The 135,368-nt window shown below is 31.6% G+C and overlaps 3 protein-coding genes across 3 annotated transcripts; 2 read left to right on the plus strand and 1 right to left on the minus strand.

Annotated features, from left to right (window-relative positions):
- Positions 1–2,146: 2,146 nt before the first annotated feature.
- On the minus strand, positions 2,147–56,314 carry LOC139481950 (multiple epidermal growth factor-like domains protein 6). The gene is made up of 14 exons (XM_071265558.1): positions 56,260–56,314; positions 54,317–54,550; positions 35,583–35,807; positions 34,849–35,049; positions 33,634–33,807; positions 25,321–25,518; positions 20,723–20,857; positions 15,531–15,668; positions 13,929–14,072; positions 9,230–9,322; positions 8,317–8,428; positions 6,169–6,230; positions 3,738–3,768; positions 2,147–2,343 (listed from the first exon to the last, which is right to left on the minus strand). Exons 1-14 carry the CDS (start codon positions 56,312–56,314, stop codon positions 2,211–2,213), a joined length of 1,935 nt encoding a protein of 644 aa, XP_071121659.1. The 3' UTR covers positions 2,147–2,210.
- On the plus strand, positions 43,439–48,496 carry LOC139488371 (uncharacterized). Its single transcript, XM_071273918.1, has 3 exons — positions 43,439–43,571; positions 44,897–45,010; positions 46,278–48,496. Exon 3 carries the CDS (start codon positions 46,285–46,287, stop codon positions 48,376–48,378), a length of 2,094 nt encoding a protein of 697 aa, XP_071130019.1. The 5' UTR covers positions 43,439–43,571; positions 44,897–45,010; positions 46,278–46,284; the 3' UTR covers positions 48,379–48,496.
- A 30,883-nt stretch (positions 56,315–87,197) lies between the features above and the next one.
- LOC139482015 (uncharacterized) lies at positions 87,198–120,691 on the plus strand. The gene is made up of 27 exons (XM_071265688.1): positions 87,198–87,219; positions 87,521–87,619; positions 88,242–88,349; positions 89,326–89,577; positions 90,425–90,591; positions 91,421–91,573; positions 93,308–93,452; positions 93,780–94,076; positions 96,927–97,126; positions 99,458–99,671; positions 100,614–101,033; positions 101,489–101,695; positions 102,262–102,340; positions 103,664–103,836; positions 104,574–104,717; positions 105,069–105,182; positions 105,742–105,858; positions 106,585–106,791; positions 107,254–107,566; positions 108,393–108,571; positions 109,502–109,636; positions 110,297–110,413; positions 111,051–112,604; positions 117,746–117,870; positions 118,593–118,653; positions 119,257–119,447; positions 119,911–120,691. The coding sequence occupies exons 1-27, from the start codon at positions 87,198–87,200 to the stop codon at positions 119,986–119,988; spliced, it is 5,871 nt and encodes a 1,956-aa protein (XP_071121789.1). The 3' UTR covers positions 119,989–120,691.
- Positions 120,692–135,368: the final 14,677 nt, after the last annotated feature.

Genomic DNA, 135,368 nt, shown 5'->3' on the forward strand with positions numbered 1-135,368 from the left:
TCAGACACTGATGACGTTTTACAAAGTCTGAGTAGGAGCTGCAAGCTCTTGAATATCGAATAAGTTGGGAAATATATATCCTATATGCAGGTAAAGTTGGCACATGTCCTTACTTCCTCAAATATTGCACAGCCACCACAGCAGTCTCTTTTAGAATTCGGCTGGGAAGACACATATTGATTACCCCAACCTTTAAAGGGACAAATGTCATCTGAATACCTACAATATTTACTTGTGTGCTCAAAAAGCTGTGTTTACTTTGACAAATTTGTCATGCGCCGATCTTTGTCCGTGTCAAGAAGTGTAACGTGCTGTAATGCAAATATTGTACCTAACCTGCAAACAATGACAAAGTGGTACTTATAATCCCTTTCCCACTGTAACGTTCTGATTCTTTTACATGCAGTTAATTGAAAAAGTGGATTATTTTTTAATATATCTTTGCTTTTTTGGTTTTTCAAAGAGACGAAACGTTCACCAGTAGTGGTATCGACCCAGTGGTGTAAATAGTAAACAAAAGTACCAGGATTTTAATTTAGTACGTAAGACTCATCAGTGACGCTCATATCAAAATAGTTATAAAGCCAAACAAGTACAAAATTGAAGAGCATTGAGGATCCAAAATTCCAAAACATTTTGAAGACAGACACATGTGAATAACGGAACATGTTGATAAGCACATTTAGTTTCCATGGGTACTTTGATTTTATGTTTAAAAAAATGTCCTTCATACGTAAGAAATATGTTGTCAATAACAAAATCAGGCATCTGAAAATGCAGTTTTAGAGGATATTTTGTTTGAATTAGAGTGAGTTTTTACATAGTATGATTTATCCCTCCCTTTGACAAGATCTCAATAGACCTTAATTTTTTATGGCCATAGATTATTACAAAAATAGTAAAACATGTAAATTTTCATAGAGCCGTACATGTATGATGTCTTCGTTTTTTTCATAATGTCAAATGAAACTTTTAAATACAATGTATTTTATTACGGTTAAAATGGTATGTCTTGTATGGATATTGTGGTGTCGCAGTATCATTTGAATAACTATAACATATTTGTCCTAGCTATTAATAAAAAGATAACGACAACCATTCTAATTTGTTCCCATTTAATACTGGCCGGCCATACATGATACATCAACATTTATAAAAGACATACCTATTGTACGATGTGGTTTAAAAAATCTTACAAATATTCGGATATTATCTATATTCATTGAATTATGAAATACAAATACTTTCATGTTTAGCTTATTAAACAAGTTAATAAATCAGTACAAAGTTTAATCATCACACTGGCCTTAACACATTATGATGGAAAGTTATGATATTCTGAGTGTTGGATGCCTGATCTGCTCTTTATCATCTTACATCTCTATTTAAATAATCAACGAGGTCATTAAGGTTTTGAATACTAAACACATTATACATTATTTTCAATTTGACTAACATAAAACAACTATTAAATAACGTGGTACACAACAACAGCACTAGTCAATCGTGACCAGAAAGCATGGTGTTAAATATATAGCAATAACATCTGAATGAAGTGTTCTATAGGTTGCAAATACTACTGTTTCGTAATTCACGCGTCATTTAGGGAGATATTTTCATTTCTTAACCTATTGGTACCCAGATTTTATCTCGTAGATTTAGATGTAAAAAGAATTCCAATGTGATATTGCTTTGTTGATATCTGTAGCAGTGCAAGCTATTTTCATCTTTTTGCAATTTCATATCTATATAAGATTATTAAAAGTTCATAAAATACAAATATAAATGTAAGCGAAGTTGATGTAGTAATGATAATGCAAGATGTTATTCTTTATTTGTTATCCATTTTAACTTCATTCTGTTTTGTCTAAAGAAACCATAAAACACTGCCTGAGTAACCGAAGACTCTTCTTTGCTTTTAAAATATCAAAACATTGTTTCTTTCGACAGGAAAGAGGTGAAGGTGTTAAATGTTTATTAGTTATGAGCCGTGAAACCTTCAGCAATATCACTTATAAGTGTCAGAACATGTTTTTTTTCTTGCATTGTCCTCCATTTTGATTTTTGTTCAAATGGTAATCATCATTATTCGTTTGATTATGTTCCTTACTGTCTTTATTTATCATTTGTAAAGGCAAGAAGCATATAAGTCTTATCTTTTATTGGGTATAAACAATATTTACATTAATCTCCAGTTGTTTACTCAATCGCTAAATTTGTAAGCTAAGATTTACATATGCGTTATCAATTTGTTCATATTCGTTTGATACTGAAGGAGACGTCAGATCCTGGTATGGTGATGAAAGGTCCATTCTTATAAGGTCTTCGTATTGCTGCTCTTTTCTATAAAATCAAGAACAAAAAAGGGATTGTAAAATGTAGTGACAGCTACATTTAAAAAAACTTTTACATATATGAAAGACGGTACACTGTATTAACAAAATACAATTACTCCAATTGTTTTGGGTAAATCATTGTAAAATTTCAGTTACTATATGATGGAAATAAATTGATGAAAAGAGAATACCTTATAAACAAAAACAATAGCAATTTTACTACACCAGATGCACATTTCGAGCATTAATGTCTCGTTATTGGTCCAAGATGTAAACACTCAGGAGTCTAAAACTCATTATACGTTAACGAGCTGATTGAACCAAAAAGGACCACAAGTAATATTCATTGCAGTTTAAATATAACTGGCTACCGAGTTAGTGATACTCCTAGAAACTACCAGCTCATTAGCAGATGTTTTTACCCATTGGTATTAATAATATTAACGGTAAACCATACAATCTCTTAAATTTAGAACAAATTCGTCCGTTTTTGACGAATAAGAGGAAAATTCAAAATGTCGTATAGTATTAAGTATAATGTGATAAACCATATTCCATAAACTGTTCACAATAACGAAACGGTTCTGAACTTAATTGATATTTCCCTAAACAAACATGCATATGCTGAAAAAACATTTTAGCAGTTGATCAACATAATTGACTGGATCTTTGAGCGAGGAGAAATTGCCGTTGTCCTAAGGAACTAGTTAAAATGTAGAAAGTTCCAACGTTAGTATGAAAAATATGTGAAATTACAACACAGTATGGTATTGAGAAAACAAAAGTCAAAACTTGATACTTGTTTCCAAGAAATACATGTTAGTTTTATTTAGAATTGATCCTATGGACTTTCACGATTTAAAATGTTTATTCTCACTCTGGGTCAAAAACTGGATTAAAAGTAAATCAAATTTTGCATCTAGGGATATGAAAGATAAGACTATGTTTCCATTTCAAGTTGCGGGAAATAAAGTTTTTGTTCTTTATTGAAATTTAAATTCAAAAATAATTTGAAACAGTGGTAAAATCAAATCTTCAAAATTTACGATCGACTATTAATTATAATGGTTATTTATTATTTTATATCTATATATGTGTGTTACATTTTAGTGTTGCGTTTCTGTTGTGTCATTTTTCTCCTCTTATATTTGATGTGTTTCCCTCAGTTTTAGTTTGTAACCCGGATTTTTTTTATTATCTCAATCGATTTATGAATATCGAATAGCGGTAAACTACATTGTACTGTTGCCTTTTTATATTGTAGTTTATAAAAAGACAATCTTTATATAAGTTACGGTATAGAAAGAAAAAAACTAACCGGGAACTGTTATATTATTGACTCCTATGAAAGAATGCAGAAATGAAGGGCGAAAAATAATTTCGAAAATTATATATACTTACTGTTGTGAGTTGTTAGTATTATTCCTAGTTTCTGTAATAAATGTATAATACAAAATTGTTTTCATGAAAAATGTAAATATGAAAATACGATCGTAAAACTTAAAATTAAAATCTTTTAACACGTTTCTACGTTAAGGTAGTTTGGGTGTCTTTCGAGATCTCAGATTTTAAATATCAGAGAACCTAAGGTCCAATTTTCAATTTTCAATTCAGTCAGAACATTTTTATGAGGAACGCAGATTACTAATTTGAATATTCATTTAAAAGAACACATTTGTAAGATTTTAAATGATAAATAATAATATGTTTACAAGCTTATGTTAGTTTTTGTTTGATTTTTAATGTTTTTTAATTGTCAAAATTAGGGGAGGAACATCTGAAAAAGTGCATTTTCTGAATGAATCTTCATGATTTTTTTCAATTTTTACTCTAACCTGAAAAAACGTACGATGACCCTAGTTTTCCTTTCGATATTCCCAAAGCATTTATATTACTAAAAGCTATCTTCTCGTATTTTATTTAAAGATTCTATCATGTTTTGCTTCTTATCAAATAATGATGTTTTTTCTATACACAATTTTTCATTTTGACACAACATGTAGCCTCCGAAAATAACCTTTGACTTATAATTTTCATTTTATCTTTGAACATATCCTAAACTGTACTACGTTTTGGCAAACTATATATGAACAAATTCTATCATGTTTAATAATACTCCCGTAACACCTCAAATACATATATTAACAAACTCCTACATGTCCAATTAGATGCATATGGTATGCATATGTCTATTCAAACAACATGCAAATTGTAAACCAGATAATGTTGGTTAAATCTTGAACTTTTTTATTTGTATGACATCACATTTACCCTCACGTTTATGCCACAAAAATAATGTCTGAAGTATCCCGGAATTATTTCATTTTGTAATGTATTTGAACCAGAATAACAGTTCATTGTTTGAAGTGTTGCTTTGCCTTCCATTTGGATTTAATGATCACAAATATTCCTTTTACTGTTAAACAGACAGCTTGTTCTTATCCTAATTCATTTTTTATATAATATCAAATACATACTATTTATATAGTCTTCCAAATAAGTTGTTTTGCCACTTTGAATTGTGATGAAAGTTAGAATGCGTGGATGTTAGGTATTTGCAAGGTAACTAATTGAATTAAAAGATCTACTTTCGTCCTATTTGATGCATTTTAAAGTCCTAACTTTATCTCGTAACGATATGTATAATCAATCATGTTTCCAATAAGGTTAACGGTTTATTCACAAGTTGTGATGTTAAACCACTGTCCCAGATTAGGGAGAGCTTTGAAGAGTCACATTTGCTATAGTTGCTGTCTTTCCTACTTGTATGTCATTCATTGTTTTCGCATAAATCAAACAATTTGGTCCAACGTATTAGTTGTATTATATAAGGTTTAAAAGTGCCTGTAAATGCTTGCTATATTGCATGATATTTGCTTGTGTTGAAGGCCGAATGGTAAAGCTGACATTTATGCCCCTTATTTTCTTGTGGAGATTTTTTCGTTTGCAATCTTATCATATCTTTTAATATATTACACAGTAATCTCATGTAAAGAGTCAATAATATGAAAGACGATCCTAAAAGGTCAAGGTCAATAGGATAACAAGACATTATCAACTACAATCAACAAACATTGCAAAATAAATCAAGATACGACTCTCGGACAAAAATGGGAGTAATCATATAGGAATTTATGCTGGTATAATGCTCATCAAATATATTTTTAATACGCAATATGCTCAGTACAAATATATAGGGCTTCTAAATTGATAGGCAATACTCGCAGTTCCTCTAAAAAAGACTCATCAGTGATACTCGAATTAAACAAAAAAGACAAAATGAGTCATCACATCAGTTGACTTAATCAATTCTAGCCGTAGAACTGACTAAGCAGTTCTAATTGTAGAACTGTTCTAGCCATAAAACTGAATTAGCCGTACAACTGTTTTAAATTGTGCAAGGTTAGAACTGTTAGGATCATTTCTAGGTAGAACTGTCTAAAATGACCAAATCAATTTTAGTTTAGAACTATTATAGCTAGAACTGTCTAAAAGGTGTCAGGATGAGAGTTCTGTCACTGTCCCAGAACAGTTCTCCTGACAGATTCTGAGAGATTTGATTAGAGGTTAGAAGTGATCTCTACTGTTATTGTGACTACATAAAACAACATCAACCAAACAAAGACATTACTTGTACATTTCGTTGCTGATTTAAACCTGGTGATGGTTTGCAAACAAACAGATGATATTACTTCTAAATAACAAACTCGTGATATTAATGTATGCAGCATGTAATGCACGCCTCGGTTAAAGTTCGGTATAAGTATAACTAGGGTAAAAATAACGTTATTTTGTCTTTTAAAATAAAACCAAACGAGAACATTTTCCTTACCGTACGTAGTCGTATCGCTTGTCGTTGTGTGAACCCCGTCTTGTGATGATATTAATCTGCGCCTGCAAAGTAAAAGACAGAACGGTGAAATATAAGACGTTTAAAATAATATAAATAATACGTTGACCCATAATTGATTTAACCGTTACATATGAATTGTGCTAGATAAATGTTTCATTGGTAATTCCACTTCATCTCATTTCCTTTATAAAGTTTAAAAAAAAAACAATGTTCATAATATAGTACGTCTGGTATATTCTCCATCTATACACGAGCCCTCATAAAATAATTAGAGGTCAATATCAATTATTGGTTTGAAGAGTAAGCCAATATAGATAATAATTTTAAGGTTACACTAGTCATGTTAGTATACTGTAGTATATTTTCATAGCGGACATCGTAATAAATCATTTATTGACGCAGGCAGACGTCAAAGCAAAGATTACAGTTGCAGTTTTATCATGACGTTATAAAGCTTTTATATGCAACTGACCCAAAATATTTGGTTGGCCTAAAAATAAATCAAGAAAGTTTTTTTCAGCATTTTCATGAAATAGTTGACAGTTCCAGGTTCTATTTCTATTTATGAGAATAATACAAATGCTGATAATTGATTGTAATTGGATAGGTTTAATTAATGTCTTACACGTAAGCCGACACTTCTGAACAGTAGCAGATGTTTGTACAATTATTATTTAAAAGAAATTAGAATAATAATTCAGGAAAGGGAAAGACATTCTTAATTAAAACAAAGAGAAATCTATTATCATAGAAACGTTTACCTTCTTGTATCAGGCATGTACGAATTTCGAATACGAAAGCGAGTCGAGTCTTGTGAGATAATGAAATAACATTTGATTTTATAACTCGACCAGTTCAATGATATGTGGCAATTTCAGCTTATCAAAAGAAAAGTTTCCAATCAATATCCGCTGAATTCATGATAATGAATTCTCTTTATAGTGGTTACTTTATTAAATTTAAGCTTGTACACATAAACTGTGCAACTTCAGAAAACAATATTTAGAAGTTACACAGTTTATTAATAAAGTATCGCAGAAATCAATTTACATTATAATGCACCTAATAAGGTAATAATATAAAAAAAAAAGATTGCAAATGCAGATTTTTCACGTTACCATAAACTACATTGTAGTAGTATAAAATATGGAAAATTGTAAATAAATGAACGAGTTTCGACTATATCAAAAGATGGACCGAAAGATACCAGAGGTTACATTCATGAAAAGGGAAGGGGATTGTCGTTACGTGGTAAGGAACATATCTGATATCATCTGTGAAACGGTTATTCCATAACCATGATAACGGTCAACCAACTCGTGAAGGCGTTCGTAAAATTAACGAAAGGATGAATTTAAATTATCCTACCATTTCTGCACTACACTGATACACATAACATAAGTGACTGATATAAAACTAAGGCGATACAACGGATTGTTTTCATTAAATAGGTGTTACTTCAATCTTCTTGCTCACTTCTTGCAAAGATATATTATGTAGCATTATTTCGACGTGTTTGTCATATAATGGTGTTTTTTTTTAATGTTTATTACATTAATTTAATGCGTGGTACCTCATTTAGATGCTTTGTTATCATAATTTGATGATACATTATCTCGTTTTCTTTATCAAATGAGTTTCAACAAGTTGGCTAATAACAGTAGACCATATTATACACAATAAGTGAACTGTCATTCATGCAAATTATTGTAATTGGATACGTATGTGCCTATGGCCCTTGTGTCAATATTGTGGCGATACAGTTGTTGGGTGATTTATAGTAACGATCATTATAAAATGAACGATATTTCTGCATTTTGAGGCAATATAACTTACTGTTTATTTGATTATTTTATTCACCCATTGTTGACAGTATAATCTATGTTTTGTGACTGAGGTACAAGTGAGAGGTTTAGCTACATGTAGCTATACAATCAGAGGTTTTATCCACCTATTTTTACATACGGAGATGCCTGTATCAGGTCAGGAAAATAAATTACAATTATTTTCCATTCTTTTGATTTGATTGAGCTTTTGATTTTGTCATTTGATAAGTGACTTTACGTTGTTTTTTTTTTTGCTTGGAGTTCAGATTTTTTCTAATACTTAATAACGATTAATACTTACTTGTAAACGATAAAAGCCGCCACTATTATAAGCACAGCAATTATGAAAGCAGCAGCACCTCCGCCTATAGCAGCCGCGTTAGACGTTTCTTCATGACGTGATTTAGTTACATCTTTAACAAAATCATATACAGTGTATGTTCAATAAGATCAAGTTATCCCCACAAAATAATTAAGAAAACTCTCTCTCTCTATCCCTTTAAGAGCTAAGAAATTCATAAATTGAAAATGCCACTTTAGTTTGATTTGCAACTTTGTTTCAAATATCTTTTTCTTGAATATACAAATTATCTTTTTCGCTCTGTATTAAACAGCCCCATTCCAATCAATGTTACTGCTTATTGGGAAACGAACTTAAATGAGGGAATAACGAATAATAAATTTCACAGCAACCAGGTATTCAACAAGGTATATGCACTTCGAGAAAGTCTTTAAGATAACAAATTGAAATTAACACTATTGTGCATATCGTATTGTTTTTGTTAATAGATATAGGAAGATATGGTAATGCAAAATCTATTTTGATTATCAATTTGAAAAAATAAATCGAAAAGAGGACTTTTTGGTACTTTGTGAACAAGTATCGTGTTTCTTATATCTGATTGTAAACATGATGAGTAGTACTAAGTTATTACGGTTGCCAACTTTAATGGAGACTCCATTTCAGGCTATCTGGACAATGGAGATATTGTTGTTTTGTCAATGTTTTTAGTTTTTTCTCGAACAAATCAGGTGTTTGTGGTTTATGTGATCTTTTGAAATATCTAGTATGTTTTAGATTTCTGTTCGTATTTCCATGAGTATGTAAGCTACAACTTGTCTGTTTGAAATAACGAATCAAACGCAACAACCCAAAACATATATATATATCACTTTGGTTTGATTGTCAACCTTATGAAAATTATTTTGTCTACCTTTAGAACACTTTCCTGTTAAGCTGTTGCAAGTTCCAGTCAAACAATTACATTTCAACGTGCAGTTGTCACCGAAATATCCACCTTCACAGGCTAGTTAAATAACAAAAAAAATATCAACGAAGAAAGAAGTCAACTCAATTATACGAATACAATATTTCAAGAACACCGTGAAATAACGTTTTATTTTGATTTAGTAAAAAGTCAAAAGTAGATAACAAAACAACATGTCCGACGAAAATTCAAAACAAAAAGTCAATAGGCAAACGGCAAAATTAAATAGAAATCAAATACTTATGTGCATGCTGTTACAATTTAATAGTGATCTATGTGTTAGATTACTTTGGAACAGCTTTTCTGCTTCGATGATAACATTTGTTAACAAGAAGTCTCTTTGGTGTAAAACTTATTTTATTAAAGATTGTAAATATTAACATTCTGTCCGGTGTCGATTTTAAAAGGAGTAGGTCAAGTGACACCCCTTTTTTGGCCCAAACATATTGCAGTTTTACAAGATTGCTAAAATGTAAACTTTAAACTATTTATTCGAAAGTAGAATGCTTCTGTTTCAAAAATATGGGCTGTTTTTTTTACAATTAAATGTACATATATTGGGTACTTGCATCATTGCGTCATACTAAATTACTGAAATCTTCGCAATTGTAGCATTTAAGGATGTACTTAGGTGAGATTTTGGCATTTGTGTCAACTGTTCGAACTCCTTGGTGTTTTCCATACAAAACAAGGTATAATATTTTGCTCCATAACACCCATTTATTTGTTCATACAAAATTTAACAGCTCATTAAAAGGTCATTTAGCAAAATTATAGCAGATTGTATTTCTTTTGATTTAAGACACAAATAATACCAATGCAATGTAAGGTAAAAGTCCGTGTCAGCCTTTTCACGCTATATTTTAAATATCAAATTTCTCAAAAAATTTTATTTTTTTTATTTTCACCTTAGTACATACTGAATGAAGTTAAATTTTAGACGGTTTCTGTCTGAAATTCAAGTAACCACATTTGTATTTTTAATATTTAAAGGGCAGTTTTATTAAATAAAAGCACATAACATAAAAAGTTTGAGAGTCAACACGAACGCGGCCATTTTCATTTTTGTCAAAAACCATTTGAAAAGTGACATAATATGGCGTATTTGATAGATTTTTCCTATTTAGCATATGCCTTGATTGTGATAAATACTGTAAATTCAGAAATTGTTGTGATGTTTTTATAACCTCGAAAAATTCGATAGGGTTATCATTGCAATAATTCAAACTCGGTTTTTAAAACTTTTTATATGAATTAAACAGGATTATTCTCAATATCACAAAAATAAAAATCGTATTTTAGTCTAAAAAACCAAAATCATAACAAGAAGTAATTGTAACAGGATGCTGTTACGAAGTCTCCCAAACAAAGCTCCCATAACTCGCCATTTATATGGTCCCATGTTCATTTAATTTGATTTTTTGTCCAATACAAGAATATATATGGCTTACGGGTGGGGATCTCCACCATTTACAAGTTTTCAAACAGGAGGGGGTGGTGGTGACCCCCAGGGACTTTACCTACATTTCATTTGATTTGTTTTATTGTCCCATACAAGAATATATGTGGTTTAGGGGTAGGGATGTTGACCGTTTACAAGTTTTCAAACAAGAGGGGGTAGGGTGACTCCCTCGGGACTTCCCTTTTATTTTATTTCATTTGTTTTATTGTCCCCTACAAGAATATATATGGTTTAGGGGTGGGGATCTGGACCATTTACAAGATAATAGCACATTCTCAAATTGAACGGGATGGGGGGCAATCCCCAGGAACTTCCATTTAATTTCATTTGATTACTTTTATTGTCCCATACAAGAATAGATATGGTTTAGGGGTGGGGATGTTGACCGTTTACAAGTTTTCAAACAAGAGGGGGTGGGGTGAGCCCCTAGGGACATCACTTTTATTTCATTTCATTTGTTTTATTGTCCCCTACAAGAATATATATGGTTTAGGGGTGGGGATCTGGACCGTTTACAAGATAAAAGCACATTCTCAAATTGAACGTGGTGGGGATGACCCCCGGGGACTTCCCTTTAATTTCATTTGATTTGTTTTATCGTCCCATTGAAGAATATATATGGTTTAGGGGTGGGGATCTGGACCGCTTACAAGATAATAGTACATTCTCAAATTGAACGGGGTGGGGTGACCCCCAGGAACTTCCATTTAATTTCATTTGATTAGTTTTATTGTCCCATACAAGAATAGATATGGTTTAGGGGTGGGGATGTTGACCCTTTACAAGTTTTCAAACAAGAGGGGGTGGGGTGAGCCCCCAGGGACATCACTTTTATTTCATTTCATTTGTTTTATTGTCCTCTACAAGAATATATATTGTTTATGGTGTGGATCTGGACCGTTTACAAGATAATAGCACATTCTCAAGTTGAATGGGGTGGGGATGACCCCCGGGGACTTCCCTTTAATTTCATTTGATTTGTTTTATCGTCCCATTCAATAATATATATAGTTTAAGGGTGGGGATCTGGACTGTTTACAAGATAAAAGCACATTCTCAAATTGAAGGGGTGGGGATGACCCCCCAGGGACTCCCCCCATATTTCATGTGATTTGTTTTATTGTTCTCTAATCATTTCTGAAGACTGCATGTATCTTTCACTTACAGTTTTCAAGTTATATTCATTTGAAAATTTTAGAAAATAAAATCCCATAGGGTTCTATAGTAAACCCCCTCTCCTTTCTACCCCCCAAGATACCCCTTAACAGACCCCAATGCACAAACGAAAGATTGATGGCTCACCTAGACATGTTAGTTTAACATATTGTAAAATCCTAAGTAAATCTGACAAGCCGTTTAGGAGAACCGCTGCGGACAAGTTCATTTTTAAAGTGGCGGAAGAAGAAGAAGAAGAGGAAGAGGAAGAATAATAAAAATAATAAGAACTGACCAAAAACAATAAGTCTCCAAACTTTGTTTGGGAGACTTAAAACAATAAGTCTCCAAACTTTGTTTGGGAGACTTAAATACCAATGCACGCAATAATTTCTGAATTTACAGATTATTTCCTTGTTTTTTCTGTATTCATAAAGCACACAACAAAATACTCGTAGTCATCGTAAAATGTTCGCTTCGTGTCCAACTGACACCGATTGACTTAAAAAGATGAATGAAAAACACAGTTGACATTCGAAAAAAAAAAAAACATAAAGGATTATTCACAACGGAATTCATTGTCAAATGGCAAAACCAAATGCTCAAACACAACAAAGAAATGAATAACAACTTTCATATTCCTGACATGGTACATGCATTTTCTAATGTCGAAACTGGTAGATTAGATAATGCCCGTTTTTTTAATGTGTTTTGTCATGTGATTATGGACTTCCCGATTGGATTTTCCTCTCAGTTCAGTATTTTTGTGATTTTACTTTTTAACCTGGTTTTATAGACAGCTAAAACTCTCACTTGTATGACAGTCGCATCGAATTTCATTAGTTGTCAACGATGTGTGAATATAACAAAAACTATATAGATAACAAGAATCCAACCAATGATCAGATTGTGTTTCTCATATGCAGCGTAATAATTATTTAATGCTCTGCCAGGGCCACATGTTTAGATTTTCGTTGCATGTGATAATATCATGACTCTAGGATCAACGTAAAACAAATTTTATCATGCAAAATACTAGTAGTTACCGATGGTGTCAGATCAAAAGTATTGATCAGTTCAGAGCAGATTTTCTGAAGGTGAGTTCTGTCAATGTTAAACTAATAATTATTATATATTTATATAAGTCACGTCGAGAAGTAAGATTTTGAAGATATTCTTCCTGGTGTTAACACCTGCTATGAATAGTTGTAAAACAGTAAAGCGTTCAGATGAATAATGTTCATGCCATCGCACAAAAAAAAATCAATGAATATTGAAGTGTACACCTTTTAATATATACCGCCACCAACGTAGATAGTATCGCACTGAAACACTAATGTTTAAGGAATTTGTGTAGCATGTGTAATTCCAACGTCGGTTTTATTACATGTGAGCATTGAAAAAGTTACTTTATAAATGCTTTTCTTATAGGTGAGGCGATTGACAAACATCACTTTGAACTTTTAAATCAAACACTTTGGTTAATTTGTTGTAATTTTTTAATAGAAAGAACAGAGTTGTAGTTTTATATCGTGTATTTAGCACTGCGCGCAAGCAAACAGACAGACAGCAAACATCGTTTCACATAAATTGCTATGTGATATACCGGTATGAAATTCCTTCTTGATGTTGTGTTGTATAATTTAATGGCGTTTGTGGCATATTGCTTCTTCAAAAATGGAAAGGAAAAAAACCACGACCTTGGCTATACATTCATCTTCCATAGTTTTCTCTGAGGTTGAAGGACACGGTCAAACTTGTGTTCTTTAAATGCTTTACATGTTTTATGAGATCTTCTTACAAGGGATATTGGCTTAATTCTGATTTGTTTTGTGCTTCTGACTTGGGAAACCTTTTTCTATCAGTGTTCAAGAAATAGGAAGTCTTCCTAATAGCTTTCGCTATTAACAAATGATCTAATCGGAGGTTAAACGTTGGTTAAAATCATATTGTACATCTTCTTATTTTAAAATGACATAAAAGTATGTTAAACTTTCAAATAAATGAGATATTTAAAACTTTACGTACCTGTATCACAGTATTGAGAGTATTTATAACCATAATTACAGGCGGATGAATTATCACACAATCCACTAACATGGTGACAGGTTCTTGCAATACATCCATCACAAAACCCAGAACAGTTTCTCCCAAATTGACCATAAGGACATTCTGAATATATGTATAGAAATCAACATCATATAAATATTTACATGATTTTTTAGCAGTAAGGAACGCCCATTTGACTTTAAAAAAAAAAGGGGGGATGGAGATAATCCGATCCCTAATTGGATAAAAAAAAATCGGGTCATAGAGATGATAAAAAAAATTATTCTGAATCAAGAGTTTCCCCATACATTATAGTGTTAAATATTGAGAGAAAAAAATTTCGCACGAAAAAAAATCTTACTCAGATAAAAAAAAAAATTACCCCCCCCCTTTTTTTGAAGTTAAGTGGTTGCTCCTTTATAAAAGCCATTTTGATGATTTGCAGAAGTTTAAATAATATACTCAAGATGTCTCGATTACGCATTAGAAAAGGTAGGCTGAAGCAGCGCGTTTACAGACAAAGAAAAAAAAGGATTGAGATATTAGGGATCACAGCATTTTTATCTTTTCTGTTTGTTTCAAATGCTATTTCTTCTCCAAGGAGTATTTGGCAAAGGAAGAGGTTAATGGTTTTTTTTTTTATTTTAAGTGTAATTTAACGGATCTGAGATACTAGAAAAACATATCATTTACCTCACACTTTTTTTTAACAATGCATGTATGCGTGAATCGTTGTTTGAGTAAAGACCAGTGGCGAATATTTCTATGTACGTCAAGTCGATTCGGGAAGTCCTTACCAAATGAATTAGGCAGCAACTGTTTTATTTAGGGGGGGGGGGGGGGGCTATGGTTTTTTTAATGACAAATTTTTTGGTGACTTCTTTCAATTTTAGCATTACATATAGAGGCAGCTGAGGGTGTAACAAACAATTTTGTTCCGGGACAAAAACATTTTTTTCTCCAGTAATTGGAAACAAACTTTTTTTCCGACAAAAATACATAGCTCCACCCCCGAAAATCTAATGATTGCTGCCTTATGAGTTGGGCAATGATGCTGCTTTGAGTCTTGATCAGGGGTTAACAAAGTACGTTAAAAAAATTTAAAACAAATAAACATATACATTTCAGACAACAATTTCTGTAAAGAACTTTGTTAATAATTCGTTAAAAATATCAATTGTTTTCAAAAATATTTTCCTCCTTAAATATAAACACGGTTAAACTAATGTCCTAAATGCCTAGTTTTATGTACACTTAACCTACACAAGGCCTGCGTTGACTATCGACTGTGTGTAGACAAAACATGATTTAAACTATATGTAAACATTGTGTTTTATCAATGAGAACGCAAGTGTGTTTAGTTTACGTGTGAGTTACACTAACACAACACCGAATTTAGGTCAATGTGAATACGGCCTTTGCCTATTTTAATTGTAGTTTGCATATGATCAATTCAAGTTTAAGCTTACATCTGCTACTCTTTGGCTTTGAATAAAGCTTCCTTGTTTAACTGTACATGCTGTATAATAAAAGATATCAAACACTTGTTAATAGCATATTTCTAAGATAAAATTAACACACCTTGTGAGCAATTAAATGACTGCCATCCATCTTGACATCCACCGATGCATTCTCCTGTCACGTGATGACACGGTGGATTCAAACAGGTTGCTGAACATATTTCTAGACAATCTTTGCCGTAGAATCCAGCATGACATACTTTAAAAATATAATGTACTACATAAAATCACAAAAAATATAAAATGTAAACTACATTAGGGCAATTTGCAAACATTTTCATCACGATTCACAAAACTTCATTGATGTTTATTTTTCGATATCAGAAAAAGATTGATGTATATGATAATGACAACAACTTGTCGATAAAAATTGCATAGCAAACTTAAAACCAAGCAACACAAAAACAAAAAACTTTAAGTTACCGTGCACAATCGCAAAATATAAAGAAAAACATCTTTTAGCATGTATGATGTGGATGAATTTTATTTTGCAATGTTGGTAATGATCATGTATAATAAAAACAACTGCTTTATGAAATGAATTAAAAAAAATTAAAATAAAATGTTATGGTGACTAAAATCGAATAATTCAATCAGTATTTCATCAAATATTCACTCGACTGCCTTATTCAACGTAAATTTCATCCTATTTATACAATTAAATAAAGGTCGGTTAATATAAATATACACGTTTATTGACTACATATGTTTAAAACTGATATATATTGTATTTCATATATATGTAATAGGTTGTACTTAAAAAAACTATCCATCTATCTATAAACATGTATCATATAGCTGTTCGGTATGAGCCAAGGCTCCGTGTTGTGAGTGCTATACTTTAACCTTTAATTGTTTACTGTTTACACATTGTTACGTTGGTCGGGAAGTGTCTCAATGGTACTCATAGCACATCTTCTTACATCTATAAATCTTTATTAACGATGTTTCTATTCTATCCATTTGTTTTCATTGTTTGTTCTTGACAGTATTCCACAACATAACAGACGGGATTTACAGGTTTAATTGTACTAATTAGGTTTTGTTGTCAAAAATAATTCATTAACTGAAATCTCTTTAATTTTGAGATGGAAATTGTGTTGATCAGTCTTAAGTTATCTTTGTTGTGTTGTGTTCTTTTTGTTTTTTTTTTGTATTTGTCGTTTTTGTTTGTTTTGCTTTTTTGCCATGGCATTGTCATTTACTTTTCGACTAATCGGTTTTAATATCCCTTTGAAATCTTTCGGTTCTCTTTTGTAATAACCCCACATATATAAAGTTGTTGACATCTATCAAATAATTCAACTTGAACCTGTGTTTTGGGCTGTCTTGAATTTTTAAATATATAAGAGTTTGTTATCAATATTGAAAACACCAATGTGACCACGAGATCATTTATATCAATAAAAGCATTTACTATATCGTCTGCTCGTTATGTCACGTATCGGTACATTATACTCTCGCTTTTCTATAAAATAAAATCTACTTCATACATGTAGCATGAGCATAGTATGCTTGCATAATTTCTCTTTTGTTGAAAAAATATAACAGACGATTCCGAGCGCGTAATAGTAGATAACTGATTTCAAAATCGTCAAATCTAAGAGTCATTTGTCATTTGAATTAAGGTCACAAAATGAAAAAAAGGGTTTGACTTAAGAACATTTTCACTGTGTATAGCTTGCGTATTCAAATCTGCATTTTAATAATTTAAGACAATTATTATCAAATTGAAACTAGTTTATTCTTGATACTATCAATGTATTTCTTATATAAACACAGAAACGTCGCATGATTCCGATTTTTGAATTCTTTTTTTCATTGGGCGAATGTACATGTAAATATTTATTTGACATTAAATATACTTAAATTTTTGTGTTAACAAAACCTTCTTTTATACATTTTAAACGTATATTCTACTTTAAACGGTTTCTTTTTGGGGAATAATTGTTTCATCATACTAAATTTATAAAAAGAGTATATTTAAATGTAAGAAGAAAACAGGACAGCAAATTTGACCTTTGACATAAGGATCGAATATATAAATTGGTGGACGGATGAACTGAGTCAGAAGTCTTTAAAAATACTGCTTCACGGCTTAATCTCTTTAACAGTTTGAGAAGGCAGAGTTTGCTTTAACCAGCTCATTTACTCTTCTGAGCATGAAACGATCTACACTCTGCTAAATGTATCTTTTATAAAAGATTTATATCGAGTCGAAATGATTTAAAATCATATTTACCATTGAAATTTTATATTGCCTTGGTTGAAAAAAATATGCAATAAAATCATTTCAAAACAACACTAAAAACAATGAAATTTGATTGATTTATTTTTCTCAATTACAATTCTTTTGATTTGTCAACCTTGATCTAATCGTATTCGTCTATTCCTACACTTTCGTTTTACATTTTTTACATTCACAAAACATTAAGAAATTGTTTAACAAAAACCTGTCGATCGTTCTTGGATTGTTTTGTTTTTATTTTTGCAATATTTGTAGTTTGGACATGTTGGATTTTATGTATATAACCTTATGTTATTTGTTGTTTATAACCATATAATATTATATAATATATTTTGCCTTCTTGATTTCTGAAGGTCTTTAACATCGTTGGTTGCCTGATTTTTATTCTCAAAACAACTTATAGTGGAATGGTGATGACCAACAATAAGTGCAATTGTCACAACAACATACATGATTCTCGCATGCCGATTATCTGCCATCTTGCTGCAGTTATGAGTTGTGGGTGACCAATTACAAGGTGTCAATCACATAACTTTATAAACTTGGTTATTTAAAGTGTTGAAAACAATGAGGATAAAAACATCTGTTTTTATTGTTTACGAGTTCAGTATCTGCATGTGCAGATAAGAACTTATCTAGTCGATATTTATTGATTAAACTCAGGTGATATTTAAATCATGTTTAATTAGTTCTATCTCAACAAATTATACCACAAAAAAATAAAGAGTGAAGATGATGAATCTTATGTAGACGAAACGCGCGTCTGGCGTACTAAATTATAATCTTGGTACCTTTGATAACTATTTACGCCACTGGGTCGATGCCACTGCTGGTGGACGTTTCGTCCAAAAGGGTATCACTAGCCCAGTAGTCAATACTTCGGTGTTGACATGAATATTAATAATGTGGTCATTTTTATAAATTTCCTGTTTACAAAACTTTGATTTTTTTCTAAAAACTAAGGATTTCCTGAGCCCAGGCATAGATTACCTTAGCCGTATTTGGCACAACGTTTTGGAATTTTAGATCCTCAATGCTCTTCAACTCTGTACTTGGCTGGCTTTATAAATATTTTGATATGAGCGTCACTGATAAGTCTTATGTAGACGAAACGCGCGTCTGGCGTACTAAATTATAATCTTGGTACCTTTGATAACTATTTTTAATTTGAATTTCAATTTGGTGTTGCAATACTTTTTTCTCTGTGTATATATATGTAACACTCCCAAACGTGTCCTTCCCCCTAAGGTGTCCAATTCCACCAAACGTGTCCGTTATATTCAATATACCACAACGTATTCGATTTCAGAACCCCCAAACGTGTCCGATAATTGTTATCACCAAAACGTGTCCACTATTACCCGCCAGAACGTCTCACGTCTTTTAGTTTAAACATATGTTTATTGTTCCAAAAAGAGACAAATGGATTAGACACAAGTTTTTCAACTTAGTAACGTCTTCTCACGTCTTTTAGCGTTAACACAATCATTTTCCGAATGAAATAACAGCTATTCTATGATGGGGGACACAGTTGATGAAGTGGTCATTTATTAGCATTAGTTTGTTCAATGTTCAATTGTTGTTAATGATTATCATAATTGTAATAACTTCTGACTGTATTTGCTTATTGATCAGTTGCAAGTTTTTCATGCTCATTTTAGACGAACATACAAATAATTTTTGTACAGTTGAATTAATCTTTGAATGTAAATTATTTTGTACTAATAAACTCTGATGATGCTTTTATATTAATCCGAATATTGCATGGCGAGCTTTTAGCAGAATTTACTTTAAGCTCTTCAAATCATAAACTGGTTGTCATTTTTTTTAATGATTTTTAGGTTTCGAGCTTCGCTTAAGACACGCAAACAAGAGACATAACGTCCAGTGTCAAATATTGCATGCATTATTTGAACGATATTATGTCAGCAAAATACATTTGTCCTTTCCGGGTCTTTTATAGCTGTGTATGCGGTATGGGCTTTACTCATTGTTGACGGTCGTACGATGACCCAAAGTTGTTAATTTCTGTGTCATGTGGTATCTTCCGGAAAGTTGTCTCATTGGCAATCACACCGTATCTTCTTTTTTATACTGTAAATAGGTTTTATTATCATACCAGGAATTGAGGATTTGACCTAAATGTTTACTGTTATTCAGGCTAGCACAAGTTGAGATTTTAATTTTAAAAATTCAAGAGCGAGTAAAAACGATTTTTTTATGACTTCAGTTAAAATTGCGCAATGACTGGGGAATTCTCCATACACGAGATATCTTATTTTATATCTACAAACTAACTGAGCATTCCTGCTTACATTTTCATCCAACATAGCTTAGCGAAGGTCCCCATTTTTACCCATGTTATTAGGCCGGTTTAAAAAAAGAAGACCTAAAGTCATTTTCTATTTTTTAATGAAATAGCAAAATGAGTATAGTTTATGAAAAAGCAATAACCAAATTACCTACGTATTTAAAATATTTACACGGATGACATCTCCAATAAAAAATCAAAATATGAACACGTTTGGGCGTTTATACAAATGACAAGCGTTGACGCTGTTTTACAATTTAGACATGTTTTGCAGTTCAGTAACGTCATGCGAACACGTTTGGGGGAATCGGACACGTTTGAGGGGAAGTATAGCTTTCTGATTGTTACATATATAAAACTGTCGGTTTTCATGTTTGAATTGGTTTACACTAGACATTCTGGGCAATTTATAGCCTGCTATGCGGTGAAAGCCAATACTCCATGTTGAATGTCTTGACCTTTAGTTATTTACTTTTTACACATTGTTACTTGGATTAAGAATTGTCTCATTGACACTCATACCACATGTTGTAAGTTCTATTTAATGTTATGCATATTACAATTAATCTGTCGAAACATATCTATTTACATTGCAAAGGTCATGACTATAATGACGTCTTTACACTTACTTTTACATTACATATCTCTTGTAATTAAATCGCTATAAATGCATGACTTACATACTATGTTTTACCTTGTTCACAACTTATCCCAGTCCAACCATCTATACATCCAAATGTACAATGCCCTAAATCTAGGTCACACGGACCTTTACAGTTTTGAGGACACGTTATGTTACACAAAGGACCATAGTGTGTAGGCGGACAACCTAAAAAGCAATCATAAATTCGAAATAATAGATGTTTTGAAATTAAGCACTCAATTTATATAACAGCTTTTTGCTAGGTGTTTTATTACAGTTTTTAGTGCATTGCAGTATAGAAAGGCTATACAAGTTATTCAAAGACTTGGATAAGAACTTATTAGAGAGAATCAAACCAAGACTGAGACGATTTTCGAGCTGATTAAGTCGGTATAAAATTGAAACGCGATTTGTTTTGTTTTACTCTAATTCTGTAACAATTAAACCCATTTTGTAACCTTTGTATAGAAAAATATATTAAAGTGTGACAGCCTATGATCTCCGAAGATGATTGCCTGCGTTTAAGTTCAAAACATACTTTGTGAATCAAATTGTTCTTACAGGTGTTATTATTGACAACTGTGTGGACTATAGAAGGCACACGAAGTTGATTTTCGTTTATCAAACCTGACAATTTATCCGATATTCATTAGAGAAACAGATTAAGCTAGAACTACTAGAGGATTATCGGATTTACCAAGTCAGCAAATGGCAGTTGTTATATTATAGTTCGTTCTTGTGTGTGTTGCATTGTCGTTTGGTTTTTTGTTGCACTTTAGTGTTTCTGTTGTTTCGTAGTTTTTTTTTTCTTATAGATGATGTGTTTCTCTTTGTTTTAGTTTGTCACCTGGATTTTTCCCTTCTCTCAGTCGATTGTTGAATTTCGATATCGTCATACTACTGTTGCTTTCATTTATCAAATTTTCCTCATTGAATATCAATTATAAAGTTTTGGCCGAGTTTCTCACTTTAAAAAAGAATTTGTCAAATTCGATATTCAAATGGTAACTCAATAATTTTAAAGACTCTATATTTATCGGAGAAATTAATAAATCATGTTTCTATCGTTTCGAAAGCAACTCATTGACAGCGTCCGTTGTCGTCAAACTCTATCAGCAACATTAGCATGAAGTATTAATTAGATGGCGAAATTAGTTCTCACATAAAAGGATTGTATTCCCATAGCGAAGTATTATCCAATTTTACAATCATTTCGTAAATGCACAAGATATGTCCCACCACCTGCTAAATAATCCTCTTATCATATGATTACATCATTAAGGTCATGAAGGTGGAGATATACAATATATTTTTATACCAACTTACACAGCCACTAGAAAATAGTCATGTAGAATAATCATTTTTTTAGTATTTTTCTAAAAAAAATTTACTCTCGTCATCTATAAAATGTCATTTGAAATGGGTTATTATGATAGCTTATCACAGTTATCCTTCATTCAATAATATATTGATTGTGAAATTGGTTTTTTGTTGCACTTTAGTGTTTCTGTTGTTTCGTAGTTTTTTTTCGTATAGATGATGTGTTTCTCTTTGTTTTAGTTTGTCACCTGGATTTTTCCCTTCTCTCAGTCGATTGTTGAATTTCGATATCGTCATACTACTGTTGCTTTCATTTATCAAATTTTCCTCATTGAATATCAATTATAAAGTTTTGGCCGAGTTTCTCACTTTAAAAAAGAATTTGTCAAATTCGATATTCAAATGATAACTCAATAATTTTAAAGACTCTATATTTATCGGAGAAATTAATAAATCATGTTTCTATCGTTTCGAAAGCAAGTCATTGACAGCGTCCGTTGTCGTCAAACTCTATCAGCAACATTAGCATGAAGTATTAATTAGATGGCGAAATTAGTTCTCACATAAAAGGATTGTATTCCCATAGCGAAGTATTATCCAATTTTACAATCATTTCGTAAATGCACAAGATCTGTCCCACCACCTGCTAAATAATCCTCTTATCATATGATTATATCATTAAGGTCATGAAGGTGCAGATATACAATATATTTTTATACCAACTTACACAGCCACTAGAAAATAGTCATGTAGAATAATCATTTTTTTAGTATTTTTCTAAAAAAAAATTACTCTCGTCATCTATAAAATGTCATTTGAAATGGGTTATTATGATAGCTTATCACAGTTATCCTTCATTCAATAATATATTGATTGTGAAATTGGTTTTTTGTTGCACTTTAGTGTTTCTGTTGTTTCGTAGTTTTTTTTCGTATAGATGATGTGTTTCTCTTTGTTTTAGTTTGTCACCTGGATTTTTCCCTTCTCTCAGTCGATTGTTGAATTTCGATATCGTCATACTACTGTTGCTTTCATTTATCAAATTTTCCTCATTGAATATCAATTATAAAGTTTTGGCCGAGTTTCTCACTTTAAAAAAGAATTTGTCAAATTCGATATTCAAATGATAACTCAATAATTTTAAAGACTCTATATTTATCGGAGAAATTAATAAATCATGTTTCTATCGTTTCGAAAGCAAGTCATTGACAGCGTCCGTTGTCGTCAAACTCTATCAGCAACATTAGCATGAAGTATTAATTAGATGGCGAAATTAGTTCTCACATAAAAGGATTGTATTCCCATAGCGAAGTATTATCCAATTTTACAATCATTTCGTAAATGCACAAGATCTGTCCCACCACCTGCTAAATAATCCTCTTATCATATGATTATATCATTAAGGTCATGAAGGTGCAGATATACAATATATTTTTATACCAACTTACACAGCCACTAGAAAATAGTCATGTAGAATAATCATTTTTTTAGTATTTTTCTAAAAAAAAATTACTCTCGTCATCTATAAAATGTCATTTGAAATGGGTTATTATGATAGCTTATCACAGTTATCCTTCATTCAATAATATATTGATTGTGAAATTCAAAATGATGACACTTAAAATACTATAAATTTGTAAGCAGAATTTCTATTGTAAAGTGGAAATAAGCTGTTCTGAAATATTTCTAATAAACCTAACCCTTTTCTCTAGAATATTTTCTAGGCAGTATTTCACTGTTCAACTAAGAAGCACAGATAGAGTTTAATAACATAAAAAGGCCTATTTTTTATGAAAATAAATATTGCGACTCTGGACCCAATGGGGTTCTTAGACTATTAAATCTAAATGATCAGTAGTATGTCTTTCGTTTTATGTAAGAAGCATTTTTTTAAATTGTGACAAGATATGTTTTTTGTTGTAAGAGTTGTTTAGAAAAATTCTACCAAGAGCGATTTTACCACATGTACCAAAAGTGATTTTATTCCCTATTTAATTTCGTCAACCATGGCTAATTCATATTAAATCTGTTAATTTTCTAGAGATATTTCATAATAAATTTTAACCAATTTATTGTCTTTTAATCTTGACCTCTTATTCCTCTCTGAAAAGGATTGAGGGTTCCTTATTATAACAATAATATCATAGTTGTAAAATGGTAAATAAGTTTTTTAAATAATTTTTTCCCAGGATTTTTGTGATGTTTTAAACTGCTTTTCATTGGTTTTGTTGGGTTTTCATTTTTTAGTTGTGATATCTGGGGGATATTCATCTGCAGCAAACAGTGCTATATGCAATAAAAAATAGCTTGCCGTTTGCGTATCCAAAATTATATTGTATGACTATTCATATTGAATGTTTGTAAGTAGGAGGAACGTTCAGTTGACCATGTTGACGTGTTAGTTTTTTGAAGAGTGAAAAGTATGTATATTCAAGGCTATTTTGATCAATAGGTTTTTATCATGACCGTGTAAAATTGTGGTTTGTCTCAGCCGTACTTTTACTGAATTTTCACAGTCACGTGACTCTATTGCTCTGATAGACTGAAATTGCAACATTTTTGGGGATCTCTTGTACTCCAGGAGAGTAATATACGGAAAAACTACAAGTCGCCGGTACTATATATAGAAGTTTGGTAGATTCGTGCTCCCAACCATGTTTGATTTAGAAAGGTTGCTTGTTTTATAATATGTGAGATATACAAATGTATGAAGTCGAAGAATAATGTTAATTGGCCACGAATTGTATTTAGTGTGTTTGGTCGGTTGGTTGGTATATTACTGATATATACCACATATCAATTTTAAATATTCATATACACCGTTCGATGCACCTTTTGATGTTCTTCTCTCTATATTGTGTAAGTCGAAATGTCGCATACTCTACACCTATTGTTAATGATATGATTGTACGAATTAAACTATTGTTCAGTTCGTATACATTGATATTTGGTTTACATGATTTCTGGTGGCTTAGAGAAAAAATCCTTTTGCTTTTAATATGTCAAAAGTTGATTCCTCACGAAAAGTTGCCATAGTTATTTTAAGTGGTATTTCATTTACCTCACCCATTTAACATTAAGATAAATTGCGGTCTCAGTACAAGGAGCATTATTGTTACGGCTGGCGACATAATTGAAAATGAAATTTGTATCAAATATTTATTTTCGACCGTTCATATATATTCTAAATATTTGTAAGTCTTTACTGTGCAATTTAACAAAAACGTTCTACATAAAACAGAAATAGTGAATTCCCTAAACGTTTCAACTTAAGGTAAAATATACATTCACTTTCGACACTGTGTGTTCCGTTTACTAATAATACTCACCAATTATTCCAATTTCACATAATTCAAGTTCAGTAGACAGATTTCCAACTGGAAGTACGAAGGTTAGAAATCTAAAAACGGATTCAAAGTGGATTTCATTAGGCAGAGATGTCCCATTGTATAAAACAGGTTCACTGCTCCAGGTATTGCTAGTATTTGAAGCGTAAACAGTATTATAACCCTCTGTAGTTGTACCATCTAAAACAACAAGAATGAACGTTTCATTTCAGATTACCAGTATATATTCATTGATATTATATATGCAATTTATCAAAATTTAGTTGACAATAAAATATTTTCATTTGAATGAATTGAAAAGTACTGCTAAATTAATTGATTAGCAGAACAATGCCGTAAATGAATAGAATACTCGTTCAATGATAAAGAAACAAAGCAATGTAGCACACACATAGTATAGCAAGATTTAAAACCATACCGCATTAATGTTGTAAGAGTTGATATACTTCAGAAACGAAAAGTGAAGAAATGTAAAAAGAGTTAGGATCAGTTCAAATGGAAAATCGAATTAAAAAATATCCTTTTTCATAAATCAGCAAAATAACATATCTAGATGTTCAGAGGATCCCCTTTTAAATTTTAATTCATACCTAACTTTTGGAACAAATGGATTTATGTAAATTTGCTTACCAACAGTCCAAGACCTTTTATATTAAGAAAATGGATTTGAAATAAGAAATTAGATTCAAAAGATAAGAAATGAGTCTTTAATTAGGTTCTGTGTCCTAAATTGAAGTTGTAAGCTTATTTGTATTAAAATTATTACGAGCATAACTTTCAATAATTTTAGCGTAAAATAGACACAAAGTTAATTTTCCTTATAATGATATGATATAAAAATTATAAAGTACACACAATCCTTACAGCAATTAACCAATGGCTATGCATTGAAATTCTTTTTCAGAAATAGACATATGTATCCAATTTTGACACTATGAATATATATATTTTGTTTATCATTTATAATAGTGAATAAAAAAATCTAAACAAACATCCTGTCTTTACTAATCAAGATTAAAGACTACTAATCAAATAGATGCTGACTGTGAGTTCATTTTAATTGTGTCTAGTTTTGTAACCTGTAATAAATAAGGGAGGTTATATAAACAAGGCGATTATTCATGCATGTCATAATCATTATAAATTTCGATATTTAAATAAATTAAACAAGTTAATTATTCTACTGTTTTTACATTTCTTTTACAGAGGAAAATTCAACATGATTATTTTTAACTTTATTATAAATCCGTTTTTAATTAGTAAAACACAAAAAGCTAACTTAACGCAGTATGAAAGTAGAATTAATGCCAAAAAACAAAAACAATATATAAATATGCCCTTGATGCAATGCAACGACATCTTTCATTCATACTGAAAGTCAAATTTTCAAGAATTTTTTAATATTTCTGATCTTCAGTAAAGGAATCCATTTAAAAAACAATTATCAACTTAAAATTTGAAAATAACGATTTAAATGATGTTTTTGGTAAAGTTCGTAATTTCCGCTATACAAAAGTTGAGCAACATAATTGTTTTAAATCTTTAATTATTGTTTTGTAACTTTGAAGCATGCGATTGACAATATTGTCATTATTTTTGATAAACTTATACCGCAGTCCCATTAGGCCACGATCGCAATATGATCTGTGAAAAAAAATAGAATTTTGATGATCGTAGTGCGATCGTGTAGATCGCCGTAAGGTCGTAACATGATCGTGGTGAGGTCTTCAAGCTCGTGATGAGCGTGGCCAACTTTGAACATGTTCAAAACAATCGTGGTGTGGTCGTTGCGACATCAGGTCGTAGAAGAAGCGTAGATAGAGCGCAGAAAGGTCGTGGTAAGATCGTAAAGGTCCCAATACCATCGTAACGAGAGCGTAGCAAAGGTGTGAGTATATTCGGAGAGACTGCGCTACGATCTTACAGCGACGTTATTACGACTTCACTACGACCATCAAGTTTTCACCGCGACTAAACTACGCTTCCATAACTACTATACCACGTTTACACCACACTGTTCAATATCAAAGTACGATGCTAGCACGCCCATGCCATCCTTATCACGCTCTTCTTACGACCTGAATACGTTCATACTACGACCATCATGCTCATTGTCATTTTCACATAAAATACATGCATAAAAGGTCTCATGGTTTAATTTGTTTGTTTGAAATTTGGACCTCTTTTCCAGGCTTTTCTCTAACGGCGCCACAACCATGCTTGACATATCTGTGTCATCCCTGCTACCGTTCACTAAAACATCGTCATTTGAGTTTGATGGATCAGTAATATGTTGTGATTCAGGTTTGATTGGTCTGTCCGACATCTCTGCTGGATAAGGATTCGTTACTATCAGAGCTTCCTCAGCCTCAACATCTACCCCTACCACCAAGCCCAAGTATTCTGGTAGATTTTGGAGGCATTACAGTGTTGTTTCCTAGAAATTTATGTATTAATCAGAAATATAAGGAAAGGAACAGTATTAATACGGAACGCGGTGTTGATGTTATTGCTAAGAACGTTGTGAGATCGCGGTATAACGTAGTATAATCGTGGTAAGAACGTGCCATAGTCGCAGTAGAAGCGTGGCAAGATCGTGTTGCAATCGGATAACTCGTGGTATGGTCGTAGTGAGACCGTGATGAGCGTATTAAGATCATGATAATCGTAAAAAGAGCGTGCTGAGAACGTGATTGTAGCGGGATCGTTGACGAAGCGTAATGAGGACGTAGGATTATCGTGAAAACAACGAAAATTTATATTTTCATGCTGCTCATACCGCGACCTCACCATGATTTCAATAAATTTAAGAACGCAGTGAGTGTAGTGCGATCGTGGTCTAGTGGGACAAGGGCTTAATCGATTTTATGAAAAAAAAATCAGAGTTATCGATAATTAATCGATTACACAAAAATCCTTCATGTAACCGATTATTAATCGATTACTTTGTCAGTAATCATGCCCATCGATCCCTGATCTGAATATTAACAAGAGTTTTACCCTAAAAGATATCTAAAAAATGTGTTTTACCATGATGAAACTTTTGTGTAAAATATCTTTTTTTTTTGGTTAGGCATCGATCATATCTATTTTGACACAAAAGGTAATTTAAAACGTAATTTGTGTCGTTTTTTGTGTGTCTAAGATACCGATGTGTATCAGATTCCACATGTATCAATAAAATTGACATAACATCCAAGGGCTTTTTCTTTGGGTGCCACATGAAGAGCACCTGAAATAATTCCCCATATTTGGTGGGACGTGTTGTTCAGTTCTTTAATATGTTTTATTATGTATAATGTTCATCAATTATCCAAAGTAGCTGCAATTTCAGAGAACATTACAATACACATAAAAGACAACCTTTCTTGAAGTACACCACTAATTAATTGCCTCTTTGCTTCCTATGTTAATTTCCTAAATTTTAGGCAGGGATATAGCTCTCTTTTCTTAAGTTCAAGTAAACGTTCAATCATCGCACGTCAAAGCAAACCCTTAATATGGTGTCTAGTACAGAAAAAAATCTAAGTTCCTTAAGGATGTACTTAGTTAGGTTTTGGAATTCGTGTTAAATGTTCGAACTCCTTGGTTTTTTCCATACAATGCAAAGTAAAATATTTTGCCCCATAACACCCATTTATTTTTTCATATAAGTCTTATGAAAGGTCATTTACCAAAAATTTCGAAGATTCTTAATTTTCTTTCTTTTGTTTTGAGACCCAAATAATATCAATTCAAATATAAGGTAAAAGTCCGAGTCAGCGTTTTCCACCATATTTTGGATCTCAAATACCTTGAAAAGGAGCTCCATGACCTATCAATATTTTTGGCGTATTTGTATCTTTAACGAATGCCCTACCAGCTTATAGTAACAATTTCAAATTCTTAATTTATTAATTTTTACCTAACCTCACCTAAGTACATCCTAAATGGCAGATAAAAGAGAACTAGTTCATGCGATTGCAGATGTACTGAAACAGGTATTTCATATCTTATAAATCATAAGCCGTATTTGGCACAATCTTTTTCAACTTTTGATCCTCAGTGCTGTACAACATTGTACTTTTTGTGACTTTCGAACTTTTATATCTGGGCGTCACTGGTAAGTTTAGTGTGGACGAGGCGCGTTTTTGGCGTATTGAATTTTAAACCTGATGCCTTTTGTTATCTATTATTCATGTGTTTCTTTGCATAATACGTTCTCCTATTTATTTGTATTGTAATCCTGTAATATTATGTTGTCATTTTAATGTTATATTTAACATTGCCATTAAAGTGCGAGGTTTTGCATGCCACAAAACCAGGTTCAACACACCATTTTTTCCTTTAAAAATGTCCTATACCAAGTCAGGAATATGGCCATTGTTATATTATAGTTCGTTTCTGTGTGTGTTTCCGTTGTGTCGATTGTTTTCTCTTATTTTTGAGTGTGAATTCAGATTACTATAAGACGTGTCACTTATCTATCCCAAACTCATGTATTTGGTTTTGATGTTATATTTGTTATTCTCGTAGGATTTTGTCTAATGTTTAGTCCGTGTCTGAGTGTGTTACATTTTAATGTTGTGTCGTTGTTCTCCTCTTATATTTAATGCGTTTCCCTCAGTTTTAGTTTGTTATCCCGATTTTTTTTTGTCCATGTATTTATGAGTTTTGAACAGCGGTATACTACTGTTGCCTTTATTAATACAAACATGTAAAATGTACCCTCCTTTTTAAGTGTTATGCATGTTTTAATTATTCATAAGTATTAGTCAAAACAGTTGTATAATGATCACAAGTCATTTAGTATCATTTGGTACCAAAATTACAAAATTATTCTACATTTTGTTAAAATTTACATCTACACATGGGAACTGCTTTGTGTTAAACATTTTATTTTTTTTAGATTGTGCTGTCTGACCGGATACATTCTCAAATCAAAGGTAGTTAAACAAAAAAAAAGGTTCTAGTTCCTATTTGATTATGGCACTATCTGAAAGGCCACATAATAGAAAATGATAATAATAAACATATTTTAAATATTTAAATCGTAAACAAACTCTCTCTTAAAATTCTTCTATAGCTGACATAAAACACATACGACATTAATCTGCCATGAACTAAAATTTAGGCAAGTTGTTTGGAACGTAATGTACTTATTTAACAAGCATCACTGTAATAATCAATAAGTTATCGATATGGTAAAACTTTTTTAAAGAAATAATGCTACACTTTTTAAAGAGCACGTAACCCTTTAATATATTACTGACACGCTTACAATATGTTAACAGCTGACCATTGTGGTCAGAAATTTGTCAGGAAATACATGCGTGGTGAGCTATCAAGTTTAAGAGGCTATTAGTTAACTGATGTTCAAGATTTTGCATTTGTTACGAGGTTTTTGAACTTAATTTTCTAAAATCATCGATCGCTATCACACGTTCATACAATATACTGAAATACGTGTATATTGTACTATCATTTTTATGGAAATTTTTAATTGATGTAAGCAACGTTCATTCAGTTTTAAGAATTGTACAATTCCTTGTTCTGTTTTAAACCCTATTACTATAATGTCAAAAGTCAGTATTGAACAGAAATAAGCACACCAACCTAATGTACTGTTGGTATTTGGTGCTGCAAATGAATGTCGGAGTACACCAACAACGCAATGGCATAGTTCCTTAACACTAACACAGACCAGTGTGATTTATATGTATCTTGTGCAGACAATTGATACCGTTAATGTTATTATAAAGATCAATGACCGGTAAAAACACATGGTATTGGTCACATAAATCGTGGTGGTGGCAGTAAAACTTATGACGCCTCTATTTCAGTTGTTATACCTCGTAAAAGAGGTAAATTAATATATTGATATTGATGCATTTTACTTAGTCTGAAATGAAGTCCGACTCTTTCCGTAGCGTATTCATTCTCAGTGCCGTCATCTAGCACATGTATAGAAATCAAACACGCGTTGAACTAACAAAACGTCAAGCCTGGTGTTTTGGTGAGTTCTTTATTAAAAAAACAATGAAATTATGAAGGAACAATTAACAATATTGCAAAAATCAAAATATCTTAATCAAACTGTTAATTTAATGGTTGGCTAAATCGTGAAAATCTTTATATTCTGATGAACCATTCAGAAAACTAATCAAAATTGATTATCCAAGCTGTGGAACGGTCGAGTTCCACGTGTTGTCGGCAACGTAATTTTATTCTTTAACTTTTTCTTACATTTGCCTTGGTGGCAATATTAAATGGATAATACTAGCCTTGATGGGTTTAAAACTTTGGTGGTCATTTACATTTGCCTTGGTGGCAATATACCAATGTGGTCATTTATATTTGCCTTGATGACAACATTAAAAGAAAAATACTAGCCTTGGTGGTCATTTATATTCACATTGGTGGCTTCTTAATAGACACAGGTGGTCATTTTGACCTTGGTGGCGAAATGTTTTGGATTAAGACCTTGCAATGGGTAGTTATTATTAACCAATGTGGTCAATTATAATGTTATGCCGTGCGTCGGTCAAACGCCGGGTGAGTGCTATCGCGTTAAAATAGTTTATGTATAAGTTGGCATGTCATTTTAAAGACCTTTATCGGAATGTCGAATAATAAATTTTTAATAGGGTGAATATAGTTTCTTTTGTAGGCAATATAGGAAAGGTGTATTGACATACGTTGTCTCTAAACACATTAACTCCAAATGGAGCTTTCGTAAGTAGAAGCCATTTTAGTTAGTTTCTTTTGTAACTTTTGATCATTTATTTATTTTTATTATAACCTATATACTGATAGAAAATGCTCTTCAAAAACTGTGTTAGAAAAGAATAGTTAGATTGAGAAAGTGAAATAATTTGATGTGAAATTCCATGTCACTTTGGTAGTAGTTTTGTTTGATGGAGTGATGTGTATCGAATTATAAGTTGTCTCGGCGAGGTCCACGTTCAGCGGTCTGTTTGATTTTACAAAGAATTTTATAGAATACTTTTGTTTGCAGATGGTGTTACCTGCAGTTTTTGACAAGCTGGTGAATGCAGAAGAAGCAATATGACATTGCACAATAAATTCGATCAACCTTAAAGGATAGGATTTGTCTTATCAGAATCTGGTGAGTACACATCATAACCTCATTGACTAATATCTTTGGCGGAAGTTCATGTGATACATCCTTATTCTTTCAATATCCAAGTGGTTTGTTTAAAGGCTATATTTGGTTAGGCAATACAAATTGACTGTGTGGGTTGAAGAGGTCATTGGTATGTTCCCATCTACCACCCATTAGTACATGTACCAAAATGTGGATAGGTTTTCATATTTAGATTTTAATATTTGTATTACATGTATATGCATTTTGGATTGATGAGCAAGAGACAAGATTAGAATAACAACAATTATTATCATGTGATCAAATGTTGACGGAAACACCTTTATTTTAATGTCTGATGAGGCTTTTTTTACGAGAAAGGTCTGTGAAGGAAAAAAAAAATTTAAAAAAAAATATTTCATTAGCATGGTAAAAATAAGATTATAGATATGTTACATCCTACCTTCTTTGTTCTACCAGGAATAATCTGAGTCGGACCACCAAATCCATGTCACCAATCTTTTTTGTTTTTGTTTTTGTTTTGCATGCTTTCCTTTGTTTTGTCACGTTTTGACGGGAACGCATAATCACAATAACATTTAGAATTATTAACTTGAAAAAGACTAACAATCAAAATTTATGTGGAAAAATTCAGAAAAATCTATGCTGAAATTCAAACTCAAAACCTTCAGAATATCAACCAACGGCTAAAACCCCAACACAAGGACGACTGGATATGGACTCAATGTTAGTATAACAAACTTTAATGCGGTGTTCGGGGCTTATTAAAGATAAATGCTATATAAAGATATATGAAGTCTCTGATTAGGATTTAGGAGCGTTGTAAACTAGATTTTATGAAGTGTAAATGATTTTTGAACTAATATTGTACAAATGGAATGTAAAATAGTTATCCCATTCAGACTTGGTGTGTCAGTGAAAGATCATTCCGATGGCAGAAGTTGGCTGATTCTACACTGACACACCAAGTCCGAATGGGATAACTATTACGCATACTCCTTAAACATGAAATTTAGAATCAATTTATAATTTTTGAAGGAATGCCGGTAATATTTTTTTCTCTCTATTTGACATAATCTAAAAAATGGCACAAATACTCAGTGTGCACCACATTTTTAATGTTATTACTTCATAGAAAGAAACAATATTTAAGTCATCATATTACTTAAATCGATATCGTTATAACATACCACCTAGAATGATAAATAATCCTGTAACAATGCTTTTCTCTTTAAGGTCAATCTGAAATTTGACACTAGATCCAATTGTTTTGGAACATGTTGTTATATCTCCGTCTTTCGCTTGTTCAGCTGGTTGACTACCACTTGGATCCTGCCAGACTAAACTGTCATATGCTATGTTATCTGTTATTACAAGATGTCCATTGCAATTAGATTTTTTTTCATTTCATATTGACGATGTAATTGGAGACAATATAAGAAATACAAATGTCAAATAAAATGTTGTACATATGAATATTTATTGCTGGTTCTATAAGTTTCTGATAGATATCGTAATAAGGTATGCTTGCCTTCAAACATTTTAAAGGACAAGTACGTAAATGTTTATGAGCATTACAATCAATCAAAGATACATTAAAAGGATAGACAAATTTACGAATTAAGCAAACAAAAACTGAAAGTGGACAGTCAAACTCTTTTTCTGAATTCATTTCAATAGCAATAACCTTGATACCAAATGAATGATGTCTTATTTGACTTAAAGTCCTCCAGCCAATTAAATTTGAATAAGAATTTTAAAATACGAAAGACACATCTTTTTTATTATAATCTTGTTGCGATCATGAATTAAAGTTAAAAATGTAATAAATGCGACTTTAAATAGCAGCAATACAAATAAGACCAAAACTAAATGTTCAAAACCATTTACGATTACATTATTTTGATAGTTGATTTCAACCATACAAGACTTTGTTTGGAATAGATGCCTTCCTTGCGGATACACACGTACTTACAAATGTAAACAGCAATAAATTATCATTAGAAAACTAATGTTGTATAACTGGTCACGGAATGTATACTTTTTATGAGTAAAAGTGATATGAAAGGTACAAAAAAAAACATCCGAAACATGGAAAAATGGACTGACAACGCCATGGAAAATACAGAAAAGATCAAAATACATAAAACATTACAGAAAATACAACATAGAATATATATGTACTGAAGATTGAGCAACACGAACCCATAATTAAAATCTTGGGCAATCTCAGGTGCTACGGACGGGTAACCATATGCTGCTCTACATATTGCAACCGTTGTATTGTTCATGTACATGCAAGTACTACATTTGACCTTTTAAACATGTTAACAATATTATTTTTCACTGCAAGAAAAACTTTAATATTGTAAAGTATGAAACAATACTAACACACAAGTACTTACAATTGTTACAGTAGATTCCGGTTCTTCTGTGTTTACAACCGTTTGTACAAACTGATGTGTCTTTATCGCAAATATCACTTAAACAGTTTTTAGCATCACATCCCCATACACAAGAACCATTTTGAGGGAAACAATTTCGCTCTATACAATTTTCGGGACAAAATTGTTCGCAATTACTTCCCCAACGACTCTTTTGACATCCTAAAAAATATATATTTATAACGATTGATTTTGAATAAATGTTTAAAAGCATTTAATTCAAGCTCGTAAACCTTACATCAAATATTTTTATTTCTGAAATAATTGTAGTAGTGTAGTAGACAAAAGAATGGTTTGATTTTGAAAATCCTGTTAAATTTCTAGTTCATTAACATATGTATAATACGTTCCAGATTTTTTTTTATTGTAAGACTATGAAGTTTTACTATCTCACACTAGTATGACCTAAAATAATCAAATACTATATGATCTTTTTCTCTCTTTGTTCTATTATGTGCAATTTACACTTTTTCATGTGGATTCGGACGGGATACAAGTATGAAAAGATGTCTAAAAATTATAAATCGACACAGCTAAGAACTAAAACTTTTAATGCAGAAGATGAAATAAGTCAAAACACAAAAATACTGAGCTCATAGGAAAATTCAAAACTGAAAGTCCCTAATCAAATTGCAAAATCAAATGATATAGCACAGCAAACGAATGAAATATATTAATGTTGCTTTAAAACATACCATTAATGGCAACGTAACATAGTTCAACTAAAGGTCCAAGATATCCGTTTGTGTATACAGATCCTTTATCATCGTAATAAATGACATATTTTCCAAGTTGATTACATGGAATCGACTGCGTGGTGTTCGGAAGGCCAGGACCATCTTCATAACAGAGATAACCAACAGGTGGAATAGTTGATGTATTGGTCACATACAATTTAAATCCATCCATACGAGAAGCTTCTGCAATAACAATGACACCGGTATAAAATCGAACTGTAACACACTTTGACAGATTGTAATCATAGTATTTTATTATTTAGAGACATTAATTATTAGTATAGGGGTAAATTCAGTACATAAATATACGTCATCAGGGACCGCCCATTTGGGGGAGAGCTTTCTGTCTAAAAGTGAAGTCATGTGCTTTTCTGATTGGTAGATAATGTTTGTAATAAATATTTTATGGTAGATGGATCAAAACTAGAGTTGAAAAAAAATAAAAAATAAATGCTGAATGTACTATTTTTTTTCCCTACAGATTTGAAAAGTAATGGGGGTCAGTATAGGAATTCAGTGCGAATCTACATTGTTTGTAAACAAGGCCATGTGAATGCCCAAAAATGCCGCATGACCCTATGTTTTTATTGTTGCAAAAGATAGGACTACATTTGTACTTTCATGAATTATATATGAAAGTCTTTAATTTCTAAAGGTAAATCAGGTATAAATTTATTTCCACACATAGATTAGCATTAAAGTCAATGGGAGATTTTTTACTGAATTTACCCCTATAGGAAAATATGCACTTTTTCACTGTACTTGTCCAAGGCCACACAATAATCACAAAACTCATTTCCTGTAAATGTTAATGTAATGGAAGGATTTTGGAACCTTTTGAAGTTGCCTTTTACACAAATTTCTATCTTTAACTGCGGCTATCAAGGATGCACTCAGTGTACTGTGAGAGAAGCATGGAGTATATGGTAAAAATCAGTTTTTGTGTCCAGATTGAAAGAAACAATAGAAATTACACTTGAAAGTTATGATATCAATGAAAGTCATAAATATTCACCCCATTTACATCATATTTTGCACATATTTCTCCTCATAATGTATAAAATCATATAAAAAAAATGGATTATCTCCCTTTGACATAGTGTTTTTTTTTTAGCTGTATTCCACATGTTAAGTTGTAGAACAAGTGTTTAATAAGCACTTTTCTAGTATTTGAACACTCGAATAATCTAACCGCATGAAGGTATTCATTTATTTTTACATAACGCATTGCGTTTCTTTATTTAAAGAATATACTAGACAACTTTTCATGATTACATGTCCTTCATCTATGAAACAAGTGTTGAAATGTTTGTAATTGGATTTTTATGTTAAATAATGGCTTTTAAATATTTTAAATTGTTACTTGAATCTCCCAAATATAAAGTTTGGTTATACCTAATCTTATTTTTTTATATTTGGCACTTTTTTCTACTTCAGTTCTGGCTGTCTAGTTTTGGCGAAGAACCCATCCTGATGTTGGGGTAACAGGAATTTCTGCAGAGTGATTGTCAATGACATTTTGTGAAATTTACAAGTAATTAAAACACAGATTTAGTATAATGAAACATAATTGTTGTTTTATTTGGTATGAAACTGCTTAAAAAAGCCTTTGAAAAGTCTTTTTGTGGTCTTTTCATGGTATTTAATCAAAAACCTCCATATAAGGAAAAATCTAACTAAGAGTACACCAAGACTTTAGTTTCTAGATGTTCTTGCAATACTGGTCAAAGCAAACACAGAAAACAATTCATATTTATTAAACATAGTATTTTACACCATTCTTTTAAAAACAGTCAATGCGCAACTTTATATACCAAATATACATTGGCCGCAGTATGGGCTGTAGTATAAATTTTGCTCTATCTTTACAAATTCAGCATTTATGAAGGTTGTATTGAAACTGGAACTTGGAAATTGGATACATTACATGTTTATTACAAAAAAAGTTGGAAAAGAAGTAAAAAAGTCCCTTATAGGGGTAAATTCAGGAAATAAATATACGTCATCAGGGACCGCCCATTTGGGGGAGAGCTTTCTGTCTAAAAGTGAAGTCATGTGCTCTTCTGATTGGTAGATAATGTTTGTAATAAATATTTTATGGTAGATGGATCAAAACTAGAGTTGAAAAAAAATTAAAAAATAAATGCTGAATGTACTATTTTTTTTCCCTACAGAGTTGAAAAGTAATGGGGGTCAGTATAGGAATTCAGTGCGAATCTACATTGTTTGTAAACAAGGCCATGTGAATGCCCAAAAATGCCGCATGACCCTATGTTTTTATTGTTGCAAAAGATAGGACTACATTTGTACTTTCATGAATGATATATGAAAGTCTTTAATTTCTAAAGGTAAATCAGGTATAAATTTATTTCCACACATAGATTAGCATTAAAGTCAATGGGAGATTTTTTACTGAATTTACCCCTATAATAGCTCATTGTCATTTAGTTTACAGTCAACTTTGACATCCAATCACGCTACATTGTATATATATATATATATATATATATAACATTTAATGTTCGAGGTAGTGGGAGATATTATGGACATAATTGTGCAAATCGTGAGACAAACATGAAATTTGGTATATGGGTGGATTAAATGGTATTAAAAAAAATCCGCTGCTGGCCATAAACAAATTTTTTTTTTTCAAGATGGCCACCGCTTATTTTTCAAATGGCGTCATATTCAATTGGTTACATTTCTTAAATCTTTTGAAAGCTGTGTAATAGGTATATTTCAATGTAAGTTCCTAAAGTACGAAAAAACAATACCTACATGAATAAAAAAGTGACTTCCGGTCCCAAAATGGCGGCAAAACGTTGAAAATGTCAATTTTATCATTTCTGTCAACTTAACAAGAGATATCACTGACTTTGTTAAGTTAAAATGCATATATAGTTTGTTTAGAAAGACTGGTTGCTTATCTTATAATTATCTGACAGTTACCAATACACCAACTTGTACACGGAAGGCCAGAACGGTAGCATTTACAGTTACAAACACAGCTAAATTTCTTGCATCCGCATTCCAAAAAATCATGACACTAGAATCAGCGGCAACCAACAAAGTCCATTTTGGTTTCCAATTGTCTTTTTTTTTTACCCAACTCCTGTGTTCATGACTTGGTATATGAACCTGTCGAATGCATAAATCCGGACGAGCCAAAACATGTCTAACTTGATATGCTTCTCTTTTGATGTGCCCCAGAAAGCTAAAATCGTTTGCAAGGAAGCAGCGGCCGTACTTTTCCGCCTACCACAGTTAATGATAATGATTCTGTGTTAGTCGGAATAGCATCATAAGGCCGCTGCTTCCTTGCAAACGATTTTAATCGTGCCTCCTTAACAGCAAACGGTGATGTTTCCGTGCATGAGGCAAACAAATACTTCTATGATGTCCATGTCTGTGTCTTCATACAAAATCGGGAAAAAATGTCCCATCTGAGAATACTTTCAATGTCTGCCAAGCTGACCTCTTCACTTTTCGATGAAGTGCCGACACAGTGTCACACCCACTTAATGCATGGAAGAAGGAAAATCTGCTACACCAGGACCAAACGCATTTGATATAAGATGTACGGGAAGCCATCGCAAGTCTTTATTCCTTTAAAAACCTATCCATAATTTGTCGACACCTAATCTTGCGAGTACTGCAATTCCTAATACTACTACATCTATGTCAGTACTACTTGAAATTACTTTTTACAACCATTTTCAGCAGCATGATTATCATGGACAATCATTCGTGTATCTGGTTTTTTATGGTTACAAGGGGATAACTTGAAGGTATTCGTATTGAAATTGCAAAGAATATGTTCACCTTGAGTAGCATAAGCATTTTCATTAGTCTCTAAAGAAGCAATTCTATCGGCAAGAAACTTGAACAATTCCGTTTTTTTTTTGGTCATCTACACGAAGAAAAGTACTCCAAACCTTTGGCGTTCTACCAGAACCAAAAACTTTCCGTCTAGCACAAGTACTTTGCCTTTTGTTTTCGTCCCAGCCTTTAAATAATTAATTTAGTAAACATCAAATCGAAGTTTACTCTTGGTTAAAAAACCAGATTCCCTTCGAAACATATTTGCTTCAAAAGATCGTACTGTTTGGACCCAATATCTTGTAGTTTATATAAATATCTTACCTATTTCTGAATCAACAATTTCCTTAAAAGAGTACATTTTGTACAAATCTGACGACTCTTCTAGAAATGGATTTCCAAACTTGTTCATCACTTTAGAAAGCCTTTAAATATTTTCGAAGAAATCCGTTTGTGTTTTCGTAGAGTCGTCTTGCCGTCGTTCATCTGGTGTAGACTGACTCAAACCACTGAATCTTTCAAATTCATCTACCAGTCTATTGACTTCTGCTCCAGCTACCATCCATCGTCTCGAAAGAATAAACGTATGGTACTAACATCGCCGTTCACGACTCATTGTTCCGTGTTTGTGCCTGATCATTTGTAATATAAGAAATCAACTTGCTGGTCTTACGTACATTTAAAATTACCATTTACAAATTTCATTGCAACCTGTGGTTGATGTTTGTGAAGGGAATCTATATCTTGCATAATTTACACGATCAATACCAAGATTGGTATCATGCTTGATATGGACTGTTTGAAAAGTACTATATTTTCTGTGTTTGCGCTTTCATAACGACTGGCATTATCAATTCAAGCAAACCACATGCAGTTATCTGATGCGCGTGTCCATTCCTAATTACATTTGAACATACTCGAAAAGCATATGCCATTCTAGGTGTTGCAATATCGGCTTCAGTGAGAGCACATATCCATCCACTATCGCGCAATTTATCACTCAGAATTTTTAAGCAAGCCATGGACAATCCACCAAACATAACGATAAACTTATGTTCTCTGTACAAATCTTGTCATTCCAACTAAAATTGCTAAGCCAATACCAAAGGGTTTATCTGCAGCTATAATTGATGTTTTCCCGATATTTAGAAACTTAACCACCTTTTTCACCTTATCCATTGAATGCTTTGATCATTGCAACTGATAGTGCGTGTTTTCAAACAGTGGCGTCAAAGAAGTAACACTTTATATTCGAACAGAAGAGCCTAGATGCTTAGAGGAATGAATGACGACCAAGATATGTTTAAGAATTTCAAATCCTAATCTGTTAGAAGAACTACGATTTTCATCAGTGTGCCCCTGTAGTGCGTGTATAGGTTCTTTATTCATAAATAGTTTGCGCATGCGCGAAATTGTTTAACGCATGTGTATCATAACCTTTAAAAACGTCATCAAACAAATCATAACATCATTAAAAACTCAAAAGCGCTAAGCATGTACTAAATAGTTCAAATGTTTGTGTGTGAATTTTGTTACATTTTCACGCATGCGCAAACCCAGAACATGTCAAATATTCATTTTTAGTATATTCGTTACATGTAAAGAAGGTATCCACCAAACCTGATAATATTTTTTATTTAAAAAACGTCAACGAAAACGTTTTCCAGAAAAAATAAGTATTTCAATCTTGAAAAAAACAGACATTTTAGAAAAGGTGGTGGCCATCTTGAAAAAATTTAATGTTCTTATGGCCAGCAGTTTTTTCTTAAAATGTATATAATAATGATGCTTCGTGCTAATTTTCATGCTTGTATCATCATTTGCACAATTCTCTTGATTTTGCTTGCTAATATCTTCCACTAAATGGGGGGGGGGGGGGGGGGGGGAGGGGTACTGTTTATAGCCAGATTATTTTTGCCAATGCATTTAATAAATGCAATACAAATTGGTTGGGGAAAACTTCTTTTTTTTTTAAGAATTTTTTTATGACAAATCAGAGTGGGAATATTTTGTTCTAAAAATTATCAGGCTCCCAGAAAATTAAATCAACTTAAATCAAGATAATTCGATGTCATCGTTTCTAACAATGTCCTTAAAATCTACGTCTTCAAATTTCACGGCCATTTTTAAACGACTTGGAAGCACTGAATGAACCGGCTGATTTTCGAAAAATTGCCTGGATCGATTTTCTCGTGCGAGCTACGCAGCGGGCTAGAAGGACACTTCCACTGGTTTTTTATTGGATAAAAAATCCCCAGGCCACTTTGGAATGATGTTACAAAACATATATACCATACCTTACTCATTAACATATGTAAAATAAACTCATCCTGAGGATTCGTTGTTTGAATATGTAAACTCGTAAATAGCGTGGTATATATAATACATGTACTCATGTACAGGAATTCATTCACTATCAATTGCAAAATGCATAATCCTTAATTAAAAATAATACCATACTATTATGTTTTATTGTCACAATATGTGAACTTTCGTATAATTGAAGATTTGTACTTTTGAAACATTCTTAAATTAGTAATTATGTAATTATACATAAGTATTGAATTCCTAGATCGGTTTCGTAATGCCTAGGCCACACATTCACGGATTTGACGCAAGTCTAGCAACGGTTACGACCGGTATCAGTCGTGGCAAACTGTATTAGTCCGTACATTTCCGTATTGTAGCCGAAGTCATACATTTTACGTAGTAGTACTTATGTATCTTTGAAACTTTTTGAACATGCGCAAAATTTGACTTCGGAAAAAAAAACGAAGTATATATATATCATTGCTGAAGCTCCAGTCACACTGTCACCGTGACGTTTCAAGAGCTACGTTTTACTGCGTTTTGAAAGCGAGCCCGCGAAACGGGACATACGTTACGAAGCGTATCGAAACGTAGTGATCCTTTCTTCAAAACAGGACCTGCCCCATATTTTTCGAAAATTCAACAACAAACGTAGCGAAAATAGAAACAAAGTAGAAACCTAGTAAATACGTAATATAGACTAGCGGAACGTAACAAAATGTACTTACTACGTATCGAACCGTATCAATGCGTGATGGAAACGTGGATCTACACGTATTAGAGAAAACAACACAAGCGACATAAGTATCTACTTTATACGTTAAATGTTACTTAACAATGGTATTTGTACGTATGAAGCGTCAACTACATGTTATTTATATCTTTCAAGCCTCATTTCAACATACATTGTACGTATGAAAGTGAAAATTATTAATTTGGATTGTCTTTCTTTTACCAAAATCATTTTTAGACGTTAAACAGGTGAAAACTTATATGTATATGTATATACAAGTTTTATAGATAAGATGAAATATATCAGTATCTTTTTGTCGAGCCTTCGACTTTTAGTCGAAAAAGCGAGACTAAGCGATCCTACATTCCGTCGTCGGCGTCGTCGGCGGAGGCGTCCACAAATATTCACTCTATGGTTTAAGTTTTTGAAAGGAGAAGGTATGATAAGCTATGTAATTGGCCCCCTATTTTAGTGAAAAATTAAAGACAATTGTTTTTCTGAAATATATGTTTTTTAACTTCCATAAATATCGAACTAATAAAAACACCATTGAAGTTCGAATATTTTTAACTTTTAACAATCCAAACGAGACGTTTTTCTTTGCCTAGTAACGCAAAAACAACAAAATGGTCGGTACCTAACAGTAATATCGAATAAATTAAATAGGAGCGGACGCTCGCCCCAAGAAGATATTTTTAGATATTGCCAAAAATGTAATGTTGTGTCACCTTACAAAAGGACTTTTTGGGGCGAGCGTCCGCTCATATTGAAATTTAAAAAAAACTGTCGGAATTTTGACCGAAAAACTTACTTTTTACCGGTTGACGGAATGAACTCGTTTTATTTCCCGAATTTACGTACATGTTTCCAAGCTCATTTTCATACACGTAGATTAAGTTAAAAGACTTATGTTGACTTTTCCAGTGATATAAATACATGGAAATCAACAACGAATTTTATTTAATGAACAATTAATAGTTCATTTTGAAATGCCGGATTGTAAGACTTATTTTGTGACTCTGTTTCTGTCGGAAGGAACTGACACGATAGATTACATTGGCAACCCAGAGAGCCGTAAAACAAAGGTATGTACTTCAATATTTTTTATATAAATTGAAAAATGATTTGATTAGAAATCTGTTCTAAAACATTTTGTAAACAGAGCAACAAATCGCCGATAAACTTGAGATAATGTGATGACAGGGAAGCGGCAGACGATCATGAGCAATGCCAATGGCAAAAATATTTCCGTAGAAAATACTATGCGGTAAAATACACGTATTTTTTGTTTCAACTTCGATATTTGTAAAAACTAATCAACCCAGCAAGATTTATTTAGTTTGTCAACTGAATTAGACGGGGAAATATTCTTCACTGATTTTGACAAAACATTTAAATAATAAGTACATTAAAATTACAATGTACAATTGATCAGCCGCCGTGGCTCAATGGTACACATCGCTGCTCTGCTACCTAGATGGTCATAGATCGTGTCTCAGACACAATTTTTTTTTTTTTTTTTTTTTTTTAAATATATAAATAATATCACCTGAATGTAATAATCGGTTCTTTAAGGAAATAACAAACATAACAAACACTTATAAGGCACAAAGATGTTCAGTAGACCTATATCATGCGGGAATTGTAGATAATGAATATTACTGTTATTTCCTTTCATGATGATTTTATTGAAAGTGACTTCTCAGCTTAAATGATTAAAAAACCAACAAGCAAACAATTAAAGGCTATGCTTCCCTGTCACGCCAACTCTGTGTATTTTTAAAAAATATTTCTGCTTTGTATCCATCCATCTGCTGAGTTACGCCATTTTCGAATGATTTTTATAGTCAATTCTTATGTGTCCTTGTCGGTGTTGTTGCAAGGGGGGTCTCCTATATTTTTAGTGGTATGAGTGTGCCGCAAAACAGGGTAACTTTTTCATGCCCTGTTTGTTAGAACAGTCTCCCTTTTTCATGCCCTGTTTGTTAGAACAGTCTCCCTTTTTCATGTCCTGCTGGTTAGAACAGGGTCGTCCTTTCATGCCTTGCTGGTGAGAACAAGGTCTTTTTTAAACAAAGTATTTGCCTAGAACAGGATCGCGTATATAACTGTTTAAGATACAGTATAGAGCCCAGGTCTAGAACTGCATCTATTTTATACGGTCTAGAACAGGGTATACATTTTTGGAGCGTGTATAGAACAGGGTATGTTTTTTCAATATTTTTGTTTAGAACAGGATATATGTGTTTCAATATTTTCTGGTTAGAACAGGATATGATTTGGCAAGTGCTGTCGGCACAGGTATGCCATAAAGGATAGTCAGTAACCAAACCCCACACCCCAACCATGCCAACCACAGCGAAAATCTATGATACATTTTTAATCAACATAACTTTTTTTCTTTTTTTAGATTCGAGATACGTTGTACGTCGCAGCAATACCCATGGCTTGGTTTATTCACGCATGGATTGTCCTAGACATTAAAAGATGGCGGTGGTAGTGAAAACATGCATTAAACTTAAATGTAAGTTGCAAAATTATTCAGTGTTATTGATTATACTTGAAAGGGGCATTATGTACCATATATGTAATAAAATAAATACATGTACGAAAATCAAATACATATTATCGAGTCCATGCATCGTAAACTGTTTGTTAAAGACTTTTAATACGACCGCAACATTTTTTAGTTATATTGCTATCATGTCGTTCGAGACACATTTGGTTTCCAAACAATAATTTAAGTTTATGTGAATGAATCGCTTTTAAATTTTAGCAGATGGTTCAATACTACAAAAGAAAGGTAGGGATTAAGTTTGGGGGTACTACATTTAGAAAGTCGCAGTTTTCAGACAAAAGCTTGTGTTAAAGTGTATGGATCGCATTGAAATTGTAATACAAGATATCATACCTTAAAGGAGTAGGCTGGGATTTACTTAAGGATAATTTCTCCAAAGGGGGGAGGTAAACAAAAAGGGGGTTCAATTTTTTTTTTTTTTCGATTATACAATTGTTTGTGTTTTATGTGTAATTTTGTCTGGTTTTTTTTTGTTTTTTTTTTATCAGAGTGAGCATTGGGACAAGTTGCGCTAGAGGCTGTATCTAATTCGGAATATTCTCATTGCACAAAAACTTTACAAATAGATATAGGAAGAGGTGGTGTGAGTGCCAATGAGACAGCTCTCCATCCAAATAATAATTTATAAAAGTAAACCATTATAGGTCAATGTGTGCCCTTCAACACGGAGCCTTGGCTCACACCAAACAATAAGCTATAAAGGGCCCCAAATTACTAGTGTAAACCCATTCAAACGGGAAAACCAACGGTCTCATCTATATAACAAACATGTTACTATATCCTTTACGCACCTGCCCTAGGTGACTTCTGCATTTTGATAACTGCTTAACAATCTTGTTCGTGAGCACTATCCTCGAGAAGGATACTATAATAATCCTTTTTGATTTTTATTTATGCATGTTGTGATTAAAAGTGCTAGAATATAAATAAAAGCTATTTTATAAAGAATGTAATGCTGCTTCTGGTGCATGGTCAAGAAACACTAAACATTACGGGTTATATGACTACATATATTATTAACTCATGTATATTTCACGTTATGGCTTTTTTTTGTTTGTATTATCTATATTGTATTTTTTTAATATGAATATCACTGTACTGATTATGCCCATTATGGGTCCTCTATAGGAAATAAAATTGATCTTATCTTACGTGCTGATATTTTTTATTTTTTTTTTACATTAATCAATAATATTTGTTTACATTTTTCCAGGTGACTGATGGCTAAAGAGTTCAAGTGTGTGGTTTGTGGTAGATGTCATCTAAAATCCAGACGTAAGATAAAAACTAAAGCACTGAAACAGTTTGTAAGAAAAAGAATTGAGCGAAACCTTGAAGAAAATGATGTGATATGTGAGAAGTGTAGATCAATATACAGGAAAACACTAAAAAAAGTAAACAATGAACAGAAAGTTTCAAACTGTCTTTCCGAGTGTATTACAGATGACAGTGACTCTGAGTTTGTTATAAATACAGAAGAAGCCGTATCCACGAAAATGTTAAGTCCGAAACAAATTGAACTGAATATTTCTTCCACTCACACATCACATAGATTCTGCATTGTATGCAAGCAGGAAGGTACCAGTAGAAATAAGTTATGCAAAGTTCCTTTACAGGCAAGAACCCAAGCCTTTATAAAAAATGCCGTTTTTATAGATGGAAATACACGCTGTTGCAAACATCATTTATCTGAACAACTTTTCGACGACACATCACTTCAAGCATTAACTGCAAAATACACTACAACATATATGAATCGTTCTGATATAACTTCATTATTAGAAAATGTGAGAAAAACCTTGGCAACCTCTCATATCCTGAATTTTGACAATCCATTATCATTATCTGATGGTGACTATTACAATCTAACTGGATTATCAAAGCAGCAATTCAATGAACTCTCCTCATATATTGTATCAGCACGTCAAACCAATGTTAGGTCTGTACGCACATGTATAGCTGTCTTGTTAACAAAACTAAGGACAGGACTTCCAAATCATATACTTGGAACAATATTTTCGTTAACCAAAAGCCAAGTGCAAAGATGTATTCATAGTGCCAGAGTTTCCCTTATGCAGGATTTTGTACCACATTTCATTGGGTTTCAGCATATAAGCCACGAAGATTTTGTTCGGAACCACACCACTCCAATAGCAAAAACTCTGTTTGCCAATGATTCTGAAGATGCTGCAATTATTGTCATGGACGGTACTTATATCTACCTCCAGAAAAGCGCTGATTATGAATTTCAGAGGTTATCATACAGCCTGCATAAAAACAGACCGCTAGTTAAACCAATGGTCATAGTAGGAACAGATGGATATATCCTGTCAGTACTGGGTCCCTATTTTGCAAACGGAAAAAATAATGACGCGGCAATAACAAAGCACATGATTTCTGTCAATGCCGAAGGCATGAATGAGTGGCTAGAGACTAGCGATGTTTGTGTGGTCGACAGGGGATTTAGAGACGTGGTAGACTTCTTAAGAGAACAAGGATATAACGTAGAAATGCCCGTTTACCTGAAGAAGGGATCAAAACAGCACCCGGTAGAAGAAGCCAACGCCAGCAGACTAGTAACCAAAGTGAGATGGGTCGTTGAAAGTGTGAATGCACGAGTTAAACAATGGAGGTTCTTCGACAAGGTAGTTTCTAACCATTTCATTCCAATCATTGGTGATTTATTACGGATTGTATGCGCTGTTTGCAACAAGTTTCGGCCACCACTTGCTGGTACACACCCTGAGGATAAAAGTATTGCCGAAGCAATGCTTGAAAAATGCAAAAAGGGAAATGCAATCCAAAAGATGGTGACGGAAGAAGGCTTATTGACCAAACGTACCATTTACAAATTAGTTGATGCATCAAATGTTTTAGATGAACTAGCTGATTTTCCAGTTCTGAGTATGGATAAACTACGAGAAATAACCATGGGGGTATATCAGCTTAAACAGGCCCCTAACTATGTCAGAGAACATGAGGGTGAAGACGGAAAATTTGAACTGTATGTGTGCAAAATCAAAGCAAACCTGCTCAAAATTAAAATACAATCTAGGCATAGTAACAAACTTTCCCATACTGTCTTCACAAGTTACAGTGACGAAGGAGATATAGAAGGATGGTATTGTACATGCAAATCGGGAGCACGAGTAGTTGGTTGTTGTGCACATGTTGCAAGTGTGCTATGGTATCTGGGGTATCAAAGACTTGAACAGCAGTCTGGATCAAGGAGAGACTTTAAAACATCTGTTTTAGATGCATCTCACATACCGAGTTCTGATGAAAGTGACTGTGATTCTTTGCCAGAGGAGTGAAATAACTAATACAAACTGTGTGTATGTGACAGCTACTCTTCACTTATATTTTAGGGCATAACTTTAATTAAAATTCTGTTTTTCAAGAAAATGTTTAAATAAGTCATGTATTCACATATTTTATGAGCATTTACAAATAGCTAATGTCTTACTCTCATTATTTACCAAATCATGCTGATTTAGTCATTATATTGTGGTTAAATTACTTTTCTATAATGAAATGGTCATAACCTATTCATGTTAGTAAATTTTATCGTCAATGCAAATGTTAGTATTAAAACAATATTTTCATATAATTTTCGGTGTACTTAAAATTGGAATATCGAAATCTCAGACGATAAGGAGTACACAGGCTATTAAACAAATTGCTGTTCATATACATTTAACTTACATGAGATTGTTGTATTTTGTATAAGAAAAGACTTTTCAATTAAAATGTAGTAACATAAAAAAAGTAGAATGCTGTTATCATGGTTATGTAATAGTCACGTATTAAATATATTTTGTGTTTCCATGATACCTACTGAATTTATAAGTCTAACATAAGTCGAAAACCTTACCTGTTTGGAGCAATGGAAAATTATTTTTGTTGATTTTAAAGTTTAGAATATAAGATGGTACAAACTAGAATAATAATACTCTTGAAAAGTATCTTAATATGTTTGTTAAAACACTTTCCCTTCTGACTTGCTGTTGTTGCTAAGGAAATACTAATGAATATATACATGATGTTGATAACTAGAACTACCAAAAGCAAACGCAAGCCGTTACTCAAAATTTTAATGGTATTCAGTAAAATCTGTTGCTAGGCAATAAACTGTTCTTGTGAGAAAAATTGCTCTATGAAAAGATCTTCTAATGAACTTTTATGCAGTTATATGTAAAAAGAGTGACTAAAAAGACCTGTAACATACTAGTATCTTATAAATTGTTAACCGTTGCTATGCACCATTTCTGTTGCTACGTTGTTATCAAGCATTTATACAATAGAGCTACAATTAAACTGACATTTTCATTTCTTACCAATTGTTATTCTTGAACATGCATTCTGTTTTCGCATTTATTTGTACTAGTACAATAAAATGACTACTTCATTTGCAGTTAGCTTTAATTAAATATTTTATGCTGTTGCTAAGCAACATTTGTGTTGCTAGGCTCAATATAAACCTAGTAAAAAAAAGATATGGATTACTCACACATTGTATTATAATGAAACACCATTATATGAACACAAACAATGCTAGATGCATTCTTAAAAGGACAAAAATCACCTTTAATTAACCGTTGCTAGGGAATATTTCTGTTGTTAGGTTGTTGCTAAGCATCCTGTAAACTCAAATTGAAGTGACTATTTATTTGTAACTTCAAGTTATTCTCAAACCAACCATCTTATCTGGAAATATGGTTATTTGTACAGATACAGCAATTTATATCTGCTTATTTTATTATATAATTAAAACGGTTTCTAGGCAACCTTCTTTTTACCGGAACATAAAAAAAATATTTTTTTTCTAAGTTTCTATACTAAGGCTAGCAATGGTACGAATAAAGGCTTCTTTGGGGAGGGGGCCAAAAACGTCCCTTATCATACCTTCTCTTTCTTAAACTATACTGAATTTCTACCAAACTTAGACAGAAGCTTGTTTATGATCATAAGAAAGTATCCAGAAGTAAATTTTGAAGAAAAAAAAATTCCATTTTTTCCGTATTTTACTTATAAATGGACTTAGTTTTTCTGTGAGGAAACATTACAATCACTCTGTGGTTTAAGTTTTTAAAATTTTAATAACTTTCATAAACTAACTTTGATTTGTACCAAACTTGGACAGAAGCTTGTTTATGATCATAAGATAGTATCAAGAAGAAAAATTTTTAAAAATAAATTTCCCCTTTTCCGTATTTTACTTATACATGGACTTAGTTTTTTTGCCAGAAACAAAACAATCACTTTGTGGTTTAAGTTTTTAAAATTTTTATAATGTTCTTAAACTATCCTGGATTTTTACCAAACTTGGACAAAAGCTTGTTTCTGATCAGAAGATATTATTCAGAAGTAAATTTTGTAAAACAAAATTCCACTTTCTCCGTATTTTACTTATAAATGGACTTAGTTTTTCTTCCAGTTAACATTACATACAGTCTGCAGTTAAAGTTTATAAAACATTTATTAGATTCAAAAACTATCCTGGATTTTTACCAAACTTGGAAGCTTCTTTCAATCAAAAGACAGTATCGAGAGGGAAATCTTTATTGATGTTTTTCATCCTTTTTGTTGAGTCTGCGATAAACAGCAAAAGTAGGCGAGACACTGGGTTCCGAGGAACCCTTACAAATTTTTCATTTAAGTTAACATATTTGATACATTTTTTTTCCAAATTGATTATTTAAGTTTTCGGTGAAGACGACATTTGTATTTTTACAGTTGTTACGTTAATGTGCAATGTTATTTGTCAACTGATGAAAATTTATTTAGGTTACTAAAGGATCTTTGTAGAGTCCCCTGTCATCAATTCAAATCTTTTAGATGCGTTGCAGCACATACTACAGGAAATCGACCTAACTTAGAAGTTTTTGCAAGGAATTAAATCAAAATTTTATAATTATAAGTAGTCAAAACAGATAAAATAAAATGTACCTGATGGATGCATAATTTAATTATTTTTTTGGCTTTCTGAAAGTTTATTCTCTTTCATGCAGAATGAGCAAGAGCCATTACAACATATGAAAAGTAAATTTGCAGATATGTCAGTCATACAAACACTGGTACACGATTTCATATTACATTCAATTATTTATAGTCTAAGAGTAAAGCCATTTTAATATTTTAATATTTTATAGTGCGTCTTTTCTGTTTGTAATGTTATACTGCTGTATCAGGTTTGTGGTGAAGGTTGGTGCCTGTTAAACGTTCAAACCCGCTGCATATATTATATGCACCTGTCCTAAGTCAGAAAAAGTGCTTGACGTTTGTTGGTATGTTTGATAAATGTTTCTCGTCTTGTAAAATAGATTAGACCGTTGGTTTTCCTGTTTGAATTGTGATAAAATGGTCATATTGGGGCCCTTTATAGCTTGCTCTTATGCTCATTTTATTCTTATGGGGTTTTGCTGCTGCTGCTGCTGCTGCTGCTGCTTAGGGATAGTTACGATTTTGCTGTTGCTGCTTTTAAGGATCAGATAAAAGTAAATCACATTCAAACTCATTGCATGATTTTTTTTCTATATTTATATGTTTATGAATTTAAAGAAAAATCAAAAGGGCTGAATGCTCTATAATTTGCCCAATAGCTGTTCCCGGTTATAATTTTTTAGTTGATCACAGCTGCTCTGAGATTTTTCAAACTGTTTACAGCAACTATCTTTATTTCTACATCTGCTCACAGCTGTTGTCAATATTTTCAAGTTGCAGGAGCATTGAAAACAGTTTATTAAAAAAAAACTTAATATGAGTATTTTAAGCAGCAACAACAACAACAACACTCTATCCTCAAGTAGCGACAGTAGCAAAACACTCACAAGAAGGAAGTGAGCACAAGAGCTGTAGGAGAAGTAAAAGCATTACATGGAAACACCTTGTATATGACTCTGAAGCAACAGCAGCAGCGTTACTCCTTTAATATGCGTTGCGGAACACATTGACTACATACCTTTTGTTACTCTCTTGATAAGCTTTTGATTGAGGTATTATATATGTATATATATGTAATTAGGGGCTGAAGGGTTATAGCAGTCTATTCCATTATTCAAAATATCTATTTCAGTATTTTAAATTGGCTATTTCTCAATGTTCACCCGTATTTCGATATTTAAGTCCTTGGTTACTCCTGGTTGCGGAACATATCGGCGAAGGGTCATATCAGTCCATTCCATTATTCAAAATATCCATTTCATTGTTCAAAATTGTCTATTTCTCAACGTTCACGCGTATTTCGATATTTAAGTCCTTCGTTACTCCTGTAATATCCTATGCGGATCATATAGACTATAAACCTTTTGTTTCTCTCTTGATATGCCTTCGACTGAGGTATAATATATATCTGTAATTAGGGGCTGAAGGGTCATAGCAGTCCATTCCATTATTGAAAATATTCATTTCATTATTCCAAATTAGCTATTTCTTTATTCTTTCGCGAATTGTGGCATTTACAATGTAGGTCCTCCGTAAAAAAAAAAATAATATTGAAAAGTGAATAGTGAACTATTTCATTATTCATTATTGAATTTTGAATAATGAACTATGAATAATGAACGTACTTCAGCGCCGTTTTTTATAACAGATTTGTTAAACTGATATTTCATTTTCTTTTCTCTTTTTTTTAATTGCTTGCTTAGCTGGTTTCGAAACGGAGAGAATAATTTTCAAATGACCGCCACTGATGTCTGACTCTCCTTCAGTTACATGTAAGCAATCAAATAAATGGCTCCAATTTACTTAAAATGAAGTACTTCTTTATTGTTTTGCTTGTTTAGACACGGGGAGTATCATATGCATATGATTATTAAGAATCGTCCCATGGTGTCTCCTCTAGCTAAGAAATCAATTTACAAAATGTGTGTCTCCCCATGGGTTGCATTGTTGCAATCATCCTTGAGATAATCTTGTTCAAGTATTGCATCTGTTTTACAGCACCGGTTTTATACATTACTAGTATATTCTTGTACCCTATTGTTTGTATCACTGAATTATGATTGTATCTTACTTTTTGTCCCATGAGGAACCTTTACAATAAGAGCAAACACTATTGGTATTGGTATATGTATTGGTATTGGTATTGGTATTGGAATTGGTATTGGTATTGGTATTGGTATTGGTATTGGTATTATTGGTATTGGTATTGGTATTGGTTTTGGTGTTGGTATTGGTATTATTGGTATTGGTATTGGTATTGGTATTATTGGTATTGTTATTGGTATTGGTATATGTATTGGTATTGGTATTGGTATTATTGGTATTGGTATTGGTATTGGTATTGGTATTGGTATTGGTATTATTGGTATTGGTATATGTATTGGTATATGTATTGGTATTGGTATTGGTATTGGAATTGGTATTGGTATTGGTATTGGTATTGGCGTTATTGGTATTGGTATTGGTTTGGTATTATTGGTATTGGTATTGGTATTGGTATTGGTATTATTGGTATTGTTATTGGTATTGGTATATGTATTGGTATTGGTATTATTGGTATTGGTATTGGTATTGGTATATGTATTGGTATTGGTATTGGTATTGGTATTATTGGTATTGGTATATGTATTGGTATTGGTATTGGTATTGGAATTGGTATTGGTATTGGTATTGGTATTGGCGTTATTGGTATTGGTATTGGTTTGGTATTGGTTTGGTATTATTGGTATTGGTATTGGTATTGGTATATGTATTGGTATTGGTATTGGTATTGGAATTGGTATTGGTATTATTGGTATTGGTATTATTGGTATTGGTATTATTGGTATTGGTATTGGTATTGGTATTGGTATTATTGGTATTGGTATTGGTTTTGGTGTTGGTATGGGTATTGGTATTGGTATTGTATTGTATTGTATTGTATTGTATTGTATTGTATTGTATTGTATTGTATTGTATTGTTTATCGTTTTACCTGCACAATAATGATTTGACCTAATCAGTCAACGAAATAGTCCCTCCTGGTTTCATTTTTAAATTCTAACATTCTTAATTTTCTTTTTTGTATGTTCAGCGAACACGATGGACTTGTAATGCGCAATACATCCAGGGTTTTCCAAATGTCATGCATATATCTATTGACCAAAAGGAGGTCGTATTATTGTTTTGCAAGGCAATCATTTTTAGCTATTTTGTCTAGCACAATTAAACCAAAGTTGCTGGTCTCAATAGAAACTCATGTCCCGTTATTCAACCAAACGTGGCATGGGTTAAATGTTATTTCGTAATTCTTAACTTAAAGTTTACTTACGATTTTCTCTGTAGTATATTTGTATTTCTGTGATGTATGCAGACTCAAAAGAAAATGCAAACATCCACCAAGCCGGCTGCGGGTTAGTATCTTGATAACCATCTGTGTGGGTACAGTATATATGGTATCCATTTATGAATGTATTTGATATAGGCGGCTGTATAGCGTTTATTGCTTTTGTTCTCGCCTGCAACGTTGAACTTTGTGAAGCCTGTCCGAATGGTGTAAGGTTCTCTATAAAAAGGAGCATTCTTTTTTAATGTTAATGACAACATAACGTATAATCTATAAAAAAAAATGCGTACATGTGACTTTACAATATTTAAGCAGTTTCCGTTTTCATTTTAATTGAATCTCAATTCAACGAGTACAGTGTCTTTGGACTCTTCATTTAAACGCGTATGAGGAAAGCTTTGAATGTGGTGTTTACTCCAATTAAGACTGATTTAGGGCTAATATCACCATTTTTCCCCTATGAGCCTTTGATAAATAACCACTTAAAATATTGTTGCAGAACTTTTTGAATAACAAAATACATTACATGAGTAGATTTATCTTTTCCAGTACTACAGTGAAATTTTCACATACAATTTCATTGCATATTAGATGATAATAAATCAAATGTTCATCCCTTGTTTTGTGCTTGTAAACTTTTACAATTACAGTATAACATCAAGTTTCCAAAATATTTTACAGAAACAATAGATAAAAAAAAGAATTATGCTTTGAAGCATCAAAGATATATGTTTATGACTCATATTTTTTCTTCTGCAATGAGGTCGTTGGTTTCTCGTTTGAATCGTTTCTTTGGTAATCCAAGTTCTATCATAGGTTATATGGGTTTTGCTACTAGTAGAAGAGCTTAGAGTTAAGAATAAAGATGCTTACATCCAAGTATTTTACTTTTTTATAGTGAATAGTTGTCTCATTTGAAGTCATAACACATCTCCATACATATTACCTCAAGCGATAACTATTACTGAAGGCATCATAACTAATGCATTGACGACTGTTATGAGAAATGCATGTGAAACTTGATTTTTCTCGAATACCAAAGTATACTAGTTTAGATACTTTTTAATCATGAACCAAGTATTGGCGGTAATTGAATGTCTTCATCCAATATTCGTGTATTTTTTAGTTATTAAACTATTTAAAAGTTCAATGACATAAAATTTAGACATGAAGTTATAGAAAGTTGGACGCCCACACACATGTTTAACACCTACCAAATTCTATATACTAGGTCTTTTCGAATTCAGGAGCCTGTTATTCAGCGGTTGTTGTTTGTTACTGTATATCATGTTTGTTTTTTCGTTTGTTGTTTTGTACATAAATCAGGCCGTTGTTTTTCTCATTTGAATTATTTTACATGGACCTTTTTATTATATAGATTGGTATTTGCTATGCTATATTGGTATTTGCTATGCTATATTGGTATTTGTTGCTATGCTATATTGGTATTTGCTATGCTATATTGGCATTTGCTATGCTATATTGTCATTTGCTATGCTATATTGGCATTTGCTATGTTATATTGGTATTTTTTCAAGGTTGATGTATAGTTGATAACATCTATGTCATTTGTTCTCTGGTAAATAATCATCTCCCCAGCAATCACACCACATATTTTTATTTATAATACTAGGTAAAATCTGAAATTATATCTATATATTTATCAAAGTTGTACAAAAATCGAACATGTAAACATGTTGTTTGTTTATAGTTGCCTAGTGTTTGGTTAATTATAGTAAGGTCGGTTCGATTGGGATAATGAGTTCATGCACCAGTGAACTCAGGTGGTTTAAAGTCATTCGAGCCAATGCAATTTTTATTCATATTAAAGTACATATAAAATTGGTGTAACATGAAAAAGATTACAATTTTCACTGACATAAAAGTTTTAAAATCTATTATGTTACAAGACAATTTATCCAACTTACTTTGGGATGTAATTGTCAACAGAACAGTTGAGTGGATAATCAGAACGAACGACATATTAAAAGTGTTGACATCCGCCAGATGCAGTTGGAAATAATAATATTCTAAAATTACACAAGAAAATATGCTAATAGATGAAATCTTTTGATTATAATGAAAGACTTTAAAGTAATATGAATAACTTAGTTGTTAAAATAAATATATGCAATCTTATAAAAGCAAGAAACTATGACTGGAATATATTATAACATTGTGTAAGGCCCCTATACGCCTCCGTAGTAAGGCAACAACGTTGAAAATGTCTATGCATATATATATAGACTGTCGGTCAGTGTGGAGTTTTATTTTTAAGTCGTTATAACGACTTAGCTAACTTGTTATAACGACTTAGGTTAGTTGTTATAACGACTTAGCATATTTATCTTGTTATTACAGTTTAGCTAACTTGTTTTAACGACTTAGCTTACTTTAAACGAGTTAGCTAAGTCGGTTTAACACCCTGACACTAACCGACTCTGTACGGTCAAACTTAATGTTATTGAAATGATAATTTTATTCACTCGTGAAATATCGAATTTATCCAACCTTGATAGTTAAATTATAAATTGTAAAGTCCTCGCCAAGACTCAGGCTTTAAAATTGATAATTTAACTATCTCGATTGGATGAATCCAAAAATCCACTGGTATCAATGTAAGAATCTATATATATATCAACCTCATCAACAGTCAATAATTGTATAACTATAGTTTGTATTTTCGTCGTTATTATTTTTGGCCATGGTGTTGTCTGCTTTCATTGTAATTATAATTTTCTACTGTTCCCCCTTTTAGTATCTTCACTCACTCTTTCTTATCCCCTTTGGTGTCATCAATTCCTCTTTTATACCCCTCCCCTTTTGATATCTTCATTCACACTTTTATTTGTTTTCGGTTAGGATGTGATTGATTAATCGACGTGTTGATCGATGTTACCAAATTGTACTGAATCAAAAATTCAAGACACAAATTCCCTACGTATTCTAGGCGAAACCGCCTTATTGTTGACTGATTTTTTGTTCGTTATTAATTGCTATAATTAATTGTCCGCTAGCTTCAGCCTGGTGGTAAAATTCTATACTGTAATAATTATGTTCCAGACCGTATGAGTATTTGGACCGTACCGTATGCGTATATTTTCAAAATTTTCAAAATATGCATACGGTCGTATGCGTACGGTCTGACTAATATAAGAAGTTGGTCACGTTTATCAGATACAAATGTATATAACTGATCAACATAACTTATATCTCAAATAAATGTAATAAGTTCAATAGTAATTGAAATAAAACAAAATAATGTTAAAACGATTAAAAAAAAGCACGTTGATTTAATCTGTTAATTTCCTATATTTAGCATTTCAGTAATTCATAAATTGAAGCCAAGTATGCTAATTGGAATTGAAGTTATCGGAAGTAAACTTAGACTGGGAGGACAATCGTTTTACAATATTAAGGAACTTTACAAAAAAAATAAATGCAAAGCAACGTGCATGAACAAATTATCTTACTGTAAAAAAAAAAATATGACGTTCTTTGTGGAAGTCAGTGTCACCAAAAATAGGATTCACGTATATACAAATAAACACATATTTAATTTCAATTGTTCGCTTAATCATTTTATCCTCATACATGTAATAAAAACAATTTGTGTAACTAAAAATAATGATTTTGATAAATATTTGTTTAAATTTAACCCATATGATCCCAAAACATCAGCTGGACCGTACGCGTATACTCATACGGTCCGACCGTACGCGTATGGTCGGACCGTACGAGTATACGTATACGGTCCAGACCGTACGTGTACGGTCCAAATACTCATATGGTCTGGAACAATTACATTTAATTTAGATGTATGTTTCGTTATAATACGTTATTCTGATTGGCTAACTGCACATCACGTGCTATTCCTGAAACAATTGCATTAGACAATACAATTTATCATTCATGATGACACGAGGTCCCACAATAAAGTGCACAGGTGAATTAAATGAAAACTTGATAAAAATCGTGTTTTCATGATTCTAAAATAATGTAATTATAAGTATTGAATGCTTCTTTGTAACTTTATAGGGTTGTAAAAGCGTTGACCGTGCGCACCTTTTTAGTCTGAAGCGCTTATGCGCTTCATACAAAATGTATTTCGGACAACGCTTTTACACCCAAATAAATTTACAGAAAACAGCATTCAATTCTTAAATACAACTAGAATTGTACATAATGGTCAATAGTCTGACTATTCCCTCCTGTAATATTGGGGAAAGGAAAGGAGTAAATCTCTTGAAATGAATGTTTGTGTTAAAATTATTGATTTACTATTATTATATATTATATATATAAACCGTTATTATCTTTTAATAATTTTCTTATATGTTACCAGCTAACATACGTGTTTTACTTAACTTTTCCTTAAATATTAAAGCATCTTACCGCCTATAGATTTATTGAAATTTGATTGGTTAAAGGACTACACGTGGTGACTATGTATATTTGATATAGGGTGTCCTAAAATATATAGAGTGGTTAGTTACCATATGGGGTTAGTAAGGAGTTGCTTCTCTTTCAAACCAAAAAAGATGCCACAACCCTTTATAAAACCAACACAGTGTTATGGAAAAATCTGAAAGGATTCAACAGACGAAGAAATTGGTGATGAATGGTTAAAATAAATCCATAAAACATAATTAAAGCTAACAAGTTCCCTTTCAAAAGGAAAAAAAAAGAAATCTGAAGGGATTCAACAGATGAAGAAATTGATACATGTAATGAACGATTGAAATAAATTCATAAAACAAATTTAAAGCTAAAAAGTTGTTATTGTTGACATTTGTTTTCTGTATAATAGACAGATTGGAGTAGGATCTTAATATTATACTCAGTATTAAGACTTGATCACTTTGATAGGCCGCTAGTTAAAATACCACATGTGAAGGCAGTCGGTAAGATAAATTCGTTACACGGTGTGCTAGTACCCTAATACGATATATATATGGATTCAGTAAATTCCATATGGGGATTCAAGCTTTGCTCTCACACCATATAGAATTTACTGACCCCATATACATTTTTGTATCGTATTTAGTCACTTACATGTACACACGATGTAACTAATAATATGCATACAATACAGTACTGTTTGTCGACTAAACTAAAACCTTTCAGCCACACCTCACGCATTTAGTGAATATTGCAAACTTAGTGTGAATTCTAGTAAATATATATTTTTTTTTTTTTGCTAAAGTTAATACAAAAGCAATGTTTGTTTTTTCTGTATACCTTTGCTAAACTTAGGTGATAATAAAATGGCATATGTAAATGATACATACAAAGTCTTGTCGTGTTATGTATGAACATGGAAGTATTATATTGACAATATAATACTTCCATGGTATTAAGTACTAAATGGTAGAGTCCAATATATACATTTGTAACTGTGACATGCCACATATGATTAATTTGATAAGATAATTGAGCATTCTAGTACTTTAATATGTAATGTATAGGTGTGAAATTTGAGGGTCGATCTGAAGAGTAAGAAGGAGGGTGACGCATTCAAGCTTGTTTAACCAAGTCACATTGTTTATGTGCATGCTCAAGTCAAGAGCCTGTATGTTAGTGCTTGTCGTTCAACTTGGTTCATGTCTTTCATATTTGTCTTTCGTAAAATAAAATGTTATAAACAAGGCCTTTCGTTTTTCTCAGTTGAAATGATTCATATTTATATTGTCGGGGCCTTTTTAAACCGACTGTACGATATGAGTTTTCTTCATTGTTGAAGGTCGTACGATTGCCTGTATTTGCTTAATTACATCCACTTCATTTGAACTTTGGTGAATAGTTGGTTCATTTGCAAGAATACCACATCTGCTGTTCTTTTTATGAATCAAGTAATACAGAAGAAAGAACGTTGTTGTTGACAGATTGAAAATACAAACCACAACATGCTTATATAAATATTAATAATTGACAATAATTAAAATTAAGTACTGTGAAAGAGGACGTACCTTGTATCAGGATAATCTTTTACAGTAAATAACAGTTTTAACTAGGAAGTTGATTGAATTGCTATGATTTAAAATAGAATACGATCCATCAATACCTAACTTAATCAACCAGTCAAGCGAAGAGTGGTAAACATCAACAATGCAATTTGTGTGGGTGTATATTTTAGGTGAAAAATAATAAGCAAACAATTTAGGAATGAGAATGATAGTTATTTTCAAATCTATATATAGTTTGCTTTTCAAAACATATCGCCGATTCTAACAATTACGAAAAAGGGCAGGGTAAGAATGATTTTGACAAGATGCGAAAAGTTTCAGCCCTTTCTCTAACTCGAACGATCGACTGACCTCTAAATATCAACATTTTTTTTGTAAAACAGTTTAAATTTCTTCAAGTTCTTGTTTATATACATTCACTCCTTGACTATCTCCAGAAGAACACCCTATCAAAATGTTATTCATTAAAAATCAAGCTCTGGATCCTTAATTTTTGGCACGGTCTGAAATTAGAAAATAATAGATATCATCACCTCCTAAAGGAGATTGCCAAAATGCAACATATTCTCTCTAAAGGAGATTGGGAAAATGCAACATATTCTCTCTAAAGGAGATTGACAAAATGCAACATATTCTCTATAGTCGAGATTCACGTTGATAGTAAACATGCATATTAAGAGTATAAATATGGTATATTAGTATATATGGTACAAATAAGTACAAATAAGTGATATAGATAGAAAAATCTGAGATTTATGATTTTAAAAAAAAGGGGGGGGGGAGGGACTATATGGGGCTCATACAGGATCCTGTCCTCAAGCACCTGTGTCTAAAATAAATAAATGTTTCTTAATACGTAATATCCGACTAAACTTACTAATAATTACTATTACCACATTTAACTTTTCAAGCGAACTTTGTTTATTTAGTTATACTTCTTATTATAATTTCTCAATATGAATGTGATCTTTTAAATTATCTAAATTACAAGGTTAACAATTAGGACAACTGTTTGCGTTGACAAAGTGATGTACAGGTAGTACCTTAACGGATTTTGTTTTGGACTGTCTACTATTCATTTTGAAACTATTTTTGTCCGGGTTCGCGTAATCCATAATCTAGTCTGTCTCATGTGACATAATCCATTTGCACCAGCTCTATACATATATGTCCTTATTCCATCAGTTCAGTATAACATGTTAAGTATGTTTACTTCATATCTTTAATATTAATCAACAGTTTATATAATATGTATAAATACAATGAGAGAATACAATAACAATTTAACATTAAATTTCCATCTGAAACTTATATGCGTGCAAACTATTCATCTAATAGTATATTAAAACTGAATGACCAGTCGTAACTTTCCAATTGAAACTTACTAACATTTCTAGTTTATTAAGTATCAGACACTTTCTTTATGTTACAGATTATGTTCACAAACATATTCTGTGTTATTGCAACTCTACATGTTCAGTGCAACCCATGAAATCTCAACATAAGTAAAGATGAAAGATTAGTACCAGTTATAATTGTTGCCAATCAACTCTTTGAAGTAACTGACCACGCTGCAGTAGGGTAAATATGTTCAGACGAAAAAGACAACTCAACTGCTACTTCCGGTTTTATGTCTGTCTGTCTGTAAATGTTTGAAAAAAATCTATTGTTGTTTGATTTTGAGTTTTCTGTAGACACGCATAATTTTGAAAATAGTTTGTTGACCCTATAAGCGTGTGGGATTATTGGTTATTGTTGTTCGGGTGCTATTTAAATGCTGAAAATAACATTTTGTGTGTATATTGACCAGACAAGTGATCATATATATGAACCTTAATTGCTTGGTAGTAGACCGGCACACTCTTTTAACTTTCATGGACATATTCAAAGCTAGATTCAAAGTAACAGTTTCAACTGAGGTGAGGCTGTCTAAAAAGTTAAGGTAAACTAATAGCTAATTCAATATCTCGATCTATTTACAGTGTAGTGCTATAGAAATGTTATAAATGTAGCTAATTTTTGTCATATATAATGTGCATTGTGCATTTACTAAGCAATAACACCGGCAAAAATTGTTTTAATAGAACTACTTATTACAAAAGTTTATGAAATAACTATCCTCTTTTTATGTAATAAGACTTTGAAGTTTATCAAAAATGCTTGTTATATTATTATTGAACATAAATAGGTATCCCTTGTGCAATTTGAAATAAGAAAAATGATTTATATCATCACGACATTTATCCCCATAACAATAATAAAATCATTTTGTGATGACTTCAACTTGAGGGGTTATCTGTGTGTTATTAGATCGCTGCAATTTTTAATATAATATAACAATTGTTTTGAGGCAATTTCAAATTTTATTGACTCTGTTTTTTTTTAATCTAGTTTTTATATCAATCGTGATTTTAATATTGTTCAGTAGAACAAAAAAAAAGACATTCAGACAATATAGACCACAATTAAGGGTAATAAAAAAAACTAAAAGATTTCGAAAAAGACGAAAACTGACGACAAAGAAAATAAATCAATGACAGTCCATAAAACAGAAAAACGGAAACCTAAAGAAATCGGAAGATTCAACGCATGTCTTATATAAAACATAACAAATTCCAATATTAATATATTGATTCCGGATTTTTTTATTTTTTTTTTAGATTTCATCGTTTTTCTTTTTGGTAACGGTACGTGCTGCATAATATAACTAGAACTATGTTTTTTTATTTTCTGCTTCTGCTTCTTTCCAAATAAACTTACAGAACAGACCATAGGTCAATCGACAACTCTCGGTAAGACAGACCAAAGTCTATCGACAACTCTCGCAGTAATAGAAAAGGAATCATGTGCGCATGGCTATAGTTCTATGCAAACGTTTTCTAACATCATGGTTCATTTGGATTTTAAAATTATCCCTTCTAAAATTAACCTCATCGAGAGTTACACGTCCTATCGGTTTTAAACGCAGTTAATTTGGTATACATGGAAAAGATTTTGCATCCGCACGTACCTCCCCAAGAATTTTTGGAAGCCGACACTATTCGGTAATACACACATCGCTCTATAAGGGTCTGTATACCAATGAAAATATCACCGCAACAATACTTTACATGTATCTGACAATTTGAAATACAAATCCTACTGAAAACATATGATGTGCATATTGCAGAAAAGGAGGCGTAATTTGCATAGAATATAGGAAGAGCACATAACTATTTGATCGACACATTTAATTCATGAAAAACACAGCCAAGACTCATATGCCAGTGTTTTACCTTTGGCACATGTCATCACCAACTATTATTAAAATTCACATAAAGTGCACTTACTCATCAAAATGTTGATGCACTAGCAATAACGCTTTTCGTGCATTGTATACGTCAATTCGTGAATTATTTAAAACCTCTTCGAATTCGTCAGTTTAATTCAACAGAATGTTGCGAATATTTCAGCAAGTAGAAATCGAATACAACCCACTTTACCATAAAAACGAGGATAACACTCAACAGTTATCAATATCCGAATGCCTCAAAGAGAGGTTCAATTTATTACAGAGATTCCGTTGTACGAGAAGTACTCGAGATCTTAGCCAAACAGGCTAATTTATGTACCAACATGACCAACTAAAGCTTAAAAAAAATCAAATCATTATGATACATAATGGGTTTTGGCAATATAGTCGTGATTTGTGATATGCAACTTTGTGCGACATTCTGATGTCTAACCCTAACTTGTGTAGACTTTGTTGAAATGCACGTACAAATTTACTTTATACATGTATATGGGTGGTGTACGGTTGTGTACTACAATGAACATTGATTGATTGATTTTTGGTATCTAACGCAATTTTCAGGACTTTTGATTATGTTGTGGTGGTCAGTGTTTTTGTGTGTGTAAAGTACGCCGGAGTTTACGGAGAAAACCACCGGCCCTCGGCAGGACAAGTGACGATCTGAGTCAATTTAGATAGTAGTTGAAGTACGTGTACCTGGCACGTGCGGGACTGACAACCTTAATATTAGTGTTGACAGATTATAGTGATACAGTAGGTGAACATATTTGCATCCACTGTTTCAATGAATAATGTCCTGTATAAACTGAATTGTACTTTGTGAGATTGTACAGTTATGTATATTGAAATGCGGTAATGTGATATATATGTTTTATAAAGGTATGATATATCATTTTTGTCATTTTATATGTATTTCAGACTGAAGACGTTTGTTTTCGAAACAACCAAATGGACATCTTAATAGTTATGAACGTCATATATTTCTGTTTACAAATAAAACTAACTAAGAAAAAAAACAGTTTAAAATTTTCAGTATTTGTAAAGTTCCTTTGTCATGTTAATTCTTATTCTAAATATATATGTTCACGTAAACTTAACGATTCCATTACAAGTTTAGATATGCCAAACTCAAACGTGCATTTAATAGTATAATGTTAACATAAGTTCTTAGTACATGTACATCCATGTTAATTTTGATATATTAATAAAATTAAAAGTTGGACAAAAATGGTCTATCCTTTTGTACAAAAAAGTAATCAACCCCAGATGATCGCACGTGCTCCTGATGGGTAAGCTGATTATTCTCCACATGTGGCAAATTTATTTAATATTTTTTTGCACGAGAATTAATAATTAGGATTAGTTACAGTTTATATTCACCAAAGTTAGTTTAATATGAACCAAGAGAAAACAAGTATGGTGCCCTTCTCTGGATTTGGATTCACACTAAAATTCTTTTCGAACATTCAAAGTAAAAAATAGTGGATGCTACATTCAAACAATAGAACGAAACGAAACATTTGTTAATGATGCTCGCTACTCTTTATATAAAAATGAAGATGTGGTATAGTTGCCCACGAAACAACTCTCCGCAAGAGACCAAAGGACACAGAAATTAACAACTATAGGTCACCGTACGGCCTTCAACAATGAGCAAAGCCCATACCGCATAGTCAGCTATAAAAGGCCCCGAAATGACAATGTAAAACAATCCAAACAAGAAAACTAACGGCCTAATTTATGTACAAAAAAATGAACGAAAATCAAAAATGTAACACATAAATAAACGACAAACACTGAATTACAGGCTCCTGACTTGTAACAGGCACATACATACAGAATGTGGCGTGGTTAAACATGTAGGCGGAATCTCAACCCTCTACTAACCCGGTACAGTGGTGTAACAGTACAACATAAGAACGAACTATTAAAATCAGTTGAAAAAAGATCAACTCATCAGATAGATACAAATACAAATACTACAAAGAGTTGACGTGGCAGGGTACTTGTATATCCAAACAACAACAAGACAATAAGTACAGATCTGAGAATACTTGCAGTTACTGACAGCTAGTCCAAAGCCACTAACAACTAATAAAAAATCATGCATCCAAGACTAAATTATCAATCAGTACACATCCAACATCCAATGGATTTAGTGTAAAGACGTCATAAACCGTCAGAGAAAAACATAACCTTGTGCAATTCCAATATACAGGTATCGACAAATTTTACATTATCCATGAATGTGTATATGAATAGTTTTATAGCAATAATATTTAGAATGCTTTTAATTTACTGATAATAAAATCAATGTTAATACCAATAAAAACAATATCAAATTATCTAATTACAGTGTTACATTCAATTTGGTAAACTTTTAGGATAAGTTTATTTAAAGGATCGATAAGTTTGCCAGGAACGTTTCTAAATTTCCGGGCACGGTAAACAACTTTTCCGTAAAAATGAGGATATGCTATCACTTTTGGGAACGTTTTCTTCAGTTACAAACAAACTCCAAATTTAAACCAAATCTTTATATCTATGGACGAATTTAGTAAATGTTTTAAGTAATTTGTGGTAACAAAAATACCTGGCATAATAATTATTAGTAATACATAGATTAATGTACGTATACATGTTTTCATATATTCGGAATCCTCTAGTTTTATCGATTTTATGCCAGACTGAGTGCAATTTTCATGGTTATACCCCTTCCTTTCTTTTCATAATTTTAAACGTATAGTTTAACAGCAATTTTCTGAAAGTTTTATCGTTTTTGATACGTTTTGTTTTTTGATTTTGCCATGTGATTATGGACTTTTCGAATTGATTTTCCTCTTAGTTCAGTATTTTTGTGATTTTACTTTTTTCTTATAAAATCCTTGTTACTTTTTCATACTTTTTGAAAGATAAACAGATTTCAATGTTAAGTTCATGAAAAATCTAGAGAGAATCATTTCCGCCAAATTTTCTATGGCCTTTATCTTTTAATAAAAAGTGCAAGGACCCTTCATTTTCAAATATTTTTTTTTCAGTTTTGTTATTTTATACATGATATATACTAATAATTTTATATACTTATAATTTATAACAATCTTTTAAAAGACTTTGTTTTTTTTGAAACAGAGTAACAAACATCCTTTAGTTAACTTAAATGAATTACGATCAGTCATAGCAGCTCCTTTGCATAATAACAAATTAACATTCAAACTTTTAATCTTCTACATGTATCTGCAATCCTTGGAATAAGAACGAGTTTATCAAATGAAAAAAAAAGTTATTATGATTGTTATTAAATCAAATTAGCTACTTATTTATTTAAAATGCTAAATACCTAATATAATATTATTATGTCCAATATTTAAAATTGCTTTAATAAATGATATTAGTTCGTTGATTTCATGCCAATCGTGAAATTATCTGTTATTTAGTTTGAAATAAATATGAAATAATCACGTGTTTGTCATTATATATAAATTAGATCAGATCTTAAACGACTATTGACAAGATGGGTCGATGTTACTTGGTGTTGAACTGAATCAAAGATGCAAGAGATCATTTCTGTTCTAATTTCCTGTGGGCTGTTTAGGTTTTGTCATGCTGTTATTATGCTGGCATCAATCTTCAACGGTAAGATACTATTATTTTCTATTATTATAATTAATTTAACTTAAAAATTCAAACCACATTCCTAAACTCTATTTATGCTAAACCGATAGCGCTGCTGAGTTATGTATCCTGTAGTCCTATTTGACTACGGTTAAATGGATATCAATAAATATGAAAATAAAATGTGGTAACTATGATTGCCAAAGAGACAACCCTTCACCAGGGACCAAATGAAATAAACTTTAAATTTATTTTTTTGATAAAGATACCTTTGTGTTTGTCATATGAAATAACTAAAGATCATGTTTATTTCACTGGAACGGTTTACCAACAGTAACTGTTGTTTGCTTTGGACAAAAAACGCTTACATTTATATATTCGGAGCTACATTCGTCTTATTTTCTAAATGGCTTTTCAAAAACTGTAGAAATAAATGTGTCTAGCATTCATCAATATATAAAAGAATGTTTGCTTTATAATTCATGTGTTTGAATCTTAAAGAGAGCGACATTTTTATAATAGAATGCCGAATAAACGATAACCTACTCTATCTCTCAAAAGGGATAGAGTTACCCAAAATTATCCACATCTTCCTTCAAATTTAGTTAAACAAAAACATTTGAAGTAGATTTTCCCGCTTAACCCGTTGACCATTTCATTGCAGGGCTGAGAATAATTTTTTTAGTAAACTATCTGGTAAAACAATTTGTCAAAATTTACCTATTGCTTGACCTTTGGAATAACATTTCAAGATGGTTGAATTAAGACCTAATATAGGTACAAGTTAATACAATGTACTTGTTTCTCCACTAAAGAATTTGAAAAAATAAGGGTCAATAGCTATCTATGATCATTATATAGGCAAACTAGTTTTTTTTAATTATATCGCTTAAACGGGCGAAACAGTTTAACTCAGTTTAACAGCGCGTGCCCCAAAAATAACAACAACCAACCTTTATGGTAAGGTTTGTGGAAACGCAGTATTTCATTTTTGACCTTTAATTCTTATTGCATGTCGTTAATTTTTATTACAGTATAGGGTAACAAATACAATTTTAACATTGCTATTTTGTTTAACCAGATAAGAACTGCATGTCTGATCTATTTGGTACTACGTATAAAGGCACGATCAACTCTACCATTAATGGGTTCACTTGTCAGAAATGGTCAGCTGATACTCCTCACAATCACAGTGAAACATGGGTCGGAGACCACAACCACTGCCGAAACCCAAGCACTGATAAGGGAGGACCTTGGTGTTATACTACAGATGTAAACACACTTCGGGATTTCTGTAATGTCCCGCTTTGTGGTAATGTCAATTTTCTGTTTACGTCTGAAATATAATTTGATCTTAAGCATAATTGTATAAGTTCATACAAATGAAGCATAAACTGATAAACTTCTTATCGATATGGGATACTGCCAGTTTTTCCAAAGTTAAGTAAGTGTCAATTACCTTAAACTTAGAATTTAAATGTCAGAGTGTATATACTGTATGATATATTCGAACAAAACTACACCAAGATACATTTAAAAAAAATAAAACAAATGAATGATTAAAAACATTTTTTTTATAACCAACATTTGAAGATTAAAAGTACCCAAAAGTTTCAACAGAAATTCATTCATTGTTTTGAATATTTTGTTATAATTATTTGATGATAGTATTTGTCTTGATCTTTTTAGTTGGAAGTCCATTTGAAGAAAGAAAATGTAAGTAGTTATATTATGCAAAAACTTGTGTTTCTTTGTTTAGCTGATTTTGAGGATTCCTTGTTGACTTGATTTTGAAGATTCCTTGTTGACTTGATTATAGCTTACATTTTTGTATAAGCCGAACACCATTAAGGCATGTAATACCCTATAACATACTAGACTAATAACAATATTTACATAACTATTCACTCAGTAGTTTGTAACTATTATTTAATCTTATCTTTAAAAAAAATAAGTATAAACCTGGTTAAGCACAAAAAAACTAACCCACAAAAGACCACATGTTACTGTCTGTTTACAATTCTCACTTCCAACTTGAGATTGTCAGTCTTAAATTGAACAAATGTCAAATTCAAAAACAGATATTTTTTTACTTGTACATGTATTGGAACGATGACTTGAATGTGCAAGACAAACACGGTATAACCAAGATATTTCACCCGACTCTTTACTGTGTGCTACTTTATGAAAAACCACGTTCGATAATATACACATGCAAGGAAATGTTTCTCACTGAAATACTATCATGATTTGTCCAAAATAGTTAAGAATAATATATCTTCTGATTCCGCTTCTCATAATCATTTTCTCTTTCGTTGTGTGGTCATCAGTTTGATTTTGAAATACATTTGAATGTAGAAAAGATGTGGTATGATTGTCAATGAGATAAATCTCCACAAGAGACCAAATGACACAGATATTAACAACTATATGTCAGCTCCAACAATGAGCAAAACCCATGCCGCATAGTCCTCTATAAAAGGCCTCGAAATGACAAATGTAAACCAATTCAAATGAGAAAACTAACAACTTTATTTATGTACAAAAAATAAACGAAAATAAAATGTGTAACAAATCAACAAACGACAACCATTGATTTTCAGGCTCCTGACTTGGGATAGGTACATACATGTACATACAGAATGTGGAGGGGTTTTACATTTTAGCGGGATGCTATAAAATTGTTATATTAACTATTAGTAAGGACTTTCATTCAAATGTGGAAATAAGTTAAAATTATTCAACAGTGTTTTCATCGGCCAAGTTATTTTTTTAGGTTTATCTGATACACATTCTTGTTACACATTGATTCATAAACGCTTGACACTCAATTAAACTAATAAGTAAAATTTGTCCCATCATTAGTGTTCTACATTGAAGTTTATCGGTGAAAACTGTCACATTCATTATCAGCATTTACAGCGTAATTTAAACACCTCTCTTTAAAATTGATTTGAATTACGATTCAAATAAGAGGCCTGTAAGTATGAAGTTTATCTTTAAGGACGAAACACTTACATGGGCATGTTTTCTGTAAACGTTCCAGTTGATACATTTTGCTTGACAACATAGTCGATGCTCCAATTTTGTTAGCTGCTGTAGATATTTTAGGGACCGGGAGTTGTTGTGTGTGGTTTTGTTATTTGTTTAGTTTTGAAAAATTGTCATTTTTATCTGGTTTTTTTTTGGCACTTATTATTATACGTTACTGGTTTTATTTTATTTTCTCAAACCCGAAATGTTTTAGAAAATTGCCAATATATACTACAATAGATATATTAACCTGCTGATATTTTCATTGTTCAAAATATTTGAAGGTTTCTCAAAATATAAATAGCAAGTCAATCGTTTGTGAAGAAACCGACACCGTTTAAATTATTTCAAGAATATATATTGTTTTATTATTGTTTTATTTAAGTGCGACCTGATATAGCATATTACTACAATCATGCATGAAGCAAATTGTATAATGTCAGCCAGCCTTCATATGCTAATGATGCACTATAATAATAAATAAGCTTTATTTAGAGTCGTCAAGGTATACAAACATAGACAAACATAAGCTCTAATGAACTTTTAACCGACTGTTTTTCTAATAAAAGTTCTCATACTTATCTGTAATAAGTATAAAATCTTAATTTTCCTAACAGTTAGTTATTTTTTTCTAATTATTTTTTGTGTTCTTGTATAAAAAATGTTAGCGATAAATTTTGACACTATTTTAACATCGTCACTGAGTAAAAATTTGAATTCATCCAGATCAGACATATTACAATGTATCAAAATTAAAGTTATTTCTCTGTTGACAGTCCATACGTGTATATACATACATTTCCTCTGTAATGAATAAGAAGTGCAATGTAATATGAAGTGCTTTTTGTCGCCTACATTTTCAGTTTCGCAAACTTTACGAAGTCGTCTATCTATCGTACCGTCCTTTCTCGATTTTAAGAGGGATTTACCACGTTTCAGTCTTGCAATTGCTGACTTTTCTTGGCGTAATAAATTTGATATTAGGTATAATGCCACAAATAGTTTGATACGTTGACGCAGAAACACATATACATGTATTATGTGTCTCTTGTTGACAATACATTCAGAATAAATCTAAAGATTTTGTTAACGATTCAAAACAAATAGCTGTAACTTGATTTCAGCTTCTTGAATTTAAATACATTCAAATTAGTCAAATATGAAAAGATTCATTAAAAATAAAATTTAAAAGATATTCATTTTTTCTAGGGATAAATGTATGTAGATGGAAATTCCTGGAATTTTATACAGACTTATAATTAAAAATATAAAAAAGGAGACAAAAAGAAATTCTAATGAGCAGTAAGGTATATTCGTAAACATGAGGAGAAAATGATATATGTGCTATAATATTTTAAGCTCTGTAGTCATTGGAGATTCGTGTATTCTAAATTCAATTCAACAAACAAATGACTTATTTCTGTATCCACTAATGTAGAAAATTTCAATGTGCTGTTATAGCAAATGCATTGAATTAAGTAAAAGTTAATGCGTTTACGTAAATGTGTTAATCCTAAATTGATAATTATAAAATGTGATTTACGAGTGCAAAATAATACTTTATATTGAAAATGGAAAATTAAAGTGTACAAATCTGATTAAGAGCGAAAAGTTAACAAACTTGCATGTCATTTGGACTCTAGCGGATATTTTTTCTTATTTGCATAGACCTCCATATTTTGATATTTAGCTTATTTTTTAATCATACAAACTTATTCCCTTTTAATTTTGATATTGCGTGCATTGATATAACATTACAAACACAGATTGTAGATGTCCGTTCTCGATCTTCCTCATATTTTCTCATAAAATAATATCAAAGAGATTCTGAAGAGACCTGTATAATTATTAATTACATAGTGCTAGTGACCTAAAACTATATATATTATATGGGATACTCGAATTATATATAGGGTGAGAGCGGAGCGAATTTTTTTTTAAAACCCACAGATTAACGTACAAATTGAGGTGCCTAATATTCAGTTCTTGCAACTTATATTACCACCTCAAATGTTGACGCTATTACTTACTTCATGAACTTCTATAAATGTGCCCTTGGTAAACGTTTTATTGGTGTTTTTTTTGTGTATAAAAATCACGATACCGATTTTAAATAAGTGTGTAACACATGATGATATTGTGTTGTAAGAATAAATTTCGCCAGAAACGCTTGAAACTAAATTTTTAAAGAAAGCATCTTTGAGCACCAAGACCAATTTTAATGTACGATCGTCGAAATAGTTCAAAATTGTATATCACATGCTACATTGTATGTTTAAATCAAAGTCGATACTCAGTTAGTTAGCACGTTCTAAGGGTTAGGTTATACATTTTGACGCCACAAAGACATGATATTTTTGTTTTCGAAGTACTGAGGAGTTTGAAGGAATACCTACATGTATTATAGTTTTAATTAAAGATATAAGTTAATCAACTATTCTTCTGTATAAATTAGTGATTAGACCGCGGCATATCTGCAATTAATGAACTGATCAAATAAACAAAACCAAACGAATAATTGTCGATTTTGTGTACATAGTACATGAATACGCCGATAATATTTATATCATTCACTAAAAAAAAAATAAGTTAAGACAAAAGAATAGTGTAAAATTCCAAGGGTTCAATGCCGTTGTCATTTTTTCTCTCTCCATTAATGAGATTGAATATCCTTATGGCACCAACAGGGGACACGTATCATCGAGTCTGCGTCAAATTATGCGAAATATTTTTAACGGTACTCGTTCTCGATATTCCTAACAGTTTTAATGCACGGTCGTCGAAATAGTTCAAAATTGTATATCATATGATATGTTTAAATAAAAGTCGATATTTTACTCGTTCTCTTAAGTTTTGTTGTTTAATTCTATATCATGCAATCAGACATGGTTGTACATATTTTAATGTAAAAATGTGCGGAAGAAGTTATCTGTTTTCGTATTATTTGGTAGAAATAAAATATCAAATGAATCTTGTATATTCATTATGATATGCATATGTTTTTGTTTAATCACACCCCTTGAACATTTGTAGAGAATATAAGTTTTATGGTATGTTTGTTATGCTGTAGTTTGTCTTTTGGTCTTTTTCTTTCTTTTGTCATAGCTATGTCAGTTTATTTTGGACATTTCAAGTTTTCTTTCTTTCTCGTCGTGTAAACATACTTGCAACTCCATGGAAAACCACCTTCAATCAGTCAATCTGAAATATTTCGTAATTGTAAAATGAATCTTTATCAAACTGTAGACATTTGATAATCATATATTATAGTGAAATTCTTCAGGTATTACCATACACAACTTCAATAATTTTTATATTTCTTAGAAGCACTTAAATGTAATATAATATACAAAAATGTATAATTAATATATAGTCTTACTAGAATATGTGATTAAAAAAAACCAAAGAAATATTGTAGAAAGTGAAATCACAAAAATAATGAATTCCGAGGAAAGTTCAAAATGAAAAGTCCCTAATCAAATGGCAAAATCAAAAGCTGAAACACATTATAGAAAGTTAAAACCTCTCACTTGTGTGACAGTCGTATCATATTCCATTATGCTAATAACGATGCGCAAACAACACAAACATACACAAAGTATACAAAGAATATAGTCTATAGTTCTTTTAGGCATATCCTCTGCAGAATATAAATTAGAATATTATCATGTCCTTCTTGCCGCTTGTCTATATGCTTATTGTGTTTTTTCTTCTAAAAATGATCAACGTCATTATGTATCAAAATAGGAACATATAAATTGATTAGATATACTGTTCCAAGATCAAAGAAACAAAAAATGGCATATAGATAAAGCACTATAAAAAATATGGAAGACAAGAATACAAAAGTTATAAAAGTAAGAACAATTACACAATCGCAGAATGTTTAAGTACAGAGCCTTGTCATATGCATAAAAAAACACAAAAGTCACATGGACAAAGCACATAGGTAAAAATGAAATATAATACAAACAAAACAATGACGGGATGCATAAGTACAGAACCACGTCAAATGGAAATCATCAAAAACAGACCGAACAGTAAATTTAAAGTAATATTAATAAAGACAAATACAAAAACACTATAACACGTTATGTGATATAGATACAATGGATAAGCGTTGATTCTTGAAAAAGAAACCATGAGCCCGCAGGGCGAATGTTTTGTTTTTCATGAATCAACGCTTATCCATTGTATCTATCACTTAAACTATTGTGATAATATCTTTTGAAAATTAACGCCTATTCTTAATTAGAAGGTATTGTAAGTGAGTTGAAATATCCATGATGTAATCGTGTCAAATGATCTATTACAATAAATTAGATATCACAATAAAATGGTTAAAAAAATACATATATATTATAACACAACACGTCTGCCCTGAAAGATCTTCATATCATCAGGCATCCGAATGTTATCTGTTTTTACAAAATAAGACATATTCGAACTTATTTCTATTTGAATTGATCTTAATGGAAATGGCGAATGTGTCAAAGGGACAACAACCCGACAAAAAAAACATTATATATAGTGCATATAATAAGTATGTTTCCAAAATTTCTAGCAATAAGCCTAATTCAAGACATATCACGATCTACTAGCATAGGAATTTGCGAATTAAAATTTGTAAAATTATGTAGTAAAACAGATGAAATCATATAATATTAATTTATAAAACAAAAATGGACCAATATTATGCAATCCAGTTTTGCTTTGTTTGAAACATATGGAATAGCCAACCATTATCCGATAATAAACGACCAAAACGCTTTTTTTACACAAATTATCCACAATACATGTAACATTCAAAACAAGAACAAAAACTGAAAATCTAGACTATTGGAACAACAAAGAGAATTCAGGGATTCGAACCTAAACAGACAAGTCCTTAGCTTTAACTCATTTATCGTAACTACGAAACCTCGTGGCTACCAACTCATACTATACGGTTACCTATTATGTATATATAAAGGTAGAAGCCATGTTTGTCCGTTGTACCGATATATATCATATATTCATTTATATATATATAATATACTTTTAAATCGTAACCGATTGGTAGCCCAGAGGTTTCGTCGATATGTTAATGTCAGTAACAAGTTACACAATTTATGGACGGGTTCGATTCCCAGTGAAGGCATATAGAAATTACAAAAATTAAAGGTAAGTTTTTAAAAATAATTCCATTAGTGAACAGAAATCAGGAAATTAGTCAATTCAAACTTAATGATAGTAGGCACACAAAAGAAACAATAGAATATAATCTGGTGAGTCCATTTCAGCGACGGATTTAGGAAGCGTTGATTCTAGAAAAAGAATCCACTGTAAATGAATAGGCTGACGTCACCACAAAGGTTTAATAAGATGATAACCAACGTCAGTACGCATAATCTATACTTCAAGACCATTGTGTATTATGTGTGAAGTTGATACGGAAAATTTATCAACAAGGTATTGGTACCTTCAGATGAACTTTGTTTGTTGCCCCACTCTACAACCAACTATATGCATTAATGTCAAATATGTCGAGCTCATACAACGATAACACCGAACAAATACAATTCTATTAAGAACCATGACATAGTCCAACAACGAGTATGCACTAATGTGTATGGTGCATGTCACTGTCCTAAAACGATAACACAAAACATATCAACTAATACATATGGCACATGTCAGGTTGAAACACTGTTCATGGACTTATGTCAATGGCACAAATCATGTCTTTTCTGTTCTACAACGAATACGACATAAGTTTACACTTTGACCTATGGCACATGTATCTGTTCTGCATCGATAGACACACTATTTCCACTTATGACACATGTCATTGTCTTACAACGACGAAGCATTTATTTCGTTTATGCCAGTCCTATAGTGATGCGGAACTAGTGTCAATAGCACATATCACTGTCTTCCAACAGTAACACTAAACATATGCAAGAATACTAAGGACACATGTCATTTTCCAACACTGATCATGCACAAATGGCAATATCATGTGTCATTGTGCAACAAAAATTATATACAAATGTCAATGAACATGTCTTTACCCTAGAAGGGTTACAACCCAGCTATGCACTACTATCTGTGTCACCTTTCATTGTCCTACAATGATAGCACAAAATGCATGCCCTTATGCAATTGGCTTATGTCATTGTCTTACAACGAAGTAGCACCTGTAACAATGCCATACAAGTATAACACAAAATAGTGCATATGAATCTAAATGCTGTTTTGTATAAATATGCACTAATGTAATCGGCGTATGTCATTGCCTTACGACGATTTACAATCCACTTCCATTTTCACAAATGTGACCTACCGAATCAGACTTTTTACGGGGCTTGTAATAACATGAGCAGCACGACGTGCGTCACATGTGGAACAGGATCTGCTAACCCTTCCAGAGCACCTGAGATCAGATACCCCAGTTTTTGGTGGGTTTGTGTTGTTTAGTCTTTAGTTTTCTATGTTATATGTTGTTTAATATTACTTGTCTGCTTGTCTTTCATTTTTAGCCATGGCTTTGTCAGTTTATATATAATCTATGAGTTTGACTGTCCTTCTGGTATCTTTTGCCCCTCTTTTAAGCAATTACAAAAGCCCTTGTCCTACAACTGAAACACCAAACATATGCACTGTTGTAGATGGCAGATAATGTCTAACAACAATTCAGCACTTGTGTCAATGTCCTACAACTAGAACACCGAACGGCAATAATAATTAAAGTGCTGTTTTGTATACATACTACATGTGTTAAGCTTAAACCTGCTTTAGAAATATGTATCAGAAATTTTATTGTTGTTTTAACACGATAACGAAAAGATTTAGAAGAATTGTCTGACTTCTGATTAATTTGTTAACCATAAGACGAAGATTGGATTTTTCAGGAAATACAGTTCTGTTAATCGTCCTGAGCATTCGGCATATTGGAATGTTGCTAATCAATTTTTAATAACATATCAATGCAATCATCATTAAAATTGTTAATATCATGAAAAATAGTTATACTTCCTTGAAAAGCTTATAACTGATTGCATAACTCTATATATGTTGGGAAATAATACAATTAGCTATGAGACATATTGTGGATTGACAAATCATGTAAAAGATGTTTATCTTAATAGTTTCATGAACCTTATTACCTCGCAGCTTACACTTATCCTTAGGGATACAGTAAAACAATAGATTATCATTGGTGCTAAGTTTTCTTATGGTGCAAATTTTATATAATTTTATATAAAATTACGATAACGTGTGACTTATCGAAAAAAAAATGAAAAAGGGGGGGGGGGGGGGGGGTTCAAATGACCAACACAATTAGTCATTTACAGTACATAGCTTCTCAAAAATAAATTCCTGGCAGTCTTTGTACTAAGAAATGGTCTCAAAAGAATAAGTAAAAAAAGAAAACACTATTTAATGGCAATGTAAATAATTTTTTTATGATAATTTAATAAAATTTTCAGTTTAATTTCAGTTATTTTACATTTTGTATAGTTAATATTTCATATCCCAAGACAGTTCATATTTAATTGATGTATTAAGTAAGTGATTTAACGCACATCGGACTCCCTTATCTTTTCAAAATTTTTGTTTAAAAGAAAATGAATATCATGAATATTACTTCTTTTAAATTTATATAAAATATTTTATGTGTTTAGATTGTCCTGCTGCAAAATGCTTTAATAATGGGACGTTGACACTGCAATCTTGTACCTGTCGCTGTCCAACTATGTTTACTGGAATATTCTGTGAAACAGGTATGGAAACTTTAATTGATCAGGTGTGCTACGTGCATTCTACAACTTGATCATAATTGATAAGAATGATTAAAAATACATTATATAAAATATTGATAAAAATTAAGAATTACATAATATATTCTTGATTAATAAATAAAACTTAACAGAAGTTTATGGATACTTTATCCAGTTTGAACCCGTTAGCAAAAAATAAAACTACCTACAAGAACAAGAAAAAAAACCCTGGAACACGGCGCTCAATCAGAGTAAGAGTCATGTATCAACGTAAAATATGCTATGGAAGGATATATGAATCACATAGTAAATCTAAAAGCCCAGATGACTGTAATGGTGTCTACCGTAGATCAGAAACCACGGAACATGCATCTTCTTCTCGTCCTATAAGCTAATGCTAACTGTTCTGAAAGTCTGTTAAGAAGCAACGGTTTTCGAGATATTCGGATTGTTTGTAGATTTTTCAATTACCAAGAATATGTAGAGAAACTAAAATCATCACAAATAAGTAGAAACTCCACTACAGTGCAGTGCATGTGATGGTTGACAAAAATGTTTGCAGCGAAATTGATGTAGGAACGTCTTTGCAAGTGTTTTTATATTTTCCGTAAATAAAATCAGAAGCCCCACCAAAAATTTGTTCGTTGCTTTATCAAGTGTCCTTTGTTAAGGAAAGTATTTCAATGAAACATATAAGTTTACAGAGATACGAAAGAGTACTGGTAAACCATGTAAATTGATAAAGTAATACAGGTTAAAGGATAAACGTTATATATATTCGGAAATCTAAATGAGTTCGTTATCAAATCGTTGTGATTAAAATATGTATACATCTGGTATAAGGGATTTTCAATTTAAATAGAAATAAAGTCGACACAATGGCCAGAAGGAACATATGCCCTTCATTCCTCGATGTTTGGATGTCCAGAGAGTAGTGAATATGGATGGTCTACTGGATATATTAATTTAACACTGTTCGAAACCTCAAGGAATTTTATTTGGAACGATGATGACCCGTATACATTTGAGCCACACATTCTTGGTCCATACACTGAACATGCAATGCAGATGAATTTTTGTGTCATGGAATCGAACGTGACAATATTCGATGATGATAGTAGAGTAAACAGAACATGGCCTACTGGAAATTACTGTATATATAGGACTGGTGTGAAGTGTCCTGTCGGTAAGTGTATTTGAAAACTTAAATTAGTGACTCATAGTATTCACCGTTTTGTTCTGAATTTAAACTTTTATAAACACAAGGAGCGTTTCAGGCTTAGTACTTTTAAAGCATTTCACTCGTTGTTTAAGACCTTGAAATTTTAAATCTTGATGAATTTATTATTGTCCATTATATTATCAACTTCAACAACTTCTAGACGTCAAGCTGTTATATTCTTGGAATGTCACTTACTTAGTAACTATTAGTTATTTATTCTGTTGATATAAGCTGTAGCGGAAAGCTTCAATTACAATTACAGTTAATTGAGACAGCATTATTTAAGATATACTAAACTGTCTAGTTAAGTTATATCAGCATTGATTGTTTTGCACAACAAGGGACACTTTTATGGGTGACACATACTGTCTCACTCATTTTACAGTTCATGCGATTCTTTAAGATGTTTCTGTCTAGTTAATCTACATACACTGAAATCTTTCTTGTAGACATAAACAACATCGGTCACGTAGTTAGAACTTTAGTATGTTATTGACTCTTATATCACTTTAATATAACGGTTGTTAGTGCTGAACCATCGATCAGACAATTTCCCATCGTCCCTCCTGTCTGTTTGTATAAGTGTAAGTTTTTTTTTCAAAAGGGAAATATATTCACTTGAGCCTGCCAGACGGTAAGCAGATAACTGAAACTGTGTTTAATATTTCGTTGTCTTCAAAGTCAAAACTAGTAAAAAACATTTAAATGGCCATGATAATCTTAACATCATTTAAAAAGTCGAAACCAAAACCCTGTCTTGTTGTAAGTTCAAGGCTTTATACACATATGGCTTGCATTCAGTAAAGAACTGTTCAGTAGCCTTTCGGACAATTCAGTAAAAAGTTGTATTGTACAGGCTAATAACAAGTTCTTAACAAAAGAAATTGAACAGATCTTCATTGACAACGAGGGAATAGTCTGAATGGAACTGAATTTACTGCATTAGTATTAATAAAGGCAACAGTAATATACCGCTGTTCGAAAATCATAAATTGATTGTTAAAAAACAAGTCCAGGTTACAAACTAAAACTGAGGTAAACACATCATCTATAAGAGGAAAATAACGAAACAACAGAAACAATGAAGTGCAACACAAAATAAACGACAATGTAACAAACACAGAAACGAACTATAAGATAACAACTGCCATTTTCCTCACTTTGTACAGGACATTTTAATAAAAAGAGGGAATGTTTAACCTGCTTTTGCGGCTAGCCAAACCTTCTGTTTTAATGACATTGTTAAATATAACACTAAAATGATAACATTACATGACAGGACTACAGTACAAATCAATGCAAGAACATTACGGACAGAGAAAACACAAATAAACATTACTATTGAACATTTCGACATGGTAATTGTTATCAAAGGTACCAGGCCTACAATTTTATACACCATATGCGCGCTTCGTCTAAATAAGACACACCAGCGACGCCCAGATCAAAATTGTACAGGAAGCCAAAAAAGTAAAAAGTTGAAGAGCACCGATGATCTAAAAATTCAAATAAGTTGTCCCAAACACGGCTAATTTTATCTTTGACAAGAAAATTCGTAGTTTTTAGAATAATTCATACGCTTGCAAACTGTAAATGTATAAAAATGACTATATAATTGATGTTCATGTCAATTCGTAAGTGGAGACTAATCACAGTAAGAAAACGAACACGTAAAAAAACAACCTAGAACAGCACAAAAAAAAACTGCATTGTCAACCGATGATAACGCTACAAAAGTGACGTCACACGTAATTTCAAAATGTTTGATATTGTTCAAAATCAGGTTTGTAATTATGGTATTTGATGAACAATATAACACTTACAATTTTATTAGATAGAGATGTGTCAGTAATTAGATAATTAATTGTATTATCTATCTATGTCGGTATTTCTCAAGCTGCCCCAAACTAAAATCTTAAATGAACTGGGTGATAAGTTATCTTTACTTTTACAGGTCGAGAACTCTAGATTTTCTGACGTCAGAATATATTTGCATAGTAATTTCCAAAACACAAGGCCAATATGGCCTTGAAAAACTGACCAATCGACTCAATGAACTACAATGCATTGTGGGCTACTACGAGTGAATTACTACTTAAAACACGTGGAATTAGTGGGAAAACAGTCAATTAATATATTGTCTGGGACTCTCATTACCAAAGTTTTTATTCTGCAAATATACTTAATGTAAAATATATAACGTAATCTTCAATTTGCATGCTCAGATTAAAAAAATATTGTTTATTGGCTTCACGATTCGACTTTCTTTTTCGCCTTGCAAAAGTAGTTGAACCGGTTTTGTGCATTGTTATGAATTGAACCTGCATTAATTTCATGACATGACACAGTGAAATATCCAATGAAGTGACCACTGTCCAGTAAGAAAATCATTTGAGCTCTTTTAAACCTGTATAATGTCATTGCAAAATCATTTCTGCCTAGAAAAACACGACACTTTCATTGAAACACTTCTTTCTGTACTGAATGTGTATTTTTTTTTTATCAGGACCTGAACTAATAGTAAGAACATCATAATATTCAGTATGCTAAAAAGAAGTGTTATGTAAGCGGCAGGGGCGGGTCCAACCATTTTAAAAAGGAGGTCCTAACCCTGGACAAAAGGGGAGGGGGTTCCAACTACATGTTCCCATCCAAATGCACTGATCGTCCAAAAAATAAGGGGGTCCATCCCCCGGAACCCCCGCCCCTGAATTCGCCACTGAGTGGGTACGGTATATACCTCAATACATATTTTATAGTTTCATCCATCGATAATATCCGTTTCTTGCTAATTTTATCACAAAATATACCTCAGAGGTTTTTTTATCGTTCGGCTGCTGTCCTGTTGACATATATGTAAAATATCTCCAATATTAAAAGTCTCTGGATCATAGTGGGTGCCATATTACCTATTATTATTTTTTCTTTCTAAAACGTGCTTTGTATATAGAAATAAGAAGATGAGGTATGAGTGCCAAATGAGACATCTTTACATAATTTAGTAAAGTAAGCAGTCATAGGTCCAATGCTGAAAAGTAAGCTATTAATGACCCAAAAATTACTTGTGTAAAACAATCCAAACAACAAAAAAAAACCGACCCAATTAAATATATAAAAGGACAAGAAATCTATCCCATCAAAAAAAATATATATTGTATAGGAGCCTGTATTTCAGTGGTTGTCGTTTGTTTATGTGTTACATATTTGTTTTTCGCTCATTTTTTTTTATATAATTAAGGCCGTTAGTTTTCTCGTTTGAATTGTTTTACATTGTCATATCGGGGACTTTTATAGCTGACTATGCGGTATGAGCTTTGCTCATTGTTGAAGGCCGTACGGTGATCTATAAATGTTAATTTCTGTGTCATTTTGGTCTCTTGTGGACAGCTGTCTCATTGGAAATCATACCACATCTTCTTTTTTGTTATAGATCCAACGCTGAAATTTTCACAAAACATATCAAATTATCCACCTTGTCGCACATACATATGGATAAAATCATTACAGCGTATTTCCTAATGCATGTGGAGCAAATTTGGTTAGCTTACTTGCTTTGTTTGTATATTGTACAAAATATAAAATATACAAGTTAAACTATGCCTATGTATATATATTGTTTAAAGATGTCAATCTTATTTTCAAAGCTTGTATAAACAACTATACAAACAAAGCAAGCAAGCCAACCAAAGTTTTACTTTGCAGGTTTAAGACATCAGCTGTAATGATTTTATTCAGTTTGGCAAATGTCCGAGCCCATTAAAAAAAGAACAAACTGAAACTACAGTTGCTGATTTCACTACCTTAAAAAAAAAAAGAGAACAGTTTGGGAGTCCCATATACTGAAATATGACCAACAAAAATACTTATAGATTTTGTTAACACTGCCATGTATGTAAATATTTCTTCACTTTTTTTACGAACACAAAATTCAAGGATCCCACATTTGCCTTTAAATATCTATACGAACATTTCTGTACTCTTGAATATCAGCACCGGCTGTTATCGACGGCTTACTTTACACCAGTAAGTTTGTCTCATGGATAATTGTGTTTTTTCGCTGTTGTTTCGTTGCTTCTGGTGGACAAATACATGAAATCTCTGTGCCATCATCAAACATGTTAATGGCTATATATCGGGTAATTCAAACCCTTTTTTCTTCGCATAGAAACAACTCTTCGTTAATCTGAGCATGGAAGTAATACTTTATATCACGAACTATAAATTAGGATACACAAAATGAAAAACTAAGCGAAATTGTGAATCCCGCATTGCACGAAAAAATGTGTTGTATTTCAGTAAATAACACGTGTTCTTGGTTGATTGTAAACACGTAGTAGTCCATCATGCATTGCGACTCATTTAGTGGATTGGTCAAAAACCTAGGTAAAAATAAATTGCGTCACATGTAAATAAATAATTACATGTGCGAGAACATAAGTATGCTAATTTATGCATTTCCATATAAGGTAGTGGTCCCGACCTGTTTTACATACGAATAGAATACTGAAAAAAATAGAATTACATCTTCAAACGGCAACACATTTAACAATATCTGATCGGAATGAGAAATACAATTTCATAACTAAATACCTTAATTTTGGATAGCAAAGTACCCTGACACGTCTTATAGTAATGGGAAATCACACTCAGCAAAACAGTCAAATTGGGAATTAGGTCACTTATAATTCCGTCATTTGATCTACACCATAAAGTCAAACTTGCTTTAATCCAAGAGTCTTATTAAAAGTTTTTTCATAAGATATTTTGTAACAGATATATTGTAATGGATGAATTAGCTCCTTTTTGTATCCTTTTTTATTTCAGGTTTTGATGAAGGAAGTTTAACCATCTCTGGTTACAATTATACTTTGGGTGGCAAACTACCATACATAAAACTAGATACCGCCTCAGACTTCGCGCTAGTGTATTGCTGTAGGGAAGATGGAAATGTTAATCATTCAGTACATCTGCCAAGTGAATTTCCTTTCATTTTATATTTGGTAGGTACATGTATTATGTTAATTGACAACAAGCCATGTCTGATCATCACATTCTTTGTCAAATGATATCTTCGATTTTTATAATTTGTTCTCTCTATTGCTTATGTTTAAGTGACGCCATTTACATAACAGAAATATATACATAAAGATCACTACCATATGCAATGTATAACAAGTCTAAAAACAACAAAATATTAACTAATAAAATCATATCTTATCTATTCCGAAAAAAGTATATAAACAGAATAACAGAAACTACCATCCATATTTGAGAAATAAAGTCGAAAGATCCCGAAGTGACATTCATACTCCTTATTCGAAATAAAACTGACAATGCCATGACAAAAAAAACCCGACTCGAAATGCGATCAGAGACTAAACATTTTACAAAACATAAATAGAAAACCAAAGACTGGCCGACACGGACTCTACTAAACACTGCTGAAAATCGTAGGTGTCTCGGGAGGGTACGCACATTCTGCGTAGTATATGGTACATTTGACAGCACAACGGAACAAAACCAGTGAGGTATAGAGATTTTTATGCCCCACCTACGAAAGTAGAGAGACATTATGTTTGCTAGTCTGGATATCCGTTCGTTCGTCCGTTCGTCCGTTCATTCGTCTGTCTAGCCCGTTTTAGGTAAAAGTTTTTTGTCAAGGTAGTTGTTGATGAAGTTGATGTTCGAACAACTTGAACCATAGTACACATGTTCCCTATGATATGATTTTTTAATTGTTATGCCAAATAAGAGTTTGTATCCCTATTTCAATGTCCACTGCACATAGAAAATGATAGTGCGAATGGGACATCCGGGTACTGAGAACACATTCTTGCTTGGAATGACTAACCTCGATAAAGAATAATAAAACAAAACATTCTAAAAATTTCTATGGTTTACTCGTATTGCGTTTGTATCATGACTACACAATAAGCTTTCTTTTCCATTATAAACAGAAAGGGAGGGTAAAAAAGTAACAAAAAATATATTTTCAAGTTATGTTAATCATTCTGTGTCTGTACTACTTGGATTGTGTTGTTTTAAAATGTTTTTGTTTAGGGTCCTTCGACTATAAAATGTCAAGAAATAGATAAAATGGACTGGAAATTAGACGAATTTTACCTCCCTTACGACAATAGTTCTATGATGGATGGATTACTTCCAAACTTTCAGTCACCTCCTATGCATACTTCCCATATTGGGCTACCTTTATGCTACTATCAACCAAGGGGTAAGTAAATTTATGGAACCCCTTTTAAGGTCATTCTCTTTTCTTTATGCATTTGCATCCCACACTTTTTTTCCGTTTTCTCAATTGTTCTCCTTTTTTCTTTTTTCTATTTTTCAATACTTTTCTAATTGTATTCTAGTTTATAAAGTTAATATGTTATTGTCTTTGAATTTGAAACATAAATAACTAGAACTAGTACATGCATTGTAAATGTTCTTTTTAAAAGTCTTATAACTTTTGAATGACAATTTTATTTTTTTAAACCAACTCAATCTAACTTTTTTCATGTGTCCAGTTAAATAATATAAACATTGCCAAGTTTGTTATGATGTAACATGTGCAAATATTACTTTACTTTTCAAAGAATTTACGTCCTTAGCTCTGACTATATAATAAATAAATATAATCAAAAGGGAGTTTTATTTTATCAATCCAAACAATTTAGAGTTATTGTGCAATATGTGTAACAAGGGAAAGACCACAAAATAGTGGTCCATTGCCTTCATTGTTCAAATCCGAAACGTCATTCAATTATATCTCCTTTTCCTGTTCTGAAAACAATTTACATACAATTGAGAATGGAAATAGGCAATGTGTCATATAGTCAACAGCCAAACCAAATAGCAGAACATACGTAGTTTGCAAGAAGGGTTTTCAGTAGGAATCGTTTATAAAAGGCGTTCTACATTTTGAAGAGTTTAGAAGGAATTTGTGATCGAGCATTCCGCGGACGAATTCAAAATTTTTACGAAATACAGAAATTTTACTCGAAATAAATCTATATATCCTAATTAAGTTTCAAGCATAGCTATATTGGTTTATGATTGTCCATAAGAAACAACATTTTACAATTACCATTTCAATTGTCATATATGCATGATATCTTTATATCATGTCTGTGATTTTTAATGCAATCATTTACAAATATTTTTCACCACGTAAAGTGACGTAGTACATGTACATTGATCTCCCATCTTTTATGCTGAACTCATTGAAAAAAAATAATGAACAGATAAACAGTGCCACATGAAGGAATTTATTTGTTTTATTTCAAAAATAGGAAAACGAGAATGTATGTATGACACTGACAATGGTGCCTCTTATAATGGCCATCTAAATATCTCGAAATATAGAAAACCCTGCGATTTATGGACAGATGTGAATTTGGACCTCGCCACGAGTACATGGTGGATTGGAGAATTTGAAAACAACTTTTGTAGAAAAACGGAATGGGAACCACCGGGATGTTATTTTAATAATAAAAGAGCAAATTGTAATATTCCAGTATGCGGTAAGTATTTCCATGGATAAGTAAGAATAAAATATATTGAAAAAAAGGCAAATAAAAAAAATATATATATCAAAATTCATTTTCATCCACCATACATATACATGTATATGCCAATACATTAAAAGTATTATTTACAATGCGGTCTAACAAACCTGTGCGTTTGATTGGTAAAAGTAGTTTATCTACAATTATTACTATCATTGTTTACCTGGAGGTTTGGACTTCAAAAACGAAATATAATACGATAGGTAAAAAGGACAAGACAAATCGACACTTAACTAGTGAATGCTTCTTCAATCCTAGATCTTTGTCAGTTGAGATCGCGTAAATGCTCTTACTTATTTAGATGAAGAAATCAGATTTGTAAAAGTATACAAACCTACTAAAAAAGCGTCGTCATAGCTATCTTGTGTGTTAGAAAACGTTAAGAACTGAAATACGTAAGAGATTATTAAATGACTGAGAAAAAGTGCTGCAGTATGTCGAAGATGTTATTACATTACTCATAAGATGTAATTGCTAGTAATAAAGATCAATTGCATGTATCACATTACTGGAAGGATACGCCCTTTATTCATCACTGAAAACTCTGTTGGTGTATAAAACTCTTATGCTGATGACATAGGACTCCAAATATTTCCGATTTGAAGAATGTCTTGTACATGTACTAAACTTATTATATGCAGATCAGCTTTTATATAAGTTTATACTCCCAAGATAATGATTATCTGTATATATCTTGGATGTTTTTTTTATTTTTCTTTCTGTATGTTTTCAGAGAAAGACAACTTGAAAGTATTTGGGAAAAAACGAAGCTATAATGCAGCCCAACAGAATGCTGGTAGTCCACCTTCAAATGCATTGGATGGTTTAATAAGTACGTTATGAAACATCGTTTGTATGATAATCAAAATTGAAATAATAGAACTCCGGGATAGTAGAATTATATTTTCTATCTACCTACATAGTTGTGTTTTTCAAGCGAAAATAGCATACAAACTTAATGATTTTTCATCAGGTTTTAATTTAAACAATTCGAAGACAGATTTATGTTTTGACCTCTCATCGTTCTGGTTTTTTTTTTATAACTAAATATGTTTATAAAGAAACATGGAGAAAGACCAGTTTAAAAGACAAGTACCTGTGTCTGACACTATTGTCTGTCGACATTACCCGTACATTGATATTTCATTTAGATGATGCATTGTTTTGCAATCTTAGGTAATAAGTCTCTATATTAGTAAACATTCAAGCAAAACACACAAGAGTTTCCCATCATTATGAATATACGTGGATGATGGACGATTACCTTCCAGCCACCATAGTCCATATCAAGTAAAGCTTGCAACATGACAATATGTGAATAGAAAAAACAAAACAACTGCCGAACATAAAATAAACAAAAATATATTTTAATTTGAATCAGAGTGAGTTTCACGAAGGATTAGTTTGATTCATCTATTTCGCTTTAAAGTTTAAACTTATATTGACATTAACAGGGGTTGGAAATTCATATGTATCAGAGAGGCCATCTTCTAAGCCATGGTTCCTACTTAACTTAGAAGAGTATATCGAAGTTCACGCAATCGTTCTTTACCGACAAAAAGGTAAGATTATAACATTCGCGTGACGAGCGGACATATAGTGTGTCAAATGGTTTTAGAATTATTGGGAATTACTTGTATAAGCGAAAAATATACAAATAGGAAGGGGGAATGAAAAAATGTCCATTTGAAAGTGTTGGATAAAAATACAAACATTTTAAATTGTACTTCCTAGATGCGTTTCAACAATTAAATTTTGACCTACCCCAAAAGTCCATAACCAATTACAAAATTTCAGTTACACTTCATAAAAAACAGAAATTCAACATGCAATCAGAGTTATGCGGTAAAAAAAAAACATTACCTAATTTGAGGCCTACTTGGTTATATTACTGTACTCTCGTGATGAACTGGACTAGTTAAACAATGGAGGACTTTCGGTTCATCCTTAGAGGTATCAACCACATGCACACGTCTTTGATTTTATTTTACCATACATTTATATGTTATAAGGTATCAAAATTACCTTTTTCGTGAAATGACACTCGGCCAAACAAAAAATGTTCTATTTTGTTTCTGTGGTTGTCTATCAAATTAAATTAGTCTGTCGTAAATGTATACTAATGTATCTACACAAAAGTAAATAACACGTCTAGCTTTGCTGCAAGGTCTTCAAAGTATGCCAATCATACGAGATGTCATCATCACAAAATGAAAGGACAAGCATACATATTAAAATTTGTGAAGAGTATTGAAGTCTTCTTATACTGAACGTTATTATTGACCCGAAAAATTACAAATGCCTTAAACATTGGTTTTGATGTTATATTTGTTATTCTCGTGGGATTTTTTCTGTTGCTTGGTCCGTTTCTGTGTGTGTTACATTGTAATTTTGTGTCGTTGTTCTCCTCTTATATTTAATGCGTTTCCCTCAGTTTTAGTTTGTTACCCCATTTTGTTTTTTGTCCATGGATTTATGAGTTTGAACATCGGTATACTACTGTTGCCTTTATTAAACAAGTTGTTCCTTTTTTTACAGTATGGTTCCCTGTAAACAACAGATATGTAGGAACGTATGTTAGTAAACACCGATGGGACTTCCTGAGTTATGGAGCATACAGATGTGATGATAATAGAAACCCCTGGAAACACAAAATATTTCGCTTTCAGTGTAAACGTCCAATTATAGGACAATATGTTAGCGTGAAAAACTTTGACTTTACTGAACCTGACCGCAAACATGGGTATTTTCATTATTTAGAAATAGATGAAATACAGGTTGTTGGAAGATGTAAGTATCACAGTGTTCTTTTAATATGTGAAAGAGGGACCAAAGATACCAGAGGGACAGTCAAACTCATAAATCGAAAATAAAATGATAACGTCATGGCTAACAACAATAAAAAGGACAAACAATAGTACACATGGCACAACATAGAAAACTAAAGAATAAGCAACACGAACCCCACCAAAACTAGGGGTGATCTCAGGTGCTCCGGAAGGGTACGATGTAAATGCCGATAGAACATTATCGGCTATACGTTCGTCCATCATTTTCATCATAAGGAAATGCGCGTGTTCCAAGTCAGGAATATAACAATGACTTTCCATTACTTTAAATTATAGAGCTTTTGATTTAATAAGGGACTTTCTGTTGGGTATTTTCATTAGAGCTCTGTATTTTTGTAAATTTTGTTTTTATCAGTATAACAGTGTAAATTATTTTTACAATGACCGATTGTTTTCGAGCAAATACATCTTGAACGAATTTCATTCTATCGAAATGAAAATGTAAAATAAATGTCTAGAGTTGTTTGATTTTCTGCCAAGAACATTAACAAATATTGATTATTACAACAAGTGTTGAGCTTCTCGTTGATAATTGATATTAAATATTATTTAGATGACAAATATTTTTATCACAAGGAACATCAACACGCTCAATGATGTTCATTCAATTTTCTCAATGCAAACAATAACAATTCACGAACCCGCTAAATGATTTCCATTCAATTTCGCAATGAAAACAATAACACTTCACGATAGCTGCTATTCCTTATTTTTTACTATGCAATAGACTTTCTTTTAATTAAGTGTTAAATGTTAATACGACTTTGATCTGTTCTTAATTACATTAGCAAGAATGTGCGGACGGCGACTTGGACTAATTACTGGTGACGTCTATGATTATCAGATTGAATCTTCATCACTTAAGGACAATGATCACCAATTTGCCTTTGGTCGATTATTTCGTCCTGAAAATGGTTGGTGTGCACGTTCTACTGATAATACTCCATGGTTTATGGTAAGAAACATACATTATTGTTTGCGTATTTGTTGGGGGATGACCCTGTGAACAGACCAGTCCACGGCAACCGGTTACGATTTTTATACAATATTTAGAGACCTGAATAAATTAAATTTTGGTCGCTTAAAATCGAACAATAAAAACGTTAAAACTTCCGATTATATAGAGATTAATGCATGGCCTTTTCCGTATAGGTCAACGTACCATCTTGGGATCCCGATATCAGCCCGAGAGAAGGTAAAGGTGCTGACATGTGTCGATAATCATGGCTATGGAAAAGGCTATGTTTTAATCTCTTGATCAGTTCCTTCCGAAAATAAAGAAGATTTACGCCGGAAGCTGATAAGGATTTTCTGCCCGGACCGATACGGCATTCTAATATGACGTCCATTGTTTTACAAAGCTGTCTTTTAATTTGCACAAACTATGTTTGACCCATGCAGACAAACTTACTGTTTTCATTCTCGTGATTTTCACTTTTATTCTTATTAAAGAAATAATATTTAACTTACTTGGGCTGGTACTGCATGGTTATCAGATCGGGTGTACAAATACATCTTGTTTTCTCCGGTCGTTACACATATGCAAAAAACACTGCATTAGGGATGAATTATATGCTAAATAGAAAAATTGCCTTAGCACCTGATATTTATTAATTGAAAAAAGATAGGATATTTCTTTATTCAGTTTCCCTTATCACAATCAGTCAAAATTTCATTATCATAAATATCACGCAATCGCCATAAATCAAAGATCAGACGACGATACTGATATTTTGGTATTTAAGATCGTGATAACTTCAGATATTTTTGTTTTTGCTTTCTAGGTTGATTTGTTGGTGCCACTGAAAGTACAAGGCGTAGAGTTACAAGGAATTAAAGACGGACAAAATGTTAAACTTATAAATTCGTTCAATATTTTATACGGAATTGATAGGAACAATCTTGCTATTTACCAAGATCCAATGGGGACAATGAAGGTTAGTTTTCTCATCTAAAGATCACATAACCGTTTGTTGTAAGCCTCTGTTTTACGTATCCTTTTAAATTTTTCTGCTTACATTCGGTAAAAAATGTATCAAACCCTTTCATCGTTTATATATTTTAAATACCATCGACATAGTAAATTTGTATTATTTCAAATGTCGATAAACTTTCCATAGATTCAAGGATTACCATACTGTTCGCATGCGTCTAATAAAGACTCCCAAATGTTCCCCGAATCAATCAAAAATATTTATAACGCCAAAAAAAGTACAAAGTTGAAGAGCATTGAGGACCAAAATATCAAAATAAATTTTTTAGTACAACTAAGTTCATCAAGTACATGTAGTTGTGTAGAACATCCTGAGTATTGCGAAAAATTCAAACTTCTGTAAACAGTTACTTTATAATTATGACCATATAACTGATATATTGATGCCAACACAGATTTGCTGACTACTACGTCCTGATAAGAGATAAAAAAAAAATTAAAAATTTTGTCGGCATAATATTTTTTCTAAAGCAAATTTTATTTCTAAAAGTGGTTACTAAATTGTTTCGGTGGATTTTGGTATTTATGTATATAACACATAAGCTTTTATGAGCATTAAAATTTAGAAGAGGATAAACAAACAGTGACATCCTCTTATCGTAGATTATTTGTATAAGATAGTTGCAATACAATAAAAAAAACAATTAAACACCTTAATTATATTGATAAAAGAGTATTTTTCAATCTGGAATTGAAAGCTACGTATACGATAAGGGGCGCCGACCTAGACATCAGGATTGACATTTTGTATTTGCGCCTGATGCCCGTTTCGTCTACTTTAGACTCATGAGTGACGCTCGAATGAAAAAAAGTAAAAAAGTCCAGATAAGGTAAGAAGTTAAATAGCATATAGTTAATATCGATATGCGTGTGTTGAATACGCTTCATTTGGTAGGCCGAAAAAGACTAAACATTTGAATCCCAATATAATTTTGTTACTAATAACACGGTCAAAGATCCAAATTGCTGCATAATAAAATTTAAAAAAAAACCAACAGAATAATATTTAAGCGTTGTAAAAGGAATTGTCAGCAATAAAAAAATTGCCAATGAAAAAACAAGTCCATAAACGGTCTATATCTTTCTAACTTTGGCATGTACAATATTTTCAGTGACATAATACCATGAATAAAACAATATTAAATAGGGATATATGGTATGATTGAAAATAAGACAATTATCCATCAGAGTCCACATACATTGGTAGTTATTATAGGTTACTGTAATGCCGTCAATATTGACAACAATGAGCTAACAGTATAGCTGGGTATTAAAGGCTACAACATGACAAGATCAAAAACATTTCAAATGAAACAAAGCGTTCTGATTTATGAAAAAGACTACAAACGAAACACATATAAAACAGAGAGTTTCGAACAATGACCACAAATCACAAACTTATGACAGACATAATGAGAACGAAGAATGCTTTAACGTGATTGTTAGCACTCAACCATTCCCTTACATGTAACAAAAACAAGCTTAAAGAATTAAAGAAGCTGTTAAAATCTGTTGAAAAATACATTGACTCATAACATGTAGATCGACAGAAGGCAAAACATAAAATCAACTTAAAAGAAACCAATTAAAAGACACAAAGTATCAATCTAAGACAACTCACAGATTACACAAAAAGTAACCAAGTTGCATTTTAACTTTAAGTTGTGCATCCCAACAGGTGTTCAAAACCGATCCCTCAATAGGAGTATCGATTCAGCAGTTTATATTAACCAAAGAAATTTACAGCCGATACATAAAGGTTGTCCCACTCGAATACACCGATTCATGTTTAAAGCTAGAAATAATTGGCTGTCCTAAACAAGGTAAGAGCACAAGGCTTTATTTGTAAAAAAATATATTTTTTTTATATAAGATATACTTACTAAAAAATTAAAGACTTTTTATTTTTGTTTCAAATGATACTAACCTTGCATATTTAAATAATGGAAATTAAGAGATAACTGTATTGTATTTGAAGCTTCGCGGACGTCCATCGGTACTTGTACTGTCGCAAATTACCTGGCGACGCGTACAGTTATCTCTCTTCTAATGCAAATTAAATTCATAATTACGCTTACTGTCATACAATCAGAACCATTGATACAAAATAATTGCATTAGAATTATGAATCATTATTTATTATTTTTCAGCAAGACGTGATTTGTGGTGCAGAAATTACAAATACGATTTAGGCTTTGAGGTTCTACCATACCGTGCATTTTGGATGAACGAAGACCACGATGCTATCCGCATGATAAAAACAGATGTCGATATTCAGCAATGTATTGGACACTGTCAAAATATTACATGTCTTTCTTTTTCATTCGATTACCACGAAAGATATTGCGTTTTACATATGGGTCATAAATACACACGACAGTTTCAAAAGTGGTGGATAAATAAAGGCGATGTCAGTAACATCTATTACCAAAGATTGTGTTTTAAAGGTTAGATATTTCTTCAACATGCAAATATTTACTTAGAAAGAATAATTTTTAACAAAATTTGGAAACGATACCAGGAGGAATAAATATGGCATCACTATGGTCTAAAACACGAAACGACATTTAATAATGAATAAAAGTAAGATAAAAACGCTTTCCAAATTTACCTTCAATCATTACACAGAAAGCTACATATTGTGCCACATTTGTTAGGTAGCAATACACAGGTATGAGTATGATTCTGCAATTTGACCACGCTGATTTTTTAAATATGAAAGTTATTGTGCAATCATGTTCATGGTGATGCAGCTGATGACTGAGTTATCCTTCAAAGTGGTCTTTTAATTAACATTAATATAATTATATTAATATGTTTTAATAGTCTATGAGTTATTTTTATAAGTGACAAATGATATTTCCCCTTGATTTTTATTTCAATTGTTTTGAAATAAACGTTTATAAAAATATTTGTAATAATTGTACTCCTATTTCATGAAAGCCTTGGATCATTATACTAGTATAATAGTCCAAAAACAAGCCCACGTACATTCTAACTTAGCCTTTGAACAGGTTACTATGCACGAGTGTGGTGATAAAGAACGTCGATTCATACATGTATGGGCTGTATTCCTTTGAAGTTCGAAATCTTGGATCCATGATTATTCTAACACATGTTTAATTTTAATTATTCATTTCTTCTCACCAATTACAATTTCCAGCTCAGCTTCAAAGTTATATTGTATTGTAGTGTCCCTTCTGTCATGTCTTTACACGATTTAGTGTAAAATAACTTCGCCAAAGCGATGTTTTGCAGACATGATTACAACAAAAAGTAAGGAGGGTACGGTAACGTTAAATTGTTTACAGGGGGAGAATTATTATCCGTTTTTTATCAATCTTGACAAATTTGATTAATTATCATCGGAAAATGTCCATAAGGTCGGGCCTAATGGATAGTAATTCAAATTAAACCAGCTTTATTATGCTGCATACATGTTAGCTATGTAATTCAGTCATTAAATTTACTTCAGGTACACCGACGTTACATTTTCATGATAATTTATCAAACCTATTTCACATATAAATTTGAATTAATTCATTTATACCCTTTTCTGCAATAATATTCAAACTTTATTTTTGAACGAAGGCTTCTGGTACGTAAAAAAAGTAACAAAAGGTTCTTGAATTATAGACACAATAAAAAATTAAGATGGAAAGTCAAACGCACAAGTCTGGCAAAAATGAACCGACAATGTCTCAACAAGGAACGAAAAACGACAAAAGACATATAAAAGTTAGTTTTTCCCTGCTTTAAAGGAGTAGGTCCGGTAAGGACCGATTTTGGCCTCAAATTTCAGGTTCATCTAACGAAAGATTTTGGACACTTTTTTAAACACTTAAGTGTCTATTTAAATTTCAATTGATTCAATTAGTTTATGTGAAAGATTTTAACTGATTTAGTCATTAAAAATGCTCTGATTCAAGCTTTAAATATGAAAAATCTATCAAATATGCCAAATAAAGTCACCTTTTAGATGGTTTTTGTCAAAAATGAAAGCGGCTGCATCCGTTTTCATCCTCAACCTTTATATATGTTTTGTATTATCATCTAATACAACTTACATTTCAATATTATGAATGAACACGAATGCGGCCACTTTCATTTAAGAAGGAAAACGTCTAAAATCTAACTAAAATGCTAAAATTGTGAAGATTTCAGAAATTTAGCATGATTTAATGATGCTAGTACCCGATATATGTGCATTGTATTGTCAAAAACAACCCGTATTTATGTAGCAGATTCATTCTTCTTTCCAGTAAATAACCAAAAGATTACATTTTCACAGTTTTGTAAAACTGCTATATTTTGGGGCCAAAAAGGGGTCTTATTGAACCTCCTCCTTTACAATAACTCAAATGCAATTTATAAAGATAAAATCAAAAGTTAAATAATAATGCATATTCATTGATAATTATAATAATTAACAAAAATAATTAGTATACATTAAAAATTGAATTAAACATATTAAAATTACGTTTTCAAGTGTTCACGGCCGACATCCATAATTTTTCCTTTTTAAGGGTACATTTTTTTTATCTGTTACGTCAAGGTGACAATTTTTTCACCACGACACCAGGCTGTAATATTGCATAAACATTTATTTGCAATCACTTGTAAACCATTAAATATAAAGTTTCAGGTGCTTATATTCAATAAATTAAATAAATATTATTTCGGCACTGCATGAATCTGTTGATTTTTTACTCAATTCGCAACGATTTGTCCAGCAGTATATGACTTTGGGCTTATAATATCAAAAAAGTAGGAAGAAGTAAGAATTAAAATTGATTATTTTTTTATTTATTTAACATGATTAAGTGGACATGGTAGACTTTTCAGTTATTATAAACCGTCTTCTTTCTAATTTTTATTTCATTCTTAAAAGGGGAGCAACCCCTGATAAACACTTAGAAAGTTTCACTCGTTTTTTGTCCAAATTATGAAAATCTGAACACGGTTGGACACAGTCTGACTACATCTTAACATAATTCTGTATCCATGGTCTGTTCTGGTCTGACACGGTCTTAACGGGTCTAAACAACTCGCTAGAAGATTCAGTCTTGACAATCTTGACATGCCTTAACGGACTAATTTACCTGATGTGACTATCGATCGGAACGGCGCCTTAACGGTCTTAAAAATCTGAACGTTTTTGTCTAGCAGTAAATCCAGTCCATTAAGATATGATCAGACCAAAATGACCGTTTCAGGCTGAAATCGGGCTACTAGTGTTTGACTTTGAAAACATTTAGATTTACTTAAATATACAACGTCTTTATCTTATCTTTTAGAATTCTTAGAAGTTAACGAATGTGGCTCAACAATATTTCTAAAAGACGAAAACACAACAACAATTGTATCCCCAAGTTTTCCATTGAATTATGGTCAGGGATTAAATTGTGTTTGGTCTATTCAGTCGGAAATGTACGTGGAGATTGAAATTGTCTACATCAAACTACAAGAGAAAATTTTAGTGAATTATCTTCAAAAGGTCAGTATAACACACACATACACATACATACAGTGCTATACCAAACATCCATAGCATTTTGGAGATTTGCACAATTTCTAACAGCGCTGTTTCAGGTTCAAATATTGCTTTTACTTATTGCTACTCGTTACCAATAATGTGAGTTACAGTATATGTGTTTCATTTCAGGATATAACCGTTTGCTGCCAGGCAAAATTTTGGAATCGAGTATGATATATACCTTTTTGTTTTTTAGTAAGATTAAGGTATTAAAATTTTCTACTAGTATTGTAAAAACATACATAGGTCATTGTTTTTTCGATTTATAGTATTACTTTAGTTTTCTTGCAGATTTGGGGTGCTAAAAATAACGTTTACTCTCAAAACACATTGGTCTTTATCTTTAATGTCTTAAAATGCAGATACGTTTAACTAAATGGATCCTTGCCTTTCAAATTGTTTATGAATTGACCGATCTTAATCAATTTTTCAATTTTAAAGTGAAGTAGTGATGTATGCAACAATATAGCCCTTAAATGTATAGAAAAAACCTAAATGTTCGAACATTTAGAATGTTGTCTCTTAGAAGCCGTATTACACCTGAAATAGACACAACGCTCCCGCAGTAGTTAGGAAACATTATGATAATACTAAATTTGTTTCAAAATTTTAAGCTTAAAAATTAGCCGTCATAGATATTAAACGTTGAACAATGACCAAAGAGCTTGGAAACTGACTAATTACGCATTTTGATATTAAAAAATGAGAATTTGAGTATATGTAAAAGATTAAAAATCAAAAAGACATCTAGTAGTTACCATGCTTTTGTTTCTTACAGACCACCGTTTCTGAAATATTCTATCTCAAGGCCGCCCTGATATAAGAATGAAAACATAATTAACATAAACTATCTTATACTATTATCTGCTATCAATTATACATGTCCTACCTGCAAAAATAATGCCTAAGTAACACAAAAAGACATAATTGTTTAATGTTCCAATCTTAATGTAATCCTGCAGCTAAAATAAATAGAATAAATGTGCGATAGACATCAAAATGACAACTACACACTCACAGTAAACGTTAATATAGGCAAAGAAGTGATCATGACAATTGGAACATATCATGTTACACAGACATTTGACAACGGAAAATCAAACTATGATGATGTCCGGTAAACATTCAAGGTGACGATTTCAACTGTATCATTCAAAACCGTTTTGCAATTGCTTCCTTGTTCGCAGTTATGTTTTATCAAGGAGAGATAGCTCGAGAGTATCACACCAACTAGATGTTAAATGGCTAGATACAAAACAGGTCTTAAAGAAAGAGGCGAAATATAGACCAATGGGACAAACTTATATGTTAAGATCCAACTGTTAACGACATAGTTAAAAAAAAAAAAAACAAAAAAACACAACGAACCCTACCAAAGAAGCAGGATGAACTCATGTACTCTGGAACTGTGTATTATGCTTTTTTTTATTTCAATATTCATAGGTATATGTTGTGTGATTGCCAATGCGATTTTCATTTGGTGCAATCAACATAGTCACCAAATTTTTAATTATTGAAAAAAGTATTGATTACCAATACAAATACGAAACTAGTTAATGAAAATTGGATCTGAAAACTCCGAGCAACACATTATTCCGTCATGTTCAGTTTTCGGTAAATTTTAAAACTTATTCACTGTCGTAAATGCAGGACGGCTGAAAAGCTTTTCAGAAAAAAATCAGTATAATGTTGATGTGTTTGGTTATATATAAGCCATTGAACAGTATGAAAATGGACCGAGCAGATATTGTATAGCTGCTTATGAAATGTCTGAACAGTACTGATTGTACCACATTGGATAAGCCTAAAAATTAGCTGAAAACTGTAAACGGTGCATAATTTATTCTTTTAGTCTTTCAAGATATATTTAGATCAAAATGACCGTTTCAGATCAAGATTAGTTACCAGGCTTATAATTTTGCATGCAAGACGCGCGTGTTATCTAAAAAAAGACTCATCAATGATTCTTGTCAATCACCTCATTTTCTTAACCCAGCTTGAAGGAGTATCCACTTTTTTAGCCATGTTTCTTCCATTGTCTGGCATAATCCGTAATTGTACCGTGTTTTTTTTTGGTTAACGGATTTTTGGATTGTTGTTTTACCTTATGCATTTTTTATAGCCAAATTATAAGGCCAACAATTGAAACGTGGGTTGTATTTGAAAGAGGAACTTGCACAGGTGCAATTAACTTGTTTATTCTAGAGTTGTCAGTATTGATTTGTTTGTTTTTGAACATTTTGATCGCATATAACTTAAATTAATAAATCAATAAAATTTTTTGTACTTAAGATGGGTGTGTACGACATTAACCCAGGAGAATGTGAAGACACATTGAGTATCAGAGACGAAAGTGGCTATACAAAAAATATTCTTCCATCTGATAAGAAATTGGATGGAGTCAAACTAATATCAGTATCAAATAAAATGACGATACAGCTCTCCACTTGCTTTCATTATGAAAGAAATGATGCAAAGGCATTTGAACTGAAAGTATCTATGATAGGTATGTGCAGTATTGTATCATATATTAAGAAGGTAGTATAAGTAGCATATATGGCAATAAAAACCCGTAATCGGAAATACATTACGAGAAACTCACAGAAGAAAATAACAGTTCTCTAAACGTTATATAGAAAACAAAAGATTGAGCAATATCAACCCACAAATAAATGGTAGTGCCCTCGAAGGTTTCTCTTGTACAGCTCCCACTGATGATATCTGCCTGTTTACTTCTATAAGAATACATTGATACGTCATATGAAGGTTTAAATTTTATCATTATTTTTTTTTTGGTCAATGATTGAAATATAATAATTGTTAAAACAAAAATAAAACGAATTTAAAAATGAGTAGTCCATAAACCCTAACAAATCAAATGGCAAACGCTTGACTTCATCAACCAACAAGATGTCAAAAACAATGTTCATGTACCTGGCTTGGTACAAGCATTTTATATGAACTAATTGGTGGGTCAGACACAAAATTTACCAGCTCATGAAGCTGTATTTTGTACATATAGTACAACCACACACAGCATCTTGTGTCTCATTTCATTGCTTAATAGAGAAAATGTGAATAGATTTTTTTCAGTGTTGATCAAAGTGATTACTCATGGGATTTGTAAAAACAAATATCAATTATAATAAATGCAGACATACATTTTGTATGATATGGTCAGTTTTTTGTACGGTTTGTTGTATAATTTGAATTCGAAACTAGTGTTCAGTGATGCTACTGTTTAAACATTGTTATTTTTCCGATCTCAAAAAAATGCCTTTGAAATAACAGAAGTAATTGTTCATTTTATGACAAAAGGAAGGTTTTGTTTTATTTTGAGGACGGAAGATGGAAGACCGTCAGAACTGTTGTAACTTTACAAAGTGGTTTATGAAGCAAAACACTATATAATAGACATGTAGTAAATGTTGATATTGTCTTTCTTCAGATTTACCAGCATGTGGCGGAATAGATAGTTGTTTTCAGACATGTTACCAACAATCGGCTTACATATTTACACCAGGGTTCCCAATATCTTACCAACCTGGAGACTCATGTTTTTGGAAAATAGAGGGTACATACGGTCAATATGTAACATTTTACATTATAAATCTAGATGTTAATGATGATTCCTCATGCGAAAAGTCGTTTATTTCTGTTAATGACATCGACCTTCTAGGACGTAGTACAAGCTTGGGCAAGTTTTGTAAGGGCAGTCGGCCTTACAATGTATTGACATCAAGTTGGGAGAAACTTTATATTGAATTTAAAGCTGCAACTGATCATGATTTACCAGGAAATGGCGGATTTCTCGGAAAATATGAATTTAAGTCCTTCATTCAAGAAACATTTGATTTAGGAAATAATAGTAAGTACACATTTTCTTAAAAGATATGTACTATATTATATTACAGTTTAATAAGGTACAGTTATAAAATCTATTCTAGTTCTTGTACTATTGATTTGTTTGTGCTACATTGTATAGTGCAAGTAAATCTATTAAAGACCATGTTCTTTCTGAATTAACTTAAAATAGTATTGACAATTCAAATATAAGAATTACTAACAAGAAAAAAATACTATTCACACACTTTTCAAATGACTCATAATATACATATCTAAAAAGGAGTAAATATTCAAAAAAGAAACAAGGAACCAGTAAAACATTATAACATAACGTTGGAGATTCTGTGCGTCCATGGTCAAATGTATTCCAAGTTTCCTTAGTTTACAGTATTACCATACAAAAACATTTTTCGTAAAAATGCTGTTAGCATAACCTGCTTCTTTATATATTTTATTGTCAAATGTTATATATCAAAGGTTGTAAAGAAAATTGGTATGGTTTTAAAAACAGTTGCTACGGAATGCAGAGGAAGACTTTTGGGTTAACATGGATTGAAGCTGAGAGTGAATGCGAGGTTGAAGGAGGACATCTTGTTAGCATAGCCGACCAATCGGAAATGGAATTTATTCATTACCTTGTAACAATCCTTAGCAACGACCCGAATGAAAATCGTGCATATATTGGTATTTGATACTTTACTATAAATACAATGGTGAACATACTTTTCATAACAAAAAACAACGATTTTGCGTCTTGAAAATTCTAAATTTTCAAATATGTGCTTTGGTGTTGCTCAAGTAAAAAAATTGCTTCGTATTCTCAAAAAAATCATTTTGATAAAAGAAAAACATGATTGATGTTTGAAAAAATTACACATAAGACAAATGTTAACGAGAAGGTACGACATTCTCTTGGAGGCTGTTTATATTTTACACATACAATATTTTTCTAATATATCGGATTTAAAGTTGCTTGAAAACAACTATGTTTCATCATTATAAGCGTTTTGTATTTGTTATATATAATTATAAACGCAGATATTATACTCCTACTGCAACTACATGCTTCAAATCAGTTTTGTAATACTCGCTTGCGAATCTTTATTCATATCAGTTATCCAATCGTCTTCGTCATAAAGGTATTTACAACGATCGAGAAAATATGACAACAATTTGAAAAATTTAAATACAATTTGAATAAAACGAGTATCAGACACACGTACATCTTGCGTATTTTCTTTATAATACAGGGTTAAAGAAGAAGACGAATGGATATAGTATTAATGACTACATTTGGTCTGATGGTAAACCGATGACATTTACATCGTGGTAAGTTTACATTAATTTCTTTATATTAACAAAATTGTACTAAACGTTATCAGATTAAGGGACTAGACTGCACTTTCATGTCCTTACCACTGAAAGTTATGTTCGGGAGTATTTTCATACAATCGACCAACCCTGCCAAGTGTATAGTTATATATCAAATTTAGGAACCTCAGCCATAGTTGTCGTATGTCATATATGACTGTTTTTGGTTTATTTGATATCAACAATTTGGATTTATTTGTTTTTTTGGCTTAATTCACAAAAGTGATGTTATCCTTCAAAATTGGCTAAGAGGAACATCAATATTATTTCTTACATGTTTTATGAGCAGTTTTCTAATTAACTGTCCGTATGTCCGTAACCCGACTGGCCAGAGGTCCAGAATTTTTTTTTCACTTTGTTCACGCCATCTTTTTGACACAATGTATTATGACAACAAAATGTGAAGAAAGACATACATACGTGTGTAATGTTGTAGTTTTTTTTTGTTGCGTCCGAGCATGCTGCATAGGTGTGAATTATTGGATTACATTCTGATCAACGTTCAATTTACTTGTTCATATAAAAAAGAAGATGTGGTATGATTGCCAATGAGACAACTATCCACAAAAAACCAAAATGACACAGACATTAACCACTATAGGTCACCGTACGGCCTTCAACAATGAGCAAAGCCCATACCGCATAGTCAGCTATAATAGGCCCCGATAAGACAATGTAAAACAGTTCAAACGAGAAAATTATCGGCCTTATTTATGTAAAAAAATGAACGAAAAACAAACATGTAACACATAAACAAACGACAACCACTGAATTACAGGCTTCTGACCTGGGACAGGCACATACATAAATAATGTTGCGTGGTTAAACATTGTAGACTATCTTGGTTCTAAATGGTGAAATTTTACGGACGCCATCACGAATTGGTTGACCGTTATGGAATAATCGTTTCACATATGATATTAGATATGTTTCTTATGTGGGAAATACAATCCACTTCCATTTTCACCACGAATGTGACCTACCGAATTAGACTACTAGTATTTACCGGGTTTGTAATAACATGATCAATGCGACGGATGCCTCATGTGGATCAGCATCTGCCTACCTTTCCAGAACACCTAAGATCAGCCCCAGTTTTAAATGGGGTTACTGTTGCTTAGTCTTTAATTTTTTATTGTGTCTTGTGTACTATTATTTGTCTCTGTTTCGTTTTTTTAGCCATGGCGTTGTCAGTTTATTTTCGATCTATGAGTTTGACTGTCACTCTGGCATCTTTCGCCTCTCTTTGATGTAGATTTACCTTTTTTCTCATTCCAATAGGTACTACGATCCTACTTCGCAAATGCAACAGCCAGATGGTTTAGGAAATGAAAAATGCTCAATACTTCAGTTGTTCAGTATTCATAACATGAACGACTGGCATGATGTTGCTTGTGCTTATGATAAAATATCTAATTTCATATGCGAAATAAGTCAAGACTTCCAAATACAAGGTAAGATTTCTTCAATTTTACAACAAAATAGAACAAAAGAACGACAAAAGGTTCCCTGTACTAATGCATGTCTTGAAATTGAGGTACTAAAATACATAGAAATCATTGTAGTCGACTGAGGGTATGTGAATCAAAGGATTGTTTGATTTCTGATTCTTGACGTCAATGGAAAATACGGAAAAAAACGGAGAGATACAATATTGATAGACAATCTGTTTAAAACAAGTAATGGAAAATGTAGATTTCCACTTGAAAATGGTTGTACGTTATACATTATATATACGTTAAGAAACACTTGCCATGCAGAGGGCCAATGTCTGACCCCTCTGATCGTTGAAGTAAAGTTCGGTTAAATGCAGAGAAAATTATGTCACCCGTATACTAGGCATTTAATTAAACCGTCTCTTCCGTCTTTACAAAACTATATAAATAAATACCCTGTTTAACCTAATGGTAACGTACATTAACCTGGGTTTTACTGCCGAATGAGTGAAATACAGTTATGAACATATCTCTATACCCCAGTAGACTCTCAATTAAAATTAAATTGAGAAGAGCCTAAGGTTTCAGCATTAATATGACGGCAACCCATTGATAAATATTACTGCTAGAAATCGAAAAAGCTTCGCGTGTGATATACATGTAATACAATGTATAAATGATGTGCTATTTGCTAATAATAATACAAAGTAATAAAAATGATTTTGACCATTATCATTTTATATTCATATCTTCAGATGATATAAGAAACACATGGAGTCATGTTCCAACAGAAATGGCAGATGCTTTGTACATGTGCGAATCTGGTGAATATATCTTAAATGCTTTTCTATGTGACTCTGTGGAGGACTGTTTCTCTGGTGATGATGAGAGGAATTGTTGTAAGTATATGATGGAACTTTTATAACTAAACTTCTGTTTAAAATAAACAAAAAATACAGATTGCATTGCCATATAAGCGGGAGGTTTGGCTAGCCATCAAACTGGGTTTAACCAATCATTTGTTCTTGTAATGACCTTTACCGAGTCAGGAATATGACAGTTTACTACTAAACAATCAGTGCATATATTTTTCATAAGTCAACACATAATGCTAAATTAGAAAAAATACAAAAATACAAAAATCTTGACAATAAACTAATTATAGGTCCACTACTAATATGAATTTTTTCAGATAACAAAAAAAAAGGAAAATAAATATGGGTTAACTCACCTCTTGAAATCTTTTTCAGCATCAATAGATACCGGGGACCAGTTCATCTGTGATGATGGCAGCCGTATATCAATAAGTCTTTATTGTGACTTCATACCTCATTGTAAGGATGGGTCGGATGAAAATTCTTGTGGTAAAGATACTTTATTGCACACATGGTGTCTGTTCATGAAAATGACTTAACAATATCATGTATATACAGTTTTCATAAATGTAGGTACTTTAGATTCATTATCATTCTTGGTCGTTGTTCACTCGTTATTGAAAAGAAAACCAAAAAGAACACAAACATATTGATTATTAAATGGAAATTAATATTTTCTTAAATGCATGTGATAATATCTTAGGTTCCAGTCGTGCACACGACTGAGCAAATTTTAACTTACCTAATTTGAATGATATATTCTTAGAGCAAACATGTAAAAAAAAAAGTGGACAAATACTCGTGATTTCGAAATGAAATAAATTTGACAGTCGCCAAAAAATATATTTGGAACCTTTAAAACGCATTTTATTGTTTAGTGGTTTATAAGTTGAAAATGAATACTGATAATAACATCTTTTTATAAAAATCGAAATACCGGATTTCAGAGGGTGATACTTGTGTGTACTATCTGCTGATGGAATACATTGCATTAACGATTGAGTAATTCTATATAATTTATGACACACTGATTATTGTTTTCATTTAGAGAGACAAGCCTGTTTACCTGATGAATGGCAATGTACCAACACACAATGTATAACCAACCAACAACGATGCGACTTTGTGGAAAATTGTTTTGACAAGTCCGATGAAAAGAATTGCGGTAAATGCATAATTAGTTTATGTTCAAATAATAATACCAAACTCCGAGGAAAGTTCAAAACGGAAAGTTCCTAGTACTCAAATTGCAAAATAAAAAGCGCAAACACATCAAATAAATGGATAACAACTGTCATAATCCTGACTTATATAAATAGATTTGCCGAAATTAAAAAAAATATGCGATACATTAATCTTCCCCAGCTTAAACTTACATTTGCCATTTTTGTCAGTCTAGTTAGAGACGTATGATATGATCATCGTATACTTTAACTCGTATTATAATATGACATGCTTCTTTCGCTTTAAAAAAAACATATCCATGCTCGTAATCGAATACAATTGGTTTGCACATGCGTATAATGACAACTGCAGAAAAATGAATTTATTCAAATTAGCATGCATTTAATCAATTTCATTAAGTGCTATCGCTCAGGCAAAAATCACGAATATAATGTCTACCCATGTTAAAATGTTAAAACTAAAATAAATTATAGCTTACACCAAATATTTCTTCAATATCGAAGGAATTTCCTCAACTAAACAACTAGGTAGCCTTGATTATATACCTTTTTTAGATGCATTAATCCTCTTTAACGGACAAACGGCATAGGTACCTCTAGTTTAAAGACTTGAATGAAAACGTTTGTTTTGCTTTCTTATTTTACCCTATGTATCATTATATATATATATTTTAAAACTTACTGTGATTTATAAATGAATATTTCAGAAACATGTAGACTTAAAAGTTTTCAATGTTACGATCAGCAATGTATACCATCAACGAGAGTTTGTGACGGAATGATTGATTGTAGTGGACTTTTTCACGAAGACGAATCAGAAGACTGTCAACAAAAAAGACAACATACTTGCAAAGATTGGTGGGCCAGCGGCGCAAAGCGAAATGGAGAATATCTTATTGATTTATACCTAAATAGTAAGATGTTGTGCCAATGTAAATTTCAAATAATATTCATGTTCCTGTTGACGATAGTCATATTAGCAATTGATTTGTCATTTAGGTGAACAACCACTGTTTCAATTATCCTTATATCAAAAAAGATTATTTTCTTTTCCAATTGCAAATTATCAATTTTTAGATCGGGGTTTTAATCGAAGTCTAATTAAACTAAAGTTATATATCTACTACTTGCATATGATGACGTCACACGAGGGGTAATCAAAATTACCATTTATTCCATCCAAAGGTCAAATTCAATTTGTTGGTGAAAAATAAAACATACAACACTAGCTACCAGTATTTCTTACTGATATAGTATTAACTTGAATAAACATAATAACATACATTTGTATCACTGTTGCTACAAATACAGTCCGTTTACAAATGCATTTATCTGCTATAATGGAAACTATTACACTTACTCGTTATTCGTTTTAGAGAGTGCCTTGGTAGAATGCATATTCCAAGAGTCAAAAGATCAAATTCATGTAACGACTGTTGTCCATCATGATGAAGAGGAAATTATAACTGCGAATGGATTCGATAAAAGACCAAAATATTTTGCCAGTGATGCACATATTGTTAAGTTAAAGCAAATGGAAAAATGTCAACAGGCCATAGAAGTAAATTGTCATTTCTCACACAACAAGATCTATAGATCATCGCTAGATGGAAGAGAGATACATAATAAACAACATCAAGGGAACTGTGGATGTCCTTTCGTCGGCAATTGTAATTCGGATTTCAACAAGTAAAATATATTTTTGATATGATATTAAGAAAGTAAATAGAAAAATATGCCACGGGGAAAATGACGAAAAGACAACAAACCACAATAAATATAACAATAGCATTGCATATACATAAACCGATAATATGAAGCCTTTTATAAATGATTTATAATGTTTGGTTTTCATTTTTGTTTTGTGCTGATAAACTATTTTCCATGTAAGGAGACCCCTTTGTCACTTTTTGTATATGAACAATACCCAAAGACTATAACAAACCCGGTCATAAAATGCCACGATATCAGATACTTTGGATGGGTAAGCAGCAATGTTTTACAGTGGTATTCGTGGCTTCTTTTTTTTTTTTTAATTTGTAGAGGTCAAAATCGATAAAAGAAGGTACAATTAGGAGAAAATGAACATTTGTAAAAGTTAAATATAGAACTGTTTAATACTTTTGTTTGTTAAAATCTTAATTTTACAAAGGTTCAGTCACATAGAATGCTTTCCCAAGTATTCAATTTTTACACCTATCTATCATTTGAAATTGTGTATAAAATAGAGACAGACAATACCAGAAAAACAATAAAACTAAAGACTGGACAAAACTATATGAAACCCATTCGAAAACCGAAAGAAATCCAAAATAGTGTCGAAAGTGTCAGAATATCGTTCCTGACTATTCACTTGACATTTGTTTTGTTATCAAAAGTAATTTTTATAAGCATGTACCTTTTTGCTTCAACACTTGTTGCGCTCAATATATATATATATATATACTGCTATCTTAATAAGAATGTATTTTGTATCATTTGATAAAAAGAAAATGCAATTTGTTTATTTTTAAAGATGTAATTGTGGTACTGAACACTACGATTGGTACTCAGCAGATGATAATGAAATACGATCAGATATTGGTGTTCTAACAAATAACAAAGATCTTCCAGTTAAACGGATACGTACAATATGGACAGCAGGCGTCGATACTTTCGTTAAAGTTCATCTAGGACCATTACAATGTGAAGAAGGTATTTGAAATCTAAATGATATATTTGCAACATTAACAGCAGTATGTTTGTCTTCAGCAATTTGATATTTGAACTCAAATTGCAAATGAATTTGCTCAATATAAATTTAAAGATATACTATGATATACGTTAATGACAGCTCAAGCACACGACAATAAAAAACAACATACGATTTAATGATGTCACAACCAGTTCGTCAACAATGTAACTAAATTTAGCTGAAATTTAAAGTCAACACTTGATAATTCAAAAAATAGGGTTAATTCGTTCTTATTCATTTTGAATTGTGGAATAGCATCCATGTACATTTGTATTGAATTTAATACTATAGGAGCCATTACTACGAATGACTGAAGTTACCGTAATCTGTATGGTTCAAAGTTACGAAATGTTGGATTATTGACAACGTGGACATACTCATATTGTTATCATGACAAGATAGTCACAACACTCTGTTTATAGTATAATTAACAAAGAAACCAAACAAAAAAAAAATCAAAACATTTGTTGATCTATCGACTGTTATATTGTTAACATTTATTGCTTGTTATTATTGTCGTTGAAATGAATATTTCTTTTTGGGATTGATCATTATTTCAATAACTTCAGATCAAACGTACATTGTTTTACAAATTAATTTCGTTCACAATTATGTTTTATGTATATTATGACTGGCGTATGTAATTTATAATCCTAGTACCTTTGATAACTAATACGTATGATTGAATCAACATACACAATACGCAATACGCACAAAGGGTAATATATTGTTTAATATACGCTTAGGATACGTAATAAACTGAATTTTCCTTTTGCCTTTTGTGTTTGTTTTGTGCATATACTAACTTTGGGTCATGCATTGATACCCAAAATCCTTTGTTTTTCAATAGTATCGTTTACAAAAGTTACACAATGTTCAATTCATTTCAGATATTTCAATAGTATCAACTGTTTATTTATGCAGTAGGGGACAGACTGTTCCATCACATGTACTTTGTCTATTAGATTATGACGACAAAGGAGAACTGATTGGCTGTAGAGACCTGTCACATCTATCTAACTGTGGTAAAATATCTGATTCCACATCTTCTTTTTTATTATGTAAAGCCCAATTAAAACACTTTTCGCGTGCATGGCTAATAAACGTCAAGTAGCAATTGCTTCAGTATTTTTTGTAAAGGTTGATTTAAACAATTATTAAATTGAATCAAAACTTAATCTGAAACTTCCTCAGGATCATTAGATGTTAATGTCTAATTGGTATTGATACCTTACGTCAGTATTTATAGATTAGCCTGTTAAATTTTTCAGTTTGCTCTCTGTTAATATATACAACCACGGAACGTTTTGTAGTATATCATTTAAATATTTGAAAGGTATTTTTATACCGATGATGTGCGTTTCATTCTCATTTCAAATAAATGATGACATTAGCGTGAATTGTTTTTTTTATAAATATATAAAAGGTACATTAACGATTACCACCTGAAAGACATTTTAATGAATTTATGATTTATTACTCACTTACATAATGTCGAGAAAACCATCTTAGTATGTTGTATAGGTTTTGATAATCGTTAAATGTCGCACGGTGATCTATAGTGTTTTTTTGCGTTACTCGGTCTCATATTAGAAGAATCAAAGTAATATTCCTTTCCGGGAGAAATATTATTGTCAAATATTGTGTTTGTCTTTATATAAAAAGAAACAATATTTATTTTTTAGAACAGTTCCTTTGTCCTCCAGGATACTTTAAGTGTAAAAATAGTTACTGCGTTCCACCGAAACTTTTATGCAATGACATTCTAGATTGCCCACTAGGCGAAGATGAATTTAACTGCAGTAAGTAAAGACTGTTAAGCAAATATATGCTGATTAAATTGATTTTCTATATTGAAATTTCAAAAAAAAACTATATAAGTTGCAAAACATTTAAACCGAATTTTCCTTTTTTCTATGAATCAATGCGTAAAACGTAATAAGAGAAACGTTAGGAATGATTCAAGGCAATGTATTGTCCAAACATACTAAAATTGAATACACTGTTCCAAAGTAAAAATTACCAAGTTTAATTTTTTTTCAAAACCATTGATTTGATGTAAAAAAAAAAAGTAAGTCTGTTGTTGAATATTTTGCTATTTCATCTAAATATTGAAAAAAAATACATTAAAACTTAAAACGTTGAACTGAGACCAGGTTAACTTTACATTTTTAATGCTTTTGAAGATATTTGAAGACCTCATTCTCATCTTCAAAATGAAATGCCGTCTTTTGCCATCCTTTTCCGCAAAAATAAATTTGACTCATGTGTTCAATAGGATTGTATTTTCACCCTTCTGATTCAGTCAGATTATTTCAATCATTTGCATTTGCTAAGCATATATTAATTATATTTTATGATGAATTGGAGTTCAAACTTATGTATCGTTTTTGTCAAAGCGTTGTACATTTTTAATTTGTATACTTTGTGATTCCACAGGCAAACCTCTTTGTAGTGGTCTTTTTAGATGTCAAAGTAGTAATTTGTGTTTAAATCCAGACAAACGTTGTAATGGATTTGCTGAGTGCCCACAATTTGATGACGAACTACTCTGTCATACAGCATGCACAGGAACTTGTAAATGCCACGGTTTATCAAGAAAATGTATATTTGAAAATATCTCTGAAATTTCATTTCTCTCTGAAATTCGAAAAATTGACCTGAGTCTGTCAAATTTATCATCATCTAGTTTGAAACTGAAAGAAAATGTTCTTTTGGCAGAATTGAATGTATCTAGGACAGAGCTAAATAATCTTGAAAGATTGGAATTTGGCGAATCTCATAACCTATTTTTATTGGACATATCTTTTAACCAGCTAACCGCTATTCCAAAAAATATTTTCAGAGGATTAACTCATTTAAAAAGTCTTCTTCTATTAGGAAATCATTTCCTTGAAAACATTTATCCGAAATCGTTTTCTGGATTGCATAGTTTGCCGATGATATCGATTCGAGAAAATAATATTTATCTGTTGACAGAAAATACTTTTATTGGTTTATCAAAATTAAAATCACTAAATCTCACTGACAATAAAATTAAAATAGTGGAAGATCGAAGTTTTGCAAGTTTACAAAACTTACAAATCCTAGACATACGACGAAATAAAATAAATACATTTCAGAAGAATATATTTGAAGGTCTCACTAATCTGAAGGAACTTTACTCGGATGCCTTCGTATTTTGTTGCCTGAGACCGGATTCTGTACGAGAGGCAGATTGTGTACCAGAAAGAGATGAGTTCTCTTCGTGCTCCGATATGATGCGCAATGACATACTTAGAACCTGCTTATGGATTATAGGTGTGTGTGGTTTATTTGGAAACCTGATTGTTCTTGCTTACCGCATTTTATACGACCGAAAATCGTTGTCAAAGAGTTACGGCATTTTCATAACTAGTCTGGGAACTTCAGACTGTTTGATGGGTATATATATGTTGACAATAGCATCAGCCGATGTTATGTTTCGTGGAAACTACGTGTGGAATGACCTGTCATGGCGGTATGGAGTCGCTTGTAAAATAGCTGGAATTCTATCTACAGTATCTAGTGAAAGTTCGGTAGTATTTCTCTTTTTGATAACTATCGATCGATTTATCGCGGTCAAATATCCATTTGGGGAAATAAGGTTTGGGAAGAAATCAGCAATACGTATATCTGTTGTTGTTTTCATGACCTCCCTCATCCTGGCCATTGTTCCAATATTTCCGGGATCATATTTCGACGGAAATTTCTATTCACGGTCTGCAGTTTGCCTTGCACTACCGCTTACCAGAGATAAACCAAATGGCTGGGAATATTCATTTGGAATTTTTATTGTGTTCAATTTTATCTTATTCGTGATAATTGCTGTTACCCAGTTAGTGATTTATAAAGAGGTTACAAATCCAATTCATATTAGATCAACCAAGAAAAACCAGGACTTAACTATTGCAAGAAAGCTTTTCCTTGTTGTATTCAGCGACTTTTTATGTTGGTTTCCAGTGGGCGTAATGGGTAAGAAATAATATATATTGATATATATATAAGTACGTCTGAGCCAGTGACAACTCTACAACAGATTTATCCATCGGATCACAAGCAGTGGCTATGTACATTATGTATATACAACTCGTCTAAACATCAACCCAACAATGTTAGATCTGTCAAGTTGCTTTCGCAATTTTTTTGTTCTTCGTGACACCAATATCACGATATCTCAGTAGCATGGGTTCGAATCCATGCAAGGGAATAACAAAAAAATTGCGAAAGCAAATTTAGAGATCTAGCATTGTTGGGTTGATGTTTAGACGAGTTTAATATATACATATATATATAAATATGTTTTGTAAAGTTGTTTTAATATTGTTTTTCCTTATTAAATAAATATAAAAAAAAAATAGCAAGTACAGTACTTGCAACCTTAAGCGTTACTGTTTTAGCGATCAATCAGCTGTCATCGATCAGTCACCGATCAGTCAAGTTAACGTCAAACTCACGTCAGCAATCCGTCAGACTTATAGTAAAAGTAATAGACCACTTTCGAGTTCATCCGTCACCGGCAAAAACTCGTCAATTATACACGCCTTTATGACGTCATTTACCAGATAGAGGGGCTCGCCTGTATCCCTGCACTATTTACGTTCATCAAGCGTCTTAGTGATCGTCTTTGTGCAGGATAAACTAGAAATAATGGTTGCTCTGTAGGTACTTACTGACATTTCCCTAATGACAGCAGTGTTGATTGTCAATTTTAAGAATTCAATTTGCCGAATAATTCGTACAATATAGAATTATAGTTTTCCAACCACTCGCTCAACATTGGAAGGAAGTGACGACGCCCCTAAACGCACAAATGACGATGATAAAGGCGCGTATAATTGACGAGTTTTTTCCGGTGACGGATGAACTCGAAAGTGGTCTATTGACTGATCAGACTGATCGGACGGATAGTACCGATCGACCTTGCTGACTGATTGAACTTTAATACGTCACACGATAAACTAATACAAATTACGGAATCTTAGTTTCGTTCAATTTAATTAAAATGGCGACCCGTGAAATTCGAACGTACAACTGATACATTTTTTCTTTAATTATTTATCAAAGTTTTATCAATTAAAATGGAAAGAAATGTACAGATAAAACCTAAATGAAATTATCATCGTTAAAGAATGGTCTTTTTCATTTTTATTTAAGTCACATATTTTCAAACCCGGCAAGTTCTAAAACGGTGTCTATATCGCGATTTTCATTTTATTATTTTCCAATAATACTCAGGAAAACAAAATGAAAGGATCAGTTATTGCAAATTTTAGTCTATTATTTTCAATATTTTAAATTTTTGTATCATAACTGACTGATCCTTTCATTTTGTTTTCCCGAGCATTTGTGGAAAATAATAAAATCAAAAACTCGCCGGGTTTGAAAATTCTTTAAAAAAAACTTATCACCATCACGAACTTTCTATATTCCAGTCACAATCAAAACCTGTCAAATAACAAAATTAAAAAAATGCTGTTTTTAACCAGAAATCTGAATAACTTTAAACAATGCAAACAACATTACATTATATTTTTCTGATAGTCTTTTCTTACCTTAATAAAAAACAATTATCACTCCTAAACAATAAAAAGTACAAAAATCCAATGGTGGTCAATATATTCCATGAAAATAAAGAAATAATTGCATGTTTTTTCAACACAAACAGAACTTTAAGCAGATTTTTTTTTGAAATATTCACATTTTCTACAAAAAACATGTGAAGTATATTTATAACAACTGATTGAAATAGAAGTTACAACGTATTCCGATATGAGAAAAAAATATTTGCATTTTAGGCAACGCGTACAAAAATTTAATATCTTTTTCCTTAAAGTAAACATAATGTGTGATGAACAACCAATCCTGATGAACAAAAAGTACTGAAATCATATGGCGGTTAATAATTTGTATCAAAATAAAGCAATATTTGCATTCTTATTCCTTAGAAATAAAAGTTTAAGTATTTTAATTTTCATTAAATCTCAATTCTAATTAAAAGACTTGTCTCAAGATTGTAAACATAACTGATTTCAAATAAAATAGTATCAACTGATTGCAATTGAAGTTACAATATTTTCCAATATGAAAAGACATATTTGCATTTTAGGCAAGGCGAACAAAAATTTAATATCTTTTCCTTAAAGTAAACATTATTTATGAAGAACAACCAATCCTGATGAACAAAAATTACTGAAACCATATGACGGTTAAATTTTTTTATCAAAATAAAGCAAGAACTGCATTCTTATTCCACAAAAATGTAAGTTTAGGTATTTTAATTCTTATTTGACATCAATTCTAATTAAAAGACTTGTCTTGAGATGTTAAAAATAACAGATTTCAAATAGAATGGTATCATTTATAATAAAAATTAGAATAATTTTGGTTATTTTAAACAATGCGAATAAAATTTTAGTATGGTTTATCTGACATTCTTTTAATTGTATGAAAAAATAACTATTTAAACTATATAAAGTCCAAAAGCAAATGCTGGTCAATAATTTCCATTTAAAAAGTTAATATCTTTTTACTTAAAGTAAACATATTTTATGAAGAACAACCAATCCTGATGAACAAAACATACTGAAATTATATGGGGGTTCTTAATTTGTATCAAAATAAAGCAATATTTGCATTCTTATTCGTTGAAAATAAAACTTTAAGTATTTTAATTCTCATTATATCTCAATTCTAATAAGAAGTCTTGTCTCAAAATGGTAAAAATAACTGATTTCAAATGAAATAGTATCACTTTTGATAAAAAGAAGAATAATTTTGGTTATTTTAAACAATGCGAATACAATTTTAGTATGATTTCTCTGACATTCTTTTAATCTTATGAAAAACGTCCTATTCTAAAATAATTAAAATGAGAATGGAAATGGGGAATGTGCCAAAGAGACAACAACCCGACCATAGAAAAAAACAATAGCAGAAGGTCACTAACAGGTCTTCAATGTAGCGAGAAATTCCTGCACCCGGAGGCGTCCTTCAGCTGGCCCCTAAACACATATATACTAGTTCAGTGATAATGAACGCCATACTTATTTCCAAATTGTACACAAGAATCTAAAATTAAAATAATACAAGACTAACAAAGGCCAGAGTCTCCTGACTTCGGACAGGCGCAAAAATGCGGCGGGGTTAAACATGTTTGTTAGATCTCAACCCTCCCCCTATGCCTCTAGCCAATTTAGAAAAGTAAACGCATAACAATACGCACATTAAAATTCAGTTCAAGAGAAGTCCGAGTCTGATGTCAGAAAATTCTAAACTATATAAAGAATAAAAATCAAATGGTTTGCATAAGAATTTTAAATATATACGTACATTGTATCCGTCCGATCCGTGCATAAATTTAATTTACTGATCGATCGATGACCGTTGTCATGGTAACTCTCAAATAGGTTATTTGACTTATCTGACGGATCCTATGGGTCACCGATCCCCGATCACTCATCGATCAGTCAAACATCCGTCACCGATCATTCACCAATCAGTTAAGTTCACGTCAAACAGTAACGGTTAACAGTAAAGGTTGCTAGTACTGTACATTGCAGCTGGATTTGATTTGCACTAAGTAAGTAACTTATGGGGCCCTTAAACCAAACAGAATAGAATGTTTTTAAAAAAACAATATCAAACATAATACAATATATTGAGATTACGTTTATTGAATTAGCAACTATATAAATAAGCAGACAAACACGAGCTGAAATAAACGAACATAAAGTATAAAAACAATATTTTCGGACACTCTATATTTAATGAAAAATCAAGATGTTCATATATTCTTGAGCATATCCTATTGGATAAACCATACCCTTTCCATCGAACGTGGTCAATCGCAATGCGTCGGTGAAAAAATATATGTCCACGGCAAATACAATTTTAATAACCTACCTCAAAACTATTGACTTATAAGACGGTACTACCTTGATGGCAATGAATTAGAGGAAATCTCGTGAATTCATTAGAAGATCAGGTAAAAAAAACTAAGGGAATTGGAGGTTTTAAAAAGGAGCGACAATGTACGCTTTCTTAAGGTTTAATGGAAATCCTTCTAATTCACTGTAAGTTGATAACATAGGGATTGCTAAAATAGAAATATCAGATTATTGAAAAAAAAGAATTACCTTTAGTTTAGTTTTGTAAAATGTAAAGAAAAAAATCTAGCAGTACCAATCATTATAAACATGCCAATGGTCGTCAGAAAACACTGTCAAATGAATTTGAGGTAGACGTCCTCGATTAGAAAAACTCCTGCTTTGTTTTAAGTTGTTGTGTAAGTACTTTTTGTTTTATCGGAAAGAATGATGGCAGTGACATATTTTTTATCTCTATATGGATATGTCTTAATTTCAAAAGCAATTGACGCAATATAACAATCAGCAATATACTCAAAATGACTTGAGATATATACATATTATATTTAAGATTAAATATCTTATATAACTACAGAATACAAGTTAAGATGTTTATACATAAAACAAAGCATTATGAAGTCAATCATTCTCTTTCGGTAGATACGAATCGCGGTAGAGGACTTTGTATTCGATTTATTTCTGCTGTTGAGATTCATACAATTAGTTTAGCAAGTGATAAACTAAACCAAACACAGTTTTTTCAAAAAATGTACAGATTGTAACAAAAGCAGAACGAATTCGTATAGATAACAATGTTTAAGTATTTCACTTTAGAATAGTTCTGGAATAAATGAAAGGTCATTATCGTGGTTAGACAAAAAAGACACTCTTATAGTAGAACGTGTAATTGCGGTTTAAAAGCACATGTTTTACTAAAGTAGAACAGGAAAAATATAACCTGACAAAGCACGTTCCCGCAGTTTTGTGTGTATGCAAACTTTAAAACTAATTTTTAAAGAGGTTTCATTGAATTATATATGCAATCATCTTCTTTCTTGTGTATGAGCTTCCTATCTAAGGAACACCCCGCACTGGGAAATCAGGAGTATTTACAGGAAATCATATTCCTTAATACAGAAATGTGACAATGCTTAGAAGTGGATTGTCGTTTAAAGAGATTCAATCGACCATGAAATAAAGGTAACAACAATTAAAGCAATACAAAAATATATTTTGCTACAATTGCAGGATTGATGGCATTACGAGGACATTCCATTCCTGCCGAGGTTTATGCCTGGACTGCTGTATTTATCCTGCCAATCAACTCTGCTTTAAATCCATTTCTGTATACATTTGCATCTATCAGAGGGAACGTATGTATCTTTCACTTTTGTTGTTTTTTATTGTCCCTTTGCTATATTCATACTTTTTTTAAAAGATAGCGCTTCTGTGTTGACATGAATTGTCTTTTATATGATCATAGTTATAAATTAACTGTTTCCAAATCATTGCAATGCTTCGAATTGTCAAGCCCAGGAAAAAGAAACACTTGCCGTCGTTTGCAAACCCTTTATGCATTGTGTGATATACATGCTTCTCAACTTCGTCATTTATTTAGACCTTTAAATTTTCTTGATTCGACCATTACTGACGAGAATTTTGAAGAAGCAACATGCATGTAGTGTACACAGTTTAAGTCCTTATATCTATGATCAATTCATTTAATTATTTGGGGACTTATCACGAAGATTATGGGACATTTCTATGTACTTGTTCTGATTTAATACAGAAAGGCAGACAAAACGAGTACCCCTGGAAATTGTGCTTAACATACGGAAACCTAGAGCTTTCATGAAGATGGAAAAACAGTTTATAATAGAAAAATATTTTACAAACTTTAATAAAACTTTAAAAAAAAAAACTGCATGGCAACAAATTATCAAAAAAACAGAATAATAAAATATAATCCAGTCATCAACCTGTCCTTATGGTGTAGGCATTTTTATTTTGATAAAAAAACTTCAACGACATAAACTTGATGTATATATCCCCACCAAACCCACTTGGACTCACATATTGGGTTTCTTTTTTCCAGATGCGTTTGCAGCAAAAGAGGGCATACCAAGCTGGGTCTACGACCTCGAAAAGGTCAAACGGTAAAAGTTTTACTACTAGTTGGCAAAATGTAAAATGCATATAACCAAAGTCAAGCTGTGTTTAACATAATTCAGTGCCTGTTATAAAAGAAATGTTTGTCCATGATACATCAGCAAAACACATGCGGGCTTTATAGAAATATTTCCTTGCATACTAGAATAAAATATTATGATGATAATCAGTTGTTAACTAAATTTTGTTCAAACTCCTGATGGTCATGCAAACTGTAATGAAATTAAATCAATAAACAGCTGTTTTAAAGACGTAATGACTTGCTTGAATAAACTTTTTATCAAGTTTTTATGCTTTGCAGGGCAATAACACAAACTGGATATCCTCTTAATATATACATGTACCATACATAAGTCTAGTTTAAAAAACAGTGTCATTATGATCAAGAGTATAATTAACAAAGTGATAATGGTGAATCTTAAACTTGAGACAAATGACCTGATTCATCCATCTAAATCAAATGAATTTCTAGTTATGTTTCCTACTTTATCAAGCTACAGAGATACATTATTATAAATCTGATAAAAAGATCGCTAAAATATGTTTGATCTTGTTTGTTTGAAATTCAGTTCTTACTGATATAATTACAGTTTCTTGGGCCAATGCACAAGGCAAAAACAAAGGTGTTTGTGAAACAAACGATGACGGTATGGTGGATAACATTGAAATAATGGTCAAACAATTACTACATGAGAATAAAATCAAGGAAGATGACGTGCAGTATATACTAAACAAACTCACTAATTCCATAGACAACAGTAGCATAACTGGGACAGAAAAGGTAATATAATAGCTGCACTTATAATAAATAAAGTTTGGATGTATAGTTTTTGGTCTATAGCATATAAACATATGAACAAATTATTTTATTAAATAGTTCTTTTAACTGGTTATTCAAATATTTAAAAACATTCCTCGAACAGTTAAACAAAGAAACTGTTAAATAAGAATTTATGTACATCTCATAGGCCATGGCTTTGTGTTAAAGAGATACAACTAGCTTCTTACTAGGAAATTAAAATTAATCCAAATCAAATAGAAAACGTCAAATTTGGACACGACTTTGCTGGTCTACAAAAATGTGTACAAATATCAACGACTTCAATTTGACCTTTAATTGTTATCCAACAATCAAAATGTGAAGGACCACCGGACAGATATGTGCTTCGCTTAATAATATTATTCCACCTTAGCATCGTAAAATCCTCACCATTATCATCATGTTTATTAAATTTTACTTTCAGTTAAGCACAGTATGTAAACGAATTCCGAGTATTCAAACGAAGGGACAAAACAACGATGAAGACGAAATCAGATATTAATTACTCAGCATGAAATTTGTATGTTTTTAATGAATGTATATATAGTTTTATAAAATGCCCTATTTGTGATACAAGCTTAGAACTAATTATAACATGTTCAAGTGCTGTTCATTGTTTTTTTTTTTTTTTTATCTTACCTTGAAAATAGATTAAAAAATCATTATGTCTCTTGAAATGGTAAATTCATCCATAAAATTAGAATTTTCGATTGCATTAGATATTTCAGTAAAAAAAGAGAGAAAAAATACCCAACCTGGGTGTGATCTCAGGTGCTCCGAAAGTTAAGCAGATCTTCTTCCACATGTGTCACCCGTCTGTTGTTCATCTTAGTACAAACCGGTAATAATTGTAGGTTACATTCGGGAAAAAAGGGACGGGATTGTAATAACAAATTTGTATACTATCCACTGTCATCTGTAAAACAGTTATTCCAAAACGGTCAAACAATTTATGATGACGTCCGTGAAATTAACTAAGGGGTGATTTCAAAATCACCATTTTGAACTCACAATTTAATTACTGCCTTGTGACCTGCAACCCTATTTCAAGGATATCATGATAAAAAATCTACCGATATTAGATAATAACCTAATGTTGTACACCATGTTGTTAAATTTTGTTATCTCATATCAATTTTGTATCGTTTAACCTTATTATTTTTTTTAAATATATGTAGTATACAATGCTGAATATGTAGTGTCTTTTTGATGCTATCTCTGTTTTTAAAGGTTATTGAAAATGGTCTCTATAACATGTTGTATGTTTATGTCGTTTTGTACACATTAAAACAGTATAATATGATTGTGTTATAATTTCCTTGAGATATGAATTGTTTGATTACAACAAATGCTGACTACATCCTTGATATCTTTTTATAATGTCTTCGAACATTAAGAACAACTTAAAAAAAAATCTAAAAATAACAACAGCTGAATTAATAAAAAAAAACGAACTTTGAGGAAAATTCTAAAGAGAAACCCTCTAAGCAAATGGAAAAAACCAAAAGCTCAAACTCATCAAATGTATGGATAACGACTGTCATATTCCTTATTTTGAACAGACTGGTTTTATAGTTAGCTAAATAACTCACCTTTATGACAGGCCCAAACATTTCTATATATTGACAGCGATTTGTGATCAAATCAAACAGATATAACAGGTACAATTCTCATTTAACGGATACAGCACGCATCATTGTATTATAATCCTCCTCCCTATAGACAAAGATTTGCTAGAACCGAGCCTCACAAAATAAATATGAACTAAAAATAGACTAAACAGTGAAAGTTATAACTTACAAAGACAAATGAATACTAGGATACATTATCAAGATGATTAATACCGTCAGTACCTATAATCTAGACTTCAAGACAATCAAATATCATTTGTGAAGTTGAATATTTATCAACAAGGTTTGATATCTTCCGATGAATCTTTTTAGAACAAAAGACGAGACATTCTTTGACATACATGTACCTCTGGTTCATCAACTTTCTGATCATACTCTGATAACGTTATACAAAGTCTGTATAGTAGCTGCAAGATCTTGAATACCAATAAATATATCCCATATGGAGGTGAATTCGGAATTTGCTACTAAGATTTGGAAATTTGACAATTTCGGAATTATAATCTTCTAGTTTCTCATAGATTCTTGTAAAAGTATAACAAAAATATCGAACTGCAAAGCCGATTCAAAAAAGTAAAGTCCATACAAATTGACAAAACAAACCTTCACGATCAACAGAACAAGTCCAATGAAAGACAAAGGCGTTTTTATATAAACATACTTTTTAAATAAGAAAATGTTGTACGATTGTCAAAGAGACAATTCCCAATCCGATTCACAATTTGTGAAAGAACAATTATAGGTCAAAGTAAGACATTCAACAAGCCTTACCTCCCACCAAACAGCAAGCTATAATTTCGAAATTATAATCTTCTTGTTTCTCATAGATTCTGGTAAAAGTATACAAAAATATCAAACTTCAAAATCGATTCAAAAAGGTAAAGTCCATACAAATTGACAAAACAAACCTTCACGATCAACAGAACAAGTCCAATGAAAGACAAAGGCGTTTTTATATAAACATACTTTTTAAATAAGAAAATGTTGTACGATTGTCAAAGAGACAATTCCAAATCCCCGATTCACAATTTGTGAAAGAACAATTATAGGTTAAAGTAAGACATTCAACACGGAGCCTTATCTCCCACCAAACAGCAAGCTATAATTTCGAAATTATAATCTTCTTGTTTCTCATAGATTCTGGTAAAAGTATAACAAAAATATCAAACTTCAAAATAGATTCAAAAAGGTAAAGTCCATACAAATTGACAAAACAAACCTTCACGATCAACAGAACAAGTCCAATGAAAGACAAAGGCGTTTTTTATATAAACATACTTTTTAAATAAGAAAATGTTGTACGATTGTCAAAGAGACAATTCCCAATCCGATTCACAATTTTTGAAAGAACAATTATAGGTTAAAGTAAGAACTTCAACACGGAGCCTCATCTCCCACCAAACAGCAATCTTTAAAGGCATAAAATAAGCACATCTACAGAAGTAATGAATTTCAATTGTTATGAAGTTGACGCTGATCAGATGAAATTAGATAGGCAACAACAAATAGAATATCTTATAGACTTTGTGCAATGGTTACATATTATTCCATTGTTTTTACATATTGATAGTTTAATCAATATCTGGTTGAGACTATCCAACGTGTCTTTGAACAAATCTCCATATTCCCCTCTCAGTGTCATATTCTCCCTTTAGTATCATATTCCCCTCTGCATTGTCGGGACTAAATAAAGGCAACAGTAGTATACCGCTGTTCAAAAATCGTAAATCTATGGGAAAAAAACAAAATCAGGAAAACAAACTAAAACTGAGGGAAACGTATTAAACACAAAAGGAGAACAACGACACAACATCCAAATGTACCACACACAGCAACGGACCAAGCATTAGACAAAATCCGATGAGAATAACAAACACAACATCAAAACCAAATACATGAATTTGAGTTAGAAAAGTACCGTGACACGTCTTGTGAATTCACACTCAAATATAGGAGAAAACAAACGACACAACGGAAACACAACGTAAAAATGGTATACACACAGAAACAAACTATGATATAACAATGGCCATTTTCCTGACTTGGTACAGGACATTTTTAAAGAAAAACATGGTGTGTTGAACCTGGTTTTGTGGCATGCCAAAACTCGCACTTTCATGGCATTGTTAAATATAACATTAAAATGACAACATAATAATACAGGACTTCAATACAAATAAATAGTCAGAATGTATTAGGCAAAGAAAAACATGAATAATACATAACAAAAGGTTTCAGGTTTAAAATTCAATACGTCAAAACCGCGCCTTGTCCACACAAGACTAACCAGTGATGCCCAGATATAAAAGTTCGAAAGTCAAAAAATGGTACAAAGTTGTACAGCTCTGAGGATCAAAAGTTGAAAAAGGTTGTGCCAAATATGGCTAGGGTTTTCTGCTTGTGATGATAACATCCTTATTATTTAGAACAATTTATTCTATTGCAAACAGTAAATTTAATCAAATGAATATAAAAGATTTACATGGTAAAACTGACGTCTTAACTAATTACAGAAAACAAAACCCGAATACATAATACATTGAAGACCAACACAGAAAGTAGACACACCCGACTTGGTCCAGGCCTGAACGCAAAAAGTCATAAATCATGCGACGTTAAGCACGATTAATGTACATTTTGACTTGAACTTCTTATTTTCTAAATAGAGTTAACAAATTTCATTATAATGTTCAAATTTATTTAAGACGTTAAAACAAAAAGACTAATAATTAAATTTTATCCGTACTGATTATCACTGTATGACGTTTTTAGTAATTAAATAAGCAGGTACATTTGTAATTAAGAAAACTAATATTTGATGTTCAGATAGTAAACAATCATAGGCAGTGGAATAAAATATTTATTTTCTCTTGGCTTCGTAAGATATTAAGATTTGTTTACCCTCGAAAAATCCCTCGGGGAGAGCCCTTGTGAAATATGAATTTTCTTCTGTGAACAAATTTTTATATCTCCTTCAGGCACGGGAAATACATGTACAATGTTACATGTATGTATCATGCAAATCCGTTAGTTTGATTCGCACGTCATTCCAAATGTATTATGATATCGAAATGAAATGTTACATTCGTATGCCGCGTGCTTCCATAAAAAGTGCATAGGAAAATAAAATAAAAATGATCATGATCTTATAAGAATAAAAATGTAATTATCGGAGGTGAATGCTTCTGTGTGTAATTTTATTCGGATGTAAAAGTGTTGACAGAAGCACATTTTGTATGAAACCTGGAAGCGCTTAATTTTAAAAATGTGTGCACGTTCAACACTTTTACACCCCAATAAATTGTAAAACAGAAGCATGCATTACTTAAGTACAAATATATATATTTCAAAACCTGCATCAACAGAGATATGAAGAAAACAAATGAAATCAATACTAACTAAGTTTTACAGCCACCAGCACGTTTTTTGTTGACTGATACGACATAAGTGTATCTCAAATCACTTGCGTCATGGTTTCACTTTCCTATAGTTTTAATACTAGAAACGTCATCTGATTGATAATTTCGCCAATTTGGCCTTTTGGCTGAGTGTATTAACATTTTGGGTATTGCATCTTAACCAGATGGTACTAATTATGTGAATGCATTCAGTCTCTTCCCTTTTAAAGTTCGTGCGATTCCATCAGTATTCTATAACCTTGATATGTATATTCTTAATTGAGCTTTTTTTTACTACAAAAGACATGATTTCCATGACTTAATAGTTATCAAATGTACCAGGATTATAATTTAGTACACCAGACGCGCGTTTCGTCTACATAAGACTCATCAGTGACGCTCATATCAAAATATTTATAAAGCCAAACAATTACAAAGTTGAAGAGCATTGAGGATCCAAAATTCCAAAAGGTTGTGCCAAATACGGCTAAGGAAATCTATGCCTGGAATAAGAAAATCCTTAGTTTTTCGAATTTAAACTTTTGTTAACAGGAAATTTATAATAAAAAAAATGACCACATTATTAATATTCATGTCAACACCGAAGTGTTAACTACTGGGTTGGTGATACCCTCGGGGACCAGCAGTGGCATCGACCCAGTGGTGTAAATAGTTATCAAATGTACCAGGATTATAATTCAGTACGCCAGAAACAGAAGCATGCATTACTTTAGTGCAAATATATATATTTCAAAACCTGCATCAACAGAGATATGAAGAAAACAAATGAAATCAATACTAACTAAGTTTTACAGTCACCACCACGTTTTTTGTTGACTGATACGACATAAGTGTATCTCAAATCACTTGCGTCATGGTTTCTTAAAATATATGACTTCAAGTTAAAATTATGGAATAAGTTAATGTCAAATAGAAATTGTTGAAAAGGTATTATATTTTCTATCACGACACTAATTTTGTTTGACAATAAGAGAAATCAATTTTATAATAAAACATATAAAGGATCAAATTTAATTTGATTTCAATTCAAACTGCATAGACATCGATGGTCCAGTGGTCTAAGTAGTACAACTTTTTAAAACATTTTTAGAAAATAATATGTCTCAATGATTTATCTTTTAAATCTGAGAAAAGAATGATACAGATATTTTATATACGAAGACACTTTTGTAATTTAAGTAGACGATAATCAGATAGATATATTGTATCAACGCTAAACTACACTAGTTGATATATAACAACTAAATAGTTATATGAAAATCCATGTTTATTTGAAAACGTTATAGAAATAATTGAAGGTAGCTATCTGAATTTAATCAGAACTGAACATTCTAGACTTTTGTTATATACCTATTAATTGAATATTTGAATTTGACATCAATGAACCAAATTAACAAATAACATGGAATTTTGTAAGATCAGTATATAATTCAGACCAGCAAGAGTAATGCAAAGGTCAAGACTGGGTCCAGACTTTATTCAAACTATACCAAAATCATTAATTAATCTTCGGACTCATTAAGTAAAGTCGATATAATTTCAAGTCTTGTCAAGTAAAATATGTCCACGACTCTACAAGTCGATCACAAAATATGGTATAACCAGACTCAAGTAGTATGTAGTGTTTGTGTTTGTGTTTTTGTTACTTGGTTTTTTTTTTAATTATTATTATTATTATTGACCCGACGAGTTAAAACCTCTTCAAAAAAGTTTTTCAGTAGTTTGTTCTTATGTGGTACTGTAATTTAACTTTCTAGGTCAGCAGAAGACTTTGGCGTCTGCAAACATGTTTTGTCCGCGCAATATTATGCCAAATCAGGAGTCTGTTTTACAGTGATTGTCGTATTATATTTGTTTTTCGATAATTGTTTTGTACATATCAGGTTGATAGTTTTTACGTTATAATTGTTATATATTTGTCATTTCGGGGCATGTCATAGCTGACTCTCTTATTGGTACATGAAGTACATTTAAAAAAAATTGGTTTTGCTCATTGTTGATAGCCGTAGAAGGACATATAGTTGTTAACTTCTATTGCATTTTTCTGTACTGGAGAGTTGTCTCAATCACAAGTCTATCACATCTTCTCGTTTGATTTTTACCCGTAATGAGCAACTACATTCTACTGTTTCCACTAGCGAATCATGAAACTACTTACTTTTAATTATTAAGGAAAAAAGGTATGGTTTGTATAAAATATTAATCCTCAAAACAATTAGTATTTATTGTAGTTGCCTTTAACCTATTTTCAAAGCACTACATATTTTATATGAATAATAGAACGTTAATTTCAAAAGTTCCGCTATCACAACAACTGTAAATGTATGAAGATCATGACCATGATTAAAATGTTATTGTTAAAGAAGATAATAACCTTCAGGAATACAATGTATACCATTGTTTGTCAATGGGCTGTTGAACATTGCAAAATTCAAAATGCATGTTATGCTATTAGAGAGTTGTTTCTTATAACGCGTTATAAATTTTGATCAATTATGAATCTAGATGGAGAGGAAATTAAAAATCATTGAGTACAAATGTTAATGTTGCGACTTCACTCAAATGAAACTTGTCAATATGATCGATTTGCCATTAATAAGAAATATATCTTTGTTAAGTTGAATTAGATAATCTAACGTTAAATTCTGATTTTTTTTTATAAAAATAAATATTCATGATCATATTGCCTTAAATAAGCGTATATAAGAAAAATATATCTTGCAACGATTTTATTAAATAAAAGCTGCGCCAAAGATACTAAAGTGGTTATTAAAAGGGATGAAAGTACCAAAACACATCACAAATGGCAATAATATATACCCAACCCATAAATTCACACTTGAGGTACCTTATAATTATATACATGTATGCCCATGTTAAATTTTTACAATATTCAAAAAATTATTATTTAGAAAATAAGGCCAAAGTAGACCTTAGTAAAGTTGTCTCTTCTTTTAAATGTTTTTTTTTATTTTGTGATATCGCTCATAATGTGTCGTCTGTGTATTAACACATCTCTGACTATTAGTTGCTTAAGTTTTGAACGCGTAACAAGAAGGAACATCAAACGCTCGAAATTTTCAAAAATATTGAAGAAATGACTGTAATATATTATTTCTATCTATGAAAAAATAACTTAAAAAATTCGACGAACACTAAATGCGTAGCAGGTCATTTTAAGTGTGCACCAGAATTTAATGTTATTTCGAATAGACAGAAAAATATTAAAGTCATTCCTTATAATTTAATTCCAAATTCCATTGTAATCCGGAGTAAATTATGAAAAAACCTTGATGACATCATGATAAAATGACAAAATTATGGGAATGAGCTGATAAACAAACCACTGTCTGACAGCCAATTACACGACGCGTGAGATCTAAAATCAAATTATAATTTTTTGATCAAAAATTACTTTCCTCGATAAATCCATCTTAATAACGGAGGGTAACTGTTGTGTCAAAAACGTCAACAAACTTTCTAGTTTGCTAAACAAATATACAAAAAAAAATCAACTGAAAAAATATATTTAATAAAAAAAATAAATGTTAGTTTTGTTCGTTTGTTCCAATTTGTTTTTTTTTTTCATTTTAAATCATCAGAACAACATTTTAGATAAAATAGCATAATTTCGTTTTAAATATTGATATAAAAACATGATTTTGCTAAGGACGATATCTTGAACTTTTATTGATGTATTAATATAATTAGGTTACAGCCTTCACGTATTCGACATCTTATATAACTGATATTTGCATCCACATGTTACCTTTGAAAACTAATCCATCAATAAATTAACATTGATGAGTTAAATTAGCAAGCTTACAAAGACGCAACTTTTCTTTGTTAGATTTTAATAAAAAGAAGTATTAGCAGGCTGCTATATATTTATGTATTCATTTTTTCATCTAACACCCGGTTAACACCCAAAAATGTTCAATTCACACTAATCATCGTGCAATAAAAATTTCTAATATGTCATGTTCCACAAAACTCCAGTGGATAAAACGTTATGAATGCTTTGATCTTTTGTAATTGTAATGGGGCATATAACTTCAATAAAAAAGGGGCGAGGAAAATGAGTATTAAGATTCATAAGTCAGAAACAATAAACATTTCCATGGCAACAAATAGAAAACGATCACATTACAAAAAAAAAACAGTATACAAAATACAACATAGAAAATAAAATCTGAGCAAACTCAAACTCTACCAAAATTGGTGCTTATCATGTGGCACCTGTCGTCTAATGGCTATACAAATACACTGTTTAGTCTACTTCAATAGATCACTTTCGAAGAGAAAGGGATGGTTTGTCTCTTGCGTTGTTACCTTCAATGTAACAATGTAAGCATACATGCATCAACCCTCTATAACCTTAGAATCACTCATGATTTTAAGTTCATTGAAGTAGGTAAGTTCAATCAAGTGCCCATAATTGAAATAATTAAGGGAACAGATATAATTCATAAATAGGGGAACACAGAGTTTAAGAATAATGCGAGCTTCTTTTATTCGTCCTAATTATTTCCTTTATGTAAATAAAGGAACAAATCGAAATGAAGAAGAGAAATTGTTTGCTGTTAAACACATCATTGCTATTGATAAATACATTATCAATCGAAATGCCAAGCAGTTGATAATATACAGATAAACACTATCTACCAAAGTTAAAATGAAGTTGATGTAGGCAATAAAAGACAACCGTACTGCCTGCGATAATGCAAGTTTTAGAGAATATTTGATTTGAATCATATTTACGTTTTTATAGTATGATTATCCCGTCTTAAAACATAACGCTTGTTTTCAACGTTTGGATTTCTTTTTATATGAATCAAAAATAAGGAACAATTCTTTCAATTTGTCTTTTAGTTTTGAATTGGAAATATTTGTGTAAAGGGTACATGTAGAATAGTAAAAATGTTCATAAATGTTGGGGCACTTGGAAGACCCAGGTATATCACATAGATTGTTACGACACGTTCGGTTTATTTCAAATTAACGTATGCTACATATTCTTAATTCATGCCGCGATGCTTAAATAAGTACACATTGTCTGACTTAAAAGAAAAATTAATTCAAACAATTCAAATAATTGATGACGACAAAAAAACTTTTATTAACAATGAATCTTTACGAATAATATACTGATCTTATATTTCCCTTAGGAATGTATCGTACATGTACATGTAGCTATATGAAAACAAATATTATTTGTGTTAGTTTTGAAAAAAAAATATGTACAAGTCCTGAAGCTGGTGTAAGAAATATTTTGTGGACTTTAAGGGTTGTGAATCATTATTGACAGAATTTTGACGTGACGTAGCGTATGCAGTTTGGTGATAAGTTGACAGTAATAATTTAGAAAGTCTTATTTTTGATGAAGAAAAAAAACATTATATAAAACAGCATTGCTCATATTTTATGATATTGGAACGAGTTATCTACAAAGTCGACGATAAAGTAGTGAATCCATTTTCGAAATGGATGTGGGAGCCTTTATGACACATTTTTAGAAGAAGAAGAGAAAGAACAAAAGGCATACAAATGAAATAAATATCAAACTATATAAACAAGTTAAAAATATTAATACTTATTAAAATGTGTAAATTATTTCAATAAAAGATTGCACAAAAAACGATAATTTCTTATTTCAAAAAGGCCAGAAGTAAAGGTCGTATATAAAAAGAAATCACATCAACTCTTTACTTTCCTGAGCACAAATCACAAGTTAGCTGCTACAATGTAATTGTCGAGTTGAGCTATCGCTTATTTTTATATGTCCGTTTACAGAACGTATTATGGTATACCGTTGACCGTCTGTCAATATATTTTTCTGTCCATACACAATCAACAACTAACCATTTAATCTACCTTTTTCCTGTGTTGGGAAATGAGGTAGACTTTCACAATGTTTTTCGAAATGTTTCCTTCTTAAATTTACCTCCACAGCAACTACGCGTCTTACTGACTTTGCAAATAGATTAAACTTTGGTACACACAGATGGCAATTGCGCAACTTCCTCCCTGACGAATTTTTGTAAACGGACGCTATTCAATGACACACTAATGACCTTAGAGTTAGTATATCAATTAAATCTTCATCGCAACAATCTTGTACATGTATCTGAAATACAAGGCCTACTGAAAATATGATGTATTCATTTTCGAAAAATAAAAGCATACTATGGTCGCGCAACTTTTTGATAGGCATATTACATTCACAAAAAGCACTGCCAAGTTTAAATGGTCAGCATTTTACCTTTGACATTTCTCATTGTCAACTAATATACCCAAAACATATTAAAACAAACTGAGTATACAATGCAATCTATATAAAACGGGTTTCATTGGATATGTTCATTTGATAAAGGCGTAATCCTATTAACCTCTTGGAATTCGTCTTTTCAATCCAAAAGAACTAGAACACACCCGCGAAATCGCGGGCATTTAATGCGTGATGACATATATAAATTGTTGTAAAATACATTTTCTAAAAGATATTATAACTGGCGAAAATTTAGGCAAGGTATCAAAAGTCTTAGCCTGCGGGTACCGTGTTGACCGGGCAATTTTTTAGCCCTCCCCCTTTTTTCTAAAGTCCGTTATCCCCCCTGTTTTTCTGTATACTATTAATATACATATACGAAAAATAAAGTGTATTTGCTGTTTACTACCAATTCAAAATTTACTTACTATCCACGGCAGTCACTGATGTATTATAATATATCATTAACCGCCATGGATAAACTTGGAATTAATTGTAAATAGCAAATACGCTTTGTTCATAGTATCAGTATGATCAAAGAACACAGATAAACGTGAACATAATTGTTCTGTTCCCAAGAACTAAAACATTTTTAAAACAGCCCTTAACAGAAGTCTTGTCTATGATTTAAAAGTCCGTCCGATGACGGAAACAATATCCCAACGTCACTATTTTCGTTTTCCTCCCAAAATAACCCCAACTGAATAATGATAAGCAAGGATGACACATGCGACTATGCATGGTACCCATAGAATACAGAGTCATAATGCTCAATTTAATTGTGGAAGGAAGAGAAGCGTCACACAAAATGAGGTATTCTCATTTAATAGTATAGATGATACGGACATTTCAACAAATGTAGACTCAGCACTATGATCCTTTTGTAGTCGACCAACGGCATAAGGTTTATTTTATTGTCGAAGGCCGTGCAGTGGTTTATATTTGCTAACATCCATTGTATATGGAGTATGGTGGATAGTTGTCTCTGTTGCAATCATACCACATCTCCATATCTTGGTACATTGTACAACTCACTTTAAAAAATAGATGATGACACGCAATAGTAATCAATATCATAAATCAGTTATGAGAGGTCCAATCAATTGAAGATAGTTTATGAAAAACCATTTCACTAATTATTATAAATACAAGATATCTTAAAAACTGTAAAGATTTATATATTTTATAAGATTTCTTAAATAATTGATAATTTATCATGTGTAACTCATATAGTGTATAAAAGATATGTCATAGTTTAAAAGATATCGAATAGATTATAAGGAAAATAAAATTAGATATCTTATAAAATATATTATAATTAAACTATGTTTGAAATATTTTTAAAAATCTTATAAATAGTATAAGATGTCTTATATAAAAAATATCTAGTATATATGTTACAGTGAATTTGTATAATCAGGGATTATATAGAATCCCTGATTTTTCAGGGAATATGTAGAATCACTGAAATCATTAGTAATTATATATAATCCCTGAAAATTACCAGTGATTTTACATAATCACTGAACATTTTAATATTTATTCTACAAATTCCCTATAATAACTTCAGGGATTATGAATAATTTAAGAACCTGTTTATTAAAAAAGAAATATAGACAAATTATCATTTTTTACTTTCATATTCTTGCCAGATGAAATAATTTTGCTTTTAAACACCCAGGGTTTCGAGATAAATTTGAAGACTTCAAAATTGATAACATCAAGATTAAAAGACAGCATAGATGAAAAAAAAGATATTCATGATGAATTATGAATTTATGTACTTGCATTTTCAAATTTGCAAAAGTATTACCTCCTCCAAAACATCTAAATATAGTCCTATAGAAAATGTATGTTGTTTAAATTTCAATAGTGTATGTTTGTAATGATTGTCATGTTTGTCTTGGTAACAATCCAATATTTGGATTTTACAACAATAAAATTATTTGATTTGATTTGATTTGATTTGATCTATTTGTAAATCCACAGAGCATGTTATTTGTGGTACATGAAAAACAAATGGTGAAGAAGATTATGGAATATCTTTTTTTTTGTTTTTTTTTTTTGTTCAAATTAACAAGAAATTCAAAACAGAGAGATCTTACGCATCTAAATGTATAGAAAAACTAAGGATTGAAAATTAGAAAAAAGCTGGCATTTGGTGTAATATTTTCATAGCAATTCCACAGGATAAAAAAGGAAAGGGAATCCCAAAAATACATAATGGTAATTGTTCACCAAAAGTCTAAAGAAAATTGTAAGGGTTCCGCGGAACCCAGTGTCTCGCCTACTTTTGCTGTAAATCGCAGGCTTAACAAAAATGAGGAAAAAAATCAATAGAAATATTCCTCTTGATACTATCTTTTGATTGTAAGAAGCTTCTGTCCAAGTTTGGTAAAAATCCAGAATAGTTTATGAATCTAATAAAGGTTTTAAAAACTTTAACTGCAGACTGTATGTAATGTTAACTGGAAGAAAAACTAAGTCCATTTATAAGTAAAATACAGATACACAGGTACAAAATATTAACAAAATTTCCTTCTAGATACTAGCTTTTGATCATAAACAAGCTTCTGTCCAAGTTTGGTACAAATTTAAAATAGTATAAGAAATTAAGTTATAATTTTTTTTTTTAAATTTAACCACAGAGTGCATGAATGTGTTGTTTCCTGGCAGAAAATCTAAGTCTAAAATGTGGGTATTGTGGTAAAAACAGCATATTATCTTAATATATTGTGCCTAACATTTTAAAAAAATAGAAATATCATTTTGATATTTTATGCTTAACATTTTACAATTTATGTTTATATAATGTAATGTGGTTTAATATGATTTTATAGCATAAATTATTTGGCTTTTATTCATTTTCTTTAATAAATAAAACTGTTTCTTCATTTGAGTTATAATGTATAATCCCTGGCGTTTTTTCAAGTCATTATACGTAATCCCTGAAAATTTTAGTGATTATATATAATTCCTAAACTGGCCAGTGATTCTACATAATCCCTGAAAATTTCAGGGATTCTACATAATCCCTGATTATACAAATTCACTGTAACATATATACTTTAGCTTATGTCTTTCAACTTAAGAATACATCTTATAAAAGTAGATAATATATCTAATAAAAAAGTATGAGATGTATAATATATTGTTAAAAATGTCGTTTAATATATATAAGATATCATAAAGTTTATAAGTTATCTTGTACACTATGTGAGATATATTTTAAACTATATGAGATATAATTTCGAGCCTAGCGTGAAATTATCTGTCATTTAGTTTGAATGATCACGTGTTTGTCATTATATATAAATTAGATCAGATCTTAAACGGCTATAGGCACGATGGGTCGATGTTACTTGGTGTTGAACTGAATCAAAGATGCACGGGATCATTTCTGTTCTAATTTCTTGTGGGCTGTTAAGGTTTTGCGATGCTGTAATTATGCCAGCATCACTCTTCAACGGTAAGATACATGTCTTTACTATTTATTAATTGAACGTTTATTAAAATAAGATTAAAATCACTTTCTTTTATTTTCTGTTTATTCTAAAATATCACCGAATAATTTTGTATTGCTAAGTTGTGTGTTTTGTAATCCATCTGAACTAAGATGGATATCAGTAAACATAGAAATACAATATGGTATGATTGCAAAAGAGAAAACTCTAAACCAGAGACCAAATGACATAAAAGGTAAAATCACAAAAATACTGAACTCCAACGAAAATTCAAAACGGAAAGTCCATAATCAAATGACAAAACAAAGTGATAAAACATATCAAACGAATGGACAACAACTATCATCTTTCTGAATTGGTGCAAGCATTTTCAAATGTAGAACTGGTGGATTGAACCTTGTTTTATAACGCTAAACCTCTCACTTGTACGACAGTCGCATCAAATTCCATTATATTGACAACGATGCGTGAACAAAAGTTTAAATTGTCAACATAGATACTTTTTTTTCATCGTATCTTATAATTAAGATCATATGTACATGTATTTTACTGAAAAATTCAAGGTTTACCTATGATAACTTTCATACATCTTTAATCGCTTTAAAAAAGGTTAACATAAATGTGTAAAGCATTAATCAATTATAGTATTTGCTTCATAATGCATTTGCGTGAAGCTTAAAGGTAGCAATCTTATTACAATGGAAAGTCTGCAAAACCCACAATAGACTACCGAATAATTTATATCTTAGCTCTATCGCTACAAAGGGATAGGGTCCCCCATCCCCTCAAATTATTTACATCTACCTTCTAGTTCTGTAAACAAATTCTGTATTTGAAGTGATTATTGCCGTCTTACCTTATGGCCGTTTAATTTCATTACCTGACATACACGAAAGTTTTCTCGTATGACATTTGAGTTCGTTATTTTTTGTTATTTTACTTTTTTCGTAAACATACCAAATATTATTTTTTATTGGGCCCATCCTAAGACCAACGTAAACTATTCAACTGAAAACAAACATACGATGTTTTTTTTAAAGAAAACATCAAATAAATCAAAACTCATGGTTTACATGTTTGAATGCATGTGTGTATACACC

The sequence above is a fragment of the Mytilus edulis genome, chromosome 1, assembly GCF_963676685.1.
Source record: "Mytilus edulis chromosome 1, xbMytEdul2.2, whole genome shotgun sequence".
In the NCBI taxonomy this organism is placed as follows: domain Eukaryota; kingdom Metazoa; phylum Mollusca; class Bivalvia; order Mytilida; family Mytilidae; genus Mytilus; species Mytilus edulis.

Bases quoted from the DNA above. Each gene is read 5' to 3' on its own strand.
- LOC139488371 (XM_071273918.1), top strand. From the start codon at position 46,285: ATGGCTAAAGAGTTCAAGTGTGTGGTTTGTGGTAGATGTCATCTAAAA.
- LOC139482015 (XM_071265688.1), top strand. From the start codon at position 87,198: ATGACTGAGAAAAAGTGCTGCA. The intron at 87,620-88,241 runs GTACGTTATGAA...TGACATTAACAG, and splicing joins TGCATTGGATGGTTTAATAA to GGGTTGGAAATTCATATGTA. The intron at 88,350-89,325 runs GTAAGATTATAA...CTTTTTTTACAG, and splicing joins CGTTCTTTACCGACAAAAAG to TATGGTTCCCTGTAAACAAC.
- LOC139481950 (XM_071265558.1), bottom strand. From the start codon at position 56,314: ATGTCGTTCGTTCTGATTATCCACTCAACTGTTCTGTTGACAATTACA. The intron at 54,551-56,259 runs GTAAGTTGGATA...TCCTTTTTATAG, and splicing joins GTTGACAATTACATCCCAAA to AGAACCTTACACCATTCGGA. The intron at 6,231-8,316 runs GTAAGTATTAAT...TTTACTTTGCAG, and splicing joins GCGGCTTTTATCGTTTACAA to GCGCAGATTAATATCATCAC.